The sequence below is a fragment of the Myotis daubentonii genome, chromosome 2, assembly GCF_963259705.1.
Source record: "Myotis daubentonii chromosome 2, mMyoDau2.1, whole genome shotgun sequence".
Lineage (NCBI taxonomy): Eukaryota > Metazoa > Chordata > Mammalia > Chiroptera > Vespertilionidae > Myotis > Myotis daubentonii.
Genome location: NC_081841.1, coordinates 187,436,208 through 187,580,386, shown reverse-complemented (window position 1 = coordinate 187,580,386; position 144,179 = coordinate 187,436,208). Strand labels below are relative to the sequence as shown.

At 38.8% G+C, this 144,179-nt stretch overlaps 1 long non-coding RNA gene across 2 annotated transcripts; it reads left to right on the top strand.

Moving 5' to 3' along the window:
• Nucleotides 1–28,620: 28,620 nt before the first annotated feature.
• Nucleotides 28,621–142,382, top strand: LOC132226414 (uncharacterized). 2 transcript variants are annotated; one of them, XR_009451045.1, is made up of 5 exons: nt 28,621–28,725; nt 129,602–129,652; nt 137,491–137,576; nt 138,062–138,215; nt 142,105–142,382. It is a non-coding gene; the product is annotated as an uncharacterized LOC132226414 (long non-coding RNA). The 2 variants fall into 2 exon arrangements; XR_009451046.1 differs by lacking the exon at nt 28,621–28,725 and adding an exon at nt 104,077–104,187.
• Nucleotides 142,383–144,179: the final 1,797 nt, after the last annotated feature.

The window sequence follows — 144,179 nt, the reverse complement described above, 5'->3', positions numbered from 1 at the left end:
GTATCTATTTCTGGCATAGACCTACTGTATGGTTCAAAATTGAGTCCTATTTCACTGTTTCAAGGTTTCATCATTTTCTGCTTTGCTAAGCAGGTTGGTATATGGAACTTATGGATGTGGAGGATACAAATGGATATGTTAAAAATAAAGAGTTAATATATTATGTATTATGCCTTTGCAATGTGGATGGAATCTGCATGTGTGTGTGTGTGTGTGTGTGTGTGTGTGTTTTAAGTCATATTTCAAAACTTATTCATGAAGGTAAATAGTATCCTTCAAATACCTTCCTTTGCAATATTTAGAATTTGTTTAATGATTGATATTACTTAAATCTTCTCTTGAAATTGCTGTTTGAGTCAGGTTTGAACCAAATAACATAATCCATCTATTTCTTTTTGAGTACAGCATTTATTTCAACCAAGTAGCATTACACAGTGTGATTCCTCATGCTTATTTACCAAACTTGCCTCTGAGTAGTCATTATCTTTTTCTTTCTTTTTCCCCTCCAAGAAATAAAACCCACAAAGTGTGAAAATTGTCCACCTCTGACAATAGTCCAAAGAAAGGCTTAGGAAATAATTCAAAACAAGAACTACAAACACGAAAATGCTTTTGAACAATGGCAGCTTCTCAAGAATGATATTGTCATAAAGCCACAAATGTGAGTGTCCAACAGCCCACAAACCAGCTAAGCTGCTGGAGGTGGGGTGGGGACATTGTTCTCAAAATACACAGGGAGACTAGAGAGGTAGAGGGGCATGGGGGTCTCACTGGTGTCCCAGGACCTGGCATGGCCAACATCAGATTCCAGCACAAGGATGCTGGAAGAGGAACCCCCACATAGGAGAACATAACTAGAGATGTCCCAGCTACTCTATTGGTGTGAACAGGGGACTGGAACACAGGACTTGAGCTGCTAGCTGAGCCCTGGACTTTATGATTCAGCTCTAGTCTACACTGACGTCCATGGCGCTCTCCTGGAGGCTATTCTGCAGGAACTGAGTCTCTAACTTTACCTCCCTATTAGCTCTGTCCTAAGTGACCATTTTGAAGGTGACAGCAAGGGTTTATATCATGGGACTAGATTGAGTGGCAAGTCCTGCATCTAACTGTACCTTGGATATATCACTTTACCTGCCTGTGCCACAGCTCCTTAATTTGTAATACCGAGCAGTTCTAGATTTCTTTTTTTTACTTTTACAATGTTTTATACTTTCTGTATGATTAAGTACCTAATGAGCAACAGTATTAAGAATCCCTATTTCAGAAACACATGTGAGGAGGAAAAAGCAAGCTTTTCACTTTGGTATAGCATGTAATACATCATTTACCTAGATGATAAATATCCAGAACATATGAGATCAACCTCAATAAAAAATTAGGGCACATTTCCTGTTGTTCATCGCGGTAGCAATTTTCAATGTCATACACGCATGCTTCCATTTTGTTTCTAAATACATTCCTACCTCATAATTCCTTTAGGTTATCAAATAGTTGAAAAAAAATTGATTCATAAAAGCTCACAGTGGGCCTAAATGAATTACAGGCAGAGCTTACATATGTATACTCTGGTCAGAAATGCTTTCTTTCCAAAGTTTCAATTTTAATAAGTCTTTTATGGAGCTTGCCTTGTATGCGACGTTCTCCACACGTCATGTAGATTGGTATTTCTTTTGTGAAATATGCCTGGATTGCACACCCTGACATGCTTATAAACTAAATGCAGAAATGGCACTGCAGAAATAATTATTTCATGCACAGCATCCGCAACTTATTTCCACTGTTTAACCTCACACACATTGTTCTCATTTCCACTCTTCACAAGACATTTGTTCTTTTCACTGTTCTCTACTTTAAGTGGATGGGGTTCATCTGGTTTGTTGATGTTATGAAATATGGAATTCTCATATTAATGGTTCTAAACTCATATGGGAATACTTTACACCGTGTCTTTGCCATGATGCAGCATTACCTTGTATCATATAGAGTGAGTTAACATGATATTAAATTACGCCTTTTTATGTCATTCACATTTTTTATTTTCTGAGGACCTTTGTCTTCCTATTTGTGAAGCGTGCAACTATGACACTAAAAAAGGAAACCTCATAGCATTTATTTGGAGTTGGATTTCTATAAAAAATTATGTATTCAAGGTTTGAGAGAATGAATATTGACAAGTGGCATCTGAGGATGTTAATTATTTTGGTTTGTTTGATCAATCTAGTCAGATAAAACACATCAGTGGGTTAAAAAAGAACACAGCCATACAACTATTAGAAAATGCTCTGAGCTTTCCAAATAGTGTCATCTGACTTTGCTAGAATATTAATTTCGTTGCCTAAGATAATGTGGGTCAGGGGTCCTTTTACTAAGTAAAAACAAGTAGATTACCTTGCTTAAATTCTTATTTTAACAAATTATGATCTAGTATCCTTAAAGATAACAACTTCACCAAGAGTCCAATTACTATAACTGCCCTCATTGTATTTTTCCTTTTTGTTTTAAAATTTTAATGTTTGGTAAATGACGCAAAGGCTCGAACCCTGGTTCTCAAACCTGAGTGTGCACCCAAATCACATGGAGAGCTTGTTAAACAGACTGCTGGGCCCTGTCCCAGAGGTTCTGATCCTGTGTTTGGGGAGTGGGGCTGAGACTTTGCATCTCTGACAAGTTCCCAAGCGATGCTGCTGCCGCTGGCCTAGAGCTCTCACTCTGAGAATCACTGGGGTAGACTCCGAAAAGGAGGAGGAGGGGAAACAGGATGATCATAGCTTTATATGAATGACATTTTTCCTTTTCATGTAACTTAAAATAAGATTCAAGATTCAGAAATGCCAGAAGCTGAATTCAAACCGAAATCAGAATTTAAAAATAGATTTAAAAACACATTAAAAAATGATAGACTCTTGAGAGTAGACTCTCTTTTTGTTTCCTTCCCCATAATCATTCATACTCAATGGCTGCTGCCCAGAGACTCCTCCTGAACCAGAGGTTCTTAGAGCTGTAAAGGACACAGAGCAAAACACGTCAGCAAGCCTGATCGGGAGAGAGCGAACCAGTGACTTCTGCAGAAAGAACACAGGCGAGGATCCAACACATGAGGTTTTGAGCCTCAACTCCTGCACTTAAGGATTAAGAAATTAAGAGACACAGTGAGACACCTTCACCTTTCCTTCAAAAAGGAAGGAAATAAACTTGTCCTTTGATTGTTCAGCTGTGTTATCAACACCTAACAGATCCAAGTGCAGCTGTGCAAAATGACCATCTAGGAACCTAAGGGCTTCAGAGCCTGCTGAGCAAAACTCTCAATCCAATCAAACTCATCCCTTGATTTCTAGAGGAAAGTATTTCTATTAGACAACTGGCGAGTCTAGGATGGACTTCAAGAGTCTTACATGCATATCTTGATGGCATCCCTCCAGAGAAGCAAGGCACATTGGCCGATGAATTTTCAAATACCCAGTTCCAATAGTGAGTGTCGCTGATGGAAGCAAGTTTAGCCAAGTAGCCCCCAGTGTTATCCTAGGACAAAAGCCATCACTCTGTCAATGGACATCTCCCTGTGTCTTTGCCTGATGCCATTACAATACCCAATTCTTCCAACTCCTTGGTTCTTAGTCTAGTCTGTGTTCATAATGAACATTTGACTGTGGTCTGGCTTCCCCTGGGCGGGTCTGCCAACTTTAAGGTTTTGGTTTCTGCAACAGTAAATTCTCATGGTTAATGAGTAAGTTGGCTTATTATATTATATAGAGAGAGCTGGACACAACTCCATGAGGTTTGTCATGCAGTAATTCTCCTTGGTACCTCAATGAAGAGGCTCCTGATTATGCTAGGTTCTTCCTATAGCTTAACCTCAAGGACAGAGTGTGCTGGTTGTGCTGAGTCCATGTGGCAGTTTTATTTCTCTGAAATTATTAAATTGACATTCTTGCTTTTTACTTTAGTCTAATGAGCTTGGAAAATGTGCTTCTGCCCCCAAGTAGCTGCTTGTAAAACTGAGGGCCAAACCTCGGACCACGGTCAGTCCTCCAAGCCTATTAACGCCCTGCCTGGAGCCTTTGGGACCCAAACCATTGGCCTAGGTCCTCGGTGGTAATAAGCAGACCCGGCTGTGCGGTGAGAATCAGCATTTCATTTTCTACATATACTAGCTATAGAGTACAAATTACTTAACTCTCTTGGAAGGCCCAGATAATAGGCCTGGTGTCTGTTCTGACTTGGAATTTAATAAACTTCATAATCTAATGCAGGTTTTGGTTAGAACTCTCAAGGGAGAAATGCCCATATTTAAGACACTAAAAATTTCTGCCAGCATGTGAATTATACTTACTGAAGGTTTGCACTTGAGTTCACTGCCATCATTTCCTCTTCATCTACCAAAGCATTTCCTTTGCCTCTAGCACAGTGGTTCTCAACCTTGGCTGCACATTAGAATCACCTGGGAATCTTTCTAAAATCCTGATTTCTGGCCCTGACCGGTTTGGCTCAGTGGATGGAGCGTCGCCCTGCAGACAGAAGGGTCCCAGGTTCGATTCCGGTCAGGGGCATGTGCCTTGGTTGTGAGCACATCCCCAGTGGGGGTGTGTGGGAGGCAGCTGATCGATGTTTCTCTCCCATTGATGTTTCTAACTCTCTATCCCTCTCCCTTCCTCTCTGTAAAAATATCATAAAATATTTTTATGATAAAAATATTTTTATAATAAAATATTTTTATCATAAAAAATCCTGATTTCTGGTCCTCATCCTCTGGAAATTCTGTATCTTTGTTATGGGGTGGAGCCACAACATTAGTAACAAAGAAACAGAATTTCCAGAGGATGAGGCCCAGAAATCAGGATTTTAAAAAGATTCCCAGGTGATTCTAATGTGCAACCAAGGTTGAGAACCACTGCTCTAGCATTCTCTGCCTCTTTATTTTTTTTTGTTTTTATCTCTTCTCTCCACTAAGGTCAGCTTCATGAGGGTGGGATCTGTCTGGTCAGACAGAGCCCCACTCTCAAAAGGGCCCAGAGCTTCACTTAATGCTCTGTTCTTGCCTAGAAATTACTGGGATTTTTTTTGTGTTTTTTGTTGTTGTTTGTTTGTGTTTTGCAAAACGGGCTGTACTGAGCCACACAACTGGCTCCCTATGTGCCGATGACTTTAAAATCTGTATCTTGATTCCATCAGTCACCACTAAACGTTGGATAAAGTCTACATAACTGTCTAAAGGCCATCACCACCTCCTAGACAGTAACATTCCCAAACTGAAAGCATTAACTTCCTTTCTCCAGCCCAAGAAGCCATTTCCTTACTTGGTGGAAGGGACCCTTACTTATTCGGTATTCAAACCAGAAATCTTGAGAGTATTTCCTCCTTCCTTTCTGGCCAGGCATGAAGTCACTAGGTCAAATAATTTATCCTCCTAACAAATCCGTATTGATGGCTCCCTTCCCATTTCTACAGTCTGTGCATAATCTTTGCCCATTTGTGTGTCCTTCCCAGGAGTCTCTTGTTCCTGGTGTTCTATTCCTTCCCTCCATGTCCCACACTGGCCTTTCAAAAAGGCATCTCTGGCAACACCCCTCTCTTGTTTTAAAATACATTGAGATGAACTCCCCATTCTTTCTAAGGCATACAAAGATGTACACTTGTGACCATTGCCTTTAATTATAGCTTATTCCCTTCTCATGGATCTCTCAGCTCAAACTATACCAAACTAGTGGTACATTTTCTAAAATTTCTAAACTTTCCATGTCCCTGTGGCTGTTAGCTTTTACAAAAGCTGTTTCTAAGGCTTGGATGCTTATCTCCCTGTCAACTTCATAGTGTCTTATACATTTTTTTCCAAGATGAAACCTAATCAATATGGCTCTCCTTCTACAAAGGCTCTCTGACCTCTCCCAGGTGATAGATGGTGCAGTCTTGCAGCCTGGGTTCCACAACTCCATGTTCATAATCTCATTAGTGCATTTATCTCATTGAACAACATTTCCTCATTTGTCTTTTTACCTGGGAAGTGATATCCTTTAAAACACACAACTAGTGCAATTCATTCAGCTTATCAAGGGCCAACATATTGTAGGTGCTTGAGAAGTGTCTGTAGACTGAAGGAAGAGTCAATGACTATGGCAGTGGTTACTTGCCATTATAATAAAGCAGCTTGCATAGTCAGGGAGCAAATTTCAGCCTGACCTCTGGCTCTTTTACTTTGTACCTGATCATGGACACAGTACATTGCTCTGTACCTTAGCATTCTCTTCTGCAAAATGGGCACAACAATAATACCTACAACAAGGGTTCAATGTGAGGATTGAATAAAATTATACAGGCAAAATGCGTAGAATGATGGCTCATACTTAGGTAATATTTATGGCATGCTTACTATCACTGTTATGACTTGTAGACATTCACATAGAAAGAGAAAATGAAATTATTTAGTTCAATAAGTATCTATGGGAAAATATTATTTGTAAAACTATATTAGATATGGTGGAGAACACAAAATAAATTTTATACCTGTTCCTGTTCTCAGGAATGTAGGTACTTTTTCCCCATAATCAAACATATTTGCAATGGGATTATTTTAGAATGGCAATACATTTTATTCATTTTTTCCTCATCTATTCCACAAATATCTGTTAAATTCACACTGTATAAAAAACACTATTTAGATATTGGGAAGAGAGTTGGGAATAACCCCAACAAGGTCCATGCTGTTGTGGGCAGAGGCTTATATTCTACGGGAGAGATGATTTGGTTTTATCAAAACAAACCATAATTCCAATGGGAAAAAGGGGGAAAGCACAAGTTAGAGGATTCATACTCATTCTAGTCCTGGAGACATGGGTCTCCGGTGGGCAAGAAGTCCCTCTGAGAGGCTGCTTGCCCCATAGGGGCAGATGCAATGTCTCACACACTTCTATGGTCCCACCTACGATGTCCAGATTGTACCAAAACTCCAAGGTTTCTAAAGAATTTAAAAATATTTTAAGTGAGCAAGATGAACAAAAGCTCAGAAATGGTCACTGGTTGGGGTGTGTTTCTTGTCTCAGTGATGACATGGCTAAAGTATTTAAAGCTCCACAAAATGGGAAGGAACTTCTTTCCTTTTCCTCACTGAGTCTCCAGTACATAAAACTGCACTAGCATTTAGAATCTAATAGCCATTCAATTAAAAAGTCTGTTGATTGAATGAATGGAAGAGGGAGCTTTGAAAGTTAGTCTAAAGAATTGGGAATCTTTCCTTAGAGCAGTTATTGCTATTAAAATATTCTGAATAGTAGAAGGACAGAGGAGATGCAGAGTTTTACTTAGACTAACCTTGAGTGGGGGTGTAAAAGATGGATTCACAAGCAGAAATCAGCAGCTGAAAGACCAATGATATAGAAACCATCAAAACCATTCTAGTATGAGGAGAAGGCTTGGATTGGGGTAGATGCAGGGGACTGATGGAGAAAGGATATAAGGAAGTTATATTATGAAAGCACAAATTTCTGTGGTCTGATTATGTAAGATTGACCAAGAAAACAAAGTTTAAAATGACAGGAAGGCTAGAGACAAGCAAAGTCAACAACATGTGGGCTGAGGCAAAGGCCGTAAAAGTGTTGTGGAGAAAGGCAGAAAGCAGATTCCTACCATTGATAACACCCATGCTCTGAGGTGATGCGTTGGAGTGAAGACACATACCTGGTCTGGTGTGCATGGGTGGCTATAGGGGTGGTGGAATCTGGTGCCCCTGACTCCTGGTTATGGTCACTGCTCTGATTGGGTGTGCCCATATCCTACACAGAGATAATTTTTTAAAATGTTATTTCTGCCTGTACCCAAGTCTTAAGTTTTCCTCAGCTACTTGCTCAGGGTGCACATATCATTTTCTTCACTCTGAAGTCTAGTATTATTTGTTATGAAAACAAAGTAATAAAGTGTCTGTACTGATATATACCAAATATATCTATCCCGTCTAGAACTGACATGTGCTGGATGAGAAAGTTTCTCAGATTTGGGGTAGTTGGAAAGTAAAAGGAATAGATACATTGAAGAGACACTACTGTAAACTTTTTTGGATACAGAATGGCTTGAAATAACAAAGAAATCAACATATAAAAGGCATGGAGTTTTTGTTTCATTGGGAGAAGGATCAGGATCTGGCTGCTAGAGAGAATGAAAATTAATGTGAGTAGGGTGTTTATGTGAACTGAATGTGTCCCCCATTACTGCCAAATACCATGTGTTGAAACCCTAACCCCAATGAGATGGTATTTAGAGATCAGTCTTGTGTAATTAGGGTTAGATGAGGTCATGAGGGTGGGACCCTTTTGATGGGGCTAGTGGCCTTATAAGAAGAAGAGAAAGGATAGAGGAAAGGCCATGTAAGGATAAAGGGCGAAGGTGGCCATCTACAAGCCAGGAAGAGAGTTCTCACCAGAATGCAACCATGATGGCATGGTCCAGAACTGTGAGAAAGTAAATTTCTGTTGTTTAAGCCACCCCGCCTGTGAGTCAAAGTTATTTTGTTATGGAAGCCTGAACCGACTGAGACATCATGTCATCATTAATACTAATCTGCCTAAAGGAAATCATATTTTTAAAGTAGATAATGGCAGAGTGCCCAGTATGTACACATATTTTGCATCCTCTTGAGACTATTTAAAATTTTCTACTGAATTACTCCAAATAGCAGGGGAGGTTGCATATGCATTTATTTATTTCACAAATACTTGGTACCTCTCTGATGGGGGTAACATGCCAGGCCATGGGGATCCATCCTGGGCAAAATAAGTAATTTCTGCCCTCATCAAACCTACAGGTGAGTTGGACAGAGTCCATGGCCCAAAGGAGTGTGTTTCTTCAACGTGTAAGGTTTTTTTTCATTAATTCACATAAATATAAAGTACATCTGTGTTTGCTTTAAAATAAATAATATGTATACTTAAATTAAAAAAAAAACAACAACTTTATTTTCTATAAACCAATTTTAGGGCCTCTTTTTACGTGGCCAGCAGAACATTTTCACGTCAGTGTTTGATTCCCCCTCTCACCTTTCTAGACCTGTATGACTGGAGTTTGAGGGTTAGATGTGGAGACCATACTTAAATCTGTGTGGGCAGTTAGACAGACAGGAGCAGAGCGAGGATAACGGGCCAGGTACAGAAGGTCACCAGGGTGGAAAGCCCCAGGTGCCTAGCAAAGGATAATTGGAGGGTGGGACCTCATCCTCAGGGTGACTGATTCTCCCCCAGTATATGGCTGGTCATGCAGCTTGACCCCCTGAACTTTGCTCTCTAGAAATAACATCTAAGTCTCAGTTATATTTTAGTTCCAGACCTAGAAAAAGCAGAAAAACCAGATAAATGACACCATGGCTGACCTATAGACCAGCTGCATTGAATAATGACCCCCTGCCCTGGCATTAACCAATCAATCAGTGGAGACCTTTACCTTAAAAAGACACACTTGGAAAGCTGATGAATATTCTATTGAGATTTCTCCTTGAACCTTCCTTAAAGACTCCCTTAACAGGGAGGACCCAGAGTTCTCTCCCTCCTAGGAGCACACTTGTGCCTTTTCCCTCCCTGCTTCCCTCTCTCCTTCTCTCCAGGCCCATTGCCATTACCTTCCTTGCTTCTAAAGCCAAGGGCCCTTCCTTTCCCAGTTTCCTCTACAAATTATTTCTTCTACAAAGTACTTCTTCTACGTCTGATTTTCTGAATAAATGTTTTCTTATAGTTTGAATCTTGGCTCTGAATTTTTCCCTAACCAGAACTCAAGTATCGGGGTTGCTGAACCCAGCTGTGATCTGACCCCACCAGTCTAACACCTGGTGCCATTTCCACCACCACCAACAAATCAGTTTCTGCCATCCATCCCGAGGGCCACTTTGTCCACAGGACAGATCCAGCCGAGTCAGGGATTCCCATAGCCTACGTGGTTCATGGGCATTTTCTCTAGGTGTCCTCCATCTAGCATCACCCCCAAAGGTCGGCCCCTGGGCTCAGCCAGCTTCACTATTCTGCCTCTGACAAGCATCCAGGACCCATAGAACTCTTTCCTGCCAGTTTCCCACCAGCTGGGCTGGATAATCTCTTTCTGATATCAAGAAACCTTCTTCAAGCCTTGTTGCAAGAATATTTTGTCTACATTGAGTATTAGGTATTTTTTTTGGGAAAAAAATGCTTGTTTTCTTCTTCTTCTCTTCCTCCTCCTCCTCCTCCTTCCCCTCCTCCTCCTCCTCGTCCTCCTCCTCTTCCTCCTCCTCCTCCTCCTCTTCTTCCTCCTCCTCCTCCTCCTTTTCTTCCTCCTCCTCCTCTTTCTCTACCTCCTTCTTTTTTTTGATAGAATATGACCTGGTATAGTCCATAAGAAAATAGGCTCAGCCCTCACTACTAACTTGAATGATGGGGAAAAAAAAGGAATATGATATACAGGAAAGAAAACAAAATACAAGTTAATATCTTATTTAATATGTTTTTTAAAGTTGATTTTAGAGAGAGAGAGAGAAAGGAAGGGAGAGGGATAGAAAGATAGAAACATCTATGAGAGAAAAACATCTTTGATCAGCTGCCTCCTGCATATCCCCTACTGGGGATTGAGCCAGAAACCCAGGCATGTGCCCTGACCTGAAATCCAACCACTGACCTGTTGGTTCTTGGGTTATGCTCAACCACTGAGACACAGTGGCCACACTAATATCTTATTTAAAAACAAAAACATCCTTACACAAATGTTTCTCTCCTCAAATCTTCCAGGACACTATATCATGTATATTTTGAGATTTAGATACTTCTGATGTACAAATAACTCAATTTCTCTCATTCAAATATTCATAGAGCACCTCTTATGTGCCAGGGACTGTTCCAGATATGGTGAATACTTTGGGAGAACATTCTAATGTCACGGGGTTTATATCCTAGAGTTGAGGGGCAATGACGGAGGGAAGATTGGTTGGAGAGGTGGCCTTAGTCCTAATGTCATCACTTGGTCACTTAAGGAACGTTAAAGCTTACCCAAGGTTAAGCAGAAAGCCAAGCATAGTATACCTTGCAATTTTTCAGCAAGTTAAGATTTTGAATAGTATGATTGGTTGATTACCCAACATTAGCAATGAAATTAAACTTGAGGAGGACTCAGGCCACAGAACACTTTTAAAAAGACCTTCCTTATTTGTTGTTGTTGTTACTTATTAGAATAATTGTGAAATAATAGCTAGAAAATATTTCTTTGAGTCCAAGAGAATTGTCTTTCTGTTCTTTTTTCCTTTTATCCCCTCACCCTGGGGGCCACCTTCTACTGTTTCTCTTTTTGTTTTTTTTCCAGTGTTTGTTGATCAGTTATTGTTATGCATTGCTAAGGCACCAAACACAACTTCACATAAAACAACAAGGAAAATCCAAAAGGCACAGAATACAAAGATAAATATTCTCCAGGTGGTACACTGCATGTAGATTTGCTTGGCCACCAGAGAGAAACAAACTTTGAAGTTAGATCATCTGCTTAAAAACCCAAAGAAACAGAATTTCTCTCTCTCTCTCTCCTGATATGGAGAAGTAAAAATCCAGGCCATGTTAAACCAGCAGGAGGAGGGTGGGGAGAGGACTGGCTTCCTAATTTCGTGGTCAAGGCAACAGCAAAGGAATCCCCACCTCTGGGTGTGTGTGGTTCACAAACAAAAGGGCTGCCCTGTCCTCTTCAAGGGGGGAAGCCTGGCCTTTTATCTTCTGCAAGTTCCCCAGGCACAGAGAAGGCCAAACAAAAGAGGGGTTTTCTTTAGTGCTTATCCTGTCTCTTTAGAAGTGACACTTTCTTCAAATCTCTTTCCCTTCTTGCACTTCCTGCCCCCTGCCCCACCCCCACTGGCTGCTAGTTGATGATCGCCCCTCCCCAGTTTAACCAGGTGTGTCAGCACTCTGCATCCCTGAGCCTGTCCCCATCTCTGGGGACAGCCTTAGCTTCTGGATTATGGTCATTTGCCCATTTTATAAGTCAGTCTCTAAGCTGTAAGGAGGAATTTACCTGGCCAGGGACATGGGGGTGGGGTGTGTGGCACATGGGACTCATTTACTCTGATAGGTTCCTATTTTCACTTTTTCCATGGAAAGAATCATGCCATTTAGATAGAGGAGCATTGAGACAGGGTTAAATGAGAGCGCAAAAATTAGATCTTTAGAAACTGCAGTTGGAATCGTGTGGAAGTCCCAGGCTAGCCCTGGGATTCCTGGCCTTTGTCACCATGGCCCAGTTAACCTTCTCAAGTGCCCAGTTTGCTTTCAATAAGCTTCAAGTGCATTGTCCTGTTTGAAAGACATCATCAATTACACAACAAAAAATAATGAACTTTTATTCCTTAATCATAACATGTCCCCAGGCCCTGATCTTATCTTAAGGCAGGGCGGCAGGCAAACAATGGCCACTGAACTCTCACCTCTGGCCTCCCAAGTGCCCTACCCCCGCCCCCTTTGCAGTCTGGCTGCTTTACACATGCAGAGCCTGTTTCCTTGTCACAGACTGCCGGAATGCAAAATGATGAAAATTAATGCTATTATTAAAGGATTTTTCAATTAAATGTGCAGTTTAGAGCCAGATGGTGCTTTCTTAAAGGAAGAGAAGTTTAAGTAAAAAAGTCTGACAGATATTCGTTCCATCTAGCGTGGCAGAATTTATAGTAGATTACAGTCTTTGATTTCTGTGGGCTGGGGTTGTCAGGTCCACTTGCAAATGGGCTGTGGGAAAGAGTTGCACTTTTGTAATTTGAAAACATATGGGACATATGGTAAATATTACACCCATAACTGTTACGATGTTTTGCTTCCTTTAAGGCCCTTTCTTCTTTGCCTCCAGTGGGTTATTTGCAAGAACCCCATTACCTTTCTACCTCTATTTTCCCTTGGAGTACAGTTTGCTTTATTCTGATGCTTTAGAGTCCCACTGAAAAAATCTAGAAATAAGTGTTTCTTTTCTCCCATGTGTGACAATGTGATAGTCTACAGCCTCTGATCCTCTTTTGAGCTAATGTTCCTCCTGATTTTTATCTTTTTGTGCAAAGACATAGCCTGTTTTTAAAAAATATTTTAGTATTTTATTCAATTCTTCATATAACATGCAGTAAACGCACCTTAAATCCAATGACTGCCTTAAAAATAAATGAGATAAAAATATCATATAATCAACTCAAATATTTACTGATGTTAACTTAGGAGAGGTATAGGCTGTTTTAAAAGTGAGCTTGAATGTTATGAGTTTTCTGAGGCCACCCTCCCCCCTAACTTATATCTTGCAAGTGGATCAATTGATCAAATAGTGTCAAGTGTTGTGTTAGGCTAAAAAAAGAGCAAAATACGAGTCTCAGGACTTAAGAAACTATATTGGGGGAGAAACCAAGATGGCGGCATAGGTAAACACCAGAGTTTGCTACCTCGAGCAACCACTTCAAAAATACAACTAAAAGACAGAACGGACATCATCCAGAACCACAGAAAGGCTGGCTGAGTGGAAATTCCACAACTAGAAGGAAAGAGAAAAGCATACAGAGACTCAGAGGAAGAGCAGTACAGAAGTAAACTACTAAGGTACAGAGGCGCACGTGGAGCGGGCTGGAAGCTGAGGGCTCGGTTGTCATTTTCAATTGGGAGGGAGTCTCAGGCTCTGAGCTCCAGTTCTGGGCGAGTCTCTGGGGACCCAGACTCATATGGGAGAAGCGGGACTGTCTGGCATTGGTCAGAACTTGAGGGCAGCTGTCTCTCAGAGGGGCTTGCAGCTATTGCCTAGACAATGAGAAGAAGAGCCTCTGAGAGCAGCCATAACTGCTAGCCCTGCCCTGTTGATCCCATGGGACCCGCCCCGCCCTGCCCCACCCAAGCCCTGCAGGGAGGCTTTTGCTGGATAGCCTCAGGCAGAGGTTAGATTAACACCTCCCTAGAGATCCAGGAGCCAGTATACCCAGAGTGGGACCATCCAGTTTGCAGCTCCGTGGAACCATAAGGGACACACTCAGGGGGCAGACTCAGTGAGCACCAAAGCCCCATTGAAGCAAGTTTTGCCCCGGAGGGGTTTCTCCAGCACAGAAGTTCTCCCACTGCAGACACAGCTAATTCTCACAGCCAATTGGCCTGGAGGTCAATTCCTCCCAGTGATACCTACAACAATCAAGGCTTAACTACAACAAGACTGTGCACAAAGACCACAAGGGGGTGCACCAAGAGTGTCCTCCTCAGGTAATTGGGGAGGCTGTACCACTAGGCCCTAGAGGACACTTAGCACAGAAAACCACTTTATAAACACAGGGAAGCATAAAAAATGTGGAGACAAAGAAAAAGGACACAAATGACAGAAATGGAGGAAAGCAAACTACTGGATATAGAGTTCAAAACCACACTTTTAAGGTTTTTCAAGAATTTTTTAGAAACTGCCAATAAACTTAATGAGATCTACAAGAAATCTAATGAGACCCTCGAGGTTGTGATAAAGAACCAACTAGAAATTAAGCATACACTGACTGAAATAAAGAATATTATATAGAATCCCAAGAGCAGACTAAAGGATCGCAAGAATCAAGTCAACGATTTGAAATACGAAGAAGCAAAAAACACCCAACCGGAAAAGCAAAATGAAAAAAGAATCCAAAAATACGAAGATAGTGTAAGGAGCCTCTGGGACAGCTTCAAGCGTACCAACATCCGAATTATAGGGGTGCCAGAAGAAGAGAGAGAGCAAGATATTGAAAACCTATTTGAAGAAATAATGACAGAAAACTTCCCCTACCTGGTGAAAGAAATAGACTTCCAAGTCCAGGAAGCGCAGAGAACCCCAAACAAAAGGAATCCAAAGAGGACCACGCCAAGACACATCATAATTAAAATGCCAAGAGCAAAAGACAAAGAGAGAATCTTAAAAGCAGCAAGAGAAAGAAACTCAGTTACCTACAAGGGAGTACCCATACGACTGTCAGCTGATTTCCCAACAGAAACTATGCAGGCCAGAAGGGAGTGGCAAGAAATATTCAAAGTGATGAATGCCAAGAACCTACAATCAAGATTACTTTATCCAGCAAGGCTTTCATTCAGAATTGAAGGTCAGATAAAGAGCTTCACAGATAAGAAAAAGCTAAAGGAGTTCATCACCACCAAACCAGTATTATATGAAATGCTGAAAGGTATCCTTTAAGAAGAGGAAGAAGAAGAAAAAGGTAAAGACACAAATTACGAACAACAAATATGCATCTATCGACAAGTGAATCTAAGAATCAAGTGAATAAATAATCTGATGTACAGAATGAACTGGTGATTATAATAGAATCAGGGACATAGAAAGGGAATGGACTGACTATTCTTGGGGGGGAAAGGGGTGTGGGAGATGCGGGAAGAGACTGGACAAAAATCGTGCATCTATGGATGAGGACAGTGAGTGGGGAGTAAAGGAGGAGGGTGGGGTGGGAACTGGGTGGAGGGGAGTTATGGGGGGAAAAAAGAGGAAAAACTGTAATAATCTGAACAATAAAGATTTATTTTTTAAAAAAGAAACTATATTGTGCTTATAGTTCCTAAAGCAGTATTGTGCTTTATATAATATGTTAAGAGGAAAGATCGTAGATTAACTGTTCTCACCACAATACAAAACTACTAAGAAAAACCACAGAAGAACACAAGGAAGTTTTTAGAGGTGATAAATATGTTTAGTACGTTGATTATGATATGTTATCATTGGTGTACGACTATGTCCAAAATCATTAAGATATATACATTAAATGTGTGCAATTTTTTATTTATCAACTAATTTTACCTCAATAAAGGTTAAAAATAAACTATATTATAATTGGGTAAAAGTCATAATAGAGTGCAAAGTTCTATGGGAATGCAAAGGAATGAGAGATCATGATTAATTAAGAAAGACTTTATTGTGGAAGATGCATTTGGGGTAAGACTGTTAAGGTTGTTGTAAGAGGCAAAGATGGATAATTTGAGGGTCCACCTGGAAAGGCTAGCAGACTAATTTGTTTGTAGGCTGCTATGTGACATCTCCCATTGTAAGATAGCCTGCTGGATTCCAAAGTTGAAATGGTCAAGAGTGAACCAGGATGGGCTGGTGATACCTTTGAGTATAAACTCATTAATGCCTAAGTCACCAATAAATAATGCAAGGGACATAGCATGGTGACCAGCTATTTCTCTAGATTCTCTAGTTGACTCTTGATCAGCATGGAGAACCAGTGGAATTGAAGTTTACTACTATTAGGAGAACTACCCATGTCCCTTTATAATAAGGCCAGAGATATCCACCATCATGTCACTTCAGGCCATCACCATCTCTCAGTGAGATTACTCTAGCTGTGGGCTAACTTGTCTCCCCATCTCATGCAATCCCTTTTCTTCATTTCAGTGAGGGCGATTTTTCTAAATGACAAATCATCTCATATCACTTCATGGTTAAAATTACTCAGAGGCTCCCCATTGCCTCCAGGAAAATGTCTAAGGCCTTTAAGACAAGATGTTCATGATCAGATTCTTGCCCATTTTTCTATTATATCTCTTCCCATCACCGTTTCCACATGGATGCAGTTCCATTGAAAATCCCTTTTCTCTCTTATGTCATCATTCTCATGTCTGAGCTTTCAGTGGGCCCACTCCTCCTCCTGTATGACTCACCTACTTTGATTTTTCCTCCAGGACTCCTAGAAAACACTTCCTGTAAGAATACTTGCCTAAATTGCAATATAGCGCAGAAGCTGGCCTTTTGTGATATAGCAATTATTGTACTTTTAAAGTAATTGTTTATTTGCCTCTTATCTCCTAGACAATAGCTTTTTAAAAATAGTAGTTAACTTATCTTCCACAACCTGGTATTCCTAGAACTAAGTACTATATCAATACATAGTAAACTTACTACAAACATTGTTGGTGAAATGAATGAAAAAGGGAAATTGAAAATACATCTCTCTTGAGGTTCTAGAAGAATGAAGAACAAATTTTACAAACAACTGAAAAAAAAAGATTCTAACAGGATTCTCAGGCTTTTGTTAAATAGAGTATGATAAACAATTTTTTTAAACTACCCACAGAGTTCAGAAAATGTGTTAGAAACAGAAGTAGTATACTAGTTAAAATTTGTATGTATTGTAATAAATGATGTTTAAAAGAAAATTTGCTTCCTGAATTCTCTAGAATTCTAGTACAATATGTTTCAGATCTCTGAGTTGTGCTAACTGCTTGATTTCTTTATAGTAATCCTATCAGTTTTAAGTGGCTTTAGGAATTTTGTTTGTATTTACAATTCCAATAAATGTAATATCTCCCTTTTTCAAGGATTCTTAACTGAGGTTCAATGGCCACTTAGTTGTCCTATCAGTGGATTTCAAGGGAGGGTATCCATGTACCTTCTGAGGTTATATATCAATCTTTGTATTTACTTATATGCTTTCTTTAGTGGGAGGGTCTTTTAAGTTTCAAGAGCTTTTCCAGGGGCTCTGAGTTGTCTCAAGCATTGAGATGGCTGAATCCTGAAGTTTGCCTAATTTGTCATAAAACATCTGACCACAAAATAAATATATGTGAACAGGAAATAGGTGCAGTAAAAGTGACTAAGACTGCAAAGAAAAGTACAGAAAGTACAGGTTTTATTGCTTTAAATGGCTGTAGGTGTGATAAGAACAGGTGAATTTGGATTGGCACAGGAGAAGTAAACATTTAACAAGGTCCTCGATCAAGTTCTTATGTGTATCTCATCTTATGAAAAGCACTTTGGTGGTGCTGTGAGTGATAAAAGCATAAGGCACAGACTTGCTATATAGATTCATGTACACTTCAGTTTAATATGCCATAGGGACATTGAACTTTCATGAAGAAGATTGATTCCATCTGGGAGATTTCGAAGGGCTTCTGGAAAAGCTGGTTTGAGCTGGTTCTTCAATAGATAACCTGAAGGAGAATGACTAAGGGAGAAAATCATTGCAGGCAAAGGAAATAGGTTGATATAAAGTGAAAGGAGAAGAGCAAGGGTCTATTTGGGTCAGGGAGTGGAACATTATGACAAATATAGGTGGTTCTTGGGGAGTGGAGTATAATGGAGAACGATACTTGAAAGATAGGTAGAGGCCAAATAAATATTTGAATGCTGGGTTGGGCATTTGTACTTTACTCCATAGTTGGTGGGAGTCATCAAAATTTTGTGAGTATAGAGTAACATGATCACATTCTTGTTTAGGAGCATGGTTTTTTAAAGCAGTATGTAGGATGGGTCAGAAGAGGAAGAGACTGAAGAAATCTACAATACAGAAGACCACGTTGAAATAGTCCAGGGGGACATGATGAAGAGCCTTATTTATGAGAATATGTCAATGAAGTATATATAAAAGAAAGAATATCACTCAATTTTTCAGGCTTTTATGTATAATTGGATGTGGTTGTGAAATAGAAGGATACATCAAAGATGATTGTCAAGGTTTAACTTCAATTTCCTGGGCAATTAATGATACCATTAGCTAAAGAGTGAAATAGGGTTAAAAACAAACAAACAAAAAATTCGGAGGGGAGGCAGATGTATTCTATTTAAGCATGTTTTAAAGATGCTTTTGGAAGAGTCTAGTCCACAGCTGTAAATGTGAGTGTAAAAAGATGAGGACTTGAGACATGGACAGGAAAGTCATTTGCAAACTTGTGATCGTTGAGTCATGTAATAAAATTTTTAATAAAATTTTGACCCAAAATAAGAGGGTCAAGCCAGAGGGTGTTAAATACCACAGATGTTCCCTGAGTAGGAATGGGGTGGTAGCCAGTGTGTTGTGTTATTAGAAAGACATTGGCTTTGGGAGAAGATATAAAATAATCAATGAAGCAAGATGCTAGAGCAATGGTCTAACACTGTAAGAAGAATAGATATAAAATAGTCAAAGAGCATAAAAAAAGGGCTGTGAGCTATGAAATTGGAGTGACTTCAAAAGGTAAGGACCAATAGACTCCTGATAGGGCTTTGAGCCTCTAGAGCAAGAAACTTTTGGCTGAACTTGATAGCAAGGAACAATAGCTTGTTCACATTTTACAAGTGTTACCACATCAAATTTTGATCTGTGCAAAGAGAATTCAAGAGAAACCAAATGTGAGGTTGGTTCCCATCTGCTTTATAAGTGCGCGCTCCTTTAGCATTTGTGTTTTGATGACGGAGACACAAAGCATCCCACAGATTTACAAAGAAGTTGTTTTAAATATAAAATATTTATTCAGGCTCAAGGTAAAACTCTGTCATGGTTTTTATTAGTAAACCATAAATCAAACTCTACACTCAAACACCACCTGTTAGAAAAATGAACCTTTTCTGGGAACGTTGTCTTGGTTTCCATAAACAAATTTTATTGAGTTTAATATAACAGTCTCCCTGGTGAGATTTGTGTTTCCCTGTTGTGATCTACCCTAAGATAACAAAGACAGCACCCTGGTGGCCTTTATTTTCTGGCTATTATCCCTAAAGTCTACTCTAAGAGAAGTGCAGAAATAGAATAAAATTTGTAATTTGTACAACTGAATTTATTCTGAAAAAAAAATACATTGAGATCTGATAAATGTAACACTGTGCTAAGAGCAGTGGGGCCTACAAAAATGTAACTAATAACACTGCAATGAGAATTACCAGTTTTTGGAGATCTGTGAAGCATGGTCTTAAACATTTTATACTTTCAGTAACTTAATATTGTATTACTATATTTCAGATAAGAAAACTAAAGCTCTGGAAATCAAGTAATTTCTTCAAGATCATACAAATCTGTTCAGGGGTAGAAAGGGATTTCTGTGCTTGGAGCCTTTTTGTCCTAGCTCATAAGAACAGATTTTTATAGTTCCAGAAAATTTAAAGCTGGTTGGTAAGCATAGCCTTTATTAAATTTTAAATGACATAAAGTTATAGTTATATACATTTTAAAATATAAAAATGCTCACTATTCATCACTTCCTAATTAATTTATCACCTTTTACTTCCATTGCTGCTTCTGAAGTTATGTCTACTTTATCTGTATAATGAAAATACTGCTTTTGCTTATCTCTTTCCAGCTCTGTATTCAGTGATACCATGTTCGCTGCTTGAAATTGGCCATCATGGGAGTATTTGCACCACAGAAATTGCCAAAAACTATAAATCAGGCCTTTTCCTCCTCCCCCCGACCCCCATATAGGTAGTTGTTAAGCATTTACCAGCATACACATGGGCTACTGACTACCAAGTCTATGCTGTCTAGTGGGGGACATTAAGAATATGTTCATAGGTAACCACATACCCCTGGCTTTGTACATGTAGCACTGTGCAAAAAATACAATAGAAAGCTTTATGAAACTTCATAGAGATCTAGACAGCAAGGACAGATTCAGAGAAAGGCTGATGAAGGAGTTAGCATTTGCTTTTGGCCTTCAATGATAGGTCCAATTCAGCCTTGTGAAGCTGTGTGGGAGGGAGTAGCATAGCAGGAAAAATGTGAGTGATGGAAAGAGGATGACACACATGAAGTGTGCAAGGGAGATGGTAAGTAGTTTGTTTCGGGGGAAGCATGGGGCATATCCGGGAGGAGTAGGGGGATGGTCAGTCCATGTTGTGTAAGGAAGGCCCTGTGATAAGCTAAGAATGTTGGATTTTTCCATCAGGCATTGGAAGGATTTGATTGGCGATTAAGAAAATCAGAGCTTTGTGTGCGAACAGCATAGGGGAGACTGAAAGGAGAAATTACAGTGAGGAGACAATTGTGGTGCTGTGGAAGAGATTAAAGGGGGTTCCAGAATCACTGTGGAAGTCAGGAGGCAATGGGAGATTCTCTTCAGAGGATTCGGTGACTGCTGAGACGTGAACAATCAGAATGAAGTTGAAGATGTCTCAGAAATTAGAGTTTGGGAAACTTAAAGCCAGAACCTACAAACTTTGTGTAGAAATGTTTTTTTCACACAGCTCACCACCTGGTTTAGAAGTTGGAAGCTGTTCCTTATAGTAGTACCAAGAAGTGTACCATCTTAGGTTATAGCTGCTCATTATTCCATTGAATATTCTGAGGATGCCCTATGACAACTTATTAGGCACCCTCAGAATATTTGGCTCTGAATTGGACACTTTCAAACTAGGGTACTAGTCAGGAATTGACAACTAATACTTCCCCAGATTGACATGTTTGTTTGGCTTAATTTGGTGTATTTTTCTTATTGGGCCAACATAACTTTTTTTTTTATTCTTCCGTTTTACATTTGCTTTGTTTTATGAATGTTTGTGTATAATATTTACTGAAAATCATCCTGATACATTTTTCATTCCAATGTTAGTGCCATGGCAGAAAAATGGGCCCTTTTGTGTTGATTTTCACATATTTCACATGAGTTCATGCGCCTAAAAGTATACCCATTTCTACACTTAATATAATTTGATTTTTTTTGTGTTCATTTTTTTTCTTCTTCTTGAGCTTATATTGAAATCATAGAATCTGATTTTGTCACAACTCTACAGCTTTCTTTTTTTGATGTCTTGGACAAATAATAGCTTCAGTTCTCTGAATCATTGTGAACTCATCTGAATATTGAGAATGGCCAACATTTCTACTTCCCAGTGTTTTTAAAATATCAAAAGGAATTTTATCTACAAAAAGTTTTCTGTATATTTTAATGTGCTATTTAAAACTGTTTGATCTTATACTTTCATTGCAAGAAAGCAATATTGTTGAAGTGTATTTCTGAACTTTGATAATATGCAAAAGAATGAGATCCATTGAGGTAGACTTGTCGACATATTCGGCAAACATTTCTAAACCTGCATTTTGAAATGTTCTTTGTAGGTTTCTCTGAGCTGTACAGCACTTGCTTTATCATGAACCATGGCATGTGCATCTTAACGCTGCGTCCTCAATTGTTTTGTTTTAAATCTGAAATTTAAAACACTGTCCTTTGTACCTTGCCTCCTGGGGAGCTCTTTTGCTCATTCCATGAAGAAGAAGAATGCCGTGGATGGACATCAGCTCTCACATTCGAATGTCTGCGTCCTGAAGAGCGCATGCAGCCGACCTCCACCTAGCCACACCCCTCACTAGAAGCCTGGGGAGCACATGGCATTTTGACACAAGCTGGGATTAATTTAGGATCAAAGTTGTCCCTCCATCTGCCTCTTTCCAATGATTTAGTATGGTTTATAGAGCTTTGTTGGTTCATTGTTATAAGTTGGGTTCAAAATCTTACCCCTCCTTGGAAGCATTTTGGCTTTAATGCGAGTGTCACTCTTAGGACACTAACTCTGGAGTCAGATCTGTTTATTCTCCTGCCCTATAAAGTCAGAAGGGACCTTCCTTCTCTCTGTGCCCTTTGGAACAAAGACGCGTCTGGGGAGATGCTCGTGGCTTTGCTGGGTGCATCTGTTCTACAGACTTTAATTGATGCCCCTCCTGCCTGCTGGAGTAATACATGTTGCTTTGCTTACCATGGTTAAATTATTTATCAGAATTGGGTGATTCAGCTACTTTAATATTTGAAATCCTTTTACACGATGAATTGTCTCTTCCCTTTCTGAAATATACTTTTGGAAACAGGGCTGACGTCTTTGTTATTTCTCTCATTGTTAAGCTGTGTTTTAACTGCTAATATATTTCCTTGCAGCAAGCAATTGCCAAGCAACTGAAAGCATAAAGGGAAATTTGTACTATGCAAATGAGGGACTTAATGCATTAATTAGATGGATTGGAACATTGTATTTCCATGTGTTTCATGCCTTAATTCTCAAACTGAGACTTGGAACCGCTGGGAGGGGAGGGCTCTGATGGAGTTCCAAGAGAATTTTGGAAACCAGAACGTTGGAGTTTTGAAAAGCTGTGTGGTCATAGAAGGAGCCAAATGAAGTAGGAAAGAATGATGGATTCTCTTGAAAGTGTGTTGTTATGTTATAATGAGACAGTAGCTCAGAGTTTTAAGTGCTATTTGATAGACGTGGTCTCTAATAAAAACTGTGCTTCCTTTCACTTTCCATAGAGATAGAATAAACCAGCAAAGCCCATTCCTCCTTTATCAGAGGGAAGCCCCAAAATGGAAAGAATTTAATCGGAGCTGGCATCCTGACGCTGGCACTATTCCTTCTGGATAGAAAGGCAGCAACCAGTGACAGCTTCCAAAGTGTCTCTTGTAGCACAGCCAAGCCTCCGTCCCCGCAAGAAGGAGCTAATGCTTCTTAGTCTAATGAAGGTGGAGGGAAGTTGGGTGGGGAGTTTTTTTTTCCAAAATGGCAAGGCTAAATTCACGTTAATAGGAAAATATTCTATGACATTATTTTTTTTACCCATTCAATATTTACTAATAAAGTTTATTGAGCACCTACTACATTTTACATGCTGCGGGATAAGTTAGACAACTAAACAGGCACAGCCCTCTTCTTGTGGGGTTTAATCTGATGAGAAATCACATCATGGTTGAATATATAGTCATTTTAAAAGGTGCTTCCATTAAGAGGAATGCAGTTCTAAGAAAACATATTTCCAGGGCCTTGGCAGGGGTAGAGAGGAGGGAAATCAAGAAAAGATTATCTGAGAAATTGTCATAAAAGGATCTAGAGGGCAAGTTCATGTTCAGGTGGTATTGGTGAATTAATAACAGAAGAATTAGCAAAGAATTTTTGAAGAACTGACAGAAGATCAGTGGTGCTGGAGTCCAGAGCAAGGGACAGGATGGTGAGGCAAGAGAGGTGTGAGGGCAGGACCATCAGCATCCTGTAGATCATGTCAATGGGTCCTCATCCAGAGAGCAAGAGAAGACACACATGTTCTTTGTAGAGGGCAACACTGTAAGTTATGGAACTGAGCTCTTGCCTCTGAGGAAGTGTAATATTTCTTCTGAGTGTGTGCTAATATTTATAGACATGTCATCTATATATAATTTCTTGGTTAAGCTGGTTAGTTAAAATTGGGCTTTTGTCACATGATCACCTATGTACCTGGTCACCAAGGTAGGAACCTTGAAGTTACCTTTGACTTTTCTTTCTCCTTTTATAGCCACCATAATTCACTAAGTTGAACAATACCACCTACAAAATATATCACAAATTCTCTTCCCCTTCTTAGAACCACACTTCCTATTTGGTTTTATCATCTTTGATGAACACTAATTTCAATCTTTTCTTTTTGGCAAGGCTTGTTTTATTTAAATATGTACATTTTAAATTAATGCAGTCATCCTGGCACTGATAATATAAGACTCATTTGATTTAACTATTTTGGCATAGGGACAGGTTGAAAACCAAATAATTAAAATAATCAAACTTCCTTCCTTCCCTCCCTTTCCTCCCTCCCTCCCTCCCTCCCTTCCTTCCTTCCTTCCTTCCTTGCTTCCTTCCTTCCTTCCTTCCTTCCTTCCTTCCTTCCTTCCTTCCTTCCTTCCTTCCTTCCCTCCTTCTATTACCAAGGTTAGCTTTCAACAGACACCCTGATGTCAACTTGAGCTCTATCTGTTCTTGATTCTTATGACATCCTTGACCATCCTATACCATTGTCTCCCACCTTACTCTTCATCCTAACTCTTGGCCCAACCCTTGTCTCATCCCAGAAAACAGATTGTATTCACTCCATTTTATCCATAAAATTTATCATTGTGCCATAGATAGCATCTTCTCTTAATCTAGAGCAGGGGTGGGGAACACCAGACCCACAGGCTGTGTAACGCCCACAAAATCATTTGGTCTGGTCCTGCCAAGGCATTAGGGGTGAGTTAATTCAATGTTTGACCATATATAGCAGGCTAATTGTTAAGTCCATAATTTTGTATGGCCCTTGCATGATGTTATAAATATCCAAATGGCCCTTGGCAGAAAAAAGATTCCCCATCCCAGATCTAGAGGATAAATTTCAAACCTCTAAATGCAGCTGTAAGCATTTCTATTGCCTATTGCCATCACTGATTCTCAGATACCTCTCCTCATCATTCATACTCTTACATCCTGACTCATCCAAATCAGCCCATTTTGCTGGACCTCTATGCCTTTTCTCATCTTGTTTCCTTTGAAAAGGAAGTTCTCTTCATGTATCATCACCTGGTGAAAGCCTCCTTTCCCTGTTGTGACTCATTCAAATATAATAGTTCCTGATGCCAGAAGGCGGAACTAATTATTTCCAGAAATACCATTGCTCTCTCTCTCTACTGAAGTCCCTTCTTTTATCTGCCTCTGGCATTATTAGGGGTGTGTGCATCTCTTTCCCCTCCACTAGACAAGTGAGCATGTATGAGGCAGGGGCCATGGTTCTCCATCTTTGGATGTTCCCAATACACTATAATTGTAGAGACCTACTTTGAAAATGTAACGCCACCTGTAAGAATTTTAGAGAAATAATAAAGTTTACCCATAGAGAGAAAGACTTCTTATATTATGGTCAAGTCAATTTTGTGCAAATTGTTATCCTAATAGGCCTCTGAGAAAAATGCTATTCCTCCCCCCACCAGTGAAGATAATACTGCATGGGTCTACTATACTATGCTAGGAAAATGTTTTATTGTTTTTGTTCATTTGAAGTCTGGCAGGCTATCTCCCTTTTAATATGTTAATTTTTATTTTTTGCTTTTCCACTGTTTATACAATTTTCCCTTGCTATGGCATATTGTAAAAAGGGAAAATGATCTATGAAAACGTCAAACTCTTCTTGTGATTTGCTACTTATATTTACAAGGAATTTTTTTCAAGAAGAATCTTTAATATTGGTATGTAAATTGTATCTCTATGCATCATCCTTTGAAAAATGTGGGAATTAAAGGTGTTGCCTAAGAGTGCATAATTCCACATTATTTTTCCATTTAGTAAGAAAAATTTTAGTGTTTAGATGAATAAGTTTATTTAAATGATTTTAATACTGTTAGGAAGCTCATCAATAATCATAATTAAAATAGACAGATTGGCTATTTTGGTTAATTACAACTATTTTCAGCATAAACATTCAAATGTTAAGCATCTCTTGTATACTCTTATTTCTTAAGGTAGTCACAAAGTATGATTCTAGTAAAACCCTGAAATGCAATTTTGCTATTACGATGCAAGGCAATATAGTAGGAATATTGAAATTTTAGCCATAAATGACATAAAATGTCACTTCAATTTATATCCTTCGTAATCATTTTGAATACTTAATAACGTACTAAAATTGTAGTTGGGGCAAGGGCCCCCTGCTCTATGAAGTCACTCTACCATGCATCACCTTATTCCCTTCATTTAGCTGTTCATTTGATCAAGGCTATGGCTCATTTACACACTTAAATAAATAATCCATCTGCCTCACATAAAGTTGAAAAAATCATAGGCTCTTCTTGGAAATAACTAGATTTGGGGAATGAAAACAGCAGAATTGAGAATCAAGAGTTCAGACATTTGATATTGGGAATCTTCATTTTTTTGGTTTGTTTTGGTGCAAGACCAATAAACATACATGACATTGGTGTATTTTGTTCTGTATTGCAAGTTCAATAATGAACACAGTGCTTTTTTAGTCCAAATCTGCTGCTATTGTTTTGAAGTGTCAGAACTGATCTACTCATTGAGTGAATGAATGAATGAATGAATGGATAAGATATTGTTTAGTTTAATAATAATATATAAAATAATTTAAATAGTTTTAAATCTTCTTCTGAGGCCAAACTTTTATTTATTTCAGAGAGAGAAGAAAGGGGGGGGAGAGAGAGAGAGAGAGAGAGAGAGAGAGAGAGAGAGAGAGAGAGAGAGATGTGAGAGTGAAAAACCAACTGGTTGCCTCCTGCACATGCCCAACTACCAGGAATTGAATCTATAGAACCTATAACCTGGGTATGTGCCCTAAGCAGGAATCCAGCTCACAATCTTTCAGTGAAAGGAAGATGCTCCAACCAACTGAGCCACACCTGCGAGGGCGGAAATAAAACATTTTTTGACATTTTCATTGGGTTATGTCACTGTCATGTTGACAGAATTTGAAGGTCAGAGTTGTGGGGTTTTGGTACAGAGAAAGGAATGCAGAATGGAAACACATATTTAATCATCTTTTTCACATTTTGCTCAGCTGAATTAATATGCTTCATAATAGTGAAAAATTTAGCTCTTTATTATATTCCTTATTAGGAATGGATCTGTTGGTTTACTGATTACACATGAAAATAATTTGTAGCATTTTGTTGCGTTGAATAATGTTCCCCATTCTAGGTGATATTTCTCTTTGCAAAATTTTAAACCCTTAACTCTGATTTAATCCATCTAAAGTACATTCTTCAGGAAGGTTCTTTAGAACTAGTTGAGAAAAGTAATTGGGGGTGTATAAATTCGGTTTTTGTCAGAATTAATGTACAAACCTGATTAGGTCATGTGAGGGTGAATTTCTTTATGAATAGAAGCAACTTTCTTTTTTCTCAGAAATAAAAACAAAGGGTTACCCAGTATGTTTGAAACTATTCACATTAGAGGGATGTTTGTTAAAAACGAAGCTTGTGGCCTGGCTTGATAATCTTGGGGTCAGGGCTTGGGAATCTGCATTTTAATTAAGTGCCCTCAGAGATAATTAGGTACATTAAAGTTACGGAAGAACTAGTTTATAGTAATTTACCAAGTCAGAGCTAGATATCAAAATAGCCCCAGTAAGGAATGTTCCAAGTTGAAGGGGAACCCAAAAGTCTGCTGAATTAACAGTTTTCATCTAGCTTAGTTTTTTCTTTTTCTTTCTTTTTTTTTTAAGTACCTCTTGGCTATTTTTGGAAGACCCCCAAATAACTTCACAAGTAAAGCCCAAGAGCAGCCCAGCAGATGTGGTCCCCATGTGGTAGCCAACCAGTCCTCCTTCTACTGCTCCCTCTCTCACCTGCTCATTTTACTGCCTACCTTACCCCTGGGAAGAGCTTCACTGCAACCCCCAACCATGGCCATTGCAAAGTTCAAGGTAAGAGATAGGTGTGTCCCAGGCTCCCTAGTCTCAGGGTGCTGATTTCTGGGCAAAGGTCCAAGTAATCTCAATATCCCTGAGTCAAACTTATGGCCTTGGTGATACTAGCTCTGTGGGTCCAAAGTTCCACTGTCACCCTGAACAACTACCTCAGCATGTGACCTCACCTTGACAACCACAGGGCTTTGAATCGGGCTACAGAGCTGAGCACGGAAGACAAATTATCTCAGACTTCCATTTTATCAGTTACATACTGCCCTCCTCCATTCTTTAAAGTTCTACCTTTACTAAAATTCTTCCTCAGCACCACTTAGTTCTTGGTATTTTGTTTTTTTAAGGCTGGAGGTGTGTGTGTGTGTGTGTGTGTGTGTGTGTGTGTGTGTGTGTGTGTGTGTTTTGCTGCAGGTAGAGTTTGATCAGTGCCTTAAAAGGAAGTGAGAATAGGCAATTTTAAAATAAAGGGTAAGTTTTTCATTCATGAAGGTCAAGTAGGTGTCTGGTGCTTTTCGACACAATGTATTAAAAAAGTAGCATGGACTGTTTGGAAGTAATATTACTCAACATTATTAGTCAAAAGGGAATAAATGTGTCTGCTACAGTGAAGGAAACTTGACTCTGCAAAAGTGAGAATAGGAGGAAATTGCCAAAGGTCCTTCCTATAAAATGAGGGATGTGCTGTTAAATATTTACCAACTGGTCCTCTCGCCCACAGAACGAGCCAATTTCTGTTGTATAAATATTCCCACCATGGTCTATTTAAACCACTCACATGGCTTCAATTGGCTTGCAAAATTTCTAAATATTTAATAATCTCCTCTTGCTAGCTGGTAGGGGCACAACAGTGTAGTTGAAGAAAAGAAAGTACCGAAGAGATGGAGGTAAATATCCACTAACAACGTCCCAGGCACAGGGACAATTGGCTTCTTTCCAAAGGCAGCTTAGGGTCAAAATTGGAACTTCCCCAGGAAGCCTGTGTAGAGCAGCGGTCTCAATGGGGCAGGACTGCCTCCTGGAGGATTTCTCTTCTAGGGAAATTAATGGGGAACATTTTTGTTCTCACAATTAACTGGGAGCCATGATGATTATCCAATAGAGGCCAAGGATATTAGATATTTTGCAGAGATCAGGTCCCTATTGTATAACAAAAAATTATCCCGAGCTTTGCACAAATTTCTAATGTCTTCCCGATAATCTTTTAGTTTTAAAAAGAAGGAAAAAAAATGCTTAAAATGATCTGATAAGCCTAGAGCTTATCTGTTTTATATTTTGTATTTTTGATGTGGCTTTATTATAAATAGGGGATATTCTATAAATGTTATAAATGTGTTATGCAAATAGAGGTATATTTGCATTTGTTGTTTTAAAAACTTACCAAGAACCGTTTTAATGTACTAATACTAGAATTGCTAAATACAGTATTTTGATGCAAAATCTAACTAGTTGATGCTGTCCTGAACAATGGATACAGCCACTATGGGGCAGTGCTTCTCAAATTTCAGGTGCACATAAATCTTGTTAATATACAACATGAACCAGTAAGACTGAGATGGGGCCAGAGGTTTTGCATTTTTACCAAGTTCCCAGCTGATCCCATCTTGCTGGTCTTGGGCCCAGAATCTACAGGTCTGGGCTAGGACTTACAGGAAGAGAAAAATTATGGGAAATAAAAAATTTCTGTTTTTGCATTTTATGTAACACTTCATATTTATGTGAATGCACTCTATCGATTGTGTTGTTGATAAATGTTTAAGCAGTTTTCAGTTTTATTTCTTTGCTATTATAAAGACTTGTGTACCTTTCTCATATATATACTAGTATATGTGAAGGTTCCCCTTTCCCTCCCTATTCCCCCTTCCCACCTGCCCCTAAAATTGCTGGGTTGTACGATAAGTCTTAAAAATTAATATGAAACTGTGGTCCAAAGTGGTTATAATATTTTACTTCCACCAGTACTGCTCTCATGTTTCCACTGTTTCATACACTCCAAAATTTGATATTGTTAAATTTATATAATTTTTATAATCAAAGGGAGTATGAAATAGTATTTTGTCTTAACTTATATTTCAGTGATTACTAATGAGGTGGAGAATCTTTTCACATGTTTTTTGGGCCATTCACATGGGTGGGTATTCTTATCTATTACAATAGAATTTCTGTGAGATTATCTTTTTTTTTTTTTTTTAGTGATATCTGGATTCTCTTATATATTACAGAAACAAATATTTTTGGTTACATGTGTTGCAAACCATCTCTCAGTTTATTTTATACCTTCCATACTCTTTCTAATGTACAAAGAAGTCTTAACTTTATTGAAGGCCAATTTTAAAGGTAATGCATCAAAATGTTTATTATTAGGAACTATATTTGCTATAGGTTTTGCATAGGTGCCTTTAACTTGTTAGGAAATCTCAATTATTTGTAACATTTTTATATCAAGAATTGATGTTATTTTATCAAATATATTTTCTGCATCTATTGAAATGCTTATATGGTTTTCACTTTGATCTTTTAATGTGGTGAATTATAATTATATTTTCCTTATTTAAGCCCCCCTTCTTTGCTTTCCCAGTATAAACCCACCTTGGGTGTATATTCATGGTTTAATTTGGTTTGCTAATACAGTACTTAGGAAAATTGCTTCTAAATTCCTGAGTGAGATTGTTCTGAACTGCTCTTGCCATTCTTTGCTTTGTCTACTTTGAGGTCAAGGTAATACAAGCCTCGGGATAGGAATTGGAGGGTGATTCTTCATTCTGTTTTCTGTTGGAGTTTATATAAACACATTTGGGCCAAATGTTTTTCTTGTGAAAATATTTTAAACAAGTTTTAAAACAAGTTCTATGCAAGTTTTTATTTTTTTTCTATTTTTTAAAATTAGAACTCTTTAGGCTATTTCCTCATGAATCTGTTTTAAAAAAAAAGTTTTTCTAATAACTTGTCCGTTTAGTCTAGTTTCCAATGCCTTGATATAAATTCGTTCATCATATTCTCTTATCCATTTTATCTGTGGTTGTATCTATCTACCTTTTCATCCACGGTGTGTGTTATTGAACAGAGTTTGTCCAGCCATCCACTTGGCACTAGCAGAGCCAGACACTGACACAGAGAAGTGCAGTGGAGAAAGATTGGCTATTTTTTTTTTTTTATGAATGTTGCCATCCAGTAGGATGGGAAGCTAACGCTCAAAACCCCAAACTCCTCTAAACACACACACACACACACACACACACACACACACAATTTTATTGAATTTCAGAAAGAGAGGGAGGAGAGGGAGAAACACATCAGTGTGTGTGAGAGACATCAAGAGAGCTGCCTCCTGCAGGACCCCGACTGGGGATTGAGCCCGAAACCCAGGCATGTGTCCTGACCAGAAATTGAGCCAGCAATCTTTGGGGCTGATGCCCAACCAACTAAGCCACACTGGCCAGGACAAGCCCAAACTTCTTGATGACGTGCAGTTCACAGACTGTGTAGGGCAAAATTACCAGGCACCGTGGGCTAGCAGGTTTGTTGTCATGCTGGGGGCTGATTGGTTGGAGGTGAGATAAGGGTAGTGAGTGATTTCTTCAAGACCGAGGACATTGCTGAGGTCTGTTCTAGTGTTCCTTTATCTGGTTTCATGGAAAAGTAGCTAAGGGGTGATTCAACCTTAGGGCTCAGGAACTGAAACATAACTTAGGTTAAGATGTTATCTTTAGCCTCCCAGAGGTCCAAACCTTGTGACCATTAGTCAGGTGCAGGCTACTGCCTTCTGTGCCTTGGGGGTTGCTAATTCCACAGTGGTCGACAAACTCATTAGTCAACAGAGCCAAATATCAACAGTACAACGATTGAAATTTCTTTTGAGAGCTAAATGTTTTAAACTTAAACTATATAGGTAGGTACATTGTTATTAACATAATTAGGGTACCCCTAAGGCTTAGGAAGAGCCACACTCAAGGGGCCAAAGAGCCGCATGTGGCTCGCGAGCCGCAATTTGCCGACCACGGATCTAGGGGAAAGACTAGCTAGGTCTCTAAGGGATCTATCTATATCTATATCATGTCTATGTCTATGTCTATGTCTATGTCTATGTCTATGTCTATGTCTATGTCTATGTCTATGTCTATGTCTATGTCTATGTCTATGTCTATGTCTATATCTATAATCTATCATCTGTCTATGTCTATCTATATCTATATATCTATATATAGATATAGTATATCTATTTATGTTCTACCTATCTATCCATTTAGACTAGAGAGAGAGAGAGGAAGAGAAGAGAAGAGAAGAGAAGAGAAGAGAAGAGAGAGAGAGAGAGAGAGAGAGAGAGAGAGAGAGAGAGAGAGAGAGAGAGGATTTCTAGAGCTAGGATTTAAAACTAAATTTAATCAAGTCATAGGAACCCTCAGTTTCATATGGGGTATTCCTGCCTTCTTTATGTTGCCACTCTCACCAGAAGATTGTCTGTTTTGCTAGTTTTCTTGAAGAGCCAAATGTTTATTTTGTCAATTCTTTGTATTGCATATTTGTTTTTATTTTATTAATTTCTGAAATATCTCCTTTAAAAATTTATTTGGACTGTTTTTTTTTTACTGCTGTTGCTAACAAGATATCTATTCATCATTTCTTTTCTGTTGTAAAAATTTAAAGTTCTATTCTTCCTTTTTGAAATACTCTTTTGCTGAGCTCCACAAGTGTTAAAATATATTTTTATTGTTTGTTTCAAGTAATTTTTTTTAAATTTCTGTTATGTTTTCTTTTTAGCCATTATTTAGAAGTATCTTAGATTTCCCAAAACTATGGAGATTTTTAATTTACCTCTTAGTCACTGTTATTTACTATCTTATTTTTCTTTGTGATATAAATCCTTTGAAATTGAGATGTTCTTATAAACTAGCATGTGGCAATTAAAAATTGTGCTTGAGAGAAATGCATATTCTTCCTGGCTGTGCAAGTTTCTTGGGAAGTTCATTCCATCGAGGTTTATATTCTTTATAGTTTTCTGTGTCTTTACTAATATTTTTCTCCTTTTGACCTACCAATAATTGAGATTTCCCACCATTGAGAACTTACCCACATCTCCCGACAGTGCTATCAGTTTTTCACATGTATTAGTTATAAACCTGGCTGTAGGCATGATGTTTTTACTGGACTTTGAACGCACGGGGCAGAACGTGTCACCTCCTTGTGCCCCAGGGTGGAAGCTGCTGAGTGCACAGCACACATGAATGAATGAATGAATGAATGAATGAATGAATGCTCTGGGAAGGCTGAATGGGTTTATTAATCTGACTTTTTGTACAAAATGGAATGCCACAGTCACAGGAGATCATCTGAGCCTGTACAGAAATGGATTATGTCTGACAGAGATTTCCATTAAAGATCACTTCACAATAGGCCAACAATCTTGTAACATTAGTGCAGGACCTTCCATCAAATCGTGTTTACTATCATCATGGGTTAGGGTTTCAGATGAAAGCAGTGGGAGTTCTAGAATTTGGAGTCATGCCTGTTAGTTAAGTGAAAGGCATTTCACACATTTGCTTTTATCAGTTTATTCATGCTGATAGGTGCTTTTAGAGGAAATTCACAGCTCATGAAAGGCTCTGAATGAAAAGATCCAGCGAACAAAGTCCTCTGTTTATCTATAGAATGTGCCTTAGGATGGATATCAGCAGTCCCACAAATTTCTCCTCTGTGTTTGAAGACATAAATGGAGGAAGAGCAACTAAGATTTTCTTGGTGAGTGTGTGTGTAGCTTAAGTTAATAAATCAGAATTTGGGCCCATACATAACTTAAAAGCACAGATTTAATACTTGGGCTCATTTTATAGGGGAAGCTAATCATTCTTTAAAGCATCTGAAGTATGTTTAAAATGTTCAGAGATACTTCAGTTTTAACTCTGATCAAGTTTAAAATATTGTAATTCTGAACATAGTTCTGTTTGAAAGTTTCAAATCAGTAACATAACTGCTCAAGAAATGAACATGTGATCCTACATTCACCATCCCCTTTTTAGCATATGTGTTTGAATAATCTTACAAAACAGTCAATATAATGACACTGTGTTTCAGAAGTCCTCTAATTTCACATTCTCACTGTTGAGCAGTCACTATCCTATTGATTTGTTATTAGATGCCTTCTTTCAACACCAGGAGTCTCCACAAATCTCTTTTCTTGGCTTGAAGGAAAAGATATTTTAGATAGTGACATACATGTTACTCAAAATAGGTTTTAGATTTATGCAACCCTTTTTTTGAATGAGAAACAAGATATAGTAAAATGCAGCTGAGAGCATTTCTCTACTGATTGTCCACGCTCCTCTGGAATAAATACCTACCAAAGTCTCTGGAATTCCACACCCCCTTTTTTTGCTTAATTTTTATAATGTTCCCTATAAAGAGTGAAGGGATTGCTGCCGTTGTATTGGTGGAAAATGGCTTATAGTCTATTCTAGCCCCATTTTTTCAAGGAGACTCCATACTTCAATGGAATCTGAATTTTGGTTGTTACATTGTAAGAGTTTACTGGTAATAAATGATGGTAATTAATCATAATAACTAACAGCTTCTTGATTTTAATATCTTTTAAATCTCTTAAGTTATTGTCTAAAAAGCAGAATAGAGTTAAAAGGCTGCCATATTACAGAGAAATGAGATCAAAATATATTTTAGTGGCTTGACTTTATTCTTGGGTGAGTAGTAATCACCTATTTTAAAATACTTCATATACTTTAAAATCAGAATACTATACATACTTATTTTAAAATGATATATTATCCTAAGATACTATTGAATTATAAAAAAGTCATTTTAAGACATTTTAAGTTAATTTGCAGTTAATTCCACAATACATTTGTATAATAATACTATTCTAATTATTTATATCTCATTTTTCTTGGTAAAGCCAAGATTTATTTTTGTATGTTAACCATTCCTAGCAAAAATTTTAGAAGATTTTGAAGGTATTCCACATAAAATTATAAAATCTAAATGAAAATAATACAGAATACACATTATTTTACTTAACCTTGTTTTTATCTGTTTAAAGATTATACTTTTATTTATGACCAGATAGAAACTTACAATCCAGACAAACAAAATATCTTTAAAATAACAAAGAATTTATCTTATCAAATTTTAATTTATGAGCTTCTTTCTTCCTTATGCTCTCATTTTTCTTCCACTTCCCATCTGTAGGGATAATCATCTTTCTAATTCTATCCCTCCACTAACTTGAATTAAAATTATAGCTGGTTCTTTGGTCTTACCTTAGTTCTTATGTTTGCTATTGCAGCTGGGCTGAGGAACATGAACTCCCAGGGCAGTAATTGTCTGACTTTTAATCCCTCTGTTCCTTCCTACCCCATGTTGACATCTTACCCTCTCTCCATATGTAAGACCACCTTTGCATTCATACCATCATCACACTTTTCCCTTCAATCTTTGATCTCCCAATTTCCTCTCTTAATTGCTTTCAGAAGTCTCTTGCCACTAACCATTTTTGATTAAGTGTTTTTGAGTCTCTTCCCACACCCTATATTTAGAATCTGTCTTGTGTTTTATTCTTAGAAGATTATGAGCAGATTTTTTAAGTTGCAAGAATGTCAACTTTATGTATGCTGTCATAAACATCAAGCTTCACATTATTTTTCAACTTTCACCTTATCTTTCTTTTCTTTCTTTATTGAGCTATAATTGGCATATAATATTATACTAGCTTCAGATGTACAACATAATCATTTGATATTCGTATATATTGCAAAATGATCACTACAATAAATCTAGTTAACATCTGTCACCATACATATTTATACATTTTTTCTTGTGATGAGAACCATTTTAATATTTCTTAATATATATATTTTATGTTGAGTTTATAAAAATATTTTAATACTTTAAAAATACACATTTTATTTAATATATAAATAGTCTTCCATTTATAAAGTGCTATAACTTGACACAATTTTAACCATATTTTTATGTATTTAAAACTTGTCTAAACTTCTTTTCTCATTTTTGTTGTTAATATTAAGCGATTAAACCATCTCTCTACAAACAGAATTGTAGGATCATTCCTATTTCATCTTTCTTGCTTTTTCATGGATGTGTTGGGGTGGCTTGGGTTGGGCCACCTAGGGAACTGTAGGCTATCCCAATGAGGACATGCACATAGGTAGCCAAGTATCTAGTTTATAGTAAGTACTCAGTGATTAAGTTAATAATCAGAACCATGATAATAATATAAAGCCAGTAGTCCTTCCTCATCTCTATATACAATGTTTGACTTCTTACTTAAAGCTGTAAAAATACATAGATTTGAGTAATAAGTTTTAAACAAGAATGCCAGAGTAAATAAAACCGACAAGCAAAATGATTACATCCAAAGGAGGGACAGAATTTTTGATTCTAACTTATTACAGATAGAAAAAAGGAAGAGTAGATTAGGTCAATGCCTTATTCAGGGTCGAACAGCCAGGGGCAAAGCAAGAACTAAAGTGGGGGTAATTTATTGATCAACTAATTTTTCTGGCCTTCCTGTATTTTCTCACTGTGGCACACTTTCTACAAACCCTCTCTTCCCACCTCTCTCAAGCTGGTAAGGTACCTTTTGAAGGGTCAGGTTTTGCACTTGCCTCAGATTTTCATAGACATCAAAGCAAATACTGCTTTAATATTACAATTTTTCCTATCTTTTGTTACAGCTTAAATTTAATGAAGTGAAGATGTTAGGGATAAATACTTTTGATGACTAATTGAGGGATGATGTTCCCTCTCAACCTAGAGAGAGATCAAAAGGTAGGGGCCTCCTAGGTGCAGTGAGGGGGCAGCAGGGCACCCTTTTGGGATAAGAAATTCATGCATTGAACATGCCAGCCTCTGGACAGCCTCAGGCTTTTCAAGGACTTTCAGTGGCTCAGCCATGGCTTGGAGGTAGAAGAGCTGTGAGATCTAAAAGGCCAGGCATACTGAGACCTTTGGTAACTAAGTGACAACAACAATGGGTAGATAACACTTTTCGGAACTGGTCTCCAGATCTTTGATAATACATAGAACTCTGGGATCTAAGCACATCACCAAGAGAGACTTGATCCAAAAATAATTAAGATTAAGTTTTCTGCCACTATGTTCAGATGGGAGTGGGTGTTAGAGCCAGGTGTAAATTTATTAAATAATTTTTTTCTTGCAAGGGGATAATTGATTGGTACATTAATTTCACTCTTTCTGTATTTTCTCTGTGGCACACCTTCTGCAGTAGGACTCGTGCTCTATTAATAGCTGCATTTCCCGAAGCAACAAAGTTTCTTTGAAATCAGACAAAAATATCAGGATCTAATGGCATATTTACAAAAATACTCAGCTCTAATATTTCTCCTTGTGAAACATTTATATTGTGGTTCTGCCAAATGTATTCTCTTGCTTGATTTATACACAAAGTATAGCATATTATGAGAGGAAAGAGCTTCGCTAAGTTGACTTCCTCTGAAAGAGAATAGACTAATTCTGTGGACCCATGTCACTTGACTTTGGTAGGTGAGGTATACCTGTTCAGAGTAATTATTATTATTATTTAATATTTTTATGGACTTAGGAGAGGAAGGGAGAGGGAGAGAGAGATAGAAACATCAATGATGAGAGAGAATCCTTGATCAGCTGCCTCCTACATGCCCCCTATTGGGGATAGAGCCTGCAACCCAGTCATGTGCCCTGACCTGGAATCAAATTTCAACCCCCTGATTCATACATAGGCTGACGTTCATCCACTGAGTCACACTGGCTGGCTAGTTATTTTTAATATACAGAAGGTTTCTATAATTTGAGACTCTGGGGAAACAAAACAAGGATTTGTAGACAATGAATGCATTATATGGGAATTCTACACATTTTAGGACTGATATCCTTAAGCATAGCCATGTAGCTACTTAGCCCTGTGGCTGAGCCATGATCTGTGCTCTGCAGGGATTGCTGATGGCTCAGAGAGCTAGCTCCCCCCTTTCTCAGGTATGGCCTCTCTTTGTGGTCTGCTCCGTCATTCAAGATTGCTCACTTTTATTTGTATCACGCCACTTAGTGATCATTTCAAAGTGTCATCGTCATTCCTGAGGGTTCAGCCCTTTGCTACAGAATCATCATTCGCTTTCTTTTAAAGGAATTTGCTTTCCTCCAAGATGCTCAGGCTAACACTTGTCAGGAGGCTGACCCTGTTCCAGGCTCGCTCTCACCTGTCTTTCCTGTGATAGGAGAGGTAGCAAAGGTGAGAGCCTGTTCCAAGTTGATTTTGACCGTATGGAGATTCCTTCCTTAGAAGAAAATTAGGTCTCTGCAATACTTTCTGCATATTCTTGCAAAATAATCTATCTAATATTTAGACAATTTATTTTCCTTTATTTAACCTTACTACGATGATTTTTAAGCCTTCTAAATTCTCTAGGACCAAAAAGGCAATCTATCAAGACACCTAGCAGTTCTAAAATAGAAAAAAGTAATAAATCAAATTGTATTTGGGTTTATGTAAGAACGCAGATTTATTGACATTTGCTTGTAATGTCCTACAACAAACAATTTAAATGCACTCACTCAAGATTTCCATTTTCTTAACTGTTGCTTTTATTATTCTTTAAAGCAAGCAATACTTATTTTTTTCTCTCTCTTTGGCTTTTAACAGTTCAAATCTGATTCCTGGACCAGGTAGAATGTCCCAGTTCCCTTTGCAGATGTAATAATTTGCAATTACTTATTCATGGACAAGTAGATAGGACCTTTTGTCTTAGGTATAGAGTCCATAATGGTTTTCGACCCCAGCACAATCTAATACAGGTCATAAAGCAACAGCTTATGTTCACTCAGAATTCCCTGCAGCTGAGAAGGTTCTAATTTAGTCACACCTCAGGAGTAAGACAACTAGCCAGAATGATGAAGGAAAAAAAGATGTCAGGAAGTTTTTAGGCTTGCTTTCCTACATGGCGCCACAATTCAGTAACCAGACAGCAAGCAGAGTTATACTCATTAATTGCTTGATTTGAAGTTCCTATGAACTGGCTGGTCTCACTTCTGCTTTCCCATAGGTGGATATGAACTTGAATCAGTCAGGATTATATTCATTTCTTTGCAAGTTCTGATCCCCATTATATAAAGTGCTTAGAAATATATGCATCATTTCAACTGCTTCTTGTTTCCAAGAAAAAGTAGAAAAGTTCTGTGAATTTCACTCACTCCTCATCATCACATGCATCCACCTGATAGTTATTATTGCCTTGATAATGTTTGCAGCCAAATGTAGAATAGACATGATACATAAAAAGGTGTTTCAGTATTCATGCCATAGAGAAGGAAAGCAGGTTATTTACAGTCTTTTTGTTTGTTTGTTTGTTTTTTACAGCATGCTCGACTGAAGTCACTGGATATTGATTAGTAATTGAACATTAAAAAATCCCATATTTGTTTTTCCTCTTTGTAGTTGAGTTATATTCCATTATACTTACCTTTTTCTTCAGACTAAAGATGTTTGTATGATAATTGAATATATTTATTCAAATCTTATAAAAACTTTTCCAGGCATTATCAAATTAGTGAACCTTATAAATATCTTCACATAATTGGTATATAAAGACAATCTCTAACCAACAAATAGCTACATTCTAAAACTTTACAGGAAACTTCTTTAGAAAATGTTTTCCTCTCCAAGTTACGTACACGGTGGTTGTGTTTGTAGCCCATCCTTTGATTCTGAAGATCTTGGGGTATTCCTGAATTAATAACACTGTCTTAATAACAGCATTGGTAGCTCTGGCCATGTGTCTCAGTTGGTTGTCCCACACACCAAAAGATCGCAGGTTCAATTCCCTGTCAGGGCACATACCTGAGTTTCAGTTCAATCTCAGGTCTGGGAGTTTACGGGAGGCAACCCATCAATGTGTCTTGCTCACATGGAAGTCTCTCTCTCTCTCTCTTCCCCTTCCTCTCTCTCTCTAAAAATCAATGAAAACATATCCTCGGGTGAGGAATAAAAAAATCACACAACAGCAGGTCATAAAACCAGCTGTCACAAGGCTTCCAAGGGAAGATGATCTGGGGTTCCAATGTGAAGCTCCCAGAACATCTGTTCCAGATGCATCAGTGCTATGGTTTCAAGAGCTCCTCCTCCTCTCACCTTCTCTGAGTGGTGATAGATAAGCTGCCTACAATCCCAGAAGTCACTTGTGCTAGTTTCAAAGCAGGGGCTTCAGCATGGTGGAGATGGGGAGGTGGGCTGAGACTACCAAGAGACCTTAGGACAAAGAAGTGGTAGGGGAAAGTCCTAATTTGGGCATTTGTAAACCCTCAAAGAAAATGGTTAACTTATTAGTTTTCTCAGCCTGCTTTTTAATGACTATTTCTTTCTTTCCTTTCCTTCCCCATTCTTTCTTTCTCTCTTTTTTTTTTCTTTCTCTCTCTCTCTCCCTCCAGTAATGCCAAGGTCATGTGCTTTATTTTTGATGGCCAACAGGTACGGATACTGACTGATTTGTGCAAATACATGCCAAAATAGGACTCTATTTAGAATGAGTCCTCTTCTGTCTTATTTTCAATGCCAATATGTGGTTCCTGTGACTTTTCTAACGGCTTTGTTTTGTGTTTCTTCTCTGTTTGTTTTCAGACTACCACAAACCACTTATATGGGACAAAGGTGTTCCTTCCAGGATTCCTTCTTTCCTCAGGGCTGATAATGGTGCACTGAAATGTTGGGAGACAATTGTCCATGGGCTTTGTGTCTGTCTGCATATCTTTTGGGAGAGGCGCTGACCCCATTGTTCTAAACCAGAGGTTCTCAACCTGTGGGTCGCGAGCCCTTTGGGGGTTGAACGACCCTTTCACAGGGGTTGTCTAAGACCATCCTGCATATTAGATATTTACATTATGATTCAAAACAGTAGCAACATTACAGTTATGAAGTAGCAACGAAAATAATTTTATGGTTGGGTCACAACATGAGGAACTGTACTTAAAGGGCCAGAAGGTGGAGAACCACTGTTCTAGACTATCCTTTCAAGAAATTTTATATAGAGAATGGTCATGGAAGACAGAACTGGTGTCTTCTCCTGGAGCAAAAGGTGGGCTTGCTTGCTGCCCGGTATAATAAAAATGTCTCCCCCTAGGGTACTTAGTACCTATTATAAAATATCCAGTTTCCCTGAACTCAGAGCTCCTCGCCTATTAACACAATTCACTGTCTGAGGTGTCTTTACACTTCCTGTGGGTACTGGGGCTTGGGCAACCAGCACAAATGTTAATTTTCTGGTTACAGTGATTGTTTTATATAACAGACCCAGGAATATTGTGTCTTTTGCTGGTATCCATGAATTTGTCACAGACTAACCTGTTAGTTTAAATGCAGGGTAAATGCTCAGACCCTTCCTAATTCTTGGTGCTGTATTTCCTAAGGAAATTGTCCTGAGTTGTTGAAATGATGAAGGAGTAAGAAGAAAGAGGTCTTCTGTCATCACTTCATGTCCTGCTACTGCAGCTCTTGTTCTAGAGCAGTCTGGAGCAATGAAAGAAATGAGGACAAGGATGGAGAGAGGAGAGATGGATGTTTCTAGGGAATGTGGCCAAAGAGGAGTCTGGGAAGGACACGTGTAAGAGCAAGGGAAATCCAAAGTGGTTGCAGAAACAAAGAAAGGTGGGTCACCAACATGACCCTGATGTGACCGCATGACTAGACCCCTTGCTGTATCTCTTCTAGCAAAACCTCTTATTTATAAGGGATACTTATATACTGGTGATCAATTGTCTTCAACTGAATGTGATGTAGAGCCTGAATAACTGATACTTTTTAGAGTAAGAAGAGTTTGGGAAATGGCTTAACCATTTTTAAAACACATGATTTCTGAGCTCTGTGGCACCTTGATTATAAGTTGTTTTAAATATTTTTTTTTCTTGAAACTGGTAGTGGTACCCAGGGAAAGAGCAAGCTCTTGGTCAAGGTCCATGTTTAGACAACAATGAACTCATGGGAGCCTACTCTTGCATGTTTTCTCAAGTTCAGGAACTTTAGTTATTTTTTTCTAAATCTGACAATCCATTTATTGTTCCCGTTGGCTCTGTAAGCCAGGGAGAAGGATTTTCTTTGTGTTTATATCCGAGGAGGAAATTCTAAACTTTTCCTTTCTTCTTTCCTACACATAAATATATTTCTTGGTTCTAATATTTGTGTAAAGAAAGCAAAGGAAGCTGATTCGGAAATAGACATAATCCAGGTATTTAAAAATATTCAGAACTCACCCTCCCAACACACACACACACACACACACACACACACACACACACACACACACTCTTTACACAGGAAAAATGTCACAGTTTTTAGTAGGTTCCTAAATTAAGAATAACATATTAGAAAACATAGCACCATCACCTTCTATGGATAGCTAACATGTTCATGGTCCTGGGGAAAATACTCTGCTTCTGACTCTCTGGTCACTTCAAGTACCTTCTACTCCTTTTTCTTACTTTTTTTTTTTTTATTCTTTTAAATCCCGAGTTTTTGCCTCCATAATAGTCTTGGAGTGTGATGATAAGCAGAAGCTCTCTCTAATTCTGTGGTTTTGCATTGGGGTGGCAGTTCCTGAAGAATCCTGTCACCTCTGTCAGCATGGAATTTTTGTTTCCAATTGTAACGATTCTCTAAATAATTGGAAAGAACAATAATTAGACCTGGGTTTATTTTTTACTTGCTGTGTGTGGTCTTCTTATCCTATAGTCTCTTAATTTAATCAAGTTAAGTTATTTCAAAGCTCCTAATTTGTACTTTTTCTGTACCGAAATGACATTTTATTGACCTAATTCTGTAACTTTTGCCATCGCAGGTTTATCTACCTTCGATTTTTTGGGGGGTGTGTCCTGTCATCCTGTCATTTTCTTTGCACAGCTGGTTTTGTACCTAGACCACCCATCTGGATTTAAGGTTTCAGATTTTCTGTTCCATAACACAGTCTAGGAAACGGGGATAGATATATAATTGATAGGGCACATGATATTAAGTTTACCTCATTAATTGATCAATTCAAATACACTTAAATGAACCTTAGGATGACCTCCTATGCATTCCAACCAGCATTCATTATTTGATTATTTGTCACCTGTCAGCAGGAGTCAGTATGAGAAGCATATCTGAGTCCATCAGCTGGTAGGATCCAATTTGGGAGAAAGTATACATACTTCAAGGAAATGTGGCATTGAAACAGTAGTGGAACCACAAATGGAACTATACATTTGAGTGTGGGTAGTTATATGATCCTGTGTGGGTTAAAGTATATCAGTGTAGGCTTTCAAACGGTTCTATGCCAGACTTGCTTGCTCATAGACATGGAAACAGTAATGCATTATTCCTTTGTGTCTATCAAACAGGGACTAAAATGTCCATTTTGCCCAATAGGTGACTATAAAAAAATACACAAATAAAAAAATAATGTAAACAAAGCTTCCAAATAGAGTTTGTAAATTTCAATAAAAATTCATGAGAGCAATATTTTAATGGCCTTATTGAAATTACAATTCATATACCATACCTTCCATCATTGAAACTATAAAATTCAGTGGTTTTCAGTATATTTAAAAATATATGCAATCATCACTACAATCTAATTTTAGACCATTTTTGTCACCCCAAAAATAAACTTCATACCAGTTAGCAGTCACTCTGCACCCCCCTCCCAGCTATTTGGCAACCACTAACCTAATTTCTATGTTATGGGTTTACTTATCCTGAATGTTTTATACAAATGGAATCATACAATACATGGTCTTTTCTGGCTAGTTCCTTTCACTTAGCACAATGTTTTTAAAATTCCCCATGTTGACTATCTTTATTGCTGTGAGATATAGCATTGTTATGGATATTCCATACTTTGTTAATCAGTTTACCTCCTCATAGAAAATTTGACTGGTTCCAGTTTTTGGCTATTACAAATAAAGCCACTATTAACATTAGTGTAAATTTATATGAACAAATACACCTATTTTTCTTAAGTAAATACTTAGGAGTTAAATGGCTAAATTATATGATTGATGAAATTTGCCTATTTCAGAAATGACAATCCCATGATATTAAGAGATCTCACCCACACGAAGGGAGAGAAGGACATATACACGAGGGGACAAGTATCTTAGAGACCATCTCAGAATCCTGTCTAACACAGTCAAGATATATTATCCTTTTCAATATTTTAGTGAATTCTACTTGCTAAAATCATGTTCATGAGCTATATTGGCCTATAGTTTTCTTGTAATAACTTCATCTTTTCATTATCAAGGTAATCTCCCCTTTATTTTCTGGAATATTATCTATATTAAATATTTTCTAGAATTCACTATCTGGGAATCTGGGATCTGGAGTTTCCTTTGTATGATACAGGATTCTTTAGTGTGTGTGTGTGTGTGTGTGTGTGAGAGAGAGAGAGAGAGAGAGAGAGAGAGAGAGAGAGAGAGAGAGAATGTACACTATGCATATGCATTCTTTGGTAGTTGTGTCTTGCAAGAAATTTGCTCATTTTATCTAGTTTGAGTTTACTGGCACATATCCTATATAATAAAAGGCCAGCAACCATAATGGTGTAACAACCAGAACGACCAGTCGACCAGTCGCTATGAGGTGCATTGACTACCTCTCGGTCCCTACCCCCAGCCCACAGGCTCCGATCACTGGATGGCGAACGGGAAACCATGGGGAACCAAGGTGAACGGTGGCAGGGCAGGACTGGGGACTGGCGAGCGGGTGGAAGATGGCCTTGATCGCAGGCTAGACCTAGGGACCTTACCCACACACAATTTCATGCACTGAGGCTCTAGCTTATACATAATATTCTGTTGTTATCATATTAGCATATGTAGAAACTATAGTGATATTTCTTCTTTTCCATATTGATGTTGGTATTTTGTGTCTTTTTTTCTGTTAAGTTTGAATAGTGGTTTATCAAATTTATTGATTTTTCTCAAAGAAATAGCTTGTAGTTTTATTGACTTATTTGGTTGTGGTTTTTTGTTTCTAGTTCATTAATTTTCACTCTGATCTTTATTTCCACTTCTTACTTTGAGTACTAATTTTTGCTTCACTCTTCTAGTTTTTTAAGAAGACGGTTTAGATTCTTGATTTGAGACTGTTCTCCTTTTTGTATAAGATGTTTATTATAAAAATTATCTAAGTTAATATGTAGGATATCACAGATTATGACATTTTTATTCTAATTTTCCTTCAGTGAAAAGTATTTTCTAACTTTGATTTTGATGTCTTCTTTAACTTGTGATTCTTTAGAAGTGTATTACTTTCCAAATATTTACAGGCTCTCCAATCATCTTTCTATTATTGATTTTTTAGTTACATTGTGCTCAGAGAAAATATATCCTCCATATGACTTAAATCTTTTTAAAGACATTGATACATGTTTTATAGCCCAGAAGGTGACTTATTTTAGTAAATGTTCTGTGTGACTTTAATAAGAACGTTTATTCTGATTTTGTTGGGAGGCATGTTTTACAAATGTTAACTGGATCAAATTAATTGATAATATTATGTAACCCTTTAGGTATACTTTTTCTATCCATTATTAAGAAAATATTACATTCTCTCTGCAATTGGTAATTTATATATTTCTCAATGCAGTTCTAGAAATTTTTGCTTTATATATTTTAAAGTTCCTTTTTTTTGTACATAGATATTTATGAGTTATGATGTGCCTTGGTGTTGTTTTCTTCATGTTTCTTTTCTTCAGGTTAGTAAAATTTCTTAGACATGTAGGTTGATAGTTTTCATAAAATTTAGAAAAATTATAGCCATTATTCATTCAAACATTTTATTTTTCACCTTTCCCAATCTTCTGTCCCTTAGGGACTCCAAATACATGTATATTAGGCCACTTGAAGTTGTTCTACAGGTCACTGATGCTCTTTTTATATAAGATTTTTTTTAATCTCTGTTTCATTTTGGATAGTTTTTAATGCTGTAAACCTAAGTTCACAAATCTGTTCTTCTGCAATATTTAATCAGTTATTAATTTTATTCTTTTAAAAAAATCTTTAGCATTGTTATTTTATTCTCTAGAAGTTTGATTTGGATCATTTAAAATATTTTTTGTTGCCTCTACTTCACTTTAAAATTGTGGAATATATTTATTTATAATACCTATTTTAATGACCTTCTGTGCTAATTCTAACACTAATGTCAATTCTGAGGCATTTTTGATTGATTTTATGTCTTCATTATGGGCCATTTTTTCCCTGTTTCCTTGCTGCTAAGGTAATTTGGCTTGGATACCAGACATTGCACAGTCTATCTTACTGGTTGATGGATATTGTTTTTAAGATTTGTTAGGCAGGTCCAGAGAACAATGTTTAGTTTAAGGTTAATTATTTCTCCTTCCTGAGACAATCCCCTTCTGTGCATTTTACTCAATGGCTGTAAGTCTTGAGATTTACCCATTTGACTGATGGGTACAAATCTTGTTTTTGGTCCTATGTCTACACTGGGCACTGTTATTAATAATCACTTCCAATAGTTCTTTATTCACTCTCAGGTAGTTTCCTGAACTGCGTGTGCTGATCAAGCCAATAAGCTAAAGCAGTTGTGGAACTTACCTTATTTCTTCCTGACTCTCAGGGATCATTTTTCTCTGTGAACGAATATGTATGGCTACTGTCTTGATTATTGTTTTATAATTTTTTTATTTGTTTCAGATGAACGGGTAAACACACTTGTGTTACTTCATTCCTTTTTTAAAGATGAATTTTATTTAATTATGTGGCTTTTATTTTTTTAAATATTTACTGTTAAAAATATTACATGTGTTCCCCTCTTACCCCCATTGACCCCTTCTAGTCTGCTCCTGCCCACCGCCCCAGGCTTTCACCACTCTATTGTCTGTGTCCATGGACTATGTATATATGTGTACAAGTTTTTTGGCTGATCTCTTCCCACCCACCCACCAATGGCTTTTCATTGTTTATTTAGCTAAATTCCCTGTTGCTAGACTTATATATTTTGAATTTTATTTTATTTTATTTTTTTAAATATATTTTATTGATTTTTGACAGAGAGGGAGGGAGAGAGATAGTTAGAAACATCGATGAGAGAGAAACACCAACCAGCTGCCTTTTGCACATCCCCCTCTGGGGATGTGCCCTCAACCAAGGTACATGCCCTTGACCGGAATCGAACCTGGGACCCTTCAGTCCGCAGGCCGACACTCTAGCCACTGAGCCAAACCGGTTTGGCTGAATTTTATTTTTATGCAAGTGTAATTATAGTGCATTCTAAAGTGTGACAATTGAATCAAAGGGACATATGAATCCACAATTTTGGTGGGTATTTCTAGATTTCTTTCTATAGGTAGAATTATACCTTTTTGTTGTTATTCCCTCTAGCAATGTTTGAGAATGAATACATTTTATAGGACTGGGGATATATGCCAAAAGAAGAAAACTTCTTTGTTTAAAGAATGTTTCACCAGATTTTATTAACTCACTTTCCTGACAGTTTCATGACACAACAAAATATCACAAAGCTAAGTCTATTTGTAGAGCTGATGAACAACTCTCTTATCCTAGGGCTGAGAATTGGGATGACTATAATACTTCATTTTTCTATTTTTTTAATTAATGGATTTATTGAGATATAATTTTCTTGATACAATTCACCTATTTAAAATATATAATTAATGATGTTTAGTATATTACAAAGTTGTGCAACCATCAACTCAATCTAATTTTATAAACTTTTTGTTACTATATTCAATATCAGTCACTACATATCTACTTTCAATTCTTTTCCTACTCTTAGGCAAACACTAATCAACTTTCTGTGTTTGTTTTTTTAATATTCATCTATTCTATCTATTTTCTTTTTTTATTGTTTAAAGTATTACATATAGCATTACACATGACTCCCCCCCCAAATTGACCTCCCCCAGCCACCCCTACCCCCCCCCCCCCGCACATGCCCTCACCCCGCTAGTGTATGTGTCCATTGGTTATGCTTATATGCATGCATACAAGTCCTGTGTTTGATTTTTAACCCCCCCAACTTCTCCCCTGCCTTCCCACTGAAGTTTGACAGTCTGTTCGATACTTCTTTGTCTCTGTATCTATTTTTGTTAATCAATTTATGATGTTCATTATGTTCCACAAATGAGTGAGATCATGTGATATTTATTTTTCTCTGACTGGCTTATTTTGCTTAGCATATTTTTTATATCAATCTTTTAGAAGCAATTAGGTACCATATTTCCTTCTCTGGAAAAGACATAATTCATTCTGTGAAAGTAAATTTCTATTTTCTTGATTTGAAAGTTCTTTACTTGATCAGTTCTGAGAATAGATCCTTCAGACAAAAACCCCTTTCTAAGAATCTAGGAAGAACCTGAAAATTTTCCACGCCAACAGCAATCGCTTCTATTACTATAGTAATGTGCCTGTCTTCACTACATGGCCTTACCCCCTGGTATTGTCCAATCAGACACTCTACATGTGGTCTGTGTTGTAGGGTGGTATAGAAGTGCAGCAAAACAAAACAGAACAAAAACAAACAAACAAACAAAAAACCCGCTTTAAAGTTAATGAGATTTGTGCAATACTTGTTCTCTAGATAAACTATTTACATATCAAAATTCAAATCTTCATTCAGTTTCTCAATTTTATTTAGAATACTCTTTTCTCTTGTAATTCTATCTAATGAACTCAACCCTGTGAGTGGCACTGACTGCATAATAGTAGGTAATGAGAGGTAGGTATTCAAGCTGGATGTTCAGGTGTTCATGCAAAAATAGTGGGGGAAATACTACATTTACTCATGTTCCTTGTGACCTGAGAGGCCACTCTTTTAAAGTTGCATTTTCTATAGGTGTTCAGGTTTTTTTATTGTTCTTTTGGTTTGGCCAATCTCTTCTATACTCGAGGCAACCTATTAGTAGGTTCTCTCTCCCTTTCCCAAGAACATGATAAAATTGCATAATTGCAAATGGAAATAAATGCAGGGAGTTGATTATGAAGAGTGTTAAGATTATTTTTTACCCATGTCCATGCAGGCTGGAATGGAAATATTCAGACACTAAAACAGTTAAGAACTCAAATCAGCATTCTTAATCTTTTTCTCTTTAAATGGAGAAAATAATTATTTTCTTTATTTCAATTGCTTTTTCAAATTATAATTTTAACCCAAACTATACATTTAAATTTAATTTAAGTAGTATGTACAATAATTACTTTTCTGCATAACATAACCTAGGAAAATACCTTTGAGGCAAAATACTGGGATATTGCAAAGCTTTATTTTGTGAGTGTGTGTGACAATAAAGATCAGAACTCTCCAAGTATTGGAGCAAGAATAAAAATCAGGATCAGTGATGCCATAAAAATAACAAAAAACATTATAGAAAATTGCTTGGAGGTGAATATATAATGCCTGTAGCTCATAGGGACCTTATATGCTTTTTCAGTGCTAGAAGGATGAAGGAATTAATCTAAAGCCATTTAAAATTGTCTTTATATTGCTGAGATGGATAAATACATAGGAGAGTTGTTTTCTGCATACATATAAGCATAATAGATCTTATAATCTAACTAGTGGCCCGGTGCACGAAATTTGTGCATGGGAGGGTTCCCTCAGCCCAGCCTGCATCCTCTCTAATCGGGGACCCCTTGGGTGGTGTCTGACTGCTGGTTTAGGCCCGATCCCTAACTGGCAGTTGGACATCCTTCTTGCAATCTGGTGCTGCTGACTCCTAACCACTCACCTGCCTGCCTAACTGATTGCCCCTAACCCCTCTGCCTGCCTGCCTGATTGGCCCTAACCTCTTTGCCTGCCTGCCTGATCACCCCTAACTGCCTCTGCCTGCCAGCCTGATCGCCCCCAACTGCCGGCCCAATTTCCCTGCTAGCCCAATCGCCCCAGCTGCCCTTCCCTGCTGGTCTGATCACCCCCAACTGCCCCATCTGCCAGCCCAATTGCCCCCAACTGCCCTCCCCTGCTGGCCTGATCCCTCTAACTGGTCTCCCCTGCTGGCCTGATTGCCCCTTACTGCCTCTGCCTAGGCCCCGCCAACATGGCTTTGTCTGGAAGGATGTCTGGAAGGTTTCCTGGTCAAATTAGCATATTACTCTTTTATTAATATAGATATTTCAATAAATATATAAACAATATTTATCTTAAGGTCAAATCCATTTTCCATGTCACCCATAATGATTTTATTAGGAATTATATAAGGTTTCCAAAAATGTATACATATACTTTGAATAATTATAAAGGCATTTTCCAATTTGAGCTATTAGCTGTTAAAATGTGTACACATTTTTTGGGGACACCCTGTATATCTGATTTTCTCATTACTGTTATCTTTAGCCTCAAAAATTTTAATCTGACTTTAGTATTCTTCTAATTTAGAAAAGGCGACTCAAATTTTATCAACAGTAGCAACATTGAAAGCAATGATTCATAATCTTAGGCTATCAGTGACCATAACTTAGAGACTAATGATTATTAGCCATTCATCATACACCAAACATTATGTATCAATGACATCTGAGTAGAGATAAAAATGAATCAGCTCATTTGATCACTAACTGATGTGTAAATCACAGCACTAAGCACAGTGGTGCAGACAAATATAATACAAGTTCATGATCTCCCAGAACTTCTGCTTAGGTTTAAGGAGCAAGAAAATGGTACCTGAACATGCATGATGGATGCAAATAACAACATAAGTGGACCACAAAGCATGATGGCTGGGTGATGAAAGGGAATGTAATGAAAAGGGGTACAGGTTGTCTCAAAAAGGAGCAAAGACCTGGTGGTCTTTGAAGAACAACAAATAATAAACCCGAGGAAGGCATTCTAGGTACCAAGAGAATAAAGGCAAACAGGGCACAGAGCTTGATTTGAGTTTGGAAATTAAGCAAGGAATCAAATGTACCTGACATCAAAGTTGGAAAGTAGTGATACTGAAAGAGGCAAAGCTTGCAGGCAGGGGGCCAGGATGTGGAGGTGCTCAAATGTCCAATGCAGGGTTTGAACTTAAATTTCTATCTGTGATGAGTTATTACAGATAAAGTGCAAGTTGTCAAATTGTTAATGCTCCAGCAATCTCTACTGGCCACTGCTTTCTTACTACGCATAAAGCTAAATGAAACAAGAAAGAGTTAGAAAACATCTCTAGACTGGAAATCAAGATCTCTGTATTCGAGTGCCTGTTTTTAAGATAGCTATTTAACATCACTCATGTCTAGATTACAGGGAAGCTCATTAAAGACATTTCTCTCTCTTGCTTTTTTCCCAACCCCATGTCCATCTTTTAAGGTTGGAACCAGCTAACAATTGGGTGCATGGTGGGGGTGGAGTGAGGGAGGTGACCATGACCCTGAAGCAGGTCTGGCTGGGGCACGCAAACAGGCCTCCAATCTAAGTGAAGTTTGAAGCTTTAATGATTCTAAGGAAGGAGAGATTTTAATTAATGGAATGAGAGAGTTACTGTGACTAGAACAATAGGTTTATTTCCTGAGAGTGATAGGAAAAACTGTAATACCTGCTGGAGATTCTATTTTAAAATTGGAGGTGAAGGAAGGAGAAAGGACTGATGCAGTGGGTCTCTTGGGGGCAGAGGGAGAGCTGGGGAAGGGCAGGTGCCAGGAGCAATGAAGTTTTCTCTATTTTGTGGGGCCTGATCTCTTGGAATACTGGTTTTATCTTTTAAAAATACTGATTATTATGCCAAAACCGGTTTGGCTCAGTGGATAGAGCGTCGGCCTGCGGACTGAAAGGTCCCAGGTTCGATTCCGGTCAAGGGCATGTACCTGGGTTGCGGGCACATCCCCAGTAGGAGATGTGCAGGAGGCAGCTGATCAGTGTTTCTCTCTCATTGATGTTTCTAACTCTCTATCTCTCTCCCTTCCTCTCTGTAAAAAATCAATAAAATATATTTAAAACAAAACAAAGCAAAACAAAACAAAATACTGATTATCTAAATTGTGGGTCCACAGATTCTTTCTGTAAAGGACCAGATAGGAAATATTTTAGGCTTTGTTAGCCAAAGGCCAAGTCAAGGATATGATGTAGGCACTTATATAACATAAACAGACACATATTTGCACAATGTTTATTGATGAAATTTAAAATACAATAATTGAGTGCAATATCTTGTAATGCAGGTCTACTTATGAGAGGAAGTAGAGGCAATAAAAGAGAAATGCACAAAAGGCCAGATTTGGCCCAATGGCTACAGTTTGCCTGGTTTGCTGAAATAGCACTTTGTTTAGTGACGTTATCAATGTACACAGGGTAAGAATATTAATATGGGAGGAACATTAGTGCATTTATCATGAGTAATTGTACATTGACTTGGCCAGAGTTGTAGATTATTAACTATCCAGATCATTGAGGCTTATAAAACAGTCACCATTACAGCTATTCATGCTGATACTTTTGACTGTAGGTACCTTACAATTTTATACTGTATTCAGATCACCTGTTGTTCATTCTTTTCTAAGATTTTTTTTTTAGTGGTGTTAGTATACAGCTCTGTTTAAGAATAAAAACTCTAAGTGAATGGAACCTCTAAAACTGTCAGTAGAAACTCATTCTTGGTGAGGAAACATTTGCTATTTTAAACTGAACTCTCCTACCCTGTATAATCAGGATCAGAAAAAGAGGTTCTGTGTGCTGTTATGTATATTCACTTTACTTCTGTCAGTGTTAATAGTGTTATATCTAAAGTCACCCTGTTGTAATCCTTAAATCTTCAGCAAATATTTATTGGGCACTTTCTGAGTCTGTAATCACACTAGACACTGTGAGGTTTCATTAGGAGAAGTAATTCTCCATTCCACAGTATTTCAGTCTTGACAACATTTGCTATTATTTTTAGGTGATGAATCAGTTGAATACAGATATGCCAAATTATATTTTCATAAACATATCAACTATGAAAGTAATTATGGCCATTTTTCTTAAAAGATGAGAATTCCCTTATTTTCACCTATATTTCAGTTAACTTAATGAAGTAAGCTTTCCAACTGTACTCATCTGTTTATTTTAGCATCCTATAACACATTTAAAACATCTCATTGGTTTTCTTTTATTAATGCCTTCCTTACTTTGATTCTCTGTTGAGCTGAATTTTATTATGTTTTTTACTTTAAACTTTTGATAACTTAAAAAAACACTTTAAAGAAATAAAGGATATGTGTTAGAGGTTTTGAGCATTTTTAGGAAGCCAAAAAGTCATTGAGATCAACTTGTCAATCAGCGAAGAAATTTTCTGCACCGGACCTTTAACTAAACACATTGAATGACAAGAAGCCTATAAGAAAACATATTCAATTTTTATGAATTTCTTTTTGTTAGAAAGGTAGTTGGAGCAGAAAGAGGGACTGGTTGACTTACAATTGAATCATTTGATTCTTCAAAATCTGACATAAGTTTAGAATTTTAGGTTGTACACTCTTGATCTAGGTCTTTGAATATCACTAAAAATGCAATATTTATATCAATACTCATTTGTGTGCTTTAAATAAAAAAAAAATCACTTAAACACCATGATCACTGGCATCCCTCTGAAGTTAAAAATAAAATAATAATAATTAATAAAAACACTAATCATCCAGCACAGGATTCCTAAATTTTACTGCATTGTAGAATCACACCAACATAGCAACCAATATTAATCAAATTAGAATGTCTGGGGTGGGAGTTGGGCATCAGTAATTTTTTTCTAAAGGATTTTATTTTTTTAAATTTATCTTTATGGTTGAAAGTATCACAGATGCCCCCCCCCCATTACTCCCCATTTACCCCAATCCATCCTACACCCACCCCTCCCAGGCCTTCACCACACTATTGTCTGTGTCCATGGGCTATACAAGTATGCATTAAAATTATCCAGTTAATCTCTCCCCACCCCCTACTCCCCAACCCCTGTAGACTTTATTTTTAGAGCAGTTCTAGGTTCATAGAAAAATTGAGCAGAGATTTCTCATATTACCCTGCCCTGACATAGGATACAGCCTCCCCATCCCTCCCCAGAGTATATTTGTCACAATGGATGAGACTACACTGACATATCATTATCCCTCAAATTCCCCAGGTGATTTGATTGTGCAGCAGAGTTGAGAAATACTGGTCCAGCTATGAAATATAGACAGAGCCAATGATGCACTGGTTTGTACCTGTGTAGTTAGTTATATTTGGCATTTACAGCTCAAGTTCATGATCAAGTCAATGGACACATCATACTGTTAGATATTTTGAATATCACACCAGGATATGACTATGGAATCCACCTTGACAAAGAACATCCAGAACCATGATCTTATTATGAGAACACCCTCCTTATATGGACATTTGCCTGTTTTGGATGTGTGTGGACTCTGAGTAGGTTCAGGCTTCTATTTTAACCAGCAGTGTTTACATGAAGAATTACATGTCCATGTCCAGGACAAACTTTGTCACCAATATTTTAAATTATTTTTGAAATTGTTTCAAAAAATAATTTTCAATTTCAAAGTACAGGTGAAAAGGAGAAACAGCAGGATGATAAGACAACAGGTGATGATTACATTACTTTACTTACCTCTCATGAGATGCCTACCAGTCTTGCTAGAACTGATGACTAGAGGATGCCTTCCTCACTGTGCCTCCTTTGAACAGTTTTCTCAGTCTGTTCAGCATGCTAAACACAATACCATAGATCAGGTGCCTTATTAACAACAGAAATGTGTTTCTCACAGTTCTGGAGGCTGTAAGTTCAAGATCAAGGTGCTGGTAGATTCACTATCTGGTGAGAGCTGCTTCCTGGTTCTCAGGTGGCTCCCATGTCTTTTCACTGTGTCTTCTCATCGTGGAAGCAGGGGCCAGAGGACTCTCTGTGGTTCCTTTTATAAAAGCACTAATCCCATTCATGAGGGCTCTAACTTCATATCCAATCACCTCCCAAAGGCCTGGTAATCTATCACCTTAGTGGTTAGGATTTCAACATATGAATTTATTGGGGAGAGGGCTACAGATATTCAATCCTGAACAACAGGTAGGATCGGAGATTCAGTGAGAATATTGAGTTGTTCATGACCCACAGAATATTAATCACTGACCTCCAGTCATTTAGTTCTGGAAGATGACACCTAGAAGATGGTACATATTTCCTCATCTTTATCTACTTACCAGTCTTTGTACTTTGTACATCCATCCCAAATCTATTTTGGAGCAAGCTAGAATATAAGTGCACAAACAATGACTCTGGTGAATATTTTAGTCAGTAGCTTGGGAGTTGTTCTTCTAAACATTTCAGTTCTATTTAATCGGAGGTGTGGAAAATGCATTCTCTCTGTAGACAATTGAGGGCCTGTTAGGTTTTGGTTGACAAGTTGGCTACTTTCTTATGCCTCAGATTTATTACCTATAAAATAGAAATAATAATGTTACCCTCATGTGTTTGTCCAAAATTAAGTGTAGAGAATACAGGAAAATGATGTTGACTCGATAAAATTTTATTTTTCTTTTATAAATACTCAGTGCTAAACTCTTTTCTATGTACTCTATAAGTTTGTATGTGTAAATTACTTATAACAACCCTGTGGGGTATTATTATCATCATCATCCCTGAAGTATAAGAGAAGAAATTGAAGCACAAGCAAACTAAACATCTTACTCAAGGTCACACAGCTGTGTGGAAGAGGTAGGATTTGAACCTTCTGTCTGTAGAGCTCATGTTTTTTAGCCACAGTGCTCTCCTATGCTACCTCTGGACAGCTGGGGAAAAATTGTAAAGGGATCTGTGAAGAATGAGTGAGAATGTTTGTCTATGTTTTGTTCTTAGAATCTCTACAAGGCTCCCTCCAAGATTGATAGGAGAATCATTATTCTAGAGCTGGTGGTCCCACAGCTGTTGGCAATTCAGCTTTCATATAGCCCTCTAGAAGTGTCAGAAAACAGCTGTTGGAAGCTGCTGAGTGAGCAGAGAATACCTCACCGCGTAAGATAGCGTATCAGCAGGATGGCAAAGGTTTACTCCATGTAGCAGGCCAAGGGAGAGGGCAAGAAAATCTCCCCCCATTTGGAATTTCTTTTCATGGGAAGGTTTTGGAAGCAATAACTGATCCTAAAACATGGAAGGGTGTAAAGACATCTTGGTGTTTATAGAAATCACACTCAGAAGCACATGTGCTCTCTTCAAATGGGGATTTAATTCAAAGCTGGTGATTAATGGATATCTTAGAATCTGTGTATGTATAACAGTCATGTAAATTCTATATGGGGTGAACAAAACAGTCATTTATTTGAAGATACATTTTCTTTCTCAAACTTTCCAATGTTCCTTAAACATGTTGTTTATATAAAATTTATTTATAGCAGATTTTCACCCTCACTCAGTAATCACTGAAGAGAGATATATGTAAACAGGAAATGTCTCCCTTTAATTCCAGCTAACACCTTTGTTATTTATACCAGCACACATAAGTCTCTCTTTATGACATAACATCTGTGGCTGGAAGAATGGTTTTGTTGGCAGAAATGAGTAATATATTTTGAACCGAGCAAAAGAAAAGATCAATCATGGACGAGAAAAATAATCTTGTTCTATACATTAAATATAATTCAGACCAAACTTACACCCTTGCGTACAAATCAACACAGCGATTTAAAGCTCTTCCTAAATCACTCATGGATGGCAATGTAAGCTGAGTTGGGCTGTGTGTCCACTCATGTAGATGATCTTGCAAGGTTTTAGGGGCTGTATGGTTTCCAGGGGTGGGCAAACTTTTTGACTCGAGGGCCACAATGGGTTCTTAAACTGGACCGGAGGGCCGGAACAAAAGCATGGATGGAGTGTCTGTGTGAACTAATATAAATTCAAAGTAAACATCATTACATAAAAGGGTACAGTCTTTTTTTCAATAGTTTTATTCATTTCAAATGGGCCGGATTCGGCCCGCGGGCCATAGTTTGCCCACGGCTGGTTTATACCATTCTTGATAATGACATCCCTGTTTGTGAGAAGTTTGTATTTATGGCATTTCATGTTGGCCCTTATCCATTCTATTTTAAAAATTGTCAACATTTGCTATGGAATTACAGTTCAATTGATTCTTATTGTAAAATAAAGATCTTCCAAATGACTTCACTTACTTTTGTGAATAAATTCAGTTTCTTAATAGAACATATATATTTTATTGGCTGTATTTTTGCTAAAACAAAGCAAACTGATATAAATGTCATTTTGAATGAAAATCCAAGTTTATGCAAAAAGTATTTTTTTGGGGGATTAAGGATATTATAACAAATTATAAATCTAATATGAATGCACTGCAGAAAATTTGAAAAATGCCAAAAAATAAAAATAAAAACTTGTTTATAATCTACTTCTTGGGGACTTCCCCTGACATCAGTAATCCAGAATGGGGTGTTGGATGTGAGAAGAATAAAAACTAAAGAATTACTTGGAGTAAATTTGTGTTATAGTTCATTTACAGTAAATATTCCTACCAGTTTGATTTAGCCTACCAGAGGATATCATTGACCATGGAGTTTTGAAGAGATGCACACAATTGGTTCTGGTGAGCTGGTATAAGCCAGCTACAGAGCACTATGGGATATTCTGAAATTAATTCTGGTCAACCAAGGAGTAATAATGTAAGCAATCAATAAATGTTAGTTGAAAGGATAAATAAATGACTCAATAAGGACATGTAGAAATATTCAATATAAGTTTTGTTTCTATCCAGAGAACATAGTCCTACACAGAACATGCATAGTCTTAGGTATTTATTGGGTGGGAGTGAGAGAGTGAGCTTTAATTTCAGCAGTATATCATGAACATTGTGTAGAAGCTAGAGAAACATAGGCTGGGTAAACAAATAGTTATGTGGATGAATAGTTCATCAAGTCAATGATGGCGCTCAATTATTGGAGGTCTCTAGTGGTGTACCACCAGGTTCAGTCTTTGACCATCTCAAAATGTATAATCTAATTTTTTTTTCATTACCCAAAGCATGGAGGAGTAATTATTACAGAGTAAGACAAAATCAATATGCAAAGAAAATTTTGACAAATTAAAATAATGAATCACGATAACAACAGTAAAAAAGAAATGTAACAGCAAGTCAGATTCAGCATTAGGTCAAAAGATCATTTACACAGGTATTTGTGACCACCTTAGCTGGTTTAGCTCAGTGGATAGAGTGTCAGCCTGCAGACCAAAGGGTCCCGGGTTCGATTCTGGTAAAGGGCACGTAACTTCATTGCAGGCTCCTTCCAGGCCAGGGCCCTGGTCAGGGCTAGTGCAGGAGGCAGCCAATCTATGTATTTCTTTCACATTGATGTTTACTCTGTCTTTCCCTCTCTCTTCCACTCTCCTTAAAAAATCAATGGAAAAATATCCTCAGGTGAAGATTAACAGCAACAACAAAAAAGTGTGACAAGCCTTAAATATTTGTTGAAAGAAAGATGTACAGATTTTAGTTGGTTGAAAATTCCTTACAAAGTAATAGGAAAATATGATTGCTAAGTCTGCTAAATCATTCTTGGGTGATTTTGAATAGAAATGCAACACAGAGCAAGGTACAGCAACCCTGTGACTAGCAAGTTTGGAGAGGGGTTCTACAAATTAGAGAGTCCAGGGAGGTTCTACATCCTGCCATGCCCATTACATCATGACCTAGGAGATTATCTCTTCTTCTCTAACAGATCCTAAAAACTCATGTAATTTCCATATATTTGCCTATACTATTTCATTTGCCTATTAATTTCTCTCATTCTCCCCAATTAAATCCCCCTATGTTTTAACCATTACTCCTTTTTTTAAAATGTCAAAATTAGAAATATTCAAGACTTCTGCCATACTTCCTCAAGGGTGCTTACACTCTTACTAGAAGCCCGGTGCACAAAATTCATGCACAGGTAGGGTCCCTAGGTCTGTCCGGCAATCAGGGCTGATGGGGCTTTCCTTCCCCTGGCTGCTGGCTACTGGCTGCCGGCCAAGGCCTTCCTTCATTCTGCACCACCCCCTGGTGGTCAGTGCACGTCATAGTGGGCAGTCAAACTCATCATCGGCCCAACTCCCGAGGGGACAATTTGCATATTAGCCTTTTATTATATAGGATTTAGAATTTTTTTAAAAATTATATTTTATTGATTTTTCACAGAGAGGAAAGGAGAAGGATAGAGAGTTAGAAATATCGATGAGAGAGAAACATCGATCAGCTGCCTCCTGCACATCTCCTACTGGGGATGTGCCCGCAACCAAGGTACATGCTCTTGGCCAGAATCGAACCTGGGACCTTTCAGTCTGCAGGCCAATGCTCTATCCACTGAGCCAAACTGGTTAGGGCTAGAACTTTTTTTTTTAAGCCTTGGTTTACAGTCTTTCATATAAACATTCATTGAATGCTAACCTTATGCCAGACACTATGTATGCACTATCACATATTTAGCTTCTGTCCTAGAAGTTAGTACTCTGAGAAAAGAGATCTTGTCTTATTATCTCCATCAGACATTTAGTAACTAACAGTGCTTGGGCAGGGGAATTAACTAACCTTGAATGAACATGAAATAAGTTAGATAAAATATGAATTCAAAGTCATAATGGAATCACCACCAAGAATCAAGCTCCTCCCAGGTTTGGGGGCTTTTATCAACATAGGTGATCAGGTATGGATTATATTCTTGGCTGGCATACTTTTATTTATTCACACATAGGCCAGGCACTGTGCTAGACCATGAAGATTTAAAATGTTTTATTTAAAATTTTTTACTCCAGGGGTCCATTTTTAAATTGCCAGACCCTGACAAAATGCTGATTGTTGCCTGTGAGTTGTTCTTAGAGTAAGACAATCAATTTTAAATTATGTACTTGCACTGCAGTTTGCTCCTAAGGAGTCAAAAAATACCTAATAATAATCTCTGTGCTTTTGGTGACTACTCTGATAGAGCGAGTGGAAATTTCCTCAGTCTTGCTGGAAATTTCTCAACTACTTATCTAGCTATGTCAAATAAAATCACAGATTGGGTGAAGAGAGCATCTTATCAAGGACTTTTCAGGATCTAATTTGAGACATCCCAGTTATTCAGAAAGTCAGAAATCCCAAGAGAGGCTTCCAGGATCACTTGGCCACCAGCTTTAGGTCTAGTAACAACAAACATATTATGATGTGCTGAGTGTGTGCACCTTTTCTCATCCTGTTCTGTGAAGTGAATGTGTACAAAAAAAATTGGGAGGAAAAATCTTTCCATAATGAAAATCCTGAATTTATTTATCTTTTGTGAACAATGAAGTGTCCATTAGTAAACATGGTAATTTTCATAGTATTTCATTCACACAGTACTGACCTGTTTATTTAGGAACTGCGGATTACTAATTTTGAACTTTACACTAAATATTTTAACATGGCTTTGTCACCAATAAGAGAGTACCTTATTAAATATAAATACTGCACAGAAGAACCAGAATTAATAAAAATGCCCAGGTTTCTTTTAACCTGGAAATTAAGTGCTTCTTACTCCTTAAATTATTATAGATAGACTGGGATCAAGTGTATGCTAACATTTGATGGATTTGTCTTTTTTTTTTTGCTTTGGAATCTAACATGTCTTTACCCACATTATCTCTGTAATATTCACTGTGCTGCTGATAGGAAGATGTCATATGGGATTTCTGCCAATTTAATATCTGAGAAGTTGAGTCAAAAAGCAGTTCAATGACTTGTCGAAGGTTGTGACCCAAATCAGTAGGAAGCAGGGACTATAACTTTAAAGTCGGTGCTAACCCTTCACGGGAAGCTATAATTTCTATTACTTTGCGGTGTTATGTTCACTATAAAAATATGACTAGAGAACATTTTCTCTCTTGTGCAGCCTTTATTCCTCTTGCTGATGGCAGCTGTAACTCTTGGTGCTTATCTCAGAACAAAATTTAGCTCACAGTATTTATAGAATTTGCCTTTGAAGGGTAGCTCCCATCCCCCACAGCTTACTCATGTACTTTGACTAATAATATTTGAAATGAGGAGTGGGGGTGTAAAATTATGCTGGGAAGAATGAGGAAGATTAAGGGACTGTATCATTCTTAATGTACAAAAAGGCAAGCTGAAATGAGGAAAAAGAAGAATCAACTTTGATTGTTAATAGATGCTTAAAGACTCTGAGATCATTGTTAAATGGAATTTTGGTTTGCACGTGCAACATCTTCTCTGAGATTCATTTAAATGAAATGTGTGAGTGTGTGTGGATGTATGTCTGTGTGTGTGCATATAAGATATATGTGTGCATTGGTTTATGTGACCATCTCTGTGGTTTCTCTGAGTGTTTGGACAATCTTAATAAATCAAGCTACTCTGTCACTTTATTATACAAACCAAACCAGAAATGTAAACGTATTCAACTTCGGTATGTTTATTTTTTATATTGAGGTGAAACATAAAATGTGATTAACCGAAAGCTAATTTGAAGGGCATAATTATGATTTTAGGCAACTAACAGGTTTTATAAAGTACATATCCCTCTTTCATAAGAACTAGACAATTAGAACATTTGAGAAATGTACTTCATTTAACTGGAGTGAAGAATTTTTGAGTTGAAGAATAGATTCTAGCAAGGTGAAAGTATAAATTTTGGGAGAATAGTGAGAAAAATCAATATTGGTAAATACACACAGGCCATTATGACTTCCATTTTTGTGGAAGTACTGGTGGCATTATTTATAATCTAGTTCTGTAAATTTTTGTGAAAAAAACTCAACATATCCAATATTATTAATTAGTAAATCCTACACTTGGAAAGGCAAGTGGTATTCTTAATTTTTGCTTTTTCAATTGAGGTTACTCAAATGCATTTCTCCATGCTTGTTTTTTGGAATAGGATTTTGGGTGTGTGTGTCCCTGTGTGGTGTCACTACATTTATAATTTAAATACGTAATTGTTCAGTTATCCTTATTTATTTTCTACCATTATACTGAAGGGAGTGCAATGCATTATATTTTCTGACTCCTTAAGTATAAACAAAGACTCCTGGTCTTTGAGTTTTTAGTAATTGGTTGCAGGTTGGTTTGTTGTAATGGCAACTCTAATAGTATAATTTTTCATAAATGAAAATCCTTGTAGCAAGTATAAATAATTTTCAGTATAATACAATCACAGGGTTCCATAATAAAGTGCTAATTGTAACTTGGCTTTAAATATTACATTTTGTATGCAAATTGGCCTGCAGGGAGTTATTAGTTGGTGTACCATTGGTAAGAACACTAACATCAGTTTGCAATTTGTTTGAAGTGGCACACCATTATTAGTAATATATTAGGTGTAGTTTATAGAAAAAATATTGCTTCCTTGTAGATGAAAAAAATATTTTGTTATTGTACTTTGAAGAAATAAAAAGAGACTGGTCAGATTGAGAACTGAGCATTTCAGATATATCGAAGAGAATGAAATCTGTAGCCCATTATATAACTAAAATTTTTATTCACCCCAGATTATGTGTTTCATATCCTCACAGCAAAGGCTGTTTCTATTTTTGAAAAACATTCTGATACCAGTATTTTTCCCTTCTTATATGTAATTAATCTGAAAACATAGAAACAGTGAAATGGGTTTTTTATTGGTTTAGGTGGCAGCAGAGCTGGAATTTGTTTGATCAGTAGTGGCTTCACTTAGAGTATCTCATGGTAGTTCTCTGGATCAGTGATTTGAAGTGTGTACATGCATGAGCTATGAGGCTGGAAATATGACAACTGAATACTTACTATTACTTGACTTAGAAACAGGTAATAATAGCACAATAGTGTATGGAGACTAGTGTAGAGGGAATAGCAGTGATTCACATCTGTAACTATGTTCCACTAATACTTTTCAGAATTTAAGTTAAAGGATCCTTTTATTCCTCAACGACTGATAATTAACTGAAGTAGCCCAGCACATTTCCTAAAATAAGCCTGAGGAAGCAGAGGGTAGGGTTTTGTCTCTCAGCCTTGTGGATATGAGGGACCTGGGTCCAGACTCTTTGACATGAAAGCAGAATCCCAATGCTTGGCTTGCCTGAACTTAGAACACCACCACTGCCAAGATACCCACTTTCCTGAAATTAAATTTCCGATGGACACTTAGCGGTGTTAATTTCCTAGGTCAGTGATGGCGAACCTATGACACGCGTGTCAGAGGTGACACACGAACTCATTTTTTTGGTTGATTTTTTTTGTTAAATGGCATTTAAGTATATAAAATAAATATCAAAAATATAAGTCTTTGTTTTACTATGGTTGCAAATATCAAAAAATTTCTATATGTGACATGGCACCAGAGTTAAGTTAGGGTTTTTCAAAATGCTGACATGCCAAGGTCAAAAGGTTCACCATCACTGTCCTAGGTCATTAGTAGGTTCAGCTATTAAGTACATCATAAAATAGCTTGCAAAAAAAATACTAGCCAGTGAGGAATACACCCATTTAAAGCAGTTTCCAATGGCTTTTTAAATTTTATTTTTATATAAAATGTCATATGGATTCACTACTATTTGAGTCATTGATTCAGTGTCCACAATAATGGTGCTTTGATAACTACTGTTATTTCTGAAAATTTACTTTCAGATAGCTATAAAACAAAACAAAAATATTGTTCTTCCTAAGTAAGCTTATCTTTTATTGTACTAACATATATCTGTGTTCTGTAGATCCACATGACCAGACAAGCAAACCGGTCTTATGTATGTCTCAAGCTCACTTAGGGGAAGCAAGGGGTGTGGGATGCTCTTAGCCAACAGGCAGGAGGCAAGGGAGTTCAGGAGGGTAATTGATTTGAAGAATAAATCAGCAAGTTCACACCAAGGCTGGAAAACAAAACCTCCCTCAGCATTTTAATAGATAGGCAATCATTAATTTTACCCCAAATTACAAGCATGCTTATAATGTTTCAACAGCTGTTGATTAATTGTTGAACAGCAATAATGGGAAGATGAGAGAATCTTGTCGATGGGGAGTTCATGAGGGTCAGCAAATTTACGTGGAACACAGCTGTCCCTGCTAACCTCCTTTATGAAACTGCCAGACCATAGCTTTGCCTTGAACTTGCTCTTACGCATTATGGGATGCATTTTCAAAAATATTTTCCCCCTCTTTTTTTTAATACATTGGGCTGACATCATTACAGCTATTATATGTCTTTTTTTTTATTTGAACACACCTTGCAATTTGAATATTTCAAGAGCATTCAAAGAGTAGAGTATGGTGGTGAATCTATTTATGTTTCTAATGCAAGAAGTCTGAGGTCGTGCAGACCTGTCTCTCTTTTGCTGCCATTGGACACTACATTTAAAGAGTGTGTATGGGTGTGCTACCATAAAGTTTGGTTCACATATTTTAGGCCTTTACCCTCTTTGAGCCTTAGTTTCACTAGCTCTAAAACATGAATTACAATTCTCACCTTGCCATGAGGTTGGACTCATTGAAGAAGAAAGTATATATGATCTCTGAGTATAGAGATTGGTTCATTAAAGATATGCAATAAATATTTCTCTACCTTTTCTTTTCTCTTACCTTCCAAATGAATATAAGATTAAAGAGATTGATTTCAATTGCTGAAAAGCAAAAGAAGTTACTCCCTTATCTGCAGGTCATTTTGATCTTAGAGCAATTTGAACTAAATGTAAAGTATTATATGGCTGAGTAGAGAATTATCTGTTTCGTTAAAGTTTTACAAGAATGTGTGTAAATTTGTGTTTAGGTCATATAAATTATTTTCATGCAATAAGATTAAGCTTGAATCTAACATTTATGGATTATTATAAAATAAACTAGAGGCCCAGTGCATGAAATTCATGCACGGGGGTGGGGAGTTGGGGAGGGGGGGAGAGTCCCTCAGCCAGGACTCCACCCTCTCCAATCTGGGACCCCTCGGTGGATGTCCGACTGTGGGTTTAGGCCCGATCCTGCATAAACTGGCAGTCAGACATCCCTCTTGCAATCCAGGACCACTATCTCCTAACCACTCACCTGCCTGAGTGCCTAATGCCCTTAACTGCTCCCCTACCTGCCTGATAGCCCATAACTGTCTCTGCCTGCCTGCCTAGTGGCCCATAACAGCCTTCCCCTGCCATCCTGGTCGCCCCCAACGTGCATATGTCTGGGGTCCCTCAGCCCGGCCTGTGCCCTCTCACAGTCCGGGAGCCTTTGGGGGATGGCCACAGGGGAGTGGGCCTAAGCCAGCAGTCAGACATCCTTAGCTCTGCTACAGAGGACTGCTGTGCTTGCCAGCTGTGGGCCCCAGCTCAGGGCTTCTGGCTGAGTGGCACTCCCCCTGTGGGAGCACACTGACCACCAAGGGGCAGCTCCTGCATTGAGTGTCTGCCCCCTGGTGATCTGTGTGTATCATAGTGACTGGTTGTTCCAATGTTTGGTCAATTTGCATATTAGCCTTTTATTATATAGGATAAGGAAAAAATCATTACTAGAAAATAATATTTAACAAAATTATTATTCTAGTCAATTAACAGTGCTTGGTGGAATTACCTTTCAGGATTATTTTAAATGGATAACTGAGCAGCTGAAAAGTAACATGTGGCAGGTGAGTAAATTTGAACTTTAAGTCACTGGGACAAAAGAGGATTCTTTATCACAATCACAGCTACCACTGTTAGGCGAAGAGGAGCTGCCCATATCTTCTTAGCCACCATGATTTCCAGATAACATCATTACAGGAGATCCAGTCTCTCTCTACCTATCAGTAGAAATTGTTCGTAGGATGGTGCAAAAAACATCTGTGCAAGGAGTCAGAAATCACAAAGGAAAATATTCCTGTTTACTTGAAATGTATAAATACCCATGTGTTTTTAAAAATTCTTGGAGTTCAGTCAGTTATTGGGGGATTACACCAGTAAATAAAGCAGTTATGTTTTAAATTGCAAATAGAGGTTCTCAGTTTGTCCATAATGTGGTAGCCGTGAAGGCAACCACTGTCCAAATCTCCTGTGTTAGAAGACACTATATGTCAGCACCTACTGAGGCAGGCCAGCTGCTTTGAAGCAGAGTCTTGTCTTTAAGCAAACATTGCCTAGATTAACTATCCAGGGAGAGATGGCTAAATGCCACATGTTTTCAATGAAAATATATCTCTAACTGCAGAAATAACCTCCTCTTTAGGGTCTAACCAGAACCTGGGGGAGTAGTTTGGATTCCTTTTATATAGCTTTTAAAGTTTTTATTTTAGCATAGAGAATTCCCTAAAATATGCTTCTATATTAATTTGGTTATGCCAGTCCTGTGGCATTGACCACATTTTACCTTGAATGAGAGCATCACATGAAAGCCCTATGTAGAACCTGAAGTATAATATTAAAATACCTGGCATTAGTTCATGATATTATTACTTATGTGCCTGCAATATTTCTAATTTAATTACTTAATGGCAGGGATTGTGATTTTTTTTTTTGTCTTGGACATAATAGACACTCAGTAAAGACACTGAATGGATACTTAACTCTCATAAATATGTAACATATATATGAGGCGCCACCCCAGTGAGGGAGTGAGACTGCTGCAAAGAAAAATCTTGGAACCCTTATTGGTGAGCACTTAAGATTTTCCTCTTGCCCTTTCTCTTCTTTGCCCTCTTTTCAAAGCAGTAGAGGACTCCTCCTGTCCCCAATCCTGAGTACTTTGGATCCCATTCTCCTCCTTTACTACAGAATGAAGTTGGGCAACTGATACTTCCTTGCAGCTTTCATTTTGTCTCTCTCTAACCAATTCTTATACAGTCCCTTGAGTCAGGGAGAGTGTAGTATTTGTATCTGTTCCCTTATTGGGTATCTTGGATGTCTAGATTGGTTTCTTGGGTTACCTCTCTGTTCAATTAAAGACTGACAATCAAGCAAGAAGTTTGAAAGGTGCCAGTCTCCATTGGTAAAGTAAACAGACATGGCCTCCACCTTCATATTACTTGCCGGGAGCCGGTCCATCCTTCCTGTCAAGGGACCTGGCATATATGGCATACTGTTCTTAATATGTTTGCTCACCTTCTTGGTGCTGTGTTTTAACCAAGGTCACCTCTCCGAGAAAGGTTGAATCCCCAGGTAGGGATTTTCCCCTGAAGTTAGGGAGGGAATAAAACCCCTCAACTAAGTGCCAGGCGGGTAATTAATCCCTTTAACTACGAACAATCATGCTTAAACTACATAATCTTTTCTCCCTGGAATGGAGATAAGAAACGCCCTAACCTTTGTAATAGAGATTGATAGGATTGAATCAACTGGTATAAATACAGTTGTAACAAGACAGAACTCAGAACAAGACAGCAAGAGACAGAACTCAGACAGGGCTTGGAAGACAGGACCAAGAGAGACAGAGCCTAGGCACAGAACCTACACAGAACGTTCTCTAGAGACAGAAGAACTTCGCTGGAGAGAGCATGCCGGAGGATCCTGGACAGGGACTGGCGGCGGAGCCTGGCGAGAGAGCATGGCAGGGGATCCTGGACTGAACCTGACTGCGGAGTTTGGCAGGAGCGCCTGACTAGAACCTGGTGACTGGACCTGCCTGGAGAACCTGGACAGAACCTGGCTGGAGATCCTAAGCAGAACCTCTCTGGAGATCCAGACCAGAACTTGGCTGGAGATCCGGGATAGAGATCCTGGCTAGGCTGCTGATCAACTGAACGCTGTCTCCGTGTCATTCCTTCTTCGCCGACTCCGTCCACACCTTTGGGGACCCCTGGACCTGCTGGGGTTGGACCCCGGCAATTACTAAGTGGGGAGCCAAATATAAATATGTAATTTCATAGGCAAATATGAAAACATAAGTTGCCATAAATTTCAGGAAAGAAGGTTTCAAAAAGAGAAAATGATAGCATATGGGTAAGCTAGCTTATATTAGAAGATCAGGGAAGAACTAAACTTTACCTTAAAATAGCACCTGTTCAGCTCAAAATATACACAGTGTAGAATATTATTTTAAAAGTAAAATATCATTGGAAATTCCATTGTCCTAAAATAATCACATCTTTGGCACTCATCATTCTAACAATAATAATGTTTAGGTGTACATAATCCTATATAATAAAAGGCTAACATGTAAATCGACCAAATGGTGGAATGACCAGTCACTATGACGTGCACTGACAACCAGAGTGTAGACGCTCAACACAGGAACTGCCCCCTGGTGGTCAGTGCACTCCCACAGGGGGAGCGCCATTCAGCCAGAAGCTGGCCTCACAGCTGGTGAGCACAGCGGCAGTCAGACATCCTCTGAGGGGTCCCGAACTGCCAGAGGGCACAGGCCGGGCTGAGGGATTCCTGCCCCCAGTGCATGAATGTCATGCACCAAGCCTCTAGTTTTATATAAGTGGTAACATGAAGTTATAAATTATAATTCTCTACTAACAATATGACATTTTAAGCCAATACATATTTTATGTATTTTAAATACATTAGCATTCCACCAATTTTAATATACTTGTTTAAACCAATTGCCTAATGATGAACCTATATATTATCTTCAGTTTTTTAGCATTATTAATAACACTCTGATGAGCATTTTTATGCATATACCTTAAGAATTTTTCTAATTTTTGATTTAAAAGTTGTTAATATTAAAAATTTGTCTAAATGTTATGGTTGATATTCAAGAAGATTGAGTAAATTTGTACTTCCAGTTACGTGGATGTCTTTCTCTTCACATACCTAATAATACTAGTCAATATTTTTTAACTTTTATATTTATTAGGAAATAGCTACTCTATTTTACTTTATTGACTTATTCAATGTTGAGACAAAACATTTAAAAATCTATTTACAGGCCATTTGCATTTCTCTTTTTATAACAGAATGGATTTAAAAAATGTTTCCTGGCCTTTTTTGTCTATCCCTTTTTTCTTCCTACTTATTTAACAGCTCTTTGTATATAAGAAAATTGCATTTTTTTTCTGGCTTACGTATCAGTTATCCTTAATTGTGTGACTTTTTGGTACAGATTTTTCAAAAATTGTTTTCAACTCTATCAATATTTTATTGATGGTTTGGTGTATTTATTCTTCTGTGTTAGTATTAGTGCATGCTGGCATTTAAATTGAAATAATTTGCTTCTATACTCTTTATGCCAGTGGTTTATAACTGAGTCATTACACAATTGAACGTCATCTCTTTAAATGGAACTGGTTTTCTGCCGTGGCATCCTGGGTGTGATAATGGCTGGGAGAAAGAAAAATGTAAGAAGAAGTTGGAAGCTTGCCATGATCAGCACGGAAAGACTTTCTCTACTAACCCGAAGGCGGGGTGGGACAGGAATTTTAGATTTTTAGAAGGGTGATTTTACTGCAAAGTTGACTGTGTTAAATGTTAGTGAGGATAGGGAGCATTATCTGCCTTTTGATGAACTGTTGATAAATTAACCAGAATTTCCTATTTTAAATACATCTATTTGGAGACTAGGGGCCCAGTGCACGAAATTGTGCACCTTAAAAGGAATTGTAGGCCATGAGGCTGCAGTGGGCACAGGGGCGGGCCTCAGCCTATCCTCCATGCCCCCTCCTGGCCCCTCCCGCTGCGGCCCCCAGTCTTCTGTCTGCGGGCAGCCTTGCTCTTACCTGCTGCTGCCACTCCCACACTCTAATGGCACCAGCCCCACTTGTACCCATTGATGGCACGGAGCAATTGATGCCAGCACCAGCTGTGGTTGCAAGTGGGGCTGGCACAGGCAGTGGGTGCGAGCAGCAGCTGCCAGCCCTGATCACCCCTCAGGAGCAGGGGAAGGTGAAGAAGCTCTGAGGGGTGATCAGGACTGGCAGCCACCACTTACACCCACTGATAGCACCGAGTGATCTGGGCCAGCGCCGGGTGCCAACAGTGGGTGCGAGTGGCAGATCCAGTGCCGGCAGTGGGTACAAGTGCCCAGCAGGACTGTGGCGTGTGGGAGGGAGCAAAGAATTTTCAGTAACCACCAGATGCTCGCCCCAATGACAGCAACTAGCGCCCTGCCTTGGCCTATTGCCCCTGCTCACCATCCCACCACGGCCGAAGTCCGCCATGTTCTGTGCTCTGCCACCTGCTGCCGACACCCGCCATGTTCCACGCACGCCCCCTGGTGGTCAGCACACGTCATAGCGACTGGTTGTTCAGCTGTTTGGTCTATTTGCATATTAGGGTTTTATATATATAGATGATATTTAGTTGGGGAGTGCTAGAGGGATGGTGTGTTTTAACAGAGAACTAGGGAATTCTTAGTTTGTTGACATATATTAAAAGCGCTTTAACATTGCTATGGGATGCAGAGCACCTGCTTTGATAAGCATGTTTGGTATTGCCACTACTCTCAACTTGACTTGTAGATTATTCTCTAGACGTGTGGGTGAAAAACTAGTCAGACAGCACCATATATCTGTGTCATACCTGCTTGCTAATTCAGAGAAATCTTGATGACATGGTTTATGGTTGGTTGATAAATGTTTTTACCAATAAGAAGCATTTAATGAGACAGACATTAGTTCTAGGCACTTTACATAAATTATCTCATTTAATCAGCATTTCTCAGATAAGAAAACTGAGACTGGAAAAGTGGGATATCTTGGTTTAAAGCATCTAGCTAAGTGTCAGAATGATGCTTCTAAACACATTTTTTTTTTCCTGATACCTAAGTCTACATTCTTCAGCACTATTGAAAGAATTCTGAAATGGGGGCATCTTTGAAATCATGGTTATCTTTGGCAAACCTGGGAGCAGTGGTCAAAAGGGTGAAATGTACCGAGTTATCTCTATCCACTAGGGGTTTACAGCAGCTGTGATACGAAATAAAAGCTAGTCTTGGTATTAGACAATTCACCAGAAATTTGATAATATTTTCTGTTAAAACTTTTTGCTGAAAAATAGGAAATATTTCTTTAAAGCATAGCATTTGAGAAAATATAACATACCATGAAAAAAACTGGGAAAATATCAGTCACTCAGATTATCCAAAGTGAGGTAAGAGTAGCTGATGTTGACATGCAGAGCCCGTGGAAGTTTATAATATCTACAAAGCTGAACTACTACATGGTAACTCAGGGAACTGCATCCAAATTTATGTTTTCTGGGTGAATCTCCCCCCTTTTTTTGTATGAAAATACTATCTCTCTTTCACCTCAAGGTAGGAAGGAAATATAGATGATCCAAAAGTAATGAAGCCATAGATAAAGAGAGGTGTCAACTTCCAGTGCTTTTTTGGTTAACCCCCTAGAATTATGTTGAGTTGACTATGTTATTTTGAGGGTTTGGAAAATGTCACACCAGTTACTGTTTAATTTAACCATTTCAGTCAAAATTGCATGTGTGATGATGTCATCATTTCTTTATTTTACCAGAGAACAGTTTAAGAATTTATGTCTATGGTCATCGTTGTAGACTACACTTGTTTGTTTAATGTCCAGTGCTGTCTGACCTATGCCCCCCTAACTTGATATATATAAAAGTAAATAAACTAGCCATTTATAAAATCACTCTTACCTATCTTTTCTTTTCTTCATATTTCTTAACTTTACAATAACACATAGACATCTGTATATACTTCCAATCTAGAATCATTACATTATAAAAGATGGATAGCTTTGTTTCAGAAGAAATTATGAGAGATTTCCAGATATTCTGGTATCTATTATTTTCTTAGAAGTAAAGCTGACAACTGAACATCAAACCTATACTGAACTTTTTTTTCACGGTACAACTTAAAACTTATACAATGTTAATGTTCAGATTTAGTTTCTATAACAAAATCTCCATGTAAATACTGATTGCTTTGCATCATTTTTAGGTACATATCCTTGTTTGTTTCCATAATAAAACCACTAGAAAATAAAAGAAGCTAAATAACAAATAAAAATATAAGCCATAAAGGCATGCATTTAAAAAATGTAAACATATTAAAGTTTCTTCTAGTAATTATTTTGAAACCAATTGAAAACTTCAGAAAACAACGAATGGGATGATGTGCAGTTGTCAGTTCTCGTTAAGATTTTCACCACAGTCCTCCCAGTTTAGATAAAGCCTGGGCTTGCATAGACCTAATCACTTGCTGAAGTGGGAGAAATAGAGTCAGTCCTTAGAAGGGAATAAACAAAACTGTGTCTACAAACCACTGTGTTGACTGGCATAACAGTAGAGACACGCCACTGAAGATCAAACGTACATTTTGATGCACTTGTCTTAGAGATAAGCTCTCAAGGCTGAATCACATTTGTTAGGGTCTGGTAATAAGCAATGATCCCTGCCTATATATATAAACAGCTAATATGCTAAGTGTCCACCCATCCAACCAGTAGCTATGATGAGCACTGACCACCAGGGGGCAGACGCTCCATGCAGGTGTTGCAGTAACACGCACTGGCCATTTACAGAGAAACAGCACCACGGACCTGGCACCTACAAAGCAACACTCGGCTTCCCCCAAGTGGGACACTGGCACCACCACCACCCCGGAGTGACAGCCCACCAAATTGCAGCCAACACTGCCTAGACCCCATGGTGCAAAATGCAGCCCATAGCACAGCCCAGCCCGCAAACGGTGGCTGTGGGCGCTGGGTAATGATGTCACATAGCAATGCCCGGCTTCCTCTCCCAAATGATTAGCTTCCTTGCAGTTTCTTCAGCCCAGGAACATGACTTGCTTTATAGTCAGGTGCAATCATTTTAAACTTTAACCAAATGTCTGTAAAGCATTTTCCCATGCCTCATCTCATTTGATCCTCACAGAAGTCCTGGAGTAGGTAGATAGGAGACTCGGTGGAATCCTATTTTCTTTTCATTAGAGGGAAAACGGAGATTTAGAAGCTTAGAAACTTGACCCGACTGAAAATAAATAAGAAAGGGTGGACCTTGAAAATGATTTCAGGTTTTGTCACTAACCAGAATATAGTCAAACATTGCTACAGTTAAATATTTTACCCTTTGTTCTCCCTGCATGATCTACAATAATAATCTGCTCCGTGTTGATATTTACTGCTGTGTTGCTTCTCCTGAAAGAGAAGTTGGGGTGTTTCACTGGGCTGGAAAAAGTTTAGCTAAATTAGGAAGCAGGTCTAATTAAGCAATTTTATTCTATATCTATAAAAGGCTAAGTTGACTAGCGCATGTGGAATACACATAAAGCTCTCACTCATGCCAATTGCAAGTGTGTGTTTCGATCTGCCATTGTTGATCATGAATTTGGTTAACACTTCTATTATAGAGAAAGAGTGAATAGTAACATTAAAATATTTCTTCTAATTTATTTTCAATGTGCATGAATCTATATATATAAAAGGCTAATATGCTAACTGTCTGACCCTCCGACTGGTCGCTATGACGTGCACTGACCACCAGAAGCCAGATGCTCAATGCAGGAGCTGCTGAGCTGCAGTGACTTGGCAGCAGCAGTTCTCAGATAATGCAACCTGAAATCAGAGAGGAGGGCAGCTGATTCCTCACAGAGCCAGGTGATTCCACCTTCGGCCATGGGTTATGTTGTTGCTGGGGCACTGTCGGCCCCAATCTGGTTACTGCACACTTGTGTTTGAGTTCCACACCCTGTATGACAGCAACTTTGCAGAGTGCCCTTTTGGCACTCCGGGACCCCTTGGGGGATGTCAGAGATCTGGTTTTGGCTCAATCCCTGCAGGCCAGGCCGAGGGACCCCACCTGCTGGAGGGACCCTGTTCACTCCGCAGATGCCAGGGTGGGACCATGGAAGATTGTCCCAGTCCTGCCCCGCCGGCCACCTTCTAATTAATTTCCTTTCAATGTGCACAAATCTGTGCACCGGGTGACTAGTTTTTCTAATAATAAAAAAAGACTTGAGCATCCACAGTTGTCAATTAATTGATTAATTTCTTTAACTCTGACTTCTATTCTTAAATCCATTTTAAACTCATGTTCATGAATGTATTTGATCTGGATTTGATTAGGAAGATGAATGGTAGTAAAAAATGCCTTGTTATATTTTCCTTTATCTAGAATTCCAATTTCTTTAAAGGACAAATAAAATCCATCTACCTTACTGTTCTTCTGACTGTTAATTACTCTTTTCCTTTGTTAATATTAGCAAGGAGACCCTCTACTATTATTTCAACTCTTTATATTTGAGACTCTGAATCTAGAATTTTGTGCTAAACATCAAAACTAACATTAAAAGAGAAAATTGTGATGATACAGAATAATTTTATTTTTCTTATGACATGATTTGAAATGGGATACAAAAAAGTTAGAAAAGAAGCTATTTTTATTTATTCTGGTTCTTCCATGACTTGGTTTCCTTTCTGGTCATGACTTGCAAATTGGTAAGAGAGCTGAGGAAACTCCCATAAATTTTTTTAACGATTTTATTCTTTTAGGAGCAGTTTCAGGATTACAACAAAATTGAGATAAAGATAAATTCCTAATTTTTAATATTTTCCTTTGCTCATTGTTCAGTCCTCAAAGTTAGATAACCTACAGATGAGAGGTTCATTTGAGAACAGATTTGGGGAATTGTATCACAGACAGTAACTGGACATGTGACTGTGGAGAGGCAAAGTGCTCCTATCCCATGGAGGCAGAGAGAGGGGGGAAAAACCTATTTATTGATTCTTTGATCTGCTTGAGTTTGAAGTTTGAATGGAACAACAAGGACATTTATAAATCAATTCAGTGTGTTTTCTGTAGGAAGCACAAAGCATTTCATGTCTAGCACACTAGACACATTCATCCAGAAATTTATCTGTCTTTTTTTAAAATTCTTACCCAAATATTTCAAATGAAAACTTCCAAGACATTAGAATGTCATATGAATAATCGATGTCAATGCTGCTTTCCAAGAAATCCTCTTTTATTCAATGTTTGATCCCCATTTCAGTCTTTTCTCCCCATCTGGCAGTTGTCACTTAGGCAGATGGCCACCAGCTGGGAGGGCAGCCTGTATGTCTCCCCCCAGGATCCGTGGGGCTCAGCAGACCTCATGTGAAAGTGAACCACGTCACTCCATTAGGCGGTCGGCAAGCTCAGATACTGACTTGTCAACTTGTCACCACCTGAAAGCTTCTAGAGGGACCTCCTTTATGAATCTGGGATCTTATGTTGCATTTTTCTGATGTCATAGTATCACATATTGGCTTTGTATGAGAGAATATAGCTAATACACCTACGTAATTCAACTCTCCTAATTAAGAAGGCACACATGAAAGCATCAAGAGTTACTTTAATGAAAAGATGTATGGAGAGAGAGAAAAAAAGATATTGAGTTTTTAAAGAAATATATCCTGACTAGAGTCCAGGCATACTTTGATGTTTAAGGAATAGGCTTATTCTTTTCTAATAAATATGTCCATATTACTATGACCACTTTGTCCCAAAATTATTAAAGTAAGATTTTTTAGTACGATTAGCCTTAATGATCTATGAATGTGTTGTGTGTAATATATGTATTATGCTGCAGGGCTTCTGAAAGAAATGTCTGCCTTTTTCAAAGATCATCTTGTTACTCTAAGGTCTTCCTGTCCAGATCACATGTGAAAATTACTCTTCATTAATTTCATCATTGCAGCTGCTCTTTGAGAAGCCGGTGGCTGTGTTCATTTTAGTCCCGGAACCTCCAGGTCAGCCAGAAGAGATGTGATTTTTCAGAAGTAACTTTGTTCTTTTTAGAAATACCTGCCATTTTTTCCTCTCCTTTTTATCATAGATACATGTTCATGGGTGTATGCGGAAAGGGGGGAGACAGAAGGTGGAATGAATTTAAAATGCACGGTTGGCCAATGTTAGCATGTTTGTTTGTTTCTTTGTGTATTACCATACACATCTGCAACAGGTGAAGACACACACACAACTGTGTGCTTGTATTTTTTAAATCCAGATCAAACAATGTATATACTTTTTCCCACTTATTCTTATGCAGTGAGTATGGTTATTATATCTCAAACTAGAGGCCTGGTGAACAAATTTGTGCAAGGGTGGGGTCCCTCAGCCTGGCCGGCAATGGAGGCCTATCAGGGGGCTGGCCAGCCTGGGGAAGGACCCTGGGAGATTGGCTGGCCAGACCCCCACTGGGGCCTATCGGGGGTACCAGCCAGCTGGGGGGAGGGATCACGGGAGGTTGGCTGGCCGGCCAGGGGAAGGGGCAGCAAGAGGTTGGCTGTGGGAGTGCACTTGCCATCAGAAGGCAGCTCCTGCATTGAGCGTCTGCCCCCTGGTGGTCAGTGGGCATCATAGCAACTGGTCGACCAGTCATTCTTGTTGTTCCAGTTGTTCAGTCATAATGGCTGCTTAGGCTTTTATATATATAGATAACTACATTTTTAATGGCTGCACACTTTCAAGTTGATGGCTTGACCATACTTATTTAAATATTCTTTCTAGTGTTAGGCACCTAAGTTGTTTCTGATTTTTTTAAAGTTATAATAACATCAAAAACACATTTAGCTGTTATATATCGAGTATATGTTTGAACTTTTAATATGTGGAAATAGAATTTCTCAGTCCAAGGATGCATATAATTTAAAAACTTTAAAATCTTTATCAAGTCAAACTTCTCAAGAAGAGCAAACTGACCAGCACTGACTAAGAGTGCTTGAGAGTATTCTATTTCTGGTTGCTCTCTGTAATACTGGTCTGTCTGCCCTTTGTTTATCTCTAGACCTTGGCCCTGCCACAGCTTTGAAGCTCCATCTCAGGGAATCCTTGGGACATTTTATTTTTTGTTTTGGCACTCCTGGATCACAGCAATTCAAGGTCAGCCCATCACATACAAGCTCTCTGGGAACCTTACTGCTTTCTGTTGTCTGCACACTTCGAGGCCAGAATTTGATAAGAGTATTTTCACAGATGGTAGAATACTCATCATAAAATAAAGTCAGTTTTTCACTATTTTTGGTCATGGTTGGTGAGGCTGATTTAAGATGTATGATGACCTTTCTCAACCACAATTTCCTTGCCAGCACAACCAGAATAAATATTTCATAGTGATATGTGTGCATCGCCTTCCTGACTCATGGCACAATGTAATTTTAGATTTATTCAGGTTAGCATTTGAATAAGGTCTGCCATGTAAATTGTATGTTGCATGACCAAGGAATGTCTGGTCTTATTTCCTATCCTACTCCCCTGCACCCAACCTAATTCCTGGTGTTCAGTCACTGCCAGTTGAATGAATGAATGAATGGATCAATGACTTCCAGTCTTGTTGTAAGACCTGGATGGTGTGAAAGTGTTTGAAAGCACTTTAAATAATTGAGAAGACTATAAAGTACATGTGACTGCTTTTACCCAAGGCTCTGGTCCTCAAATAATTGGTTTGCGTGCACTGGGTCAACTCAGAGTTTGATAGCAATGCCAATGCCTGATCCACTTCCTGAGATTCTGATTGTGGTACAGGTAAGCCCTCACAGGAGGTTTGTTTTAAGGTCTTCTAGTCTGAAATTGATGTTCTTATTCCATTGCTGTGTGTTGTATTTGGTGTGGCAGTTTCCATGCACAACTCTGAATTTTTCTGAGATAAAATTGGGACATGCTAGAGGAGAGCAATTAAACCAATTTATAAATGAAGAAACTGAGGCTTAAGATGGTAAGCATCTTGCTTGAGATCCTATAGAAATTAAGGTCAGAACCAAAACATGTGTCCAATTCTTACAGATTTCAAAGCCCACAGTAGGCTAAATGCAGTAGGCTATTTAAGAATTTTTATTGCTTAGAAGTAACTACTTTACAAATATTAAAAAGCCTTAAAGTGTTAGTCACTCAATCATTGGGTTAAAGCGTAAAATATAGATTTTTGACAAGTGAGTTAATTTCTGAAATCATTGAACAAATATTAAGTGCTTGTTGCTACCAGGTCTTATAGATATTCCCTAAAAGCTTATTATTGCATAGGCATAAGTTTCTATCTTCTTGTTTCTTATTTTAAAAAATGGCTTTTTTTGGTCTCAATGTTCTACATTTTTATGCTCATTTTATTTTTGAATGTTGTCTATGTTTCAAAGGTCTTAATTATAAAATCCATTTATTGTTTTTTATTCAAAAATCATTTACTTATCATCAGCTATTTGTCACATCATGCTGCAAATTCAAATATGAATAAAAAATGCCTCCTATTTTCCATGACTTAAAGCTCTTCAGTGACTGAGTATGTCTCCTTGGTCAAAAAAAGGTCCATACCCATTAAACAAGACAAGAAATACAGAAGCATAAGTAGATGTGGAGGAGTGGTAGAAGGAAAAGATATTGATGTTAGATTTAGAACTGTTGAAGCTTTCATGGGACTACAGGTGAATATTTCCAGCAGCAATTAGATACATGGAGATTGATAGTAGAACAGAGATCTTGACTGCAAATAAAGATTTAGCAGTTGCCGAAACCGGTTTGGCTCAGTGGATAGAGCGCCGGCCTGCATACTGAAGGGTCCCAGGTTCGATTCCGGTCAAGGGCATGTACCTGGGTTGGGCACATCCCCAGTGGGAGGTGTGCAGGAGGCAGCTGGTCGATGTTTCTCTCTCATCGATGTTTCTAACTCTCTGTCTCTCTCCCTTCCTCTCTGTAAAAAAATCAATAAAACATATTTTAAAAAAAAGATTTAGCAGTCATTTGTATTTGGGGGAGTGTAGAGAAGATTTCTCCATGGAGCCTCTTGGTGCCCTAAGAAAAGGAGAGAATCCAGGACAGAGCTCTAAGGAATTATTCACCTGTAAAGACCAAGCAGAAGAAAGGAGACAAAGAGAAGAAGAGGATGGAGGAGAGGTGGTCTGAAGAGAAGACCTGATACTCAGTGGAGTGATGTCCCAGAAAACATGAGAGAAAAGGCTGCCAACAAAACAGATGTCAGGATGGAGAGAAGGTGAGCACAGACTCTTCTCTCAGGGCATTTGACTGTGAAAGCAATTAGTGAAATGGGTGATGTATAGATGTATAGGGTAGGGTGATATTTGAGCTCAAAAGCCCATAAATATATGGCTCATTCTGAAAAATGGTCATTCGTTATTTGTATATGTTATTGTTTCAGAAGCAAAGTCACCAACTTGGGATTTTTCCTTCCAGATCTTTTGATGACGTTCTTAGCTACAAAACTGGGAGAGTTTTCCAGATGTCCAAAAAGCATATTTCTTAGCCTGCTTATATCCTTGGTACATCTGCTAAACACTCAATGTAGACTTGTTTTATTGTGAAGATAAATTGTTCAAGACATTATTTAATATATACACCAGTTTTAACCACAAGGGAGATGATAGCCAGCCTGAAGGTAAACTATGAAACAACCTTATTTCCCAGCTTTTTTAGATGCAATTGACAAAAAAAATCATGAAATTTTCTTTACATTTTCTTATATAAGTTAGGCAGCATGTCTCCTGCACCATACTATCAATGAGAACTGCATTGCAAACATTTACATACAACATTCAGAGAATCTAAAAGAATTTTAGCCAGTCTTTCCAGTGATCTGAAGCTTAAGCCCATGACTTCCACGTTAGTGAATGCTTACTCAGAAGTTGGAATAATCATCATATTCTGTAGGTCTTTGTTATTTATAGACATACTTTTGTAATTTACTTATTTATTTTTCTAGGAAACACGATTTTGAGTTTTATTTGATGCTGTATAGAGTAGAAAAATGTAGGCCAAAGGGCTCTGATGCCAAGCGACAAATAATTTAAAAAGTAAGGAACAAAGGTGACTGACTATACTTTAATGACAAATGGAAGTGATACATAGATTACAATCTAAATTTTAAAATTAATTTGTTCTAACAAACCTAATATTTACGTTGATGAGCTATTTAATACAACCTAAGAAGCAGGCACTATTCTAAGCACTTTAAGCCTCACAACAACATGGTGAATGAGGGTTCCTTTTTTTTTCTACAACCTCTCTAACACTTGTTATGCTTGTCTTGTTGATAATGGCCACTCTAAGGTGTAAGGTGATATCTCATTGTAGTTTTGATTTGCATTTTCCTCATTGCCAGTGAGGATGAGCATCTTTTCATAAGTCTATGGGCTGTTCATATGTCTTCTTGAGAGAGGTGTATTTTCAGGTCCTTTGCCCATTTTTTTAATTGGATTGTTTGGTGTTGAGTTTTATGAGGTTTTTATATATTTTGGAAATTATAGCTTTGTCAGAGCTACTATTTGCAAATATCATCTCCAATCTGGTTGGCTGCCTGTTTGTTTTATTGGCAGTTTCTTTTGCTGTGTAGAAGCTTTTTAGTCTGATATAGTTCCACTCATTCATTTTTTTGCCTTTTCTTCTCTTGCCTTTGGGGTCAAGTTCATAAAATGTTCTCTATGATTCAGGTCCATAAGTTTGATACCTATATTTTCTTCTATGTAACTTATTGTTTTGAATCTTATATTCAGGTCTTTGATCCATTTTGAATTAATTTTTGTGCATGGGCACAAACTGTAACCCAGTTTCATTCATTTGCATGTGGCTTTCCAGTTTTCCTATTGAAGAGATTATCTTTACTCCACTGTGCATTTCTGACTCCTTTGTCAAAAATTATTTGTCCATATACATGTGGTTTTATAGCTGGGCTCTCTATTCTGTCCCATTGAACTGTGTATCTGTTTATCTGCTAATACCATGCTGATTTGATTATATCATAGCTCTGTAGTATAACTTGAAATCAGGTAGGGTGATACCTCCAGCTTTGTTTTTGTTTTTTCCCCCCTCAGGATTGCTTTGGCTATATGGGGTCTTTTGTAGTTCCGTACAAATATGATGATTTCTTATTCTATTTCTTTAAAAAATGTTATTGGGATTTTGATGGTGATTGCATTAAATCTATATATTGCTTTGGGTAATATGGCAATTTTACCTATGCTGATTCTTCCAATCCATGAACACAGGATATTTTTCCACTTTGTTGTGTCTTTTACAATCTCTCTTAATAATGCTTTGTAATTTTCAGTATATAGGTCTTTCACATTCTTTGTTAAATTTATTCTTAGGTATTTTATTCTTTTGGTTGCTATTGCAAAATACATTTTTTTCTCTTTTTTTTATTAGTATACAGAAAGGCAATGGATTTTTGCACATTGATCTGTATCCTGCAACTTGATGTATTTGTTTATTGTTTCTAATAGTTTTTCAGTAGAATATGTAGGGTTTTCTATATTCAGAATGATGTCATTTGCAAAAAGTGACAGTTTGACTTCTTCCTTCCCTAATTGGATGCCTTTTATTTATTTATCTTGCCTTATTGCTCTGGCTAGTACTTCCAGCACCATACTATATAATAAAAGGCTAATATGCAGATAGACTGAATGGCGGAACAACCAAACAACCAGTTGCTATGACGTGCACTGACCACCAGGGGGTGCACACGGAACATGGCAAGCGTCGGCAGCAGGCAGCAGAGCTTGGAACATGGCGGGCATTGGCCATGGTGGGATGGTGGAGCAGGTGAGCGGGGGTGCCAGAACAAGGCAGGGAGCCAGTCACTGTCATCAGGGAGAGCCTCTGGTGGTTACTGAAAAATCTTTGCTCCCACGCATTGTAGTCCTGCCCAATGCTCACACCTGCTGCCAGCGCTGGTCCCACTTGCACCCACTGCTAACGCCAGAGCCGCCGCTTGCACCTGCTACCAGTGCCGAGTGCCAGCCCCGATCGCTCAGGGCCATCAGTGGGTGTGTGCGGCAGCTGCTGTCCCCAACTGGCTCTGAGGGCTTCTCCACCTCCCTCTACTCCTGAGTGGCAACTGGGGCAGCAGCCACCGCTCACACCCACTGCTGGCAATGGCCCTGCTCGCATCCACTACTGTTGCTGAACCAAATCGCTCTGCACCATCAGTGGGTGGGAGTGGGCCCTACGCCTTCAGCACGTGGGAGTGGCAGCAGTGGTGGGAGCAGGGGCTGCCAGCAGACAGTGGACCACGGCTGCAGTGGGAGGGGCCGGGCAGGCATGCAGAGGATGGGCTGAGACCTGCCCCTGTGCCCACTGCAGCCTCGTGGCCCACAGTTCCTTTCCAGGTGCATGAATTCATGCACTGGGCTCCTAGTGTTAAATAGAGTGGTGAGAGTGGACATCCTTGTCTTGTTTCTGATCTTAGGGGAAAATCTTTTGCTTTTCTGCCATTGCATATTATATTTGCTGAGAGTTTATCATATATGGCCTTTATTCTGTTGAGGTACTTTCCTTCTATATCTATTTTATTGAGTGTTTCAATTATAAGTGGATGTTGTATCTGATTAAGTGCTTTTTCAACATCTATTGATAAGATCATAAGATTTTTTAACCTTTCTTTTGTTAATGTGGTGTATTATGTTGATTGATTTTGGAATGCTGAACCATCCCTGTGCCCCTGGAATGAATCTCACTTGATTGTGATGTATTATTTCTTGGATGTACTATTGTATTCGATTTGCTAGTGTTTTCTTTAGGATTTTTGCATCTGTATTCATCAGAGATATCAGTCTGTAGTTTTCTTTTTTTGTGTTATCTTTGCCATGTTTTGGTGTCAGGGTTATATTGCCCTGTAGAATGTGTTAGGAGGTATTGCCTCTTCTTCAATTTTTTGGAAGAGTTTGAAAAGGTAGGTTTTAATTCTTCCTTAAATGTTTGGTAGAATTCACTGGTGAAGTCATCAGGTCCTGAGCTTTTGATTTTGGGAGGTTTTTGATGGCTGTTTCAATTTCCTCACTGCTGATCAGTCTATTTAGATTTTCCAATTCTTCATGATTTAGTCTAGGAAGGTTATATATTTCTAAGAACTTATCCATTTCTTCTAGGTTATTGAATTTGGAAGCATAAAGTCTTTCATAATATTCTAGCATGATCTTTTGTATATTTGTGATGTCTGTGGTGACTTTTCCTCTCTTATGTCTGATTTTGTTTATATGGGTCTTTTCCCTTTTATTCTTAGTGAGGCTAGTCAGGGGTTTGTCAATTTTATTAATCTTTTCAATGAACCAGTTCTTTGTTTTATTGATATTTTTTGTACAGGCTTTTGTTCTCTATTTAAATTCTCCTCTAATTTTTATTATTTCCTTTCTTCTACCAACTTTGGGTTGCTTTTGTTCTTTATTTTCTAGTATTTTAAGATACAATGTTAGGTTGTTTACTTGAAATTTCTCTTGTTTCTTGAGATATGCATGTGATGATATAAACCTCCCTCTTATTGCTTTTGCTGCATCCCAGAGGTTTTGAAATGTTGTGTTATCATTCTCATTTATCTCCCTATATTTTTTTATCTCATCTTTTATTTCTTCTTTGACCCAGTCATTTTATAGTAGTGTGTTATTTAATCTCCACATATCTGTGGATTTCTTTATATCTTTTTTGCAGTTGAATTCTAATTTCAAGGTATCATGGTCAGAAACTATGCTTGGTGTAATTTCAATCTTTTTGAATTTGTTGATGCTACTTCTGTGACCCAACATATGGTCTAGCCTTGAGAATGTCCCATGTGCACTGGAGAAGAATATATAATCTGATATTCTGGGATGAAATATTCTGTAAATGTCAATTATGTCATTTGGTCTACTATTTCATTAAAGGTGATATTTATTGATTTTCTGTTGGGTTGATCTGTCCAGAGCTGTCAATGGAGTATAAAGGTCTTCAACTATGATTGTGTTTTGATCTGTTTCTCCCTTTAGTTCTATAAGTAGTTGTTTTATATATTTCAGTGCTCCCTGGTTGGGTGCATATATATTAAGAAGTGTTATGTTTTCTTGGTGTAGTGTTCCCTTTATCATTATAAAGTGCCCATCTTTGTCTTTTGTTACCTTGAAATCTATTTTGTTATATATAAGTATGGCTATACCTGCATTTTTGTGGATGTGAGTTGCTTAGAGAATCATTTCCCACCCTTTTACTTTGACTCTACCTTTGTCTTTACTGCTTAGATGTGTCTCTTAAAGGCAGTATATGGTTGTTGTTGGTTTTTTTTTTTTTATCCACTCTGCTACTCTGTGCCTCTTTACTGGAGAATTCAGACCATTTGCATTTAGGGTAATTATTGATGTACGAAGATTCCCTACAGCCATTTCATCTTTTGTTTTTTGGTAGCTCTGTGCCTCCATTGGTTCTTTTTCTTTATGTTTCTGTCTGTGGCATTTTTTGGTGGCATTCCATACATCTTTCCTCTGTTTCTTTTTTTTTTTTTTAAGCTGTATATCCTAATTTGGGGATTTTTTTGTGTGGTTGCCATTAGGTTTATAAAAATGAAATTGCATATATACCATAGTTTTTTCCCTTTTGAGTGCATCTGATGTTCATTTTCCTTTGCCAGTTCAGACTTTCCCCTTCCTCTTGTGTGTTTTTGTTGTCAAAAGTTATCCCTGTTTATGCTGTTAAGTTTTTTCCTCGTAATGTTGTGACCTTATGTTCTTTGTTTCAGGTAGAATAACTTCCCTGAGCATATCCTGCAGTGGAGGTTTTCTGTTGATAAAATCCCTCAGCTTCAATATATCTGGGAACATCTTTATTTCTCCTTCATATTTAAAGGATAATTTTGCTAGATACATTATTAATGGTTGGTAATTTCTTTCAGACATTTAAATATTAGATTCCACTCTCTTCTGGCTTGTAGAGTTTCTGCTGAGAAGTCTGATGAAATTCTGATGGGTTTTCCTTTGTAGGTCACTTCCTTCTTTTCCTTGGCTTCTTTGAGAATTTTTTTTTTATCATTAATTTTTGACAGTTTCATTACCAAGTGCCTTGAATTGAGGTAACTAGGTGTTCTGTTTGCTTCTTGGATTTGAGGGTCTAGTTCTTTCCATAGATTTTGGAAATTCTTATCCACTATTTGTTTTAATAAACTCTCCATTCCATGCTCCTTCTCTTCCTCCTCCACAATGCCTATGATTCTGATATTACTTTTTTGATAGAGTCAGAGAGGTCTCATAGAGTTCTTTTATTTTTCTTTATTCTCAGGTCTCTCTCTTTTTCCCTCTGCATCATTTCTTGATTCCTATCGTCAACATCACTAGCTCTTTCCTTTAACTGGTTGCTTCTATTTTATATGCTCAACAATTCGCTCATAATATCCTTAACTGCATGCTTCATTACCAGGATTTTTGATTGATTCTTTTTTCAATTTCCTTGGGGAAATACTTATTTTGTTCATTGATTTGTTTTCCTAGTGCACTGAATTGCCTGTCAGTATTTTCTCACATCACATTGAGTATCTTCAGAACTGCAATATTGAAATCTATGTCATTTATATCACATAATTCCATGTGTTCCAGCTCAGTCCTGCCTGGAGTGGCAGGTGGAGAGCACCCTCGCTGGCCCTGCTGGTGTTGCTGTAGGCACGAGGCACGGGAGCCCTTCCAAAGCACATACTCACTGAATGTTTACAGACTGGCTGTCCTGGCAGGGCTTTCAACTGCAAATGTTTTTTATTCTTTCTTTCTTTTTTAAAAATATTTTTTGCAAAAAAAAAAGATTTTATACAAGCAATATATAAATGGATTTTTATTATCACTCAATATGATACAGTATAAATATGCTATGGTTTGTTTGTTATGAGCAGATATTCAGCAGTTATGGCTGTTGCATGTAACTTCTAACTACTATAGTCTCTAGGTGTTGGGGGTGGCAAGGGCTGGGGTGAGGTGCATTTCCAACCTGGTAAACCCTTCATAGTACTCACTTCTGTATCACTCCATAAACATTACTCTTACTTTAAAAAAAAAAAGAAAGAAAGAAAGAGGGAGAACCAGGCTACCTGGCCGGTGGCACTACAGCAGGTGGGCAGAGCCTCCCTCTGCGGGGTGATCAACCTGGGGGCCCTGCCATCAATTGCCCTGCAGAGGGAGGCAACCGGTGGCAGGGGAGCGGGGGGGGGGGGGCAGCGCTGCACAGATGGCAAGCAGTGGCAATGGTGGGGGTGGGCCAGCTGCCAGCAGCCAGGGGAAGGAAACCCCAATAGGCCCTGATATCAAGCCAGGCCTAGTGACCCTACCTGAGGGGTCCCAGATTGCAAGAGGATGCAGGCTAGGCTGAGGACTCCCACCCTTTCCCCTGAAGTGCAGGAATTTTCATGCATCGGGCCTCTAGTTTGTACATATTTGCAAATCTGTCTTGATAGATAAATCACTAACTACCCTATATATTGCCTCTCTTAAATTCTTGGATACTGAAAAATGTGGAGGAAAGGATCATTGTATTGTTAATTAGAGAGAAACTCTTCATAACTGTTGTTGGATGGGCTGCATTAGTTTAGATTAATGTATAGATGCCACCAAGATATCAAGCCTGAGTCCCACATGGCATGATCTATGAACATTAAGTTCTCCACTCCATCTATAGTTAATAAACTTTGACTGAAGTTTAATTAAACATCGAGACATTTTTACTTGACTTAATTTGTGCTTTTATAAAATTTAGAACTATTGTCCTTTTAAGAATTTTTACAGGGTTCTTTTTTACTGTATTTGTGAGCTCAGAATTCTGCTTTTTTTATTTACCTATTTTGCTTAGATTTTAATTTTCTTAGGTAGGTTATAGTTTTATCAGTCAGTGTTTGATATGCAGATTTATTTATTAATGCCATCTGTTTCTATGAAAGCTATTTAAGTGCTAAGCAGTTGCCTGAATGATGTTCAGGTCTGCATGGGGGGTAATATTGAAAATTAGAATCCCACAAAGACAAATGCTTTATGTGAGATGAAGATCAGATACAAATTGGCTTATTTATCATTTTATTGTGATCCCACTACAAGTGTGCCATCTGTATCTATGAGTTCTGAGGATGTTTTATCTTTTAGAGATTGATTGTTAATAAGTGTTTTCTTCTGTTACTAAATTATCTTTCCAACCTAGCTAGAATATTACCCAATTAAGATTATAATTCAGGCAAATTCATTTAGGAATGCTAATTAATGCCTGTATTTCCTCCAAATTATTTTAATAATCTTAGGCTCCATGTACAAAATTATTAAAAAAATAAGATTTAAACAGACATTTCAATGGGTTCAATTCCCAAGAGTTCATTTGGTTTGTGAACTAGTGTTTCCTTAACTTAATCAGAGCTGGTCAACTGAACAGAGCACATTGCAAAGAACGACACTTTCAATTCAGTCTCATGTTGCCTGATACAGCTATTCTCAGATTCTGCCTCTGGCTTCATTTGATCTGGAATATTCTTGGAAGAGTAAAATCCAATCATTTTACCCAAACCCTTTCCAGTTCAATTTTATCAACACTCAACTCTTCATGACCCTTTTCTGTATTTTGATAATTTTGAGTATCTCCTGTTAAGTAGCTTTTATAGAACTTAGAGTTAATTGTTTAAAAAATATGTCTTATCCATTTATCTTAGACTACTTGAATATAAACTCTAAGTCATCTCAGTACCTTCTTTTTATATTTTCAAAATTATTTTTATTCGATTAAAATTACAATGAGCAGCTCTTACTTATATAATATAAAGTTTTATTAAAAAATTAATAATCAGATGCTCAAATCAAACTCTTCTATTTTCACCAACTGCCCTTTTTTAAAATTTAGCAGTGTGTCATGGACTTCTTTGCAGGTCAGTATATATTGAACTAACTGATAATATTTAATGTTCAAACTTCTTATCTGATTTACTGATGATGAGTATCAGATATGTTTTCAGATTTGTTGTAGTTATTACTGCTGTTATTTTTCCACTGTAAATACTGTAATAAATATCCTTTTACATATATCTTTTCTTATGCTTATCTCGGCAGTATAGCTCCTACAAGGGCAACCAAGTTAAAGGCAATGTGTGTTTTCAATTTAAAAATATATTTCTAAAATATTTTTCAAAGAAGATGTAATAATTCACTTACCTACCAGAAATATCTGTGAAGACCAATTTTCCTTCATTCTTGCCAGACTGAATGTTATTTCTTATCTAAATTTTTATCTTCTTTTACATAGAACAAAGTTGTACATAGTATGTACTTAATTCTTTGTTGAGCTAAGTTGCGTTAGTATTTTGAAGCTATGTTTTCCTTTTAGTCTTTTATTTAACACTAATTTTCCTTTATTCATATACAGATTCATATTTTTATGAAATTACATAAAATTTAGGTCAAATTGTGTTAGTATTTATTCACACATTTGATTATGAACACCTTTAATATTTTTCTGTTTCTCACCTTTAACTCATTAATACCTCTAATTACTCCTGCTTTTACGACCATAATATTTAATAACAGTGCTTTGTATTGATAAGACATATTTTTGCCATTGTTATCCCACTGTTATTTAAAAAATTCAATGTCAAAAGGGTAAAGTCTGCCTTTATGATAATTCTCAGTTCTTAAAGGTAGATACTTTCTGTTTTTTTTCCACTTTGATGCCATTGTGTAGTTCTGCATTTCCTCAACATTGTATAGTCTGCTATTCCTTTGTAAAACTTGGCTGAAAAAAATAAAAAAGAAAAACCCCCACAACTTTTCAGCATTATATTTTAATGATTGAATCTTTTATGGTTTCTATATATGTCAACAGTACTGACCAATGTACTTAAACTTGAATACTAAAGTTTAGCATTAAATACTATTTTAGTATTAAATACTAGTACTTTAAAAATCAATACTAAACTAATTTGTGTCTCATATTTATATATGTTGTTAAACATACAGTCTTTTAAAACTATTTAATCCTTACAATAACCTGTGATACTGGTATGATAGTATCCTAACTTTAATTTTACTGACATAAAGACTGAGTTTTTTGAAGAGGTTTTAAATAATTTATTTTAGGGCTTATAGCTAGTAAGTATGAGAATTCAGATTTACATCAAAATTTCTTGATTCTAAGTCAAATGATCCTTCACACTGGTTCTCAGAATCTTAAATTGAAACAAGATTTTTGAGTATTTCAATGTAAATAAGACTTAATTAAACAAGCACTTTCTATACTATTGATTATGTTCTGTGTTTACTGCAGTTTCAGTTAAATTTATCTTTGATTAATATAATGGAAAATAAATTAATTCTAAATAAATTCAACTTTTCTTGAAAAGAAAATTAAAAACCTTTTAGACCATGCAGTTCATAAACTAATAAAGGAACTCCTTAATTGTTAAAATGTTAGAAATGATTCCTCTAAAATCAAATTTTAATTTTGAAATAAATATCACTTTAAGATCAACCCTAAGGGATACTATGCTAAGTGGAGTAAGCCAGACACAGAAGGACAAATACTCCATTGTAACACTTACATGAGGAATCTAAGATAGTCAAATAGTAGAAGCAGAGCTAGGGGCTGGGGAGAGAGAAGAAGGGGGAAGTATTAGTCAAAGAGTGCAAAGTTTTATTTCTGCAACATGAATAAGTTCTAGAGATCTATTATATAGCATATTTCCTGTATTTGACAATACTATATTACATACTTTCAATTTGCTGTTAGGCTATTAGGGTAGATCTTAGTGTAATAATTAATAATAATAATAATAATCAACACTAATAAAAGAGAAAAATGGTAATTGGAGTTCGACGATACCCTTTTCATTGGCTAATCAGGGCTATATGCAAATTAACTGCCAACTAAGATTGGCAGTTAACTGCCAACAAGATGGCGGTTAATTTGCATATGTAGGCACAATGCAGGGAGGCAAAAGGGAAAGCAGGAAGAAGCCCCCTGCCACTGACAGTGATCAGAAACCCAAGGGGGAGCTAAGAGCTGGGGGGCAGGGCAAAGGCGGCCCCAGGGCCGCCTTTGCCCTGCCCCCCAGCCATGATCAGAGAATCAGGCGCCTTTGCCACCCTGGCCAGTGATAGCAGGAAGTAGGGGTGGAGCCAGCGATGGGAGCTGGACACGGTCGAAGCTGGCAGTCCCAGGAGCTTGGGGTCCCTTGCCTGGGCCTAAAGTGAAGCCCACGATTGTGGGGCCGCTGCAGCTGTGGGACCCTGCTGCCCGGGCCGGACGCCTAGGCCAGAGGCGTCAGGCCTGGGCAAGGGGCTGATCCTGCGATTGGAGGGTGATGGGGGTCAATGCCTGAGGGCTCCCAGTATGTGAGAGGGGGCAGGCTGGGCGGAGGGACACTCCCCCCCCCACACACCCAGTGCACAAATTTCATGCACCGGGCCCCTAGTAATAATAATAATAACAATGATAATAAGAAGGCAAGAGGACATTTTTTGGATATGATGGATATGTTTATGACACAGATCATGGTGATGGTTTCAGGGGTGTGTACTTGTCTCCAAACTCATTAATTTGTATACATTAAATATGTAGTTTTTTGTATGTCAATCAGATCTCAATAAAGTGATCTTAAAAAAATAATCAACCATAGACAATGTTGCTGACTTAGCTAAAAAGTGAGTGCATGTGCTTGTGTTCCATTTCTATTTCCTACCAGTTTTCTTAGTATCATTTGTAAATAATAAGCTCTATATTTTTAGAGAGGTGTGCATCTAGATTCAATTTTTACTACAATTATACATGTATGTAGTGAGAAAGGTACTCTATATAGATGGATTCTTGTGTTTCCTAAATTTCTTGACACTAACCATAGTGTTAAGATGCATTTTCAATACATTATTGATTTCTTATATCAGGTGGGATTGTGAAATCTTGAGGTTTCTCTGTTAAAGCTCTGTGTGCTCTTTCCTTGAGGCTATTTAATAAGATGTTTGAATAAATTATATCCTTTAAGGATCAAGGGGAAAGATCTATCATTTTATTATTTATCTTCATTATATTATATCTGCCCCAATAATACTTCTCCATGTACAATTACACAGGTCCCTAGATTGACACTTCATTGTTTTTTTTCTATTTGAACAAGAATGATAACAGCAAATACTGAGTTTGTTTTTTAAGTATTACTTTGACTCTATTTTCTTCTAGTCTGTAGTTTGGCTTTGGCTTTGAATAAGCATTCGCTTCATTTATTGCTGTTGATGCTAACACTAATTTATTAAAGGGTAAGACACCATATGTTCATTTCAGAAATATCAGTTCCATTTTGTATATTTTAAATTCAAGAATTTTTTCAAGCTATTTATTATTTACTTTTAACTTGCAATAATTTGTGTCCTTACCATTTTTCATTTTGTTTTATTATCATTTTCAAAAAATTTCATCACTGTTCTTATGTGCTTTTATTTTTATAAAGGGAAATGCTTTATTTTATTTGTTGCAAAGAAAAAGTGATAAATGTGGGCAGCAGAAATTTTGAATTTAAGCATAGCTGAAGAAATTTGGCATCAATTCTTTACCACAGGGTAAAGAATTACTATTTCAGTCTAATAAAAGATGACTGAAAAGATAATGTAATGGGCAGAATCATAAATTGAGGTACACCTGCAGAGACACTGAAAAGAAGATGCACAAAATATGCCCTAGTTTGATTTGAAACTAAATCAAAATTATGAAATACTCATTTTTAAAATTTGGTCTATATGATATAAAATATCTAAGCAAGTCAACTTAAAAATTATGGACTTCCAGTTGCTATGAAGAATTGAGATCCCACTTAAACTTGGCTCTCTCAAGAACACTCACTTAAGATAATAGCTGCATCATTTTCAAGATAACTCTTGAGGTTCAATGCTGAGAGTGCATATCAATTAATGCCCATTCATTAGTGTAAATGTTTATCTTTTATAGCACTGTCTGACTTTTACTGACTTACATTTCAGACCTAGGAGGGGGGGAAATCAATAACAATTAAAACAATACTAATTATGGAATAAGAAAGTCAACATTAATGGCTAACTCCTAATAATTATGTATTCCACTGAGAATGTTGGTGGAAATAGTTATTTGCATATTCCTAAATCCTTAGTTTCATTGGAAATACACAATTTTTAAGCAAAAAAAGGAATATGATTTTAAACTAATAAGTACAGATGCAGTTCTAAGCCAATAAGTGTAGATGTTGAAAAGGAGAAACTACAACAATTTCAGGCCAAATCACTCAATGATTAGAAACTAACTTAGCCATTCTGATTTAGTCATTATAATTTACAGTTAATGGACTTATTAAGCCAAAACAGGGTAAGAGTTCCTTTTACACATAATATTGCATATTTCTAGAGTTTACAAGATCTGCAATAGATTGATTTTTGGGGGGGATTCATTTTTACTTTTTCAAATGAGATCACTTGATCCATATTAGACAGTGACTTTCACAATTAAAGTCTTATCTTAAGATTTTAATTTTTGAAAGCACATTACTGAACACTTTTTACCTCACTCCTAGTCATTGCCTGGATCTTGCACAAGTTATTTTTCATTTTCATTCTTTCTAGAAAATAATACAACAATTCCTACATGAAAACCATTTACTTTGAGCATTTGAAACAGACCATCGATTAGCTGAGCCAGGATAAACTCATAGAGCCAAAAGCAACAATAGAACTTAGAGAGGAAAGTCTGCTAAGCCTAGTTAATCAGCCACATACAGTAATTGAGAATGCTTGAACACTTATTGAACTGAAGAAGTCCTATAAAATGCCATTGCACTAGTGAGTCATAATCCCGCTGTATTGAGTTGTTACCATCAGTTGCAACAAATAAATATCAGATTGTGTCAATTGTGTGCTATGACATGACACCAGCAAAAGAATTCCAAGGTTGTGTCAATTGTGTGCTATGACATGACACTAGCAAAAGAATTCCAAGGTTTATATAGAGAGATTAAGTTACAACAGAGACCCTATTTCTTATTTTTAGGTGGAATATTTCTGTTGATTTGCAAAAAAATGAAGAGGCTATGTATAACTTATTTTAGGTATATGGTGAGCTGATATTTGTTAATATATATGTATTACACACACACACACACACACACATTCCCTTTTCCATTTAGAAAGTTAATAAAAGGAAAATAAAAGTTGTAACTGGAGTATGCATGTGCACGCATGCGCACGCACAGACACACACAGTAATCAATTTGTTACCAAAGGCAAGTAATTGACTGAGTATTTTTTCTTTCTCTGATGTGTAATCTATTGCTTATTACTTAGTACCTTACTAATTAAAGGCTTGAACTGAGTGTACAAAAGCCAATGGATACCTCTGGATAAAGAAGACAGATGCTATTTCATGAACAAGTGGCTATTAATCTTATTGAGACAACCCACAATTCACTTTTCCCCCCAATTCAACCCAACCAATATTATAGGATATGCTAGTTCTTTATGCAAATGAATGCAGGTTTTGCAAAAATGGAAACCTTTAGAGAGTCTGAACTAATCAAAGACATGGAAAATGTTTATAATTCACCCTGTATAATACAGAATATGTTAAGTGTCATACAAGCACACATACATATGATCTTATGAAGCAGGGTGATACAAATGCTTTTTTTTTTGGAGAATGGGTTACAAAAGTTACCACTCAAGCAATGGCATGTGATCTGGATCTTTCTGGTTGAGATAGGTGCAAGAGCAGTTCAGGTGAGGGGCAGTTTGGGGTAGAGGTTGGAAAGCAGACGGCTTTGAGAGCAAGGGGAGGGAAACCAGTATTCAGTAGAGGGTCTGAGGAAGCGTAGTAAGTAATACAGTTGAAGAGCTGAGGTTGGTCCTTGGAAACCCAGGCTCAGGATTTTGATTCTGTTCTAAATGTAGGTGATAATCTTCAAAGATTTTTAGCAAGAGGATAACAATAAGAGTCAAAGATGTACAATAGGAAAACTAATCTCATTTCATTATAAAGGCATGAAGAGGAGTGAATGGGATCAGAGCCTTGATGCCACCAATGGTTAGTTGTTTGTACAACAGACAAGTGCCTAGCACTAACTTGTTCTTGGGTCAAATTGTTGGGAATTGTATAAGTTTCCTAGGGCTGCCATAATAAAGTATAGACTGGTGGCTTGAACTAACAGACCTTTATTTTCTCTAGTTCTAAAGTGTCAGTAGGGCCTAGTTCCCTATAACGCCTCTGGGGTGAGATCCTTCCTTGCCTCTTCCAGCTCTGGTAGTCCCAGGCATTCCTTGGCTGGTGGCAACCTAACTCCAATCTCCATCTCTATTTTTCCATGGTTGTCTGCCCTCCACCTTTCTGTCTCACCTTCTCCTCTTATAAGAGCCCCAGTTATATAGGATTAGAGCCTACCCTAATGGTCTCCTTATAACTTGATCACATCTGCAATGACCTATTTGCAAGTAAGGTCATACTCCCAGGTATAAGAGATCAGAACTTTAACAAATCACTTTGGGGGCTATGATTCAACCCATAACGAGAATGGATTGTGGAGCCTAATGGGAAGTGCAATACCAAGGCATATTGATCTATAATGTACAGGTATAGTAGAGAGGAGGCATAAAATAATTATAGTCTGGGAGGGGAAGAAAATATAAAACCTGAAGAGCTAGGCATTTGGTATGGTAGAAAGGGAAAACTAAGTGATCTCAATAATGTGGTTTAAATATCAGTGAAATTTGGATTGCACTTGTGAGTTGACCTAAGTCAGTTCCATCGTTCAACAATGGTCAGGGGATCCGTAGCAATTTACCCATAGGCAGAAGCTACAAATATTCTTGACTACAGCCTGACTGTCTCTACCACAACCTCATTATGTGTTTATATATTATTATAGCATAGATAGTTACAATTAAAGCAACTACCAGACTGAAATCCTCCCAAGGGGAAAACATTGTTAGCAAGTAGGGAAAAAAACAACACAAGTCATGGAGATATTTGTGGTTGCAGAGGCATCACCACTCTGTCTTCTGCTTTCTGGCAAGCACTTTGCTTAAAGGGTTAATTCAGAGATGAAGGCAATGGGGATCTGACAGATGATTGGCCAGACTTCTAGTCAGGCCAGGAAATAGAGTCCTCCTTTGTAGTTGGGATAGGGGTGGCCAGGCAGGGGGATAAGGTGAGTGGGAACCAGGCACAGAAGATGGGAGAGGGATTAGGGGTTTGAAATAAGGCAGGACATAGCGCTAGGCATGAGACTGCATAAAGTTATGTTGATGGATTCCTGCACCCCTATATCTTATGCCTCATCATGGAGGACAGTGGGCTCTATGAAATGTTTCATGAATGCTGTACATTTTACCAATGAAAAATTATTTCTTGCATAATTATACAAATAAACCTGTGTAATTTACATAACGGTATTTAAATTATTTGCTGTTGCTACTATATAGACTGTGAATTACTGATTAAGATTTAAAATGTTACCAAAGCAAACCAAATAGATCACAAACACCACGGACACCACACTGTTTATTCAGAATTATTTTAAAGTAATTACCATTAAAAATATACATCTTTTTGAAAATACTCTTTCAATCAGTGGTTCTTCCATTAAAATAGAGGTGGAGACTATGGAAGAACATATAAGTCTCTGAGGCGTTGAGTATAAGAGGAGAGGGCTGAAGATAGATGCTTGAGGAAATTTACCTTTAATGAATAAGTCATAGGAAGAGAAGCTAGGCAAGGAGCCCAAGAAAGAACTAATAGGGCAGTAGATATAAAAAAAAAAAGCTTTAAGTACAGGAGGACTAAGTTTTAGGAAATAGTGGACAGGAATACCAGGGTTGAAGAAACCAAGAACCTAAGGACCCATTCCCTAGTAGTCCACTTCTCAAACTTGGCAAAATTAAGAACATGAGCAGAAGAATGAGTTATGTTAGGATTTCAGCAGCCAGTCAATGGAGAACTGAATACCTTACCCTCTTATTCTCCTCATGGCTTATGTACAAAATACATAATTTTTAAAATGCCAAGAAGAAAAGTATTGATTTAATATCCCCCCCCCCCTCTCTCTCTCTCTCTCTCTCACACACACACACACAAACATCTAACTAATAATAATTTTCAGTAGCAATTTATTTTAGAAGTATATTTTAAAATAAACTCATTTTTGAAGGCAAAATTATCAGTACCAACCCTTTTGTTCAAAGAAATTAGAGTTTATAATATAATGGAAATCTAAAGGCATGCCATCTTTATTTTACTTTTGTTTTCCAGAATGTTCCTCTGAACCAATGAGAAAGAAATGGGTCCAGTTACTAACCTGTTCACTTGATGATGGCAACAAATAGGCCTCAAAAAAGATTTGAAATTATGGTGTTCTGCATTTTGTTCCCATACCACTCTCTGTAAGAAGAAAGTAATAGAATGTTTTATGGTGAGCCTAACATGCAACCATCTATGGCAGTGATGGTGAACCTATGACATGCGTGTCAGAGGTGACACACGAACTCATTTTTTTGGTTGATTTTTCTTTGTTAAATGGCATTTAAATATATAAAATAAATATCAAAAATATAAATCTTTGTTTTACTATGGTTGCAAATATCAAAAAATTTCTATATGTGACACGGCACCAGAGTTAAATTAGGGTTTTTCAAAATGCTGACACGCCAAGCTCAAAAGGTTCGCCATCACTGATCTATGGTTTAATGATGGAGATAGTTGAGTTTGCTTCAAGTTACATAACCATTCATCTTGGACTGGGGTATTCTATGACCACAGCCTAAGCTGGATGCCTTTCTAAAGTAAGTAGACCCATTTACACTGCACTGGAAGCTGCCTCTATCTAGTGCATGGACAGTTGGTGGTAGGTCAATGGCAGCATTTTTATGAATGCATCAATAATATAATGTAATTGGAGAACAGTGAAACAAATGGCTATCTATAGTGAGCTCCATTCATTGAGTTCTAGAAGTTAATGATGCTTTATTGAATGATCATTGCATGAAGCTCTGTGACATATGCCTGGTGGTGTCACAAAATTTCATAGTCCACAAACCATAGTGATTCAATTTTCTCAGAGGTGTATTTATCGTCTATGTCTGGCACTGATTCCTTTCCACTGTGTTTTCATTTGGAGTTCTATTACTGTTTACATAAACCAGAAAATGATCAAGAGGGAAAAGATCATACAAAGTGGGTGATTAAAGCTATCTTCCAGAAAGAACATTTACAATTATATTTACTCTTTGAAAATATAGGTGCAGGTTTTTAAAGTAGAATTTCCATCTGTATCTTTAATCAGTGGATTCACAAGACATTTAACAGATTTTGCCAAGCATGTACCCTTTATCAAACACTGTGCTAGGCATTGTCTTGGATGCAAAGGTGACTTTTAAAAAGTCTTGCCATCAAGGACTTTATAGTCTAGTTGAGCAGATAAGTCCTATCACATAGCTCCTTGTAAATGTCAGTGTACAAATGTGAAAATTAATCAAAGCTTTACAATTCAGTTGAGGATACCCAAAAACCATAATAAAGACAGAAAATGCTATGAGTGTTAGGAGAAAAGAGTGAAACATACTCTTGAAAGTTTGCCTAAATTAAGAAATGTAGATTTGTCCCTTCCCCCTCCCTGGAGTTTTGTTACAGATTTCCATTTCTTCTGATACTACGTATCTTAAAAAGCTAGATACTGAATAACTTTGTTTATATGACATCTGGAAAAGACAAACATGAAGTCACAGTAATCATCATTGCTTACCGGTGAGGCTGAGGGAGGAGCGGACTACAAAGGGGACAGAGGGAACTTTTCAGAGGTGATGGGTGGTTCCGTATCATAATTGTAGTGAAAGTGACACTACTGTGTGCTTGTTAAACTTCTTACAACTGTCTACCTAAAAAGCATGCGTTTTGTTGGATGTGCTTTTTATCTCAATAAACCTGATTCCCTTCAAACCCTTGCTTTCCTTTGAATGAAAATACATAAACACATTTTTCTTCACTTTTCCCACCACTTAATTTAACTTGGGTATTGAAGTATCACAGGGTGAAAGTAGAAGCTACAAAATGACATGTGATTGCATTTGTGTACAGAACTAAGCTAATTCTGTCATTCAACAATGGAGAAGGGCCCCCAGCAATTGACTTGTTGGTAAGGGCTATCCATATTGTACTGTCTGGCATTTTAGAATGATTAAGACAATTAAAAGTTACCTGACTTTTTAAAAAATATATATTTTATTGACTTTTTAACAGAGAGGAAAGGGGAGGGATAGAGAGTCAGAAACATCAATCAGCTGCCTCCTGCACACTCCCTACTGGGGATGTGCCCACAACCAAGGTACATGCCCTTGACCAGAATTGAACCTGGGACCCTTCAGTACGCAGGCTGATGCTCTATCCACTGAGCCAAACCGGTTAGGGTGAAAAATTAGCTGACTTTTTCTATTCCTTTATCCTCACCTGAGGATATGTTTATTTATTTTAGAGAGAGAAATGAGAGAGAGAATCATTGATCAATTGCCTCCCGATGGACCCGGAACAGGGATCTTGAACCCCCAACCTGGGTACGTGCCCTGACTTGGATTTTTATTTATTTTTTGATCCCTTTTTATTTATTTATTTATTTATTTATTTATTTATTTATTTATTTATTTATTTATTTTCTTTTTTTTTTTATTGCTTAAAGTATTACAAAGAGTATTACATATGTCTCCTTTTTTTCCCCCGCCCTTGACAATCCCCTGGCCTCCCCTACCCCACAGTGTCTTATGTCCATTGGTTATGCTTATATGCATGCATACAAGTCCTTTGGTTGATCTCTTACCCACCCCTCTCCTGCCCTCCCACCCTCCCCTACCTTCCTGCTGTAGCTTGACAGTCTGTTCGAGGCAGCTCTGCCTCTGTATCTATTTTTGTTCGTAAGTTTATAATGGTCTTTATTATCCAGAAATGAGTGAGATCATGTGGTATTTTTCCTTCATTGACTGGCTTATTTCACTTAGCATAGTGCTCTCCAGTTCCATCCAAGCTGTTGCAAATGGTAAGAGTTCCTTCTTTTTTACAGCAGCATAGTATTCCATCGTGTAGATGTACCACTGTTTTCTAATCCATTCATCTACTGATAGGCACTTAGGCTGTTTCCAGATCTTAGCTATGGTCAATTGTGCTGCTATGAACATAGGGGTGCATATATCCTTTCTGATTGGTGTTTCTGGTTTCCTGGGATATATTCCTAGAAGTGGGATCACAGGGTCAGATGGGAGTTCCATTTGTAGTTTTTTGAGGAAACTCCATACTTGCTGGGAGCCGGTCCATCCTTGCTGTTTCAAGGGACCTGGCATATATGGCATACTGTTCTTAATATGTTTGCTCACCTTCTTAGCACTATGTGTTTTAACCAAGGTTTCCTCTCTGAGAAAGGTTGTTTCCCCAGGTAGGGATTTTCCCCTGAAGTTAGGGAGGGAATAAAACCCCTCAACTAAGTGCCAGGCGGGTAATTAATCACTTTAACTACGAACAATCATGCTTAAGCTACATAATCTTTACTCCCTGGAATGGAGATAAGAAACACCCTAACCTTTGTAATAGAGTTTGATAGTATTGAATCAACTGTTATAAATACAGATGTAACAAGACAGCAAGAGACAGAACTCAGAACCTAGAGACAGAACACAGAACTTAGAAGACAGAACTCAGAACCTAGAGAAGAACCTAGAGACAGAACATGGCAAAAGATCCTGACAGAAACTGGCCTCAGAACCTAGAGACAGAACCTAGCGAGAGAATATGGCAAAAGATCCTGGACTGAACCTGACTACAGAAATTGGCAAGAGAACCTGACTAGAACCTGGTGGCTGAACCTGGCTGGAGAACCTAGACAGAACCTGGCTGGAGAACCTAGCGAGGGAACATGGCTACAGAACCTGGCTGGAGAACCTGGAGAACCTAGCAAGAGAACATGGATACAGAACCTGGCTGGAGATCCGAAACAGAACCTCTCTGGAGATCCAGACCAGAACTTGGCTGGAGATCCTGGCTGGAGATCCTGGCGAGGCTTCTGATCAACTGAACACTGTCTCCGTGTCCTTCCCTCTTCGCCGACTCAGTCTATGCCTTTGGGAACCCCTGGACCTGCTGGGGTTGGACCCCAGCATCTGGCGCCCGAACAGGGACCCCTAGGTAAGCGCCCCACACTTGGGACGAATAGGACTCCACCGTAGGAAGAGGGTGGATAGTCTTTTCCGACTCCGTCCATACCTTTAGGAACCCCTGGACCTGCTGGGGTTGGACCCCAGCATGTACTGTCTTCCATAGTGACTGCACCAGTCTGCATTCCCACCAGCAGTGCACAAGTGTTCCTTTTTCTCCACATCCTCTCCAGCACTTGTCCTTTGTTGATTTGTTGATGATAGCCAGTCTGACAGGTGTGAGATGGTACCTCATTGTTGTTTTGATTTGCATCTCTCGGATGATTAGTGACTTTGAGCATGTTTTCATATGTCTCTTGGCTTTCTGAATGTCCTCTTTTGAAAGGTGTCTATTTAGATCCTTTGCCCATTTTTTGATTGGATTGTTTATCTTCCTTTTGTTAAGTTGTATGAGTTCCCTATAAATTTTGGAGATTAGGCCCTTATCAGATATGTCATTGGCAAATATGTTTTCCCATGCAGTGGGTTTTCTTGTTGTTTTGTTGATGGTTTCTTTTGCTGTGCAGAAGCTTTTTATTTTGATGTAGTCCCATTTGTTTATTTTCTCTTTAGTTTCCAATGCCGTAGGAGCTGTATAGGTGAAGAAATTGCTTCGGCATATGTCTGAGATTTTGTTGCCTTTGGATTCTTCTACTATTTGTATGGTTTCCCGTTATATATTTAAGCCCTTTATCCATTTTGAGTTTATTTTTGTGTATGGTATAAGTTGGTGGTCTAGTTCCATTTTCTTGCATGTATCTGTCCAATTTTTCCAACACCATTTATTGAAGAGACTATCTTGACTCCATTGTATGTTCTTGCCTCCTTTGTCAAATATTAATTGAGCATATTGGTTGGGGCTGATTTCTGGGCTCTCTATTCTATTCCATTGATCTATATGTCTGTTCTTGTGCCAGTACCAGGCAGTTTTGAAAACAGTGGCTTTGTAATACAGCTTGATATCTGGTATTGAGGTCCCACCTACTTTGTTCTTTTTCAGGATCGCTGCAGCTATTCGGGGTCGTTTTTTATTCCAGATGAATTTTTGGAGAGTACGTTCTAGGTCTGTGAAATATGCCATTAGTATTTTAATGGGAAGTGCATTGAATTTATAGATTGCTTTGGGCAGTATGGACATTTTAATGATGTTGATTCTACCAATCCAAGAACATGGTATGTTCTTCCATCTCTTTATGTCTTCCTCTATCTCTTTTTTCAACGTCCTGTAGTTTTCTGAGAAGAGGTCTTTTACCTCTTTAGTTAAGTTTATTCTTAGGTAGCTTAATTTTTTTGGTGCGATGGTAAATGGGATTGCTTTTTTTGACTTGGATTTTTTAAAAATATATTTTTATTGATTTCAGAGAGGAAGGGAGAGGGAGAGATAGAAACATCAATGATGAGAGAGAATCATTGATTGGCTGCCTCCTGCACGCCTCACACTTGGAGATCGAGCCCACAACCTGGGCATGTGCTCTGACAGGGAATCAAATGGCAACCTCCTGGTTCACAGGTCGATGCTCAACCACTGAGCCGTGCAGGCTGGGCCTGACTGAGATTTTTATTTTTATTTTTATTTTTTAAAAAATATGTTTTTATTGATTTTAGAGAGAGAGGAAGGGAGAGGGATAGAGAGATAGAAACATCAATTGGATGCCTCCTGCATGCCCCTACTGGGGATGGAGCCTGAAACCGAATCAGTGACTTCTTGGCTCCTGGGTTGATTCTCAACCACTGAGCAACATTGGCCTGGCCTGACTGGGAATTGAACTTGCAAGTTTTTGGGGTACTGGGCAGGGCTCCAACAAACTGAGCCACCTGGCCAGGGTTAGCTGGCATTTTTTTTTCAGCCATAAAATATAAGGGCATTTTTTTGCCAGGTAACTCATAACTAAAGGATTACAACCATATTTTTTCAAGACTAGTGGTATTGAGAGCTTTAACTTATAGTGGGAATTTGCTATTTAGAAAAAAGCTCCATGCTTTGTTTCTCTGCAGGAAACTGGTGAAAATGAGAGAAAGACACTACTTCTCAGTTTTTTTTAGGTGATCTGAATGTATACTTGGAGATAGAAGGATTTTCAAAACTGAATTATAGTGCTCAGTTCCATATGACACATTTTGTATTTTAAAGAAGCCAGGAAATATTTTCCTTCTTCCCAAGGAGTCTGTTCTCACTCCTAAGAGGCATCACAGAGCTGTTGAATGAACCTTGGGTTAGAATTCCAAAGATACATGTTCCCAACATAACTCTGCCATGAAACTAGCTATGTGACACTGGGAAGGAAGTGGAGAGGGCATCACAGCCTCAGCTTGTTTTTCTTTGGTTGATGTGTAAGATGAGCAGGAAGTTGGTCTATATGTGACCTCTGAGGGTGTCTCCTTAAATTGAAATGCAATTTTCAGAGCTATGCTGGTGAATTTTTCATGACCACAGTTTTCCTCCTTAAATCCCATGCTTTTGACTATTCATGTTTTTTTTCTACCAGAATGGCCTGTGTTTATTTCTAATGCATTCCTGGGCACTGGATTTAGTGTAATTTCCCACCTTCCATGGCTCTTCCAACCTTGGCAACTGCCACGTGTTGCAATTAGCAGAAGTCAAATACCTATCAAGCACCGAGACTTCCCCAAGCTTCCATTCAGTTCTGCTCAAACAGTGTGCTTCAGTGCCTTGGCAGGCTAGATTTTAGAACTAACCTAGATTTCAGAATTTAGAACACATGGCTTTAGAAGATAAAAACACTTTCTAATTTAACATTAAATTGTATATATTTTTATATATTTTTAATGAAGGTGTCATTTAGCTGTGAAAGCTTTAGGCAAGAGCAATTGGTTTATTGGTGAGGCTGTGGGAGTGCTAAAGAAGGACAAAAAAGAAGAAAACTCAGAGCTAGGACTCTGAAATCACTAATTCATAAAAATAATTGTAATTGTGGAAACTTCAAATTTGAGCAAACATGATATTGTTTATCTCCTATTCAATTTAAGGTCAGACTAAATTTTCTATGTGAGAGTATTTGATTACCTGCATCAATAGTAGGTGTGGTATAGTAAGAATGCTTTGTGTTGTCTGATGCTGTTTTGGAAAACCATGAGGATAAAAATGACTTCCTAAAATATTTTCCTGCTCTACTGAGGTTCATCTAAATTATTCCAGATATTCCTGCTTTCTTCCCAACCCTACAGGTCCTCAGGGAGGAATTCTACACTTTCGCTTATTACAGAGACAATTTCTCCTTTGTTGGGAAGTTCCTGATGAATTTAATATCTCCTGCTTCTGTTTAATACTACTTCTTGTTCAGTTTTGAGTGGGCGTACAGAAATGAAGGGAAAGTTCACAATCCTTTTAGTAGAATCCCACACACAGTAAAGCAATTTTGGAAAAATGAAGACTTTTATGGCAACTTATGAAGTTTGTGCTTAGAGAAAGAGCAATTAAAAGAAAAAGAGAAAATGGGGAAAAATAGAAGACAATTTTAGAATTAATGACTGAATTATCATTGAACACTTTAGGAAAGGAATATAACTTCTAGGAATTTGTCTAAGGGGTATGGGCTTAGGATATGCACCTACAAGGGTATTGGCAAGACACATGGGGAATATGAAATAGTTGGAATATGATAGAGAAAACTAGTCGAGTGATATTTCGGGAGAAATAGTGCACTGGGAGGAAATGCATATGCTTCAGATAGTTGGTTGGAGCATCTTCTTGTATACTGAAAGGTGGCTGGTTCGATCCCTGGTTGGGGTGCATGCAGGAGGCAACTGATCTCTGTCTTCTCCTTCCTTTCTCTAAAATCAGTCTTTTAAAAAAAAAGGTAAAAAAAAATCCATGGCAGGATGGGAAAGGCCAGGAGTTTGGCAGGAGTGCTGCATGTGGACTTGCTGAACAAAATTCTTTCATGTCAAGTTGTATTACGTTTCTGTCATCTTAAAGGAATTTGGATATGGCTGTGATGAATGTCACATTCTCTTTACTAAAACCATACAATGAAAACCACACAATGTAAAGGGATCTGGAGTAATTATTTTTTGAATCATTAATTTCTCCATAATTAGAACCTCCCCCTTCCACATGTTGTAAGCCAATTATGTATTACACAGTGGGTAATGGCTAAGTTAACAGTGGAAAAATTGGCAGAACTACAAGGCTTTTCTTATCTTTTCTTTTTACTATAGCCAACTATTCATTTACAAGGTAGGTTTAGATGTATGGTGCAATCCTCTTGGGACAACTCATGTTATATGAATAATACTTCCCACATTTTTTCATTTATCCTTTATTCATTTTAATAAGTGTTTACTTAATGTCTAATATGTTTTAGGCTGTTCTTTAGCCAGAAATAATTCTTAAATGCCCTTGACTGATATTTGCAAACTATCAATTATTTGAAACATTTCTTTAAAAGTCCTAATACGAACCATCTTGAATCTTCATGACATAAAACATTTATTCATATGTCAGTCCATTGTTAAATTAGTCATTTGGTAAATATTTACTGAGTATATTTTCCATGCCAGAAACTGGTTTGGTGGTAGAAACCCAACAAGGAACAGAACAGAGAAGATTCTGGCACTCATGGTGGTTGTTGTGTTCACATAAAGGATTGAGGCTTAAACCAGAGACAAGGTAAAAAGGGTTGGTTTGATATATGTGTATGAAGGGGAAAGAAAAAGATGATGCAGATGAGTTATAGTGACAATTTTGATTTTTGTTAGTCCATATACTTGTAATTCAATGACTCATCTCAATGAAACTGTGCCCAGGTAGAATTGACTATACTCTGTAGCACAGCTCGGACTCTTAGAGTGGAATATTTGTTTTAAAAATATACAAGATTAGGTCTCTTGACTAGCAATAGGTTTATGTTTCTTAGTCTCCTTATGGAAAGATAGTAAGTCAGCTGATGATCCATTCTGTGTGTCTCTTTCCAAGTTAGTGTTGTCTCCCATAATTTTGAGACATTTAACATTAGACATCTAATATGTAATTGTAATATGTCTTAGGTATAGCAACTTTTAATGTCTTCTGGCCAAGAATTAGAAGAATATTCGAGCTCTGAGGGTAAAACTGTCCAGAGCTTATCATGCAAACATTTTAATGAACTGCAGATCATACTTAATGAGTGACAAGATCATGGGGTTGATCACCAGATATGTTTTCAAATCTCTCCCCTTATTAGTGGCACATTCTTAGACAGCCTCAGTTACTGTATTGGGAATGAGAATAATTATATCTAATTTTCAAGGTTCTTATGAGAGATAAATGAGAATAACCATGTGAAACAACTAATCCAGGCTGTTCACCTTTCATCATTGAGCTATAATGAATTTACAAAGACATAACAAAAAGGTTATTTACTTCATTAAAGGAGGAATTGCTATCCTCATGCAGAATGAGCCAAAACATGTCTGTCTTTTTTGGGGGGTAAGGGTGGGGGAAGGATAAGGTTAAATGTTTGCACTTAAATTTAGTGAAAAGTGTAGTGAAAAATCAGTTTGTTAAAAATGCAATTCCCCTGAGAATAGGTGAGACCATAATTTACTGACTTCCTCAGGCAAATAATATACTGCTGTGCAACGCTAAGGCTCAAAGTGAATATAATTATTAATTTGTGACATCCTCATAATAAAGACTATTGCTTATAATTTATTTTTGAGTGTGTAAGATTAACCTGTAACCTAGGAGAGTTTATATTAGTTAACTGATGCAGAGCATGTATTTATGTTTGACTCAGTGCATAAAGATACATAAATCACTTTCATTTTGTTCTAAGGCAGGATGAAAAGGGCCACACAGAGAGGATTAAGGTGAAGGATGAAAAAAAATCCTTCAACATCCTGGCTGCTCCTTCTCTCGCCGGTTAGATCCATTTCTCTTTAAACATTTGGAAGAGGATAGAAGTTGTCATCACTCACCTATTGTAGGCGAGCAGCCTTGCATTAGCATCTAGGTAGGTTTGGAGAAAACAAAGAAGTCTTCCTTCAGAAATAAACCTATAGTATTGCTTCTGCCTGGCTCTACCTCGGCTTCTTAAAACTTTATTGGAAAAGTGAACACTTTATTGGACTGGCAATGCCAATGTCCGGTGCACATCCAACATCTGGTTTTCAGCTAACCACACTGTAAATCAGACAGAAGATAAAGCTCACTTAAGAGTCCAGTAAAAAGTTTATTTAGTTTTTAATGGGCCAAGAAGAATGCCAAGGAAATCTCCGCATTCTGCCATGATGCTTAATGGGTCAAAATTTCAAATTGGATGTTTTTCTTTGCATTGCTTGAAACAACTAAATAGATATGTACATTTCATTTACAAACAATGGGTCATTAGCCTTCTGGAGTCTTCGTTTCCCAACCCAGGCACCAGAACTTTGTGATTAAAGTACAATTAGAGAACTCTCTGCTTTTTTTCATTGTTAAGATATGTGGGCTGCTTGCAAGATACAGTTGTGCATGACCAGGAAAATACCAGAATTACACTAGCACAGTGGGAAATTAACAATGCAGGAGATAATCATGCTTGGTTACAGATAATGCATTCAGTGCTTAAAATAGCAGTTTGCCATCCATGTGTCATATCACACCAGATGGTTGAAAGAGCACAGGACGTGTTTTGTTATATTAGAAGGATACATATAAAAATCTGTTAATAGCAGTGCAACAAAAATGGGAAAAAATCTATAATTTATGATAAGTGGATGTTTGTCACATTGTTTTAATTTATATCAAGCCTGAAGCTATTTTTATGTATTTAGTAAGTAAAAATATTCTGTTCCATGAAATAGCAAAATTATGATATTAAGCTTTTCCAGAATATTTGATAGAGCTCTTCTTTTGAGTGTAGGGCCCAGCTTGAACAGGTTAACTGAGCCTTCTGGGACAAATTTCAGCTTCAGTTAAGTTATTATTTCATTTTTAATTCAGAAGAACAGTAATTGTCACTCTAGGGAGAGAGTACACGACTGTAGCTGGAGGTAGAAATCATTGTTTACTTCTTATATTAAGACTATGCCCACCCAAAGGTTTAGATGTCCTGCCCACTGTGAGCTTATAAAAATATCAATTAAGCTTTTTAACCTTCAGTGTGTTAAAATAACGTCTGAGTGAAAATATATGATTCTGAAAACATAGCATTCCTATTTTGGCTCTCTACATCAAGCTATGGATAACAGGACCATTTGTGGGGTGGCAGTTGAAACCAAAGTTCTTTATTCCATGTCCTAGGAAAGTGATGTTTGCAGGACTTTTGGCAATACCTGGAGGCTTTTTTGTTGGAATGGGAGGGGTGGGGATGCTAACTGGCATCTAACAAATAGAGCTCAGACATACTTCTAAGCATCCTACAGTGCCCAGATAGCCTCTCTCAGCAAAGGATTATCAGTTGGTCCTTGCGATGATTAGTTGTCTAGTTTGCCTAGGTTATAGAAGCCAATTATTTAATCAAAAACTATTTCTATATGTTGCTATGAAGGTATTTTGTAGATGTAGTTAGCACCTACAATCAGTTGACTTTAAGTAAAGCAGATACTCTCCGTCATGTGGGTGGGCGTCATCTGATCTACTAAAGGCCTTAGGTTTCCTAGAGTGGGAAACCAGTGAGATTATATATATATATATTACACATGCATATATACGTATATAAAAAATATATATATATTTTTTAAAAAATATATATATATATATATAAAACATATATATATATATATATATAAAACAATGTGATCCTTAAAAAAGATGGGGGTTGGGGTGCCAACCACCTGCACAGCCAGAAAACTGAGTATGACTTAAATTGGCCCTCAATATATGCAAAATCCCAACCATGGATTGAAAATATATGTGGCCCTTGAAGAACGAGTGTTTGTAATGTGTGGGTACACTTATATGTAGATTTCCTTCATGGTTCAAACCCACATTGTTCAAAGGTCAACTGTATATAACTCCTGTTGGTTCTTTTTCTCTGGTGGACCCTGTTATGGACTGAATGTCTCTCTCCAAAGTTCCTATGTTGAAGCCTACATTCCCAAGTGAATAGTATTTGAAGGTAGGGCCTTTGGGAATTTTGGGAGGCCATTAGGTCATAATGGTGGAATCCTCATGAATGAGATTAGTACCCTTGTAAGAAGAGGTGGACAGATGATCTCTCTCTGCTATGTGAGGACACAGCGAGAAGGTGGCAGCCCATGCAAGCCAGGAAGTAGGCCTTGACCCAAGATGAATCTGCCAACACCTTGATCTTGGACTTGCAGTCTCCTCCAGAACTGTGAGCAACAAATATTTGTTGTTTAAACGACCCAGTCTATGGTACTTGGCTATAGTAGCCCAAACTAAGCCAGTCCCTGATGGATACAGCCCCAAATGCCAATAGTGACAAGGTTGAGAACCCATGTCTAGGGACAAAAGTATACTGTCAGCCTGCAAGAAGGTTGCACAGAGCCTTGGTAAGCTTTTGCACCCCTGCAGCAGCCACATACCCTAAGGATTCCCAGAGTCTTCTGTGAACTGCACAGGGACTGTCATTTTTCCTATTTATTGCAACTGTCTTCTAAGCTGTGCTTATAGATCTAGGAACCTCCTGGGATCTGGTTGTCCATGTCGAGGCCCTTGACTCATTGCCCCAGGGAGGACACAGATATTGTTCCTTCCCCCCGTTGTAAGCATGATATCTCATGAAATGATAATTCAGCAAGTAGAAGGAGCTCAAGTCAAAGCCACCCCCCACCCTGTTTTCATCTTCTCTGTAGGAATCCCATGCCACAGGTTAAAATGGCCCTCAGAAATAGACTAATGTGGCTTCTACATTTTTCCTTATGAGTCATTCCAGAGTTAAGGGGATATAGCTCTTCATCCTTAAAGTATGGCCTTTAGCATCCTCCAGTGAATTTTGTAAAGAATAACCCATACTACACACACACACAAATGTTGTTTACCACACCATTTGAAAATAGGAGTACTTTACCTTTAAGTCATGAACTGTCAATTGATGGCTTAGGATGCAACCTTAGAAAAGCTAAGAAACTAGTGGGATGATTTTTATACCTTTGAGCTTTTCCTTGAGTAGTGATTGAAAAGAGGAACCGACCCTGCTCAGATGAGAGTGAATGAATGCTGCTTTGTTTACTGATTCTCCCAAGTGTCCTCCATTGTCCAGGAGGAATCTGAGAGGGGGAGGGTGGGGAGAAGAGGATCAAACATTTGTAGTGTTTCTTTCATGGCAACCCACGTTCCCCTCCGTGTTTCTGCCAGAGGCGCAGTCCTGACAGCTGCCTGTCCCGGTGCACACGAGCCTATGGGGATCAAAGCCCTGCCGTCAAAGGGTCTTCTTGAGGGTTAAAGGCAATTGGCCTTTTATAGCTCGGTGGCCCCCTTGGAAACAGAAATGTAGTTTTCCCTCAGGCTACCCTGGCTGCCAAAGTGAGTGGAAAGCATTGAACCTGACAGCCATGGGTGTGGCCTGGGGCCTGGGACCAGGGTCTTGCTGGAACCTGCCTTGGCCAGCAAGACAAGGGCGCTCCTCAGGCAGGGCCTGGCCAGGGAGCTTGTCCAGCCACTGGCTGGCTTTCCACAAGCCATTGCATCCTCCGTGAAAAGCTTTTTTTTTTTTTTATGTTTTTCCCCTTCCCTGGGTGTCATCCAATTATCACTCCCACACACTTTTTGCAGCTGTACTACATGGATGACAAACATTTTTGCTTTATTGTTCTGCGAGGACTACAACCATGAAAACCACCCGATAATTTATCAAGAGTTTTGAATACAAAATATGCAGCGAGGACCCTAGTGACTCTGGAGGTGACAGGCAGCAGCACTGGCGCCTGTGTTCTTTAGGTGTGAACAGCGGGAGCTCAGCCACAGCTTCTGGGTATTTGGTGAGAGAGCAAAAATAAAGTTTTAAGTTATTTTTATTTTTTTAATGCTGTTCCAAATAGACTTTATGCAAGTAACAGGTAGGTGAAAATTATTCACCGCGCTTGGAGCCTGACAAATGCAGAGGGCAAAGAGCCAGGGCAGGAGCAGGAAGTAGATGCACCATTTCTAGGGTGACTAACCCTCCAGTGCACTCAGGGCTGAGGGGTTTTCTGGGACCTTGTGCTAAAAATGGGACAGTGTCTGCTTAACCAGAACAGCTGGTCACCCTATAGCCATTTCCCTCAGTTGAGGTAGGTGAGGCTTATATCCTGGTTTGGATCAGATCAAAGACACTTTCTAAACAAGGTGGCTTTAGGATAAGGAGATTTTGCAGAATGCCTCATGGGATCCTCGGGACATCACTAATAAATTGTAAAATCTCAATCACTGAAACAGCTTGCTTATAAGTGCAGAATGTCTGCATCACATAGCTGAATATTTTCATAGGACCGTGAAAAATTCACAGATGAAAAACTGCGCCCTTTGAGTTCTGGGAGACAGGGAACAATCATTTGCAAGAGCTGTAAGCGTGTGTTAATTGGCAGTGGTGTTTGCATTAGGTTCCCATTCTTTGAGTCCTGTAGAAAAAACACAACAGGCAAGCACAGAGCGACAAGTGCAGTCGGAGGAGGGAAGCGGTCAGAACATATTGTTTTGCTTTGAAAAGATAAATCATCAACATTCATGGGAAAGGAGCAGAGGGTCAGCGGGAGGGTAATCTAGTTAAAGGTGGAATAATATTAGCCTGACTGCCCAGCTATGCATCCCTTTTGGAAATAGAACATGACACAGCTGTTCCAAGGCCCAAGCAGGAGATTAATAAGGCAGAAATCACAATAGCATGTGTGCATTGCTATACAGTTTGCGAAGTCCTTTCACCTACTTAATTCTCATTGGTCCTCACAAAATATCCTGAGAAGTGGGTAGTACAAAAATAGTAACTTGCTCAGAGAAGTGGGGACACCAACTGGGCAAGGGTAGATGACCTATATAAGATCACACAGTCAATTAAATAAGAGAACCAGAACTGAGTCCCTGAACCTCCAGGCTCTACTACACCAAGGAGTTGGCTGGACTTTTTAAAGGTTGTACGGTGAATACAAAGCCATGGGAAATCCATAGGATTTGGGCCTTGACATATAGCTTTATCTTTCCAAGTTAAGGTGCAAGAATAAGAAAAGGAGCAGTTTCCCATGGAGAAAGAACCATAGCTTAAAATTGAAGGCAAGCTCTGCCAATAACTCAGTTGTTGACCTGGAACAATAATTCAATCTCTGTAAACCTCAATTTCTTTGTTTGAAAAATATGCATAATGGTAACTTCTGGAAAAGCTGTTGTGAAGATTAAATAAGATAAAATGGGTGAAATGCCAAATTCAGCATGCAAAATATGGTTAACTATTCCTATTCCTACTATGATTACTAATGATAATATGACAAATTCGTGTGGACAAGTTAGTTGAAAATGACTGCCATGGTAACAAGAGAAGCCCTGGATAACCTACTGTAGATTCTGGCTTTTTTGGCACTTATCCCATTAACACGCAGCATTCCTGTCCAGCCTAAGCAATTGCCTCTAAGAAGAAAGAATACAACTTTCTTGTGTGGCCTCTAATGTACCCTATAAGGAAGCAACAGAGACTTTGAAGGTGAAAAGTCAACACAGCAGGACAAATAGGTGAAAGTGACAAGTAATAGTGACACTAATACTCTTGAAAGTCATTGTGACATTCAGATGAGCCCTGTAATGAAAACGGTTGTGTCAGACGAGACACAGAGTTAGAAGTTAGCCACAGGATAAAATTAAATTCAAAGTCACTCATCAGCTATGAAAAATGTTACCTGTCTATTTTACTCTGTGTTGAATTTGAATGTAGGTGGCAATAGCCTCACTTTGGTCCCTTCATGAAGCATCTATTTTAGATGAATTAACACTAAAGATCTCTTTGTGTGCTCTTAATTTTATTCAGCCTTGACACTACTCTAAGGAACAATCAAGATTACTTTTAAGAAAGTAGTCATCGGATATATTTATTTACCTTAGCTATCTTGTTTCCTTCAAAGGCATGTGAAATCCTAAAAACAGAAGGTGACTCAGAAGGTTAACTGGCTGGTCTAATTCACTGAAGAAAGATGGCTGACTCTACCCTTATGACTATTTCTCCGAATTTCTAAAGGGCTCATAATTAGTAAGGTGCTTTTTTTAAAAAAAGCAAATCTTAGGAAGGTCCACTGTCTAGTATTTTTTATTATGAAATCTATTTTTAAAATGCACACTTTGTTACCCAGTGAAAAAGAAAATTCACTGTTAATTAACTTGATTGGAGGTTGGAAATTCTTTCACAATGTGTACGCATATCAAGTCATCACATGGTATACTTTAAATATCTTACCACTTTACTTGTCAATGAGACTTCAATAAAGCTGAAACAAAAATAAATTAGAAAAATAATACCCAGACACAGAAATTAGTAACGTTTGAAATGTAAATGGTATAAACTCAGATTCTCATCCTTTCATTTCATTCCTCCTTTATTCCTTTGTAAAATGCTTTGCCCTCCTAGCCAGACAGCTTTTGTTCTTTTTGCAGACTCAGAGGCATGTGCTTCAGAACCACTTCTCTCACTGTGGCTCTGTCCTTACAATTTTATTCTTGGTTTTCATTGTTTTCTACTTTAACAATAAAATTGGACTTTCTATTCCATCTCTTTAAAATGTTAGTGACCCCATACTTTCTTTGATACATTTGCTAACTGATGTGCAGGCTGTCACATCTGATACATTAAAGACTCTCTGTCTATTGTAGCTGTTAAAAGTCAGGTGCTGGAGTCAAAGAGGTCTAGTAGGGACTCCAGGCTCCTAGGAGTTGGTGACCTTTCTCAAGTGACCCAATTGATCTCATCTGCATTGTGGTAGGTTGATTACATCAAGGACCCATTCTTTACGCCACCTTCTATCCACACCTGTGGAAAGGTAACCTTGCCATGTCTGTGTACCGCAACTCTAGACCTGACCGTGGGACTTTCTTTGAGCAATAGGATGCTAGCAGAAACTTGGAAAGGTACCTTTATGTCTCTACTTGCAATCTTCCCTCTGCCACAGCCACAGAGAGGGCATGCCTAAGGTAGTGTGCTGAAGGGTGGACGTGTGAACCCATCGGAGTTGCTCTATATCTATAGCTGAGGCAATCCTAGAACACCTGTCAGCTTGCCCATCACCAAATACATGGGACTAGATTACCTGCATTTGACTACATACACCTGAGCAGGTGCAGCTGAGGGGTGTGAGGCCCAGAACAAGTCAGCATAACTTTGCACCTTCCTATTTTCAACTTCCAACTTCTTAGGATTAAACCACAAATTGTAAACATAAAACGATCTTCATTGATCATACTTGGACCCTCTTTCTCCAGAGGTAGATGAACCTCTGGTAGGCGGGCTATTGTCAGTTTTAAGAACCAGGCCAGAGTTCAAATGCAGAAATACATTTAAAAAGACATTGCTGCACATGAGGTCAACAATGATAAAGCTCACCTATTTTCTTTCCAGGAACAGAAATATACTAATCACAGCACAGTATCTTTTGATAAAGAAATGTTTACATAAGTATGTGATTTAACACATTCGCTTTTCTGGTGTGTCCTAAAACTCTTTTTAATCATAAGATAGATGTGAGAGAGGGGTGAAGGATCAAGAAGTGGTGGAAGGAGAACCAAGATGGCGGCGATATAGGCAGACGTGTCCCAGGTCGTGTCCCGGAGCAAATGGAACGAGCAGCTGAAGCTAGTAACACTCACACCGAATTGGCGAAATTGCTCAGCTGGTGAGAGGGTTTACAGCCGGGAAGAGCAGAACTCCCCTGGTAAGGTAAAAAAAAACCAGGGATTTGGGCAGGAAAGTTTGCCAGACCTCTGAGCCCAGAGAGTCGGAGGAAGACCGCGTGGCAGACAGCCGCGTCCCTTGGGACAGGCACAGCCCCTGACGGGGGAAAGGAGAACCGCGGGATTCCTGGCGCCGCCAGGGAAATTGAGAGCTGGGTTCTGTGATCACAGAGGACTGAGCCTAAAGGGGGCAGCCTGAAGAGCTGACCTGACCATGCAGTCCCGGTAAGAGAAGAAGCTTACAGAAACCAAGCCTTCCCCGTTTCCGCGGCCGGCATTTGTTTGTTTGTTTTCACTGAATCCTGTTCATGGGACATTTCGGATACAGACACTCACCTGTGCTGAAGAGAGGGAGAGTGTGCTGGGGAGTGGAATCTGGGGAGAGACTGGGGAAAGAGGGGGAGCCGGGAGAGGTGGTAGTGAATTGAGTGCTGAGACACCCCAGAGCCCCGGACTGGGGCAGTCGCCCGCTCCTGAGAGGGAGTCTCCTCCCCCCAGCCCCCAGGCAAGGAGCACAGCCACACCCAGATTCCACCCTGTACGAGATCAAGGATTAAGATAACCTGATCAGTCCCTGGGAGTTAACAGGGTCTGGCCTATAGGGGGATTTTCAATCCCAGCAACAACATAGCGCCTGTAACTAACTATTACGCAGTCAGCTCTGGGCAGTGAACTTCCACTGGACAGAGAGGCCCTATAGCCTCAGAGGCCAACCCCAGAACACTGCCACCCAGAGGCTGACCCACAAACTGACTCTTTGCTAAACACAAAATAAGGCAGTCTGGGAAATAAATGCGGCATGCTTTAAAATAAGGACTGTGGTTTACAACACAGAGGAACAGTATATCGCAGGGAAACTCAACACTCTCCTGAATACCTGGAAGGTCTAAGGCGAGCCACACTGAAGAATAGAAGAAACGAAGGACCTTCACTACTGCAATTTTTTTTCTTTTTTCACTTTTTAACTAAGAAACCAATTTTTTTTTTCATTCTTTTTTTTTCTGTTCTTTTTTTTTTTTTCTTTTTTTTTCTTTCTTTTCTTCTTTTTCCATCACCTGATTTTACCCTTTTAATTACTACCTTCTTATTTTTAACCAGTATTATTACTGCTACCATTTTACCATTTTTTAAAGTGCCATTTTATTTTTTCTTTATTTTATTTTGGGATTAGTGTTCACCATTCTATTTTCATCGTTATATTATTGGTTGTTTCTAGTTTGCATTCATATCCAGGGAGCTGTTGCTGGAATTTGTTGGGATTAATGGCTGTTCTATAGGAGTATTCTCCTCACATAAAAAGTCTCTTCCCTCTTCCACTTCATTCTCTCTTTTCGCTCTTTTTTTTTTTTTTCTTTTCTTTTCTCGCTTTTATTTTCCCCCTTCCTTTTTCCCAATTTCATTTTTGCACTCCCTTTTTTTGGTCCCTACTTTTCTTTTCCTTTTTCTCTTTGATCTTTTTCTCTTCCTTCTTCCTTATCCCCTAATTCTCTTAATTCAGGTGGTCACCTTTAATTGGGGTTATTAATATCGTGAATATATTTGTGTATAGTGCCTGGTACGTGGTGCCTTGTTGTGTTGTATTTTGTGCCTTTAAATCAACGCAGCAGATCCAAGCAACAGCAACCTCCTGAGCACCTCATCCTCTGCTGAGGAACAGCAGCTGTACGTGAAACCTCGCCCCACCAGCCGGAAGAGCCACCACAGCTGTGAACAGCACCCACCAGAGGAGCTGCTGACAACTGAAGAGCAGCTGCTACCGCAACCGCCCGAAGAGCAACCACAGACCAAGGAGTCACTGCCACCAAGGGAGCAACCACTGAACAACTCAACGTCTAGATATGTCAGTGAGATCAAACATGGGTAGACAAAGAAACCCCCAAAGGAAAGAGAAGGAGGACTCTCCAGAAAAGCAGCTAAGTAATACAGAGGCATGCAACATGACAGATAAAGAATTCAGAATAAGGATCCTAGAGTGCATAAACCGGATGGAGGAAAAAATCGACAACCTCTGCAAGAAGCAAGAAGAAACAGATGAAAAAATCGATAACATATGGAAGAAGCTAGAAGAAACAGATGAAAAAATCGATAACATATGGAAGAAGCTAGAAGAAACAGATGAAAAAATCAACAACCTAAGTAAGACCCAAGAAGAAATGAAGAGTGATATAGCTGCAATGAAAAACTCCATTGAAAGTATCAACAGTAGACTAGGAGAAGCGGAGGACCGAATAAGTGAATTAGAAGACAAGGAAGCAAAACACACCCAAAATGTACTGCAATTGGAGAAAAAAATTAAAAGACAGGAGGAGAGCCTAAGGGAGCTTTGGGACAACATGAAACGAAACAACATACGAATAATAGGAGTACCAGAACAACAGAAAGATGAACAAGGATTAGAAAACCTACTCGAAGAAATAATATCAGAAAACTTTCCTGAGGTGGGGAAGAAAAAAGTCACACAAGCCCAGAGAGTCCCAAACAAGGTGAACCCGAAAAGACCCACACCAAGACACATCATAATCACCATGGCAAATGTTCAGGACAAAGAGAGAATCTTACAGGCTGCAAGAGAGAGACGGAAAGTTACATACAAGGGATCTCCCATTAGATTGTCAAATGACTTCTCAACAGAAACACATCAGGCCAGAAAAGAATGGACTGAAATTTACAAAGTGATGCAAAGCAAAGGACTGAATCCAAGAATACTCTATCCAGCAAGGCTATCATTCAAACTTGAAGGGGAAATAAGAAGCTTCACAGACAAAAAAAGACTAAGGGAGTTTGTCACCACCAAGCCAGCAATGCAAGGAATGCTAAAGGGACTGGTATAAAAAGAAGAAATAAAAAGCTCAGAAAGAAAACAGCCACACACACACACAAAAAGAAATGGCTACAAACAAGTACCTTTCAATAATAACTTTAAACATAAACGGACTAAATGCTCCAACCAAAAGACATCGAGTGGCTGAATGGATAAAAAAACATGACCCATACATCTGCTGTCTACAAGAAACCCACCTCATTAGAAGGGACTCACACAGACTGAAAGTGAAAGGATGGAAAAATATCTTTCAGGCAAATGGAAAGGAAAAGAAAGCTGGGGTAGCAATACTTATATCGGACAAAATAGACCTCAAAGTGAAGGCCTTAACAAGAGATAAGGAAGGCCACTTCATAATACTAAAGGGATCAATACAACAAGAAGATATAACCCTGGTAAACATATATGCACCCAATGTAGGAGCACCCAAATTCATAAAAAAACTCCTGGAAAATATCAAAGGAGAGATCGACAACAATACAATCATAGTAGGGGACTTTAATACACCATTGACAGCACTGGATAAGTCCTATAGACAAATAATCAGCAAAGATACAGCAATCCTAAATGACTCAATAGATCAGATGGACTTAATAGACATCTTCAGAACACTTCACCCCAAAGCCAGAGAATATACGTTCTTCTCAGGTGCTCATGGGACATATTCAAAAATAGACCACATATTGGGTCACAAGCAAAGTATCCCCAAATTCAAGAAGATTGAAATCATAAAAAGCGTCTTCGCAGACCACGATGGCATAATATTAGAAATAAACTACAATAAAAACAACCCAAAATACTCAAACACCTGGAAGCTGAATAGCATGCTACTAAATATTGATTGGGTTACCAATGAGATCAAAGAAGAAATTAAAAACATCCTGGAAACTAATGACAATGAAAACACAACAATCCAAAACCTATGGGACACATTGAAAGCAGTCCTGAGAGGGAAGTTTATAGCTCTACAGTCCTATCTCAAAAAACAAGAAAAAATGGTAGTAAATCATCTAACTCTACAACTCAAAGAATTAGAAAGAGAGCAACAAGAAAACCCCAGAGTGAGCAGAAGGAAGGAGATAATAAAGATTAGAGCAGAAATAAATGACATAGAGACCAAAAAAACAATACAGAAAATCAATGAAACCAAGAGCTGGTTCTTTGAAAGGATAAACAAGATTGATAAACCTCTAGCCAGACTCACCAAGAAGCAGAGAGAGAGGACCCAAATAAATAAAATCAGAAACGATAGAGGCGAAATAACAACAGACCCCACAGAAATACAAATGATTGTTAAAAAATACTATGGACAGCTTTACTCCAACAAACTAGACAACCTGGAGGAAATGGACAAATTCCTAGAAAAATACAGCATTCCAAAACTCAATCAGGAAGAATCTAAAAATCTCAACAGGCCAATAACTATGGAAGAAATTGAAGCAGTCATCAAAAAGCTTCCATCAAACAAAAGCCCAGGACCAGACGGCTTCACAGGGGAGTTTTACCAAACATTCAAGGAAGAACTAAAACCTATCCTCCTCAGACTACTACAAAAAATTCAAGAGGAAGGAACACTTCCAAGCTCATTCTATGAAGCCAGCATCACCCTAATACCAAAACCAGGTAAAGACAACACAATGAAAGAGAATTACAGGCCAATATCCCTCATGAACATAGATGCCAAAATCCTCAACAAAATCTTAGCAAATCGGATCCAGCAGTACATCAGAAAGATCATACACCATGACCAAGTAGGATTTATCCCAGGGATGCAAGGATGGTACAATATCCGCAAATCAATAAACGTGATACATCACATAAACAAATTGAAAGAAAAAAACCACATGGTCATATCAATTGATGCAGAAAAAGCATTTGACAAAATTCAACACCCATTTTTGATAAAAACTCTCAGCAAGGTGGGAGTAGAAGGATCATACCTCAACATAATAAAAGCCATATATGACAGGCCCACAGCCAACATCATACTCAACGGACAAAAACTAACACCATTTCCCCTAAGAACAGGAACAAGACAGGGATGCCCCCTCTCACCACTCCTGTTCAACATAGTACTGGAAGTGTTAGCCATTGCAATTCGGCAAGAAGAAGAAATAAAAGGCATCCAAATTGGAAAAGAGGAAGTAAAACTGTCCTTATTTGCAGACGACATGATATTATACATACAAAACCCTAGAGATTCCATCAAAAAGCTACTAGACTTAATACATGAATTTGGCAATGTAGCAGGATACAAAATTAACCCCAAGAAATCTGAGGCATTTCTATACACCAATAGTGAACTTTCAGAAAGAGAGATTATAAAAACAATCCCGTTTACCATTGCACCGAAAAAACTAAGCTACCTAGGAATAAACTTAACTAAAGAGGTAAAAGACCTCTACTCAGAAAACTACAGGACGTTGAAAAAAGACATAGAGGAAGACATAAACAGATGGAAGAACATACCGTGTTCATGGATTGGTAGAATCAACATCATCAAAATGTCCATACTACCCAAAACAATCTATAAATTCAACGCACTTCCCATTAAAGTACCAACAGCATACTTCAGAGATCTAGAACGAACTTTCCAAAAATTCATCTGGAATAAAAAAAGACCCCGAATAGCTGCAGCAATCCTGAAAAAGAACAAAGTAGGTGGGATCTCAATACCAGATATCAAGTTGTATTACAAAGCCACTGTTCTCAAAACTGCCTGGTACTGGCACAAGAATAGGCATATAGATCAATGGAATAGAATAGAGAGCCCAGAAATCGGCCCTAACCAATATGCTCAATTAATATTTGACAAAGGAGGCAAGAACATACAATGGAGCCAAGATAGTCTCTTCAATAAATGGTGCTGGGAAAATTGGACAGATATATGCAAGAAAATGAAACTAGACCACCAACTTACACCATACACAAAAATAAACTCAAAATGGATAAAGGACTTAAATGTACGACAGGATACCATAAAAATTCTAGAAGAATCCAAAGGCAAGAAAATCTCAGACATATGCCGAAGCAATTTCTTCACTGATACAGCTCCTAGGGCACTTGAAACTAAAGAAAAAATGAACAAATGGGACTACATCAAAATAAAAAGCTTCTGCACAGCAAAAGAAACCATCAACAAAACAACGAGAAAACCCACTGTGTGGGAAAACATATTTGCCAATGACATATCTGATAAGGGCCTAATCTCCAAAATTTATAGGGAACTCATACAACTTAACAAAAGAAAGATAAACAATCCAATCAAAAAATGGGCAAAGGACCTAAATAGACACCTTTCAAAAGAGGACATCCAGAAAGCCAAGAGACATATGAAAACATGCTCAAAGTCACTAATCATCCGAGAGATGCAAATCAAAACAGCAATGAGGTACCATCTCACACCTGTCAGACTGGCTATCATCAACAAATCAACAAACGACAAGTGCTGGAGAGGATGTGGAGAAAAAGGAACACTTGTGCACTGCTGGTGGGAATGCAGACTGGTGCAGCCACTATGGAAGACAGTATGGAGTTTCCTTAAAAAACTGAAAATGGAACTCCCATTTGACCCTGTGATCCCACTTCTAGGAATATATCCCAAGAAACCAGAAACACCAATCAGAAAGGATATATGCACCCCTATGTTCATAGCAGCACAATTCACCATAGCTAAGATCTGGAAACAGCCTAAGTGCCCATCAGTAGATGAATGGATTAGAAAACTGTGGTACATCTACACGATGGAATACTATGCTGCTGTAAAAAGGAAGGAACTCTTACCATTTGCAACGTCATGGATGGAACTGGAGAGCATTATGCTAAGTGAAATAAGCCAGTCAATAAAGGAAAAATACCACATGATCTCACTCATTCGTGGACAATAGAGACCATTATAAACTTTTGAACAATAATAGATACAGAGGCAGAGCTGCCTCAAACAGATTGTCGAGCTGCAGCGGGAAGGCCGGGGAGGGTTGGGGGGCAGGAGGTAGGGGGGTAAGAGATCAACTAAAGGACTTGTATGCACGCATATAAGCATAACCAATGGACATAAGACACTGGGTGATAGGGGAGGCTAGGGGACTGTCTAGGGCGGGGGGATAAAATGGATACATATGTAATACCCTTTGTAATACTTTAAGCAATAAAAAAAAATAAAATAAAATAAAATAAAATATATTAAATAAAAAAAAAAAAAAAAAAAAAAAGAAGTGGTGGAAGGAGCCAAGCAGAGTGGTATCTTAAGTAGACACCCTAACACAGTGAAAAGGAATAGCTGTTGGCGAAGCAGAACCTGAAGAAAGAAGCAAACTTCCTGGTGCTTCTCAGTAGAGGGATATTCTTTTATGGTATCTGTGGGCAGAAATTAGTTAAAACCCATGTGGAAATTTATTTTCATAATAGCTCCAGTATGGAAAGAGAGTGAAATGATTTCCTGAATATCTTGTTAACCAAGCCAAGGAAATATGTAAAACATTTAGGATTTTTAAAATATAAAACTGACAAATGGCAATAAAATTGACTCATTTAGATTATTTCTGCTCTTTATGATGTCACATACTCAAGTCTTACAAAAATAAATAGATTTTTCTAGGTGGTGGCATTTTAAGACATTGACTTCTTACTTTCCTAATCAATAACTAAAATAGATTTTCTGGTTTAGATTCATGGGTTCACCCAGTCAGTCAGTCATTCAGCAAGACAGTTTTCATTAGCTTCCCTCATTATTAGACACTTTTCAGAAATACAAAGTTCTGTATAACATAGTGCATTTCTCTCAGTGCCTACTGTGCAGTAGTTGGGTTCAGACACATAAAAATAAGCAGAGCAAAGTATTACAGGTACTGTGATAGAAGCATGTCGGATGCAGTGGGTGTTCAAAGAAGGGAGAGGTTGATTGTGGGAGGGCCTGGGCTTTCTCTGCACAGTGGTGACAGATGAACAGATGTTGCAGGTGGATATAGTTGGGCAAAGGCCCTCTTGGCAGAAGGAGCAGTGTGAGCAAAGGTATGGAAGAAAAGAGGAAAGAATCCTGACATAACAGCTGGAACTGGAAACTCACCAACATGTCACAAGAATATGGTTGAAGGTAGAACTGCCTAGAAAAATCAGGGCAGCAAGAACACAGAGGGGTTTGTATGCCTCACATCTGAGTCATAGGCAATGGGAACTATTCTAAGTCAATGTCTTACATGATCAGACTGGTGTTTGGAAAGCTTACTTTTGTAGCAGGCAGAGAATGGGTTGGAGGAATATGAGTCAGAAAGCCAGGTGAGAGACCAATTACTCAAGAGAAGGATGGTGACGAGCTGACCTAAGATAGTAGGCAAATAAGTTCACTTTTGTTACTCAGACACATAATTAAGAAAATCTAAACTATGTACAGTTGTTCTAGGTACTACTATATACATAAAGAATATGACCAACATTATGCCATCAATAAGGTTATAATCTAGCAGGGAGGATGCTATTAGCACCACAAACAGGACATCAGGAGATGATGTACAGGTAACAAGAGAGGCAAATATGAACAATTAAAGGCATTGAAAGGAGAAAGAGAACACATTTGGTTGGATCAACCATAAGATGATTTGTGAGCAATGTAGGATTTCAGATTGGCCTTGAAAGAAGAGTGAGGGTTTTTTGTTTGTTTGTTTTATTTGTTTGTTTGTTTTTTAGGGAAAATTAAGGAAGAAGACTCGCCAACTGAGGTAAGAATATGAATAAAAGGTATTGGACCATATGCACAAGCCATTGTTGATGAGCAATAAGCAAGTGGAGCAAATGTGTGAAACAAAGCTGGAAAGGGTGATGGTGCCATATGGTGGAGGCCCTGAAATGCAAGGGTGAGCAAATTATTCTTAATTAGGTCTATGATAGGGAAGTGCTGAAGGTCCCAATAAAAGAAGGAACATGGTACCGGCTACCCTTGAGAAAGTCTTAACTGACATCATTGGATAAGATGGATTAAAGGTCGGGAGGACATAAGGTTATTTGACTTACTGTGAAGGAATGGAGGCTAGAATCTGAGAGAAATAGAAAATGAAAGGAGAGACTCAGAAGTTAAAATCAATGCTATATGTCAATGCTATATGATCTGCTGAAAACCGTATAAAAATGAGCTCTAATCTTCTCAATCATACAAGGTGAGTAGTTGGGTGTGAAGGATTGGGAGTAAAGGCTGAGGCAGAGATGAATGGTGTGGAGGTTCAAAGCATCAATGACTGAGAAAACAAATTGGGCCAACTAATAGACATTAAGGAATGAGAAGGAGATGTTTGGGAGGAGATTATCAATTTAAATTTGGTCAAATGGGCTGTCAGGGCATCCAGTTAAAATTCAGTGGTTTTCAAGTGGAGCGATTTTACACACACACACATACATGGATATTTTGCAATGTATGAGAACATTTTAGTTGTCACAACTGGGGGCAGTGAGTGCTACTGGCATTTAGTGGGTGTACATCCTATAATGCACAAGTGACTCATGATAACAAAGAATTATCTGGTCCAAAATTTCATCAGAGCTGAGGCTGGGAAAGTCTGAGTGAGATGGTTTTAGGAGAAAAATAGAAATGATACTCAAGAAACTTTAGATTTTAGAAATAATTTATTCTAAACAGAATAAAATTATAAATCATTTTCAGCATAGATCCAGAAGTTATCCTCTAGAACAACAATTTTTACCTGGTGCGTTTCAAGAATTTTTTTTAAATATTTTATTGATTTTTTACAGAGAGGAAGGGAGAGGGATAGTTAGAAACATTGATGAGAGAGAAACATCAATCAGCTGCCTTCTGCACACCCCCAAATGGGGATGTGCCTGCAACCAAGGTACATGCCCTTGACCAGAATCGAACCTGGGACCTTTCAGATCGCAGGCCGACACTCTATCCACTGAGCCAAACCGGTTAGGGCTCAAGAATTTTTAAAACATGCAATGCCTATTTAGTCAGGGACACTGACCTCTTTTCCCATAGAGTGAAAAAAAAAAAGACAATACAACAATAGCTGTCCAGTGTGAATGAATCAAAGTTATACCTATTTTTTTGTCAGGACAGCAAAAATATAATTTCTTGGGGGTGTGCTGCAGAATTTTAGTAATGCGTTTATATATGCTATGAGATGAAAAAGGTTGAAATCACTACTCTAGAAACAGTAATTGAGGTCAGAGAGAAGAGCTTGACTTTACAAGGAATTCTGCCCTTGGGAACTCCACCTCAAGAGGTAGGAGGCAAAAAAAGAAACTCACATAACAGAGAGATGGATACATCAAAGTAAGTGGGTAGTGGCAGTTTCCATGGTGCTGTAGAGTCTCAGGAGAGCCAGCAGGATGGAGTAGAAAGAACACACATGGATCAGGTAGAGCTTGTTCCACTGTATCCCCCTGGACAAGCTACTGAATCTCTCTCGCTGTTTCAGCTTCCCCAACTAAAAACAGCACAGGCGATACTCACCTTGTATGACTGAGAAGATTAGAGCTCATTTTTATGCAGTTTCCAGCAAATCACTTGCCACATAGTAGATACTCAATAAATGGTAGTTTCAAAGAAGGAAAAAGCAAAGGCAGCTGATGAGCAGATTGCAAAAATATTGGAGAAAATAGGTGATTCAAATAGCAGTAGAGGATTTGAACCATTAATGGTCAACAGAAAGTTTAAGTAGTAACTAAAATAAGAGGTCTTAGGATGAATGGAGTCTAATTAGCTTTTGTGGATATCTTTGAAAGTACAGGTTTCTGGGCTGTAGAATCTCCAAAATTTTGCATTTTTAGGTGCTTGCACACAATGATTCTGATGCTCAACCAGAGACAATAAGATAAAGCATTTTGTCAGATGCTGAAACAGACATGTCAAATACTAATACAAGATCTGCACCCAGACTAGATAAAACCAAATCAATCATCTTCCCCAGTTTGCCTCACTTGAGGCAACTTTTAAGTTTCCAGTGTTTCATTAAGAAAATTTCCATGAATGTATAAGCATTTCTTTCCACCCATCTATGTGTCCGTCCATCCATCCATCCATCCATCCATCCATCCATCCATCCATCCATCATCTTATTGGTCCTTTTTCTCTGGAGCACCTTAATATTCTATCTCTCTATCATCTATTATCTATCTAATCTTAAAGAATAATTATGGGTTTATACTATACTCATGGCTTTGTATCTCTACCTTACTCTCAACTATATGAGCATGCTTCATCCTATAAATAAAAGGCTAATATGCAAATCAACTGAACAGAGAAATGACCGGTTGCTATGACATGCACTGATCACCAGGGGGCAGACACTCAACACAGGAGCTGCTCCCTGGTGGTCAGTGTGCTCCCACAGGGGAAATGCCACTCAACCAAAGCCCTGAGCCAGGCTCATGGCTGGCGAGCACAGCGGTGGTGGCAGGAGCCTCTCCCACCTCTGCGGCAGGGCTAAGGATGTCAGTTGGACATCCTCCAAGGACTCCCAGGCTGCGAGAGGGTACAGGCTGGGCTGAGGGACACCCCCCCCACCCCCCCACGAATGCACAAATCTCGTGTACAGGGCCTCTAGTATGAATATAAAATGGTGTGTGTATTCTGATTGTCATTTAGGAGGATTGAACATTTTACCTGCATTGAGCATTCTTGTCCATACTCTTTGTGCATGTGTGCGAACATATCCATGGTGTAACTTTCTAATAGTAGAATTGCTGGTACAATAGGTACGAGCATGTTACATTTTGGTAGGAATTGCTAAATTGTTCTCCAAAAGGTTTATACCAATTTACAAAACTGACATCAGTATATGAGAGGGTTTGTTTTTCTATACTCTTACCACCATTTATCATTGTCAGGTAAAAAAAAGAAACTCATTGTTCTTGAAACTTACATTTCTTTAACTATGTGTGGAAATTAGAATTCAAAATCACGAGTTTAGCTCGGCCAGTGTGGCTCCATGGTTGGACCTATGAGCCAGGAGGTCATGGTTCAATTCCCGGTCAGGGCACATGCCCAGATTGTGGGCTCAATCCCCAGTAGGGGGCATGCAGGAGGCAGCCAATCAATGATTCTCTCTAATCATTGATGTTTCTCTCTCTCCCTCGCCCTTCCTCTCTGAAATCAATAAAAAAATATTTTACAAAGTCACCAGTTTATTTTATTAGAGTTAATGTAAATATGTTCATTTATTTTTTTATTTTTTATTGTTGACAGCATTAAAGGTGTCCCCCATTTCCTCTTCCTTTGCCCCCTTCACCCATCCCTGCCCTTGCCCAGGCCTTCACTGCACTATTGTCTGGGTCCATGGGTTATGCATATATATTCTTTGGTGAATCCCTTCCAGTGTCTCCTAATCCCCTTCCTCTGAGATCTGTCAGTCTGTTCCCTGCATCTGTGCCTCTGGAACTACTTTTTCATCAGTTTATTTTTCAGTCTTTAAAACGTTTTCAGTGCTTTGATGATCCAGTGATCTCCAGTGCTAATGTGAATTTAGAGGGAATGCAACAAGCAATTCGCTCCCAGTCCTTGGGTCCTGGACTTCTAGAGCTACTGCCTCTGCAGGCTCCATCAGTCATTTGATTAACTTTACAGTAACATGACTTTGCATTTGATGTGATTGCAGTTCTGGAACCCACTTAGAGCTTATAGTAGGAATATTTTGTTTAAAATTAAGCATAAAATTAAGTATATATTTTTATTAAAATATCTGTAATATTTTAATAATATTGATTTTTTAAACAAAGACACCTTTTACTATAGCATCACCTATTATATAATATAGAAATGAATACAATAACAAAATTGAATGTTGTTAAAATAAACTTATTTATAAAAGAAATTATAAAGCCTCATTGGTAGCCATTAACAATGAATTAAATGCATGGAAAGATATTTCATGTCTATACAGATTAAATAGGCTCAGTGTTTTAAAAATATCAAATTTCCTAAATTGAATGATAATCTATATAATTTAATACAAATACAAATAGGTTTTTGGTAGAAATTAACAAGTTAAATTTACGTAAACCTGCAAAAGTCTAAGAATAGCTGAGACACTCAAGAAGTAGAACTAAGTGGGAGGACTCAATCTAACAAATTTCATGAATTATTATAAAACTATAGTAATAAAGAAAATGGGGTTTAGGAATAAGGATACATAAAGAGGTCAATGGAAAAAATATGTGCATATACACATACAGAACTGGTGCTGCAGAAGTAGAAAATGATTACATTTTCAACAACTGATTATAAGAAAATTGGGTATTTGTATGAAGAAAAATGAAATTGATACCTATCTCACAACATAGCCAAGATCAATTCTAGCTGTATGAAAAGGATAAATACAATAAAATCATAATACTCTCAGAATGTTATATAGTAGATTATCTTCATGGTCTCAAGGCAGGAGATTAATTTCTTAACCTCCTTAATCATTAAAAAACAGATGATGAAAAGTGACTGCATTAAAGATCATGGGTTCATCAAAAGAAAGAATACAAGAATGGAAAGATGAACTATGTAGTGAGTGATAATTATAGATCAATATCCGTATCCAAATCTATATCCATATTTATATTCCAAACAAGGTTAGTTTATTGAATTTTCAGATCATACCTACAAATAATAAGAAAATGATAACAATAAAAAATGGGTAAAACATAAATGAGAACTTTATAAAAGAGAAAATTTAATTTGCCATTAATCATGTAAAGATTGCTAAATTTTATTTGTAATCAGGGAAGTGCATATTAAAACTACAATGAACTATCCACTCCCAAAAATGGCTGAAATGAAAAAAAGCAGAAAATATGAATATTGATATTGTCCAAATTAACAGGAAGTCTTTTAAATTATAGTATTCCCCACTTATCTGCAGGAGATATATTCCAAGACATCCCCCTCTTGTATGCCTGAAAGAATGGAGAGTAGCAAATCCTGTTTTTTCTTACCATAGGATAAGCTTCAACTTATAAATTATGCACAGTAAGAAATTAATAATCTATACTAATAAAAGGGTAATATGCTAATTAGACCAGTCATCTTCCAGACATCCTTCTGGACGTCCTTCCGGACAAAGCCACAGTGGCAGGGGCCAAGGCAGAGGTGGTTAGGGGTGACCAGGCCAGCAGGGGAGAGCAGTTAGTGGCGACCAGGCCGATAGGGGTGAGCAGTTAGGGGCGACCAGGTCAGCAGGGGAGAGCAGTTAGAGATGACCAGGCTGGCAGGGGTGAGTAGTTAGGAGTGACCAGGCCAGCAGGGGAGGGCAGTTAGGGGTGACCAGGCTGGCAGGCAGGTGAGCAGTTAGGAGCCAGCAGTCCTGGATTGCGAGAGGGATGTCCGACTGCCCACAGGGATTGAGCCTAAACTGGCAGTTGGACATCCCCCAAAGGGTCCCAGAATGGAGAGGGGGCTTCCCAAAATGAAGAGGGTGCAGGCTAGGCTGAGAGACTCCCCCCCCATGCATGAATTTTATGCACTGGCCTCTAGTAATTAATAATAAAATATAACTATTACAACAATACTAGAGTCCAGGTGCATGAATTCGTGCATGGGTGGGTACTGCTGGCTCGCCCTAATGGGGGCCATCAGACCAGGTCAGCATGGGGGAGGGGCTGTGGGAGGTCTGCCAGCCTGCCCCTGATGAGGGGGGCGATTAGGGGTGGGGCCAACTAGGGGGAGGAGCCACAGGCAGTTAGTGTATGTCCCACCTGGTCCCCCAAGATCAGGCACTGCACAGGGGCCACCCAGAGCACCAGCACGGCACATTCTTTCACACACTTTCTCAGTCTCCTCCACAAGCTTCAGGGCTGCAGGAGGTGCGGTGCTTCCTGGGAGTTGTAGAGTGCTTCCTCCACAAAGGGCCCTCCTGTAGGCTGGGCTCTGGGTTTTCAAGAACTATGCCTCACACGAGGGCACCAGGCATTTTCCCAGGTTGGTCTTATCTGTCACCACAGAATGGAGGACCCAGGAAGTCAGCTGCAGTGGAAGGAGGGAATGCGCTTGCATGCTGGACCAGCCTATCCTGTTCCTCCCAATCATTATAAACAGGATGGGGTGAGAATGAGGTGCCTGAGGCCAGCCAGGGCCACAGTGCAGGAGAAGGCTTTGGTGGCTGTGTGAGCACAAGGAGGTGGTGGCTTCAGCGTGGGTGGGCGGTCATGTGGCGGCAGGCTCAGGTTAGTGAGGGGCAACGGTGATGTGCAGGGGTTGCAGTGCGCCCCCCTCATGTGCCCCAGGAGCCCTCTCTGCACCCACTTCACAGAAGCATATGTCAGGCAGCCTGTGAGGCTGGGCTGGAGTTGGGGGGCGGGGGTGTGGCTGCCCCTAGCGCAGGTTCTTCCCAGCAGGCTTTTCCTCAATTCTCACCCTCTTTGCTGTGTGTTCTTCCCACTTCCCAGCCAGGCCTCCATCATGGCAGCCACATTTGTAATTTGTAGCTCTCAAAGTCTGGAGGAGTGCAGCCAGGAACCAAGCCCCTCCTCTCTGGGGCTCCAGGCCTCAGGGCAGCTCTTGGGACCCTCAGAACAGGAGAGAGATGGGAGGGCAACCAAGGGTGGGGCGGGCCAGGGGGAGGGGCCATGAAGTTTTGGTGGGGGGGGGTGCGGATTGGGCCCTGATCGGGCCTGCTGGCCACTGTAGCAACCAGTCACTCCGGTCATTCCAGTCGTTCAGATGTTCGGTTGCTGGGCTTTTATATATATATATATATATATAGATACTCTAAAAAACGTTATGTGAATGGCTTTTTGGCCATTCTTAAGTGATGTATTGCTTGAACACATGCACTGTGATACTACAACATTTGATAAGATAACTGAAAGTGACTAATGAGCTGGGTCAGGAATGTAAACAGCGTGGATAGTTGGACAAAGGGATGCTTCATTCCCAGAGTAGGCCAGAAAGGGACAGTGGGAGATTTCATCATGCTACTCAGAATAGCATGCAATTTAAAACTTATGAATTACTTTTTTCTATAATTGTCTATTTAATATTTTTGGACCTTGGTAGACACAGGTAACTGAAACTGTGAAAAATGAAATCATGGATAAGGGAAGACTACTGTATTTATTTGACAGATGAGTATGTATTGGTTTCCTCTTGCTGATGTAACAACCTACCACAAATTTAGTTGCTTAAAACAACACAATTTATTCTGTTACTGTTTTGGAAGCCAAAAGTTTGAAGTCAATTTCACTAGCCTAAAGTCAAGATGTCAGCAGGACTGGTCCCCTCCGGAGACTTGATTTATAATTTAGCTTGATACTTTTATTTCAATTAATAAAACTAGTACTTAGATTCCAAAGGAGTAGCTGAAGAAACCAGGTGGATTATTGCAAGCCTATTTGTCAAAATTTAGGATGCCATTTTCTTTTAGTTACATAGGAATACAAATGAGAGGTTTTGTGGTTTGTAGGTTACAAGAGTATAACAGTTTTCTATCCTTATTTTCCTATCAGAGGAAATCTGCAAGATAACTCAAGAGGAGGTTTTACCTGTGGAATGCCCAGGTAAAATGAGTTTTTCATTTGGTTTAACAAGAAAGTGTTAATTGTGTAAATGCTCTTACTAAGCATACATAGATAGTTGAAATATGGCATAATCTTGCAATTTCAGCAATAACTTCATTGTAGATTACAGTAAAAGGTCACACAGAGAAGATATCAAGGAAGCCATAATTCATGAACATCACAAGGAGGCCAGCACCAGTCATTTCAACCCATGTAATTGGCGGGATGCATCCTGAGAATGTGTGAGACTCCATAAATGAAGAGATGTCATTAAAAAGACAGGGATTAGCTTTTCAGAGTGTGGCCTTGATGAGTTAAGGAAGCTGGGTTCCTGGTGGTTGGCCAGGCAACACAATCATAAATCACCACATGAGGGTTCCAAATGTTTTTGGCTGGAGAAGATGATGCTGCCTGACCCCCTGACATTGCCACTTAATTACGCTGTGAGTAAGCTCACTGATTCTCCTTAGGCAGTCAACCTCAGAGCGACAGGCATGGAGCTTATAAAATGGTTACCCCAAACCTCTGCCACTCATTCATTCTGAGATTAGATACTTGCTGACAGCGAGCATTCTGGCTACTCCTCATTCTTGGATCAAGAAGGCATATGACTGCCAAGGTGGCAGAGTGAATGGGCGTGTGACACACCTACAGAACGGGTGTGACTCAACTACCAACGCAAATAAATAGCCAGGTGGGAAGACAAAAAACACATTGTGTTTGTTGGGGCTCATTTCACGTTTTAATGCTCTTGTGATCAAATTATTCTGAAGAAAAGTTGGGGAACCTTTGGCTCTGATATGCTGAAATTTTCATTCAGGTGGGCATGGTGTTCTATATTATCAGTAATGTATTTAGTTTGGCTCTGAAGTTCTCTTAAGTCAAAGCCAAGGAATTTACAATGAGAGAACCACTTCATAAGAGAAAGGATTCAGAAAATCACCTATTTCGAAATCTACCTGAGACCTGGTGACAAATTATAACAAGATTTCAGCAAGCCAATTATCAGCAGGGGCACTACAAATGCATTCAGAATTTCATTCCTTTGCCAAGATTAGTATATTGTTGACAAGGTAATATATTGGTGAACTTATTTAATAACCAATCAGTATTGGAAGCCGCATTTCTTTATAGTTCTGCCATAGATATTTGAAATACACAAAGCTTTAAGGGATAGCCAAAAATAACTCTAAATAAATTTTAATAGCCATCTACTAATTAGGCTGTAGAAATATAGACAAACTAAAATTCTACAAATTGGAGAATTGTCGTCATGCACAGATTAAAAATGAATTGGCAAGTATAACTCAGTTGTTAAAAGAGGATAATATTCCAGTGCTTAATGTGAATAAAATATGTAGGATGCATGTAGGCAGAGCCAAGCTTGAATGCCAGGGTATTGCTGATAACTGATGGTTGGCTGTTCCATGAAATCTTCCATCTTTGGCACTAGGAACACTTCCCTTGCTCTTTGCCTTGAATTTCCATAATGGAATTATTTACATTTTTTTTTCTTCAACTGAAGACTCAAAACCAAACTAATCTGTGCTTATCTCTAGAAAGCTGCCAGTATTGAACTTAAAGTTTCCTATGGATGTGTGGAGATTCTCAATCATTGTATGTTTGTGAATATCGCATTCCATAAATAAGTAGATTGGAGAGAGGGGATGATTCTTTGCCTCCAATTTGATATGTGGGTAGTCTTGTCCCCTCCCTCCCTCCCTCCCTCCCTCCCTCCCTCTCTCCCTCTCTCCCTCCCTTTCTCTCTTCTTTCTCTCTTTCTTTCTTCCTTTCTTTCTTTTTTTCTTTCTTTCTTTCTTTCTTTCTTTCTTTCTTTCTTTCTTTCTTTCTTTCTTTCTTTCTTTCTTTCTTTCTTTCTTTCTTTCTTTCTTTCTTTCTTTCTTTCTTTCTTTCTTTCTTTCTTTCTTTCTTCTTTCTTTCTTCTTTCTTTCCCTCTCTTAATGAATCCTGAACTACTGACTATTTCTGGTTTCGCAATTTCCATTGGTCTATAGATTTCTACCTGTCTTTACATTTATCCTATGTAGCAAGTTTAATCTGATGAATAAGGAATAGGTGAACTCCTGTATACAGTGACTTGAGGGACTCTAAAAAGAGAGCAGTCTCTGCTCCTGAAACTAGGTCATTCTTCCATAATAACCTGGACCTCTTATTGAGGATATCCTATGTCCAATCATTACATGTGTCCATTTGGGGACCTGAGGAATGCATTTCTATGCAAAACCCGATCTTCCTATTTTATTTCCTCATTTGTAAAACATTCGGGTTGATTTTTCTCTTCGTGAGTTGACCAAGCAAAAAAAAAAAATAAAATAAAATAAAATAACTGCCCAATCAGCATTTACTCAAATAAGAGGAGGTTTATTGCTTCCTTCAAGAAGTACAGAGTAGGACATATCAGATATGGGTGATCCCACAAGCTCACTCTGGATTGTTTCTCTTATGGCTCTCTGTAGCAGTCCTTAGTTCAGCACCCTAAAAGCATCTAGTCCTGGGAAGGTCTGTCCTGCTGGTGAGCGGATGTGCAAATTGAGTCCCTTTCCTTGGCCACTCTTACTCATTCCTTTGTTCAGAGGCAGAGGCAGTTTGTAGTTCTGCAGAAATGGCACCTGCAGTCCACACAGCTCATATACAGCAAAGCCCAGACTGTACCCCTGAAGTGTTTGACTTCAAAGCCCAGGCTCCTCTACTGCCCAACTCTGCTTTCTATTATTCCTGTGAGGCCTTAAGAGGCTTTTTGGTTTTCAATACATTTTTTCATTGTGGAAGTTTTGATTCAGAGGAAATCCCAGGCAGAACTTCAATACCTAAATACATAAAAGAAGCACCTTTTTGGTTGCATCTTGAGTACCTGAAGGCTGGCTCTCTATCCGTTCCACCCCATCCCTCCCCCCCCACCCCCCACCTCAGCACACTGGGATATTTCTGTATTGGGGATTTCTGAGATTGGGTGTGTATGATGTGTTATGCACACCTCTAGTGTGCCATTGACATCTTGAAAATGGGACCTCCTATCCCAAAAGTGTTCTATGCAACCCCACTGATTACACTGTAGATCTGTGTCATTCTTCTCAGTACAGTTCCAAAACCATCCTTATTCTGCAAGTGTCAATACTATTGGAAAATGCCTGTTCTTGAGCTTTTATCATAAACTAGAGGCCCAGTGTATGAAATTCGTGCACAGGTAGGGTCCCTAGACCTGACCAGCAATCAGGGCCAATCAGTGGGGTGATCGGCAGGGTGATCAGGGGGCCCCCAATGGCACCTGCCTTGACTGTCCTGGGGCCTGTGGGTTGGGGGAAGCTCCTGCATTGAGCGTCTGCCCCCGGTGGTCAGTGCACATCATAGCGACCAGTCTTTCCACCGGTTGTTTGGTCGATTTGCATATTAGGCTGTTATTATATAGGATGTGTTGACTCTAATTCATCCTTCAGCAGTGTTTAGCAAAAAGGAGATGGGTCCTAGGAGTTCAAGGGTGTAAGAAGTGTGAGAGATAACTAGAAAAGAAGAGGGTGTGAAGCAGTAGGTCTATCTGATGTCAGAGAAAAGAGAGCAATCAAGAAAGCATCCCAAATCTTTCCTCTGCTTCAAAAATTTCCCAAGGCAATTCTGTTTCCATGCTTGGCTGGGTGAGGGGGAGCTTGCCATTCTTTTGACTCCTATAATCACAGTTCCACAACCAGTCCCAAGACTAGAGAAAGAGCAGAGAAAACCAACTCCCAAAGGCACAAGCACAGTCATAAAATAATTATAAATATATTTTGAGTTTCTTTTAATAATAGTATGATTATGCTATTTTCATAAAGTTAAAATTTTGTGACATACTAAAACAAACACTTTTTCTCTTCTTCATACCTCCCCAGATGAAAAAGAAATTTTTGAAAGAACAAATTTATGTTCCCATCACTTTTCTTTTCTCCCACTGTTACTTACCCTGTTTAAGAGACTGTTCTTTAACAGCTTTAAGAAATCCTAGATAATTTTATATAACAGATTGATTTAGGATATCTTGGTCAGTCAGCTTTGGTGTTTTTAATTTTAATTAAAGGTGGCAAAACTCTCAGTCAGGATCCCTACACATCAATCTTGCCATACACATGTGAGTTGTACTGAGTGGAAATAAGTAATATTATCTCTATTTTTTTAGTTTCTGGTATATATTCACATAACATCAGTCCATTAACCAAATGATATATAACTTATTTAAATGTTAGATTCTTCATTTTAAAAAGTAATTTGACGCTAGTCTGAATATTTAGAATTCATTCCGGATTTTCTTCAAACCTTCAGGATTTAATAGTGTAATTTGTATGTTATACCAGCCCACCCAAGGTGTTAGCAGAGATGGAATCTCTGATAGTGTAGTTTTTCAAGATCTCTTATATTACCCCTTTCTATTAGGCTCCATAAATATTTCAATGCATGTCCAAATAAAACACCACTTGAGTAAAAACCATTGGTTTAAACACATGTGATATTATTTCTTATTAAATAATATTTAATGTGAGAAATGCCTGACAAATGCAATTAATACTTCAACTATCTTTTATATGAGAGCCAAGCAAAACACTTCAAATTTTAATAAAGGCTTAAAGTACCATCTATTTTATTATGATCATTTTGGTATTAGAGGTCCGGTGCACAGATTCATGCACCAGTGGGGTCCCTCAGTGTGACCTGTGGGGATCAGGCCGAAACCAGCAGTCCAATGCAGCCTGTGGCTACTGCCTGCTGCTCCTGCTAATCCAGGTCCCACTGCATCTGCCACTATCACTGCTCAGTAGGCTCACTGCCACTCTGCTGCAGTCTCCGGCTATGGTGGCTAGCCATGAGCCCTGTGTCTGGTGTCCATTGGTCAGCTGAGTTGTGCTCTGCTGTGGGAGTGCACTGACCACCAGGGGGCAGCTCCTGCATTGAGCATCTTCCCCCTGGTGGTCAGTGAACGTCATAATGACCAGCCAACCAGTCGTTAGGTCACTTAAGCTTTTATATATATACTAGAGGCCCGGTGCACAAAAATTTGTGCACTCGGGGTGGAAAGGGGGGGGTCCCTCAGCCTGGCCTGTGCCCTCTCGCAGTCTGGGACCCCTCGGGAGATAACGCCCTGCTGGCTTAGGCTTGCTCCCTGGTGGCAGAGGGCAGGCCCAATCCCTAGGTGCAGCCCCTGGTCGGACTCAGAGCAGGGCCGATTGGGGAGTTGGGGCGCGGCGCCCTGTCATTCACAGAGCAGGGTGGACTGGGAGGTTGCAATGCCACCCTCAGTCACGCTCAAGGTAGGGCCGATTTGGGGGTTGGGGCACCGCCCCCTTTCACACTCAAGGCAGGGTCGATGGGGAGGTTGCGGCGCCACCCCCTGTCACGCACAGAGCAGGGCCAATCAGGGCGTTGGGGTGCTGCCCCCTGTCACTCACAGAGCAGGGCCCATCAGGGGGGTTGGGGCTCCGTACCCTGTCACGCAAAGACCAGGGTCGATCGGGGGTTGGGGAGCTCCCCCCTGTCATGCACAGAGCAGGGCCCATCAGGGGGTTGGGGAGCTCCCTCCTGTCATGCACAGAACAGGGCCCATCAGGGTGTTGAGGAGCTCCCCCCTGTCACTCACAAAGTAGGGCCGATAGGGGAATTGGGGCACCACCCCCTGTCACACACAGAGCAGGGCGGATCAGGGCATTGGGGCGCCGCCCTCTATCACCCACAGAGCATGGCTGATCAGGGGGTTGGAGCGCCACACCCTGTCACACACAGAGCCGCAGGGTGATCAGGGGGTTGGGGAGCTCCCCCATATCAGGCACAGAGCAGGGCTGATCAGGAGGTTGGGGTGCCTTCCCCTGTCATGAACAGAGCAGGGCGGATAGGGAGGTTGTGGCCCCGCCCCCTGTCATACACAGAGCCGCAGGGCAATCAGGGGGTTTGGGCGCTGCCCCCAGTCATGCTGATCCCGGTGCCAGGAGGCCTCGTGGCTCCGTTGATCCCGGTGCTGGGAGGCATATTACCCTTTTACTATATAGGATAGAGGCCTGGTGCATGGGTGGGGCTGGCTGGTTTGCCCTGAAGGGTGTCCTGGATCAGGGTGGGGGTCCCCACTGGGGTGCCTGGCCAGTTTGGGTGAGGGGATGATGGCTGTTTGCAGCTGGTCACACACTCTTCAGGGTGGGGGTCCCCACTGGGGTGCCTGGCCAGTCTGGGTGAGGGGTTGAGGGCTGTTTTCAGGCTTGCGGGTGACTGAAGCTCCCAACTGCTCCTTTTTTTCTTTTTTTTCTTTTTTATTCTGGGCCAGCTTTAGCTCTGGCTCCAGCTCTGAGGCCTCTCTCTGCTGCTGAAAGCAGGTATCTGGTTTGTTTAGGTTCTATAATCGAAACAATGTATAACTCCAGCTCTGAAATCCCGGCTCGCTGAAAGCAGGTTTCTGGGGTTTTGTTTAGCTTCTATATTTATTACAATGTTTCAAACTGCAGGCTCAGAGGCCGGCAATGCAGGCGTGGAACGTTGGTTTCCTCTGTCACTGAAGCAAGCAAGCCTCATGTTAGTTTCAAGCTGCCTGGCTGCCGGCCGCCATCTTGACTGGCAGTTAATTTGCATATCGCCCTGATTAGCCAATGGGAAGGGTAGCGGTCATACGCTAATTACCATGTTTCTCTTTTATTAGATATGATGATATATATATAGACTAGAGGCCTGGTGCACAAAATTCGTGCACGGGGGAGGGGTCCCCTAAGCTCAACCTGCACCCTCTCCAATCTGTGATCCCCGGGATCGGAACTAAACCTGCAGTTGGACATCTCTCTCACAATTCTGGACTGCTAGCTCCTAACCGCTCACCTGTCTGCCTGCCTGGTCACCCCCAACTGCCCCCCTCTGCCTGGTTGTCTCCAACTGCCCCCCTCTGTTGGCCTGCTAATCCCGTACTGCCCCCCTTACCAGCCTGGCTGCCCTCAACTCCCCCCCACCCCGCTGGCCTGATTGCCCCCAACTGCATCCCCCTGCTGTCCTGGTCACCCTTCACTGCCCCCCCCCTGCTGGCCTGGTTGCCCCACGCAGCCTGCTGTCCAGTCATTTGGTCTTCCTTCACTGCTCCCTCCCCAACCCCCCACCCCCCCCCCCGCTGCCGGCCTGGTTGCCCCTAGTTGCCCCCCTCTGCTGACCTGGTCACCCCCAACTGCCCCAACTCTGCCCCCTGCCGGCCTGGTCGCCCCACACAGCCTGCTGTTCAGTCATCTATCGGTTTTTTTGGTCATTATGGCCCCTGGCTTTTTATATATTAGGATATGTGTTTCAGTGACATAACTATATGGAAACACTTCTGTAAGCCAACTGTATTTTGTTGCTGAATTATATAGCTGGAAAAGCCATAGAGTGAGAATGAAATATTTAAAAAGATGTGAAATAGCTACTACTGTTCTCATTGAACTAGAAGCATTGGATGCTGCTTTTATAAAGATATGTGGGTTTTTTTAATGTGGTGTTAATCATTTACTATAAAGGCAGGATGGTTAATAACATCTTCAATCTACACTGCCAGAATGAACTGCTTGATCTGTGCAAAAATGCTGGTGATATTTTTGTTAGACTGGGAAATAAGGTGACCAGAGGATTAACCATATATACTGCTTAGAAAAGGACTCATCTGTGTCCTCTAATTTGCAATAAGCAGGAATTCTACCTTTCCATAAACTCCTTTCCCGATATTTCATTGTCAAACTTTAGGATGACCCTGTCTTCTGTTGTGCAAGTTGCCCTGTGTGAATTAAACTTTTAATCATGTCTTAATTTTATCCTAATGTAAATTCATTTAACCATTTCCTCTTTCTCTTTATTCACAGAATGAGAAATGGATGGGAGAAAATCTCAGTCTGGGCCTCTACTGAGGGGATCCTAAGTAGCCAAAGAGTAGCATGATGTCTTCCAGGTAACGGGGGGGGGGGGGGGGGGGAGGGGGAATAAAGATGAAGACACCATAGAATGACAGCCTGACTCTAAGAATTGAATGAAAATTTTAGAAGAATTTTCCTAATTTAATATTCTCTTCTAAAATCGTCCCTAAAACTGTGACTGCATATTCTCTAAATATCTGAGCATACTGTGGCACCTAAAAACATAGCATATGCCAAATTTTATACTTTAAAATCTGATATTTGAAGAGATTCCCCCCCCCAAATTTCTTAACACAACAAAAGCAAAAACTCAATAGCACACACACAGGGAAACAAAAGAAATTGCAAAACATCAAATAAATTTGTGCTTAACACGGAAGCAGGAAAAAATAAAGATCAGGAAAAAGGAATCCTACTAAATTTTTGCCCTACCTAATTTAGTTCTTATAAACAAATTTTTTTTTTCTCATGGAAAGAGCAGAATGCAGTAAGGGTTTCTCAGCTCTTCCTTTTGTTGCAGAGATTTATGGCTGTGAGGATTTCACCTCTCTTCTGACTCAGTGTCTGGGTGGTGGCATCCCCCAATAGAAAAGAAATCCCTTGACAAGCCCAGGCGGTCTGGGCCCCTGGAGGTCTTCCAAGAATACAGTCAAGCAAATGCAGGAAGGAAGCTGGTAAGCCTTGGAAGCATTCCTTATGTCTTTCTGTCCTTCGCACACTCGGAGTTATTCTGATAAAGCCACACTCTCTCATGAACTCAGTTTGCTAAGCTGCTGAAACTAAGGCAGAGATAATTGACCAGAGATGAAAGGGCCTGGATGTTGGCTGGGAATATTGGGGGTGGGAGCCGACTGGAACAGCGAGCTGCTGGATTATGTAAGTAGAGACAGGCAGCCTTCAGCACAGTGATTACGGGGCTGCTCTTTCAGGTGAGTAAACTACGTGGGAGTAAATTTCAGGTCGCTTTCAGATTGCAGAAACACTTTCAGGTTCCTGCTGTTTCCTTTCAGTCCTTTGTACCGCCAGACGCTACAGGTAACAAATGGCATGAAAGTGTCCATTGCACTGTGTTCTGGGGTTGCATCCTACACAGGATAAGAGCCCAGCCAGTGTTTGTCAAGGCGCTGTGTATGCTCGCAAAATTCCAGTGGTGCCGTGGAGTAACTGCTCTTAAATTGGGAAGGCTTCTTCAGCCCTAGCCGGTTTGGCTCAGTGGATAGCTGTGAAACTTTTTATTATTTTAATCAATACTTTAACCCTAAATAAACATCTATATTTTATGAATCTCTAATTAAAATGAATTCCTGAAACTGTTCTCTAGGTTATCTGAAGTGATGGTAGCCCACTAACCCTAACACAATGGGTCCTCTGTCTACAGGGAGAATTGCACACAGTGATTTGGACATTACCTTAGATTTTCTGTAGAACATCCTGAATCTCTTTCACAGAGAATTAATAGATGTCTCCGTGTTAATGCATACAGTGCTCTCAGGACACTTTTTGGCACTTGGTAAACACCCAGTTCATGTTGGCCATTATTTTTTCTTCACTTTTTTAACTTTTACAGTCAAGACAGAGCTGGAAATCCCCAGATTCTTTTAAGCTACCAAAAATGAAGGAGGCAGGTGATGTGACTGTCAGTCTTGCTTCTCCACCTCCCTTCCAGGATGCTGCCCGTTTTCCCTGTTGAATCTGTGAATGTACCTATTCCAGAGGAAAAGAGAGAAGTACTTCTCCCCACTTTGGGGAGCACATCCTGACCACCAGTTTCTAGCTGAGAGCAGTGGATAGCCTCAGCTCATGAGAGTCTGCGTGTTCCTTGTGCTGGGAGTCATGAGGCAGCTACCCCGGTCTGTCCTCAGAAGCGCAGGGCACCTCCTCATCCTTAGGACTGACTTCCAGGGAGGATCAGGAGGGAGATTTCCCTTTTAGGCCAGTGCCAGACCAGTAAACTTAAAAAAAAACCACAACCCAATACAGGACACACAATGAATTGGCAATACAAAACATCTGTGGGGAAATGTTTTCATATAAACCCTGACTTATTTTCTTTCTTTCTTTCTTTTTCAAATAAATCTTTATTGTTCAGATTATTACAGATGTTCCTCTTTTTTACCCCCATAGCTCCCTTCCACCCGGTTCCCACCCCACCTCATGCCCTAACCCCCCGCCACTGTACTCATCCATAGGTGTGCGATTTTTGTCCAATCTCTTCCCGCACCCCTCATATCCCCTTCCCCCTGAGAATTGTCAGTCCACTCCCTTTCTATGCCCCTGCTTCTATTATATTCACCAGTTTATTCTGTTCATCAGATTTTTTTATTGACTTAATTTTTAGATTCACTTGTTGATAGATATGTATTTGTTGTCACTTTGTTGTTCATGATTTTTATCTTTACTTTTTCTTCTTCTTCTTCTTAAAGAATACCCTTCAGCATTTCATATAATACTGGTTTGGTGGTGATGAACTCCTTTAGGTTTTTCTTGTCTGTGAAGCTCTTTATCTGACCTTCAATTCTACATGATAGCTTTGCTAGGTAGAGTAATCTTGGTTGTAGGTTCTTGCTATTCATCACTTTGAATACTTCTTGCCACTCCCTTCTGGCCTGCATAGTTTCTGTTGAGAAATCAGCTGAGAGTCATATGGGTACTCCCTTGTAGGTAACTAACTGATTTTCTCTTGCTGCTTTTAAGATTCTCTCTTTGTCTTTTGCCCTTGGCATTTTAATTATGATGTGTCTTGGTGTGATCCTCTTTGGATTTCTCTTATTTGGGGTTCTCTGTGCTTCCTGGACTTGTAAGTCTATTTCTTTCATCAGGTAGGGGAAGTTTTTTGTCATTGTTTCATCTAATAGGCTTTCAATATCTTGCTCTCTCTCCCCTCTTCTGGCACCCCCATAATTCAGATGTTGGTATGTTTGAAGTTGTCCTAGAGGCTCCTTACACTACCTTCATATTTTTGGATTCTTTTTTCTTTTTGCTTTTCTGGTTGGGTGTTTTCTGCTTCCTTGTATTTAAAATCTTTGACTTGATTCTTGGGATCCTCTAGTTTGCTGTTGGATATCTGTATATTATTCTTTATTTCAGTCAGTGTGTGCCTAATTTCTGACTGGTCCTTTTCCATATTTTTGGCATTCTCATTAAGATTATTGAAGGTCTCACTAAGTTCCTCGGAGGTCTCAGTAAATTTCTCGGAGGTTTGTAGAAGTTTCTTGAGTAATCTTATAACTGTGGTTTTGAACTGTATATCCAATAGTTCGCTTTCCTCCATTTCTTTCATTTGTGACATGTTTCTTTATCTCCACATTTTGGCTGCTTCCCTGTGTTGATAGAGTGACTTTGTGTGGTAGGTGTCCTATTGGGCCCAGTGGCTCAGCCTCCCCAATCACCTGAGGTAGACACTCTTGGTGCACCCCTTTGTGGGCTGGGTGCATGATCTTATTGTAGTTAAGCCTTATTGCTGTTGGTATCCCTGGGAGGAAATGACCTCCAGGCCAATTGACTGTGAGGACCTGCTGTGTCTATAGTGGAAGAACTGCTGGGCTGCAGACACCCTTATGGGACAGGACTTGCTTCAGTGGGGCTTTGGTGCTCACTGAGTTTGCCTCTTGAGTGTGTCACTTATGGATGTGAGGAGTTGAAATCTGATATCTGAGCACTGGGTATACTGGCTCCCAGATCTCCAAGGAGGTACAAAGTCAGCCATTGCCTAAGTCTACCCAGCAAGAGCTACAGCGAGATCTGCAGATTTCTCCTCTTTGTTTGGAGTTTGGAAGCTTTGGAGCTCTCTGACCCAACTGGCGATTCATATGCAAGAGCCTTTGTGCACAGCTTGGGTGGGGTTGTAAATTGGGTGGGGCAGGGTCTCAGGGAATCACCAGGGTGGGGCAAACAGCGATGGCTGTCAGTCATCTGTCTCCGCATTTCTGCGTCTCTGGGTTTCCACATCTCCGAGTCCCCAAATCCCACACCCCCACAGTAACAATGATGCCTGTGAGTAGCTCTGTGAGAAAGCCACCCTCGCTTTCTGACCCAATGCCAGACAGTCGAGTTTCTCCCGTAGGAGTCTGGGTCCCCAGAGTCTTGCTGGAAATGAGCTCAGAGCAGTCAGGAACTTGTATCTCTCTTCCAATTGAAAAAAAAAAAGTGCACCCAGTTGCCAGCCCATTTCACGCGCCTCTGTACCTCTGCTTTTGGCGCCTCTGCACCTCCTACCCTCAATGCACTTTTTTTCTTTCCTTCTAGTTGTAGAATTTCCACTCAGCTACCTTTCCCGTGGTTCTGGATGATAGCCATTTTGTCTTTTAGTTGTAGTTTTGGTGTGGTTGTTGGGGGCAGCACGTACAGGTGTATACCTTATGCCACCATCTTGGTTCTCCCCCTGACTTATTTTCAATCCACTCCTATGACATGTCTGATGTACATGATTTGTTGAAGATTTCTTAATGGCAACAGATGTGATCATTGGCTAAAGCAACAGTCTGTCAAATATGATTGAGCAGTGAAATTCAGATGCATTTTCTTTATATTTCCTCTTGTGACACTTGTTGTCCATTCCTCCAGGGCAAAGGCAAGAAGATTTCAAGCATCAATCCAAAGAAGATTCACTCAAGATTCTACCATAATCTCCCAAAACTGTATAAAATAACTATCATTAGGCAAGTTCTGGCTTCTTGTATATTGGTAGTTTAGAATCCTTCTTGACTTTCATTAGAAACACACACCATACCATGCATCAACATGGTACTCTGTCTGCATTGCCTCTGTGCATTTGCATGAATGACCTTATCCATTTCACTTGCTCTGGTTATTTTGAAAGACTAACAATCTCTTTATAAAAACAGAGAAATAAATAAAATGATGAGTCTGGAAAATTATTTCCTTTTAAGATATTACATACTTGTGACCTTGAAAAGGAGAGAACCAGAGTAGGTAATTGTTTTTTGTTTTTTTGTTTGTTTTTGTGTGTGTGTTTTTTTTTTACTATTCCTGCATGGAATCACACTTAGGGTGTGATTAAGTTTCTTAATCACTTCTTTCAGTTTGATAGGGATAATGACAGGTTTCTTTCTTACTAAGAATCTGTGGTGCCTTGTAGTCAAAGCACCACACTTCTTTAGAATTTGTTAAGGTATATGTTTATTGATTTCAGAGTAAGGGTGAGGGAGAGAAAGATAGAAACATCAATGATGAGAGCGAATCATTGATGGCTGCCTCCTGCAGGTCCCCTACTGGGGACTTAGCCCTAAACCCCGTTACGTGCCCTGACTGAGAATTGAACTTTGACCTCCTGGAATTTCAACACTGAACCACACTGGCTGGGCTCTTTAGAATTTTTCATGGCACCATGTGTACACAAGGGATGAATAAATACTGAGAAGAATTGTTTTTTAGTGCTAAGGAGAATACTACACGGAAGAGGTAGAATAAGTCCCTTTTCTGGCCCAATTCCCTTTGCCAAGGTTTGTACCCAGACAGGTGCAAGTTGATATGCTGGTGCTGTTCCTGGATTCTGCTCTAGAACCATCACTTAAAGGACATTTCAGCTTCAATAGCTGTGCAAATGAATATTGTTAATGGGTAGCTTGGGAATTTTGCCCTGGACAGAGAAGTTTCTCTCTGCCCACCTGTCTCCCTTAGTTCTCTGCTCCACATTCCCTGTCCTATCTTTTCTTTAATGGTCACATTCCTGTGTCAGACATTGGCATGGAGACCTTCTCTGCTCCCAAGTGCTTTGAATCATTTTCCAAAGTAGAGAGGAAAGACTTCTTACTTTATTTATATCCTGATCCTCCCAAATGTTCTTAGGTTTATGTCTCAACCTATTTATATGAATAAATAGATTGATATATTTCTTAACATTAATTGGCTATAATTTCCAAGTATTTTTCTGTCTTAGTTCATTAGGGCTGCTATCACAGAATAATCCTAGACTGTGTGGCTTATAAACAACAGAAATTTATTTCTCAGTTCTGGAAGCTCGAAGTTCAATAGCAAGGCACTAGAAGGTTCAGTGTCTGGTGAAGAATCTTCCTGGTTGTGTCCTCCCCTGGCAGAAGGGGCAAGGGAGCTCTCTAGGGCCCCACCTCCAAACACCATCAACTTGAGAATGAGGTTTCAATATGAAATTTCTGACTATAGCAATTCTGTTTGCATAGTATAGCGATTAAATCCAGAGTACTTATCCTGCTGTCTTCAACACTTACTGGCTGTGTAACTCTAGGCAAGTAACTTAACTTCTTTGTGCCCCAGTTTCCAAGGCTGTGGAATGGGATAATTGTAGTACCTATTTTATGAGGTTTAAATGAGATTCATAGAAAGCATTTTGCACTGTGACTGGCGCATAGCAAACACTCAGTGTACAATAACCAGGCTAATTATTTTCATTTGACCTTAATTACCAACTCTCCTAAAGCAGGCACTAGAATACAAACATAATGATAAATATATTTCAATTTCTTTATTTGGAGAAAATAGAAGTAATATGCCCATTATGGGTAGAAGGTAGAGCTATATGCCAGCCTAGTTGTAAGAAGTAGTGCAGTTAGTTTAGTTGGAATCTCCTCTCTGTGCACTGCCACAATTTGCTTTCCTTCTTGAATCATAGTCAGAAAAGAGAAGGGTCAGCAGTCATGGGG